Here is a 144,179-nt window from a genome sequence, read left to right on the forward strand (position 1 = left end):
AGACTCTTGAGAGTCCCTTGGACAGCAAGTTAATCCTAAAGGAAATCAACCCTGAATATTCATTTGAAGCACTGATGCTGAAGCTGAAGCTCCGATACTCTGGCCACCTGATGTGAAGAGCTGACTCACTGAAAAAGATCCTGATGCTGGGAAAGACTGAAGGCAGGAAGAGAAGGGGAAGACATAGGACGAGATGATTGGATGGCATCACTGACTCAGTGGACATGAGTTGGAGCAAACTCTGGGAGATGGTGAAGGACAGGGAAGCCTGGTGTGCTGCAGTCCATGGGGTTGCAGAGTCAGACAAGACTGAGCGACTGAGTAACAAATAGGAGAGAAATCCAACAGCCATCACTAAATAATTTTAATTATTAGTGCTGTCACCCAAATAATTTTGTGACACCGGGGCCAGGGATTTAAAGCTGTGAGACAGCTTTCTATTTGTTTATGAAAATTCAGAAAATAATCTCTACTGAGTAATTTGGTTTGGAGATCAAATGAGATAACTAAAGAACATGAAAACGCCTAGCATTGAGAGTGACACAATGTAAGCACTGAGTAAGGGTTATTCTTCTGCTCCTTGAGCTGCAGTTAAATTAGTGAAGCTTTAAATACTTTTGGATTAAAAAAAAAACACAAAAGCCCACTCATATATCAGAGACAATGCAAAGATAAGAGTACAGCTCTGGGCCAGATTTAAATCCTGGCCGTGCTACTTCCTTGCAGTGTGAGTCGGTCAGGTTACTTACCTTCCCTGAGCTTCTGTATCCACACTGGTAAATGAGAATAATCATCACGTAGGGATACTGTGAAAACAAAATGAGTGATACTTAGAGGTTTAAATTAGATAAAACTTATACTGCAGTATCTGGTAAACAGGGATCTCTCAGCAAACATTAGCTCTCGATTACCCTAGCCAAAATTTTCAGTTTGGACAAAGCCCCTTTTAACAGTTAAGGTCAAATTTTCTCTTGGCTCCCACCTCAAGTTTTGCCAGCTGGGCCTTGCTTCAGCTGCACACAAGGACCCTTGTACATTTATGATTGAAGGTAAGAACTAGGAATGAACTAAGTTCAGCTTCTGCCTCAGAACTTTTACCTTATCTGCTCCACATTCAGCCTTGGCAAGGTGTAACACCTGAACGCCTACTTCAGTGTGTGCTTTCTGGCACCCAGAGCTTGTGTACAATCAATGACTATGTAATTAATTACACAAGGTTATGGTCATACTTAATTAGCATGGCATCTCGATTTATAATTAATCATTGAATGTTCTCTTTCAAATAAAAACTTTAGATGTAACTTGGAGTGAAAATCTCCCCGTGTGCTTTACATGTTGAATTCTATCCATCAGTTTAAGCATGAATTTGCATTTAGAATGCAAGTATTTCTTACTTGATACTTGCTGTAAGGATCCTCTTTCTACTGCAGAGAAGATGCTGAAATTGGTATGAATGTGCACGCAACTAAAAATGATATGTAACTTGAAATTCCAAAGCCATATTTTTATCTTGACAGCCAGTCACATCGCTTCATTGCCACATTGCTAGAACCTACATTTACTGACAATTGTTTTCTCAATCAAATGTGTGATGCAAAAAAGCTATGCAAAAAACATTAGAAAAAATAAACATGGCACCATATTTCAGGTTTGTTTTTGAAAATGTTATCCAATAGTGCACAGTTCCAGTCTGTGAGAATAATAAAATTTTATCATCACCACTGATCCCCAAAACTTTAAATCCAGGAGATAAAGAGGAACTGTTGTTAACTAACTAATGGAGTTAATGATGTGATAGCAACTTAATCATGAGTTGGTCTCTGCTGTATACCTGACAGTAACTATTTAATACCTTAAATAATTAGTTTAACATGAGGCTGGGAGCAATTGGGCAGTTGACAAAACTGAGAAATAAATGATTCTGAACTACAATTTTTTTTCTTTAAAAAAAAATTATTTCCAATTGAGAGATAATTACAATATTGTGTTGATTTCTGCCATACATGGATGGCATATCTATGGATCAGCCATAAGGTATACATCTGTCCCCTCCCTCTTGAGCCTTCCTCTCACCTCCACCCCATCCCACCCCTCCAGGTTGTCACAGAGCTCTGTGACACCTGCTCTGTAGTATTAAAAACTTTGCAATTTCCCCATGACATTTCCATTTTTATGAATCATATCATTAGGAGGGCTTCATTGTCCTATTAATTTGAGAGTGCAGGAGCTGCCTGGATTTTGAAGCTTTGGAAACAAGAGCTGTGGTTAAACGTGAGCTTCTAGCAGGTTTCAGGATATAATAAAGAGTGATGACACAGATTCCAGCTGCCGGATCCTGGAGATGCTGTGGGACCCTTAGGGACTGAGAAGAGGTAGGTGAGAAGCAAAGCATGCAGGAGAACGAGGAAGATATAAACATTGGACGGTAAAGCAAAGTAGATGGTTTAATTTTTTTTTTTTTTCCTTTTCTTTAAGGGGCAAAGTGAAGCAATTAGGAGAGTCTGGAATATGCCCCTGAGTGCTAATCTTGACAAACTTATGAGATCAGGTCAGATTTATTGATGGTGCCCATCAGCTTTCCATAAGCCATTTAAAAAGTAATACATTGTCAAAATATGTTTAAAATCCTCAGGTTGTTGGTTCTGTAGCTTAAAGTGTGAAAGGAAGAAGCTGAGTAAATGGATAACTAATAATTGAAATAGCTTGAAGAAGAAAAAAGGCCCAGATTTTATATCTCTGAAATAGGATCCCATTAATGTGAATGCAATTTGCTTTTTCTCAATCTGATGATGACTTTGTTTCTATAGACCAGTTTCCAGAATGTACTGTCTGTAGCCTTGATTACCACCTAAGTTGCTACTCTGAATCTTTCCTATATAGAAATTTGATAGTCAAGAATGTTCAAAGTCATGGACTTCCCTGGTGATTCAGGGATTACGACTCCTTGCTTCTCCTGCAGGGGACATGTGTTCCATTGCTGGTTAGGAAACTAAGATCCCACATGCAGCATGGCATGGCCAAAAAAAAAAAAAAAAAGACAGTTCAAAATCAAATCTTTCTCTGTGACCACTGGATACTGCCCCCTGCAAACTACCTTGCATAGTTCTTCTGCTGGGCTCCCATAGCTATTGTGAATATAAATACAGTTGACCCTTGAACAACACGGGTCCACTTGTAAACTGATTTTTTTCAGTAAATGCATTACTGCAGTACTACATGATCCAAGGTACGTTGAACTGGTGGATGAGGAACCACTGCTTTGAAGGACAGATTATAATGCTGTATAGATTTTCAGTTGTGCAGGGGTTGGCATCCCTAATCCCTGCATTGTTCAAGGGTCGACTATAGACACATTTTTTAAAATATAAATATTTAATTGGAGGTTAATTACAACATTGTATTGGTTTTGCCATAAATCAACATGAATCTGCCACGGTATACACGTGTTTCCCATCCTGAACCCCCCTCCCATCTCCCTCCCTGTACCATCCCCCTAGGTAATCTCAGTGCACCAGCCCTAAGCATCCAGTATCATGCATCGAACCTGGACTGGTGATTCGTTTCATATATGATATTATGAATGTTTCAATGCCATTCTCCCAAATCATCCCACCCTCTCCCTCTCCCACAGAGTCCAAAAGACTGTTCTATACATCTGTGTCTCTTTTGCTCTCTCGTATACAGGGTTGTCATTACCATCTTTCTAAATTCCATATATATGCGTTAGTATACTGTATTGGTGTTTTTCTTTCTGGCTTACTTTGTATAATAGGCTCCAGTTTCATCCACCTCATTAGAACTGATTCAAATGGATTCTTTTTAATGGCTGAGTAAAATTCCATTGTGTATATGTACCCCAGCTTTCTTATCCATTCGTCTGCTGATGGGCATCTAGGTTGCTTCCATGTCCTGGCTATTATACACAGTGCTGCGATGAACATTGGGGTACACCTGTCTCTTTCAATTCTGGTTTCCTCAGTGTGTATGACCGACAGTGGGATTGCTAGGTCATAAGGCAGTTCTAGTTCCAGTTTTTTAAGGAATCTCCAAACTGTTCTCCATAGTGGCTGTACTAGTTTGCATTCCCACCAACAGTGTCAGAGGGTTCCCTTTTCTCCACACCCTCTCCAGCATTTATTGCTTGTATACTTTTGGATCGCAGCCATTCTGACTGGCGTGAAATGGTACCTTATTGTGGTTTTGATTTGCATTTCTCTGATAATGAGTGATGTTGAGCATCTTTTCATGTGTTTGTTAGCCATCTGTATGTCTTCTTTGGAGAAATGTCTATCTAGTTCTTTGGCCCATTTTTTGATTGGGTTGTTTATTTTTCTGGAATTGAGCTGCAGGAGTTGCTTGTATATTTTTGAGATTAGTTGTTTGTCAGTTGCTTCATTTGCTATTATTTTCTCCCATTCTGAAGGCTGTCTTTTCACTTTGCTTATAGTTTGTTGTGCAAAAGCTTTTAATTTTAATTAGGTCCCATTTGTTTATTTTTGATTTCCAATATTCTGGGAGGTGGGTCATAGAGGATCCTGCTGTGATTTCTGTCGGGTTGCATTCCTATACACTAATAATGAGAAAATGGAAAGAGAAATTAAGGAAACAATTCCATTCACCATTGCAACGAGAAGAATAAAATACTTAGGAATATATCTACCTAAAGAAACTAAAGACCTATATATAGAAAACTATAAAACACTGGTGAAAGAAATCAAAGAGGACACTAACAGATGGAGAAATATACCATGTTCATGGGTCGGAAGAATCATTATAGTGAAAATCAGTACACTACCCAAAGCAATCTATAGATTCAGTGCAATCCCTATCAAGCTACCAGTGGTATTTTTCACAGAGCTAGAACAAATACTTTCACAATTTGTATGGAAATACAAAAAACCTCGAATAGCCAAAGCAATCTTGAGAAAGAAGAATGGAACTGGGGGAATCTACCTGCCTGACTTCAGGCTCTACTACAAAGCCACAGTCATCAAGACAGTATGGTACTGACACAAAGACAGAAATATAGATCAATGGAACAAAATAGAAAGCCCAGAGATAAATCCATGCACCTATGGACACTGTATCTTTGACAAAGGAGGCAAGAATATACAACGGATTAAAGACAATCTCTTTTAACAAGTGGTGCTGGGAAAACCAGTCAACCACTTGTAAAAGAATGAAACTAGAACACTTTCTAACACCATACACAAAAATAAACTCAAATGGATTAAAGATCTAAACATAAGACCAGGAACTATAAAACTCCTAAAGGTGAACTACAATTTTTAAATACAATTTATATAACAAAAAGAATTTTGGAGTAAAATTTAGTCATGTATTTTAGAACTTACATCCTATGATGGGTATTTTTTAACGTTCAGATCAGATCAAATCAGTCGCTCAGTCGTGTCTGACTCTTTGCGACCCCATGAATCGCAGCACGCCAGGCCTCCCTGTCCATCACCAACTCCCGGAGTTCACTCAGACTCACGTCCATTGAGTCAGTGATGCCATCCAGCCATCTCATCCTTTGTCGTCCCCTTCTCCTATTGCCCCCAATCCCTCCCAGCATCAGAGTCTTTGCCAAATCAGAGGGCAGACACACTGAAACCATAATCACAGAAAACTAGTTAATCTAATCACACGGACCACAGCCTTGTCTAACTCAGTGAAACTAAGCCATGCCGTGTGGGTCCACCCAAGATGGGCGGGTCATGGTGGAGAGTTCTGACAGAATGTGGTCCACTGGAGAAGGGAATGGCAAACCACTTCAGTAGTGTTGCCTTGAGAACCCCATGAACAGTATGAAAAGGCAAAATGATAGGATACTGAAAGAGGAACTCCCCAGGTCGATAAGTGCCCAATATGCTACTGGAAATCAGTGGAGAAATAACTCTAGACTAAAGAATGAAGGGATGGAGCCAAAGCAAAAACAATACCTAGTTGTGGATGTGACTGGTGATAGAAGTAAGGTCTGATGCTGTAAAGAGCAATATTGCATAGGAACCTGGAATGTTAGGTCCATGAATCAAGGCAAATTGGAAGTGATCAAACAGGAGATGGCAAGAGTGAATGTCAATATTCTAGCAATCAGCAAACTCAAATGGACTGGAATGGGTGAATTTAACTCAGATGACCGTTATATCCACTACTGTGGGCAGGAATCCCTTAGAAGAAATGGAGTAGCCATCATGGTCAACAAGAGTCCAAAATGCAGTACTTGGATGCAATCTCAAAAATGACAGAATGATCTCTGTTCGTTTCCAAGGCAAACCATTCAATATCACAGTAATCCAAGTCTATGTCCCAACCAGTAATGCTGAAGAAGCTGAAGTTGAACGGTTCTATGAAGACCTACAAGACCTTTTAGAATTAAGACCCAAAAAAGATGTCCTTTTCATTATAGGGGACTGGAATGCAAAAGTAGGAAGTCAAGACACACCTGGGTAACAGGCAAATTTGGCCTTGGAATATGGGATGAAGCAGGGCAAAGTCTAATAGAATTTTGCCAAGAAAATGCACTGGTCATAGCAAACACCCTCTTCCAACAACACAAGAGAAGACTCTCCACATGGACATCACCAGATGGTCAACACCGAAATCAGATGGATTATATTCTTTGCAGCCAAAGATGGAGAAGCTCTATCAGTTCAGTTCAGTTCAGTAGCTCAGTCATGTCCGACTCTTTGTGACCCCATGAATCACAGCACGCCAGGCCTCCCTGTCCATCACCAACTCCCGGAGTTCACTCAGACTCATGTGCATCGAGTCAGTGATGCATGCCATCCAGCCATCTCATCCTCTGATGTCCCCTTCTCCTCCTGACCCTAATCCCTCCCAGCATCAGAGTCTTTTCCAATGAGTCAACTCTTCACATGAGGTGGCCCAAGTCCTGGAGTCTCAGCTCTAGCATAATTCCTTCCAAAGAAATCCCAGGGCTGATCTCCTTTAAAATGGACTGGTTGGATCTCCTTGCAATCCAAGGGACTCTCAAGAGTCTTCTCCAACACCACAGTTCAAAAGCATCATTTCTTCGGCACTCAGCTTTGTTCACAGTTCAACTCTCACATCCATACATGACCACTGGAAAAACCATAGCCTTGACTAAACGGACCTTTGTTGGCAAAGTAACGTTTCTGCTTTTGAATATGCTATCTAGGTTGGTCATAACTTTCCTTCCAAGGAGTAAGCATATTTTAATTTCATGGCTGCAATCACCAAAGGCAGTGATTTTGGAGCCCCCCCAAAATAAAGTCTGACACTGTTTCCCCATCTATTTCCCATGAAGTGATGGGACCAGATGCCATGATCTTCGTTTTCTGAGTGTTGGGCTTTAAGCCAACTTTTTCACTCTCCACTTTCACGTTCATCAAGAGGCTTTTTAGTTCCTGTTCACTTTCTGCCATAAGGGTGGTGTCATCTGCGTATCAGAGGTTATTGATATTTCTCCCGGAAATCTTGATTCCAGCTAGTGTTTCTTCCAGTCCAGCGTTTCTCATTATGTACTCTGCATAGAAGTCAAATAAGCAGGCTGACAATATACAGCCTTGACATACTCCTTTTCCTATTTGGAACCAGCCTGTCGTTCCATGTCCAGTTCTAACTGTTCCTTCCTTATCTGCATACAGATTTCTCAAGAGGCAGGTCAGGTGGTCTGGTACAGTCAGCAAAAACAAGACCGGGAGCTGACTGTGGCTCAGATCATGAACTCCTCTTTGCCAAATTCAGACTTAAATTGAACAAAGTACGGAAAACCACTAGACCATTCAGGTATGACCTAAATCAAATTCCTTATGATTATACAGTGGAAGTGAGAAATAGATTTAAAGGACTAGATCTGATAGAGTGCCTGATGAACTATGACGGAGGTTAGTGACACTGTACAGGAGACAGGGATCAAGACCATCCCCATGGAAAAGAAATGCAAAAAAGCAAAATGGCCATCTGAGGAGGCCTTACAAATAGCTGTGAAAAGAAGACAAGCAAAAAGCAAAGGAGAAAAGGAAAGATATAAGCATCTGAATGCAGAGTTCCAAAGAATAGCAAGGAGTGATAAGAAAGCCTTCCTCAGCGATCAATGCAAAGAAATAGAGGAAAACAACAGAATGGGAAAGACTAGAGATCTCTTCAAGAAAATCAGAGATACCAAGGGAACAGTTCATGCAAAGATGGGCTCGATAAAGGACAGTAATGGTATGGACCTAACAGAAGCAGAAGATATTAAGAAGAGGTGGCAAGAATAGACAGGAGAACTGTACAAAAAAGATCTTCACGACCCAGATAATCATGATGGTATGATCACTCAGCTAGAGCCAGACATCCTGGAATGTGAAGTCAAGAGGGCCTTAGAAAGCATCACTATGAACAAAGCTAGTAGAAGTGACTGAATTCCAGTTGAACTATTTCAAATCCTGAAGATGATGCTGTGAAAGTGCTACACTCTATATGCCAGCAAATTTGGAAAACTCAGCAGTGGCCACAGGACTCGAAAAGGTCAGTTTTTCATTCCAATCCCAAAGAAAGGCAATGCCAAAGAATGCTCAAACTACTGCACAATTGCACTCATCTCACACGCTAGTAAAGTAATGCTCAAAATTCTCCAAGCCAGGCTTTAGCAATACGTGAACCGTGAACTTCCAGATGTTCAAGCTGGATTTAGAAAAGGCAGAGGACCAGAGATCAAATTGCCAACATCCGCTGGATCATGGAAAAAGGAAGAGAGTTCCAGAAAAACATCTAATTCTGCTTTATTGACTATGCCAAAGCCTTTGACTGTGTGATCGCAATAAACTGTGGAAAATTCTGAAAGAGATGGGAATACCAGACCACCTGACCTGCCTCTTGAGAAATCTGTATGCAGGTCAGGAAGCAACAGTTAGAAGTGGACATGGAACAACAGACAGGTTGCAAATAGGAAAAGGAGGCTGTATAATGTCACCCTGCTTATTTAACTTATATGCAGAGTACATCATGAGAAATGCTGGGCTGGAAGAAGCACAAGCAGAAATCAAGATTGCCAGGAGAAATATCAATAACCTCGGATATGCAGATGACACCACCCTTATGGCAGAAAGTGAAGAGGAACTAAAAAGCCTCTTGATGAATGTGAAAGAGGAGAGTGAAAAATTTGGCTTAAAGCTCAACATTCAGAAAATGAAGATCATGGCACCTGGTCCCATCACTTCATAGGAAATAGATGGGCAAACAGTGGAAACAGTGTCAGACTTTTTTGGGGGGGGTGCTCCAAAATCACTGCAGATGGTGATTGCAGCCATGAAATTAAAATATGCTTACTCCTTGGAAGGAAAGTTATGACCAACCTAGATAGCATATTCAAAAGCAGAGACATTACTTTGCCAACAAAGGTCCGTCTAGTCAAGGCCATGGTTTTTCCAGTGGTTATGTATGGGTGTGAGAGTTGGACTGTGAAAAAAGCTGAGTGCTGAAGAATTGATGCTTTTGAACTGTGCATATAAATAAGTCAATAAATATTTTTCAATAGGACCAAATAACTCAAAAATCATTTCTCACTAAAGATTAAAACATTTAAGATTTCAAACTGATTCTTTTCCCCAAAGAGGGAGAAAGAGGTCATAGTGTACCTTTAGAAAAAAGAAAGCAAGGTGTCTGTTTTGAAATTCAGGGCAAGACAACAAATGAAATGATGGTTCATGCTCAAGTGACTATAAAAAAGGGATGAAGAACATACATGAGTTACACTACTTTAAGGATTATTCATTCACAAGTCTTTACAAATAACACAGGTGAAGTCTCCCAGAGGCAAGTCATTGTAATAGAAAGGTGTACATGATTTCATGCACATTAACTAGCAGATTATAGTTCACTGTCTGATAGAACTTGAGCCTGGCTTAGAAAACCTGATGGTATATAACAGACTTTATCATTCTCATATCAATGACACAGCATTTGTAAGTTCAGTTCATTTCCTTCTTTATAACCTACTTGTCTTGATCGGATCTGTAAACTCTTAATATACAATCAAAGAACAAAGCAAGACAGGCAGACCAGAGAAAGGAAAAGCTCTAGCTAGCCAAATTAGGCTCTGTCAAGCTCACCTTATGAAATACTAATTTGTATACTTCTACTTCTCATGTATGCCAAGTTTGTTTTTGCCTTCTGGGGCTTTACCTTCACTGTTCCGTCCATTTCTGGTTTCTTTTCATCCTTCAGGTCTTATAGAGGCCTTCCCAGATGACACTTTCCAAAGTGGTGCCCCCAAGCAGCTCTTTGATTCCTCAGCCCATCATCCCGTATATTTCCCTATCACCATCAGAAGTTTCCTCCTTTTCTGTCCATCATCGTTAAGATGAGAACTTAAGTGTAAAGTGGAAACTTCTTTATTTTGCTATTATACCCAGGAATCAATATATATTTGCTGAATGAATTAATTAGCAGAAAAGAAGAAAATGATTAGGAAGACTGCCAATGACTAACTGGAGAATCCAGGATGGAAGTCATGGGAAGCCTGTGTGTCAAGTTCCATGGTTACCTCTTGTAAAGAAAAGGAAGGGAAAATTAAGAGATAAGTTGAATAAACAAAAGGAATAGGAGTCTAACAGAAAGGAACACCTTATTTTAACTCTAAGGTTCTGTTTTAATGTGAAAAATATTAGTTGCTCAGTCACATCCAACTTTCTGCAACCCAGGCCCGCCAAGCCCCTCAAGCCCCTCTTTCATTGAGTCACAGTCAGACATGACTGAGCAACTAACACTTTCACTTTTCACTGTTGTAATAACTGAGGAAACACAGGCTTGGTAAGGGATTGCTACTTTAAACTACACTGATCTCATCTGGCCAATACCTGGGCTTCCCTGGTAGTGCAGCTGGTAAAGAATCCGCCTGCAACGCAGGAGACCTTGGTTTGATTCCTGGGTCGAGAAGACCCCGTGGAGAAGGGATAGGCTACCCACTCCAGGATTCTTGGGCTTCTCTGGTGGTTCAGATGGTAAAGAATCCAACCCGCAATGAGGAGAGCCTGGTTTGATCCCTGAGTTGGGAACATCGCCTAGAGGAGGGCATGGCAATCCACTCCAGTATTCTTGCTTGGAGAATCCCCATGGACAGAGGAGCCTGGTGGGCTACAGTCCATGGGGCCATAGAGTCAGACATGACTGAGCGACTAAGCACACCAAGCACAGCATCAGCCAATATTTACTCAACTGCATCAGACTCTCACAACTATCACCATAGCACTGTGCCAATTACAACCCATAAAGCCAGGTTCTGACTTAATTTTCTGGACTCAATCTTCCCTTAACTCTAAGTTCCCAACTGTTTTTTCTCCTGAATAAACACCAGAGCCCTAGTCCTATGGTAGTGAGAATCTACTATTTTGCTATTTGGGGTGGGGGAGGCGGTGGTTTAAGAAACTGGCGACACTAGCACAATAGAACAAACAGTTGATTAAATTATGACTTAAACCAGTACAAAGTTCACTCTAAGGTCCTGGAAGGCAGGGGTAATCTCTTTCATCGTCAACAGTTCAGACACGTGCTCTCAAACCGACTGAATAGAGGACACTTTGTGCTCAGAAATCCTGCATTAGCTCTATCTAAAAAATAGTAATTACAGTAAATAAAGAGAAGATGGATTAATGACAGCTAAGGAGTGATTTCCTTTCTTAATTACATTTAATATATGATGTAGATTTCTATTTCCTCTGAATATTTAATAACAAAATGGCCACTTTACCTAGGTTCCAAAGTATTCCGTAAAAAGGGAACTTTCCAAAAAATGAAGTCTGTGCTGGAATGAATGATAGAAACACAAATTTAGCAAGCACATTAAAATATAAAGAGCTTTACAAGTTAACTTTACAGGATGTGATTTAATTGGCTATTTTATTGGTAATTTGAAAGGTCAGTATTAATTATATCAATTTAGGGGGAAAGTGTTTTTTCTTTAAAGTATGTATACCAGGCTATCAGTATGAAAGGCAAGGAAAGCCTTACAGCTTTTCACCTTTTGATTGGTAGATTTTTTTTTTTAATTTATTTTAATTGGAGGCTAATTACTTTACAATATTGCAGTGGTTTTTGCCATACATTGACATGAATCAGTCATTGATTGGTAGATGTTTTTACTTGAGAACATAAAGTTTTCAAAATGACATATCTGAGAAATGAGGTTAAAATTTTTAGATAGTTTCCTACATATAGAGTACCTTTTGGAATTAGCTTACTGAGTAACTTAAAATGCACCTGTTTAACAGTTTAAATTTAGAATTAAGGAATTAGTGTCCTAGCATAATTTCAATCTACTCTGTAGTTTATATACTTAAATTGGATATATTTTCATTTTTTAAAATTTATTTTATTTGGCTGTGCCAGGTCTGATCTTCAATCTTCATTGCAGCGTATGGTAGTTGCGTCATGTGGGATCTAGTTCTCTGACCAGGGTTTGAATCCCAGGCCTCCTGCATTGCAGCCTGGAGTCTTAACCACTGGACCACCAGGGAAGTCCCTTCATTCTTTAACAGGTATATACCCTTTTATAGCAATGTTGTTCGGATTTGAAAATAATGCTTTATACTCCTAAAGGTCAATTAAAATTCAGTAATCAGAGTAGCTGTATACTAACATTAATTATTATGCACTATATTTTAATAGTCATATCACTATACTTAATATTGTTTGGGGGGGTGTTTTCAATTCTAAATACAGGAACATAAATAACACGCAAACGTGTCCCATTAGCATTTTTAAAAAATCTTTGGACCATTCCACTTGAAAATGAGTAATCCATTAAATAAAAACAACAAATAAACTTAAAAAAGATATTCCACTTTACTAATAAGCAAAGATATGCAAATTAAAACATTTATGTTTCATCTTTTAAAGAGGCAAAGATGCATCAACAACAGTAAAATTGGTATATATCAACAGTTTACCACAGGAGGAAATTGTACTCAAATACACAACTGTAAGAGTAAAACTGATATAATCTCATTGGAGGGAAATTTAATATGTTTAAAATGTATACACCCTTCCACCAAGCAATTTTACTTGTAAGAAATTATGCTATTTTTAAGGAGATAAAAGCCCAAGTTCACCAAGATATTATTTATAATACAGGAATACTTCCTTTTATTGCGCTTTCCTTTATTGCACTTTGCAGATACTGCATTTTTTATAAATTGAATGTTGGTAGTAACTCTGCGTTATCAGATGATGGCTAGCATGATTTTAACAATGAAACATTTTAAATTAATGTATGTGTTTTTTTAGACATACTATTATTTCACAGTTAACACACTACAGTGTAGTGTAAACATAACTTTTATATGCACTGGAAAATAAAAAAATTCATGTGACTCGTTTTATTGTGATACCCACTTTACTACAGAGGCCTGGAACTGAATCAACAATATCTCCAAGGTATGCCTGTAATGAACAAGAAGAAATCTGCCTAAATGTTCATCCAAAAGAAACTTTTAAACTAGTTATGGTATACAAGGAGGCATTAAAAAGAATATCAAATAGCAGACTTTTTCTACTTGAGTGAAATAAATAGATTACAGGCAAGTATATATGTTATGATTACATTACTGTAGAGAAAACAACAAAAACAGTATGTTGCAGTATAAATTCAGAAGAAAATGAGAAAAGTTAAGACAAACAAGATGTTAAAAATAGGAGTTGTCAATCTACTTTTAACTTTATTTAAAAATTTGTTTGGGGGGAGGAGCAGAAAGACTCTCTGCAAAGAACAATCCCGTAGTACACCAGTTAGTCAGTCAGTTTAGGAATATGAGAAAAAAACTGGGGCAAGATAAACTTGACAGGACTATGAAAGAGTGACTTTTCTTTTCACCTGAAGAGGGGTAAATAATGTCTTCACCCTTCCACATACTACCCCAATGGAAGTGTATATATTCAAAATGCCTGCTTTACCTTCGAGGATATTACTACTGACAAGTTATTACCGCTCTAGGATCCTAGTATTTCAGAGCAAACAGCATTTAATCTTACTTTCAACTGTTTACTGTGTATTTAGGTTATTTCAAATCTAAAACTATGTCATTAAAAAATTCCTGACCACTGGAAATTTTCAACAGATAGTGACAACTATTCCCTGCTTTAAATATAAACTGGAGAAACCATACACAAAATAGAAATATAGTCTTGTGGCACTTCAATTTCATTCCAGTATCTGAACTACAAAAAAATTATAACTAAGTTCACAGTAGCTTTCTTTTATCTTAACACAAGTTACCAGTGTATATATAAGAAGCTGTGAACAACAGAAGCTCTATGATATCCAGATACACAGCTCATGAGAAAAAGTCTTTACAATGCTAGTCAAAGAGCAAAACATCCACTTAGTTTTCAAATTAAATGAGGTGCTCTGCCTTCCATGCCAGCTGCCAAGCAATAGTCTCTTTATGTGTTTCTCATTCATTACTGACTGATATAGCAGTTCTCAACATTTTCATTAGTTCTGTGATCATTCCGTGTTTTTCCCCTAATCTTTCAAATAAATCTGTCCATTTTCTTACTGATAAAAATTAGCAAGCTAATGGCACACAAGTTTCCTTTTAGCGCTTAACTTTTAAAAAGTGTTATGCAACTTTATTTTCTAATTTTAATATTTTTTCTAGTGGAATATGTTTCAAAACATTTAAGCAAATCTTATAATAGGTGACCTAGTATCAATGTGCTACTTAGATATACCTAAAATAAACTAAAGTTTATTTTAAACTAAGTTTAAACAAAAAAACTTCCATTTTACTGAATAAATTTCTGAGGATCCCAAAAAGAAATCATTCAAAATGTGATAGTCTAGTGTTTATTTTGTTACGGCAGGTACACTTGAATTTCAAAAATTTAAAACATATAAAAAGTGGTTAGGGACTAACATTTGTATCAACAGTTGATAAATGTCTAAGATTGTTTATTATACAGCAGGGTACAATGGTAGTGCTAACGCCAACAGGGCACTGTGGAAATTAGTCTAAAAATTATTATTAGGCTTTATACAAGCAACATCATTTGCTGCTGTTTTAGAATTTGGGGACACAGTCTGCTTCTAATGCTAAGCAGTCCATGAACACTTTTAATGTTATACAGTGTTATAGTAATTAGTTTGGCAAATGTTTCAAAATAAAGTAGAAATGTATTCATAACATCACAGAAATGCACATCCAGTTTTGTTTTCAATAAGAACCATAATAGGTACAGGTCAAAACTCTTCCCTATATGAAATAATTTACACACGATGAATGCTATAATATCACTATCTAAAATAATCACTAAATACAATTATTTTTCAGAAATAAACAAGCAAAGGTTTTTTTCATTATCAAATATCAAAAACATAGAGAATGTATGTTTTTCAAACAAATGATATTCTAAAATTATTGGAATAATTTCAATGAATTCCGTAAATGTGCGACCTAAATCAACCAAGTATACTGAAGTACAACCATATTAAGAAATTGATGATCAGAAAATACAACCATATGAAATAAATTTATAATCCACAAAACTGTTTTTCAGGTCTTAAGGTCAAACAGTTCCACAGTTTACAGATAAAACAGAGGCAACAAAAATGCGTGCTTGTCTTCAATAAGTAGTTATTTTATGCAGAGGATGTAACACTTTGCTTGTAGACAGCATGGTATGCATTTCTCAGCAAGACATAGGGAAAACAAGATTCCAAAAGATCCATTGTCAGGAATGGGGATTCCTGCACAATCTGAAAAATTCCAAAAATGTATTAATTCAAGTTATTTATAATGGAAACATTTACTGACAATGAGTAAAGAATAATTTTATATTGCTCTTACTGGGAACACATAAATTTTTACTTTTACTTTTAAAGTACTTTACTTTTACTTTAAAATCTGAAATGTAAATGTGCCATAGTGCATGCATTAAAACATTTTAAATCACTACTTCTCAATTAAATCAGTTAATCAACAGGAAATACCAAGCACTTGTATTGCCCTCAACAATATACCATTTATTTAAAATATGGTCCATATCATCAAGTCTAATTGGTAACACAACACTAAGCTAAAAAGCCAAATCAAACCTCAGACCATCTATGATTAAGTGGAAAGCTGTTAAATTCTAGAGTTTTCAAAAGACAAGAAAAATCAATGTAGGCTAAAGTAATCAGTCTATCTAAAAAAGGGATCTGAGCTACAAGTACGTGGAATCATTATTAGGCTGCTGTGGAACCATTGTTAAGCTAGACACAGACCTCTGCAGATAAAGGAAAGTATTCTAAGTGAGGAAACAATCACACTACAGAAACAAGCACAGCTGGCTTCATGGCAGTAAAGAGAAGGAATTGACTGGGCACAGAAGGTTGTAAGAAATGTTATTAGATGGGTGAGATGGAGTCAGAAAATAGAACATTCAGAAAACTAGGAAGAGATGAAACTAGGAAGACTTGGAAAATATAAAGCCTGAGTGTTTCCCAATAGGTTGAAAAACTATTTATAAAAGAACACTCTACAGGTAATGGTGATTCATTCTGTTGTTTTCTGAGATCCTTACCACATGGCAGTCTTTTCAGCGATTATTAGAAAGTGTGTGGCTTGGGTGGAGTGACTATAAATTGTCAAAAAAGTACATCAACTCTTATTACTATTTAATGACTAAAATACCAAGAAAATACTATCAGGAGTGACTGGAACCTTTTTGTGATTAACAAAAATTAAAATAAGACTTACCATATCTAGCAGTAAATAAACAGATTCTCTATTTCGTGTAGTTGTTTTATCTGTCTCCTGGCCAATTTTCAGTAGACTGGAGGATGCAAGCTTAAAAGTATACATACATTTTAAGTAAATAAGTTTTTTTAAAATAAAACTTTCACTATATATTTATAGTGAAAACTTTCACAGTATATTTATCTTCAGTACGCTTCAACTTGCAACACATTTCAATAACAAGGCGAGCTTAGGTTCCATACTTTCAAGCAACAATTTAAGAGCTATTAAGGTATAAACAGACACAAAGATAATAAATGATACTGAAAAATTATTAGAATGATTTCCAATAATAATTATTGGAATAATAAATATTTGGTTAATCAAATATTTTTACTGGTCTTTAAAACTGATTTTTTTTTAGAACAAGTTAAAAAAAAAATAACCACAACAATTTAAATTCCTTTTTCTCTTCCCAACATCTGTATTAACTGTATTTCTTAATTTCTAAATAAGAAAATTTCACACTGAGTTTGAGTTAATACTACTACAGTGAGATTGACATTAGGTCTTGAATGAAGGAAATAAAATGAAAAAGAAAAATTTTAACTCTTAATACTGTTTTCTTTGAAATAGATGTTATTTTATTCTCCAATTAGTACTACATTTGCTTTAAAAATTAAAAAAAGAATTTTTAAAAGCTAACAGGATTTGTAACTTGAAAAGATGCAAATATTCTAGTGCTCTTATATCATAAGTGCGTCTTTTAAGTAAAATATGAAAAGGTATGCTGATACAGGAAAGAAAGAGCTACACTACCACAGAAACTAAGAGCAATACTTCATGAGGCTAGAGTCAGCATTACTACTTTCTTTTGGCAGTGAGTAGTATTCTTACTTTTGAGTTTGTCTCCATTCACAGACTTTCTCCAAATAAATGGAAATAAATAAAATATATCCTTTTAGAGGGAACATTCATCCTTTGCCTCTATCTTTCTTTGTTTTGTTTTGTTCTCTTTCAAACACTAGGCAAAATTCTAGAGCAGTCCAAACATCAGCTCAGAAAAAAAAAGTCATATTGCAGAGCTCTAGAAACAAGAGACTGCTAAGCCAAAGGGGAAAAATGCTAAGCTAACTGCTCCTTGATTTTAATACCCTATCTTTACCTGTTTCTTCTTCCAAAAATAAATAAAGAGAATTTACTTTGTTACACCCCAAAGTTGTGATTTTTAATTTTCTCTAAAAAAAAAAAAAATGTCATGAATTTTGCTTGATTATACATACCGCCAAAAATTCTTTAAGCCGATCTTCAATGCTTCCTTTGTGAATTGTAAACAAAGCTGCAGCGATCTGGTTGATGGCTTTGGCCAAGCAATGTATGTTGTTGCAGTGCCCTGAGAAAGTGCATATAGGGTTTGTGGTTTCTGTGTGACTCCAAAATATCAAATCTCTAATGACTTTATAATCTACATAAATAGTGGCATGATTAAAAACAGTTGGAGCATAACCTGCCTTGCCCTCTCTTCACTTTCATGAGAACTAGTGCTTTTAAAAACAGTGTAGAAGAGAGCAACAACCATTGCTGTATTAAACAGGCACATTTTCAAAAACCCCTAAAAGAAACCATACATCAGTTTTACACTGTTTTGGAAACTTATTAAGTGCTTAGCTGCTTTAAGAACATTTCCCCATTCAATCCTTAAAATAATCCTAAGAGTTGGATAGTCCCTTCACTATCCCCTGCCACATACACATGCAGGCACCCATAGGCTCACATGTATACACTTCATATGTGTATGTGAAACTGGGCTTAGAAAAAGAAAAATTCAGTCTTTTAAGATCACACATCTAGTAAGTAGCAAAACTTAATCCACTTTTTATTGTGTTAAAAAAAATGCACAATTACTTGAAAAGTACCTACTATATCAAAACTCATAACTCTCCTAATGACAAAACAAACTACTATTACCTTCTATAGCAGGGCTATACTGAGACATCACATTACTGGCCAGTGTGGGCAAAGAAACGGCCACAAACACCATGAGGAGGCAGGCAATTTTATATTCTTCTTCTGGACTTATGTTTTCTAAGGCAGAAAAATTACAAATAACATCAAGGTATTTCTTTCAAGATTAGTTAAGAGTTGATGATCTAAATCAGAAAAAGCACATTTTAATTTTTATGTATTTTACTCTCTATAGAGCTGATTATGATTTTGTTACAAGAAATATAGAATGCATAGAAATAATACACAATAGTATCAGCCATTATCAAGCTGTTAAGCATATTTCAAGGACATCTAAAAAAACAGTAATGCAAAATTTCCTTTTTCTTTTTTAAATTGTAAGGTTACAGGACTAAAAATATATTTAGAATAACTGGAATCCTAAAATCTTCTACTTGATAACTAATAATAAATTATTTAATAGGAAAACTCTATGTTTCAGTATAGAAAATTTATCTCCTAACTTACTGTGCCAAATCATCCAAAAAACTTCATTTTTTTTCTAAAAGATATACATGTGATCTGATATTTACTATTAAAAAGATATAAATGTGTAAAAAAAACTGGATTTCTAACTTCTTCATTTTAGAAGACAGGAGGAACCAGTCATAAATGAATATAAGTAACACTGTCCTAACGTTTTAATTATTTATTGTAAAATAATTTATCTAAAACATTTATTGTATCCATATACTAAAATCTGTGTGTTATCCAGGTACTTCACTTATCTGGCACCTGAGAGTCACTCCACTAACTATATATAATTAAGAATTTAACATAAGACAAGAGTCAGAATATATTTGAAAAATCTAGCTGATTATGACTATTCACAATAGCCAAAACATGATATCGATCCAAATGTCCATCAACAGATGAGTGGATAAAGATATCCATCAATAGATGAAGGGAATACTACTCAGCCATAAAAAAGAACAAAACAATGCCAATTGCAGCAACATGGATGCAACTAGAAATTATCATACTAAATGAAGGAAGTCAGAAAGAGAAAGACAAACATCATATGATATCATGTGGAATATATACCATATAATATATGTGGAATCTAAAACATGGGATGGGCTTCCCTCGTGGCTCAATGGTAAAGAATCTGCCTGCAATGCAAGAAACCCAGGTTCGATCCTGGGGTCAGGAAGATCCCCTGGAGAAGGAAATGGCAACCCACTCCAGTATTCTTGCTGGAGAATTCCATGGACAGAGGAGCCTGACAGGCTACATACAGTTCATGGGGTCTCAAAAAATCAGACATGACTGGGCAACTAACACTTTCACTTTCAAACAACAAGGTCTTACCATAGCACAGGGAATTATATTCAATATCCTGTGATGAATCACAATGGAAAAGAATATTTATGTGTATAACTGAGTCAGCTTGCTGTACAGCAGACTGGCACAACACCGTAAATCAATTATATACACTTTAATAAAAATTTTTTTAAACCTGGATGATTATAAAAAATACAGCCCTGGTAAATCAAGCTAGTTTCAATAATTATCCATGTGACTATAATTAACATATTGCATAAGTGATGAAACAAAACTAATGTCAAATCAAAAAAGAACTGATGAACTTAGTCAAACACCATGTTACATCCAAGGAAGTAGGGGAAGGCATTTTAGTACCAGAAACAGATGAAACATTTTACTTTGTGGAAAAAACTAGAATTCTGAGTAAGACATTTTAAAGGGCTGATCTTAAAATATTTTAAATATTTACATAATAATGCACAGACTTTCTATGGTAAGTAGCTCTAGTCCAATTAAAATAGGATATACTTTCATATTTTTTATACATTTAAAAAATTTACATATTACGGTTTCTTTTTTTGGCTATGCCACAGCTTGTAGGATCTTAGTTCCTAACCACTGGACTGTCAGGGAACTCCCAAGACACCCTTTTCTAGACAACAATGTTTCTATTAGATGATTTCCATCAGCAGACACTTATTTTCCCATCTGAAAAATATCCTTCCCTTGATTTTACTCTTGCCTCTAGCTACTACAGTTTTATTTCTTTGCTCCCCTTTATACAGTAAAACTCTTGCAAGAGAGTTGTTTTATACTCATTATTTCTAATTTCTTTTCTCCTATTTTCTCTTCAGCCCTCTTTAGTGAGCTTTTTGCCTTTAGGACTCCACTGACACTGCTCTTGTCACACCTATTAATTCTACACAGCTGGCCATTTCCTTTCCACTCAAATGGAAGTGATTCTTTCCTGGTTTGTCTTCTCCTTCACACGCCCTTCCTTCTCAGTTTTTCTTTTGGTAGTTCCTCCTCTTCTCCCTGAACTCTTAAACATGAAGGTGGCCCAGGACTCAGACTCTGATCCTCTTCACCTCTGCATACTAAATAGGCTTAATAACCTTATCCAGTCTTAATACTTAAATATCTAATCTCTGTGATGACGGTGCTATAACATAAGCTCCAGTAGACAAGGATCTTGGTATTTTCTGCACTGATATATTCCAACTACCAAAAAAATACACAAAAAAACTCACTGATATAAAGCAGACACTTGAACAGATAAGTATTACATCTATATTTGTGTTGCCCAGGTTATTTAATAAGACCACTACATAATTACTAATGTATTTTACCTGATTTTTGTGACGAAAGAGCTACCACCAAGGCAGGATCAATCTCACAAGGCAATCCAGCAGCTGATGATAATTCATACACATTCATTGCAACCTAAAAAATATAAAAACTAGAGTAAGAAACATACCAACAAATTTCTGAGAAATCTCACTTTAGTAAGAAAAAATACAGAATGTTTAAATTCGAGTTGCCTATAAGAACACTCAATTCAGTCAGTTCCGTCGCTCAGTCATGTCCAGCTCTTTGCTATCCCATGACTCCCAGCACGCCAGGCCTCCATGTCCATCACCAACTCCCAGAGTTCACTCAAACTCATGTCCATCGAGTCAGTGATGCCATCCAGCCATCTCATCCTCTGTCGTCTCCTTCTCCTCCTGACCCCAATCCCTCCCAGCATGAGTCTTTTCCAGTGAGTCAACTCTTCACATGAGGTGGGCAAAGTATTGGAGTTTCAGATTTAGCATCAGTCCTTTCAATGAACACCCAGGACTGATCTGCTTTAGAACAGACTGGTTGGATCTCCTTGCAGTCCAAGGGACTCTCAAGAGTCTTCTCCAACACCACAGTTCAAAAGTATCAATTCTTTGACACTCAGCTTTCTTCACAGTCCAACTCTCACATCCATACATGACCACTGGAAAAACCATAGCCTTGACTAGACGGATCTTTGTTGGCAAAGTAATGTTTCTGCTTTTGAATATGCTATCTAGGTTGGTCATAACCTTCCTTCCAAGGAGCAAGCGTCTTTCAATTTCATGGCTGCAAACACCATCTGCAGTGATTTTGGAGCCCCCCAAAATAAACTCTGACATTGCTTCCCCATCTATTTCCCATGAAGTGATGGGACCAGATGCCATGATCTTTCTTTTCTGAATGTTGAGCTTTAGGCCAACTTTTTCACTCTCCTCTTTCACTTTCATCAAGAGGCGCGTTAGTTCCTCTTCACTTTCTGCCCTAAGGGTGGTGTCATCTGCATATCTGAGGTTATTGATATTTCTTCTGGCAATCTTGATTCCAGCTTGTGCTTCTTCCAGCCCAGTGTTTCTCATGATGTACTCTGCATAGAAGTTAAATAAGCAGGGTGACAATATACAGCCTTGACGTACTCCTTTTCCTATTTGGAACCAGTCTGTTGTTCCATGTCCAGTTCTAACTGTTGCTTCCTGACCTGCATACAGGTTTCTCAAGAGGCAGGTCAGGTGGTCTGGTATTCCCATCTCTTTCAGAATTTTCCACAGTTTATTGTGATCCACACAGTCAAAGGCTTTGGCATAGTCAATAAAGCGGAAATAGATGTTTTTCTGGAACTCTCTTCCTTTTTCCATAATCCAGCGGATGTTGGCAATTTGATCTCTGGTTCCTCTGCCTTTTCTAAAACCAGCTTGAACATCTGGAAGTTCACGGTTCACATACTGCTGAAGCCTGGCTTGGAGAATTACTTTACTAGCGTGTGAGATGAGTGCAATGGTGTGGTAGTTTGAGCATTCTTTGGCATTGCCTTTCTTTGGGATTGGAATGAAAACTGACCTTTTCCAGTCCTGTGGCCACTGCTGAGTTTTCCAAATTTGCTGGCATATTGAGTGCAGCACTTTCACAGCATCATCTTCCAGGATTTGAAATAGTTCAACTGGAATTCAATCACCTCCACTAGCTTTGTTCATAGTGATGCTTTCTAAGGCCCACTTGACTTCACATTCCAGGATGTCTGGCTCTAGCTGAGTGATCACACCATCGTGATTATCTTGGTCATGAAGATCTTTTTTGTACAGTTCTCCTGTGTATTCTTGCCACCTCTTCTTAATATCTCCAGCTTCTGTTAAGTCCCTACCATTTCTGTCCTTTATTGAGCCCATCTTTGCATGAAATGTTCCCTTGGTATCTCTAATTTTCTTGAAGAGATCTCTAGTCTTTCCCATTCTGTTGTTTTCCTCTCTTTCTTTGCATTGATTGCTGAGGAAGGCTTTCTTATCTCTCCTTGCTATTCTTTGGAACTCTGCATTCAGATGCTTGTATCTTTCCTTTTCTCCTTTGCTTTTTGCTTCTCTTCTTTTCACAGCTATTTGTAAGGCCTCCTCAGACAGCCATTTTACTTTTTTGCATTTCTTTTCCATGGGGATGCTCTTGATCTCTGTCTCCTGTACAATGTTATGAACCTCTAGAGAATTTCAAAAACTTGGCTGAAGAAGGAACTATACAGTACAACGAACTACAGTGAACAGCTGACTTAGTACTGTGTATGTGTTGCTGATTATAACTTTATACTATCAGGCCAAACAAAACTTGTGTATTTGCAGTTACAAATTCCAATAGAATCATTCTAAACCTATTATTTTTCTTGGAAACATAGGTGTAAGAGCAAGATCAAGCCAAAAGGTATGAGGAAAAAAAAATGAATCAAAATTAATGACCTTATGTTTATGTCCATACTTTAAAAATTACCATAGTTCAGTGCCTAATCATGTTGTATATCTAAATACAGTAAATTCTTTATTAAAATAATTTTTAAAGAAGTACTAATTTAAAACCGTATAAAGCAAGTTCTAATGACTAGTGTTTTTTGGTATCACATATGGATCTCAAGGATATTCTGACTGCTCAACATTTCAGTTCAGAAACTACCTAAACAGGATCGCTTTTGATATTACAACAGCTTTACAATCTAATATAAATTTAACTGTAAAAACCCAGCTATAATACAAGGTTGAATATATTTAATTTTACAATGAACAAACAAAAAGTTCTCTGATAATACTAAAAGGAAGAAAAGGAAGAAATGAATACTTGGGGATTCAGGAATATTTCTTAGGAGATGGCAATTGAATCAGGCTTTAAGATAAATAGATTTCAAAAGGCAGAAATATAAAAAGCCAGGATTTTCATGAAGAATAATTACAGAGCAAATCAGAAAATGTGAGAAGGTACACAGCAAAATTTGGTCATCTTACAGGATCCGGATGAGAAGAGGGGAAAAGTAACAAAGTGAGGCGAGCAAGAGAAGGATGGAACAAGTGATAAAAGCCTCAAAAATAAATTTGAGAAAACAGCTGAACACCAGACAAAAAGTTTAGAAATAACTTTTTAAAGTCAAGGCTTTTCAAACTACACAAAACAAAATAATCTTTCTGAAACATGAAGATAATAATCTTTAAGAAATAGTAATCTTTAAGAATAATAATCTTTAAGAAACATGAAAATTTAGAAAATATGGATAAAATAGCTCACTTACTAGATGTGTGTGCATGCATGCGTCCTGAGTCCCCTCAGTTGTGTCCAATTCTTTGTGACCCTATAGACCATAGCCCACCAGGGTTCTCTATCCATAGGCTTCTCCAAGCAAGAATACTAGAATGGGTTGTCATGCTCTAGTCCAGGGGATCTTCCCAACCCAGGACTGAACCTGCGTTTCTTAGGTGGATTCTTCACACTAGCGCCACCTGGGAAGCCTGTTCTAGATGTGTAACCACTGGTAAATACTTGCTGTGATTCAGTCAGTGGCTGTATTTCGCTGCCAATAAATCTTCAAAATGAAGACTCATAAGGTTACTAACCTTTCTATTTAAAACAGGATATTAATTTAAAAATTATAACCCATAATTAACATCCTTTTATAAGACTTTTTAACATCAATTTTAAAAAGCTGAACTTAGCTTTATTTAAAACACAACAACTCTCATTTCATTGGTTTTTTCATTCTGCTTATGACCATGTATTGGAAAAGGAAATGGCAACCTACTCCAGTACTCTTGTCTGGAAAATCCCACGGACTGAGGAGCCTGGTAGGCTACAGTCCGTGGGGTGGCAAAGAGTCAGACATGACTGAGTGACTTCACTTCACTATGACCATGTATAAATAGCTATCAGTTTAAGGAAAAGGTGACTGACCTGCATCACCAAGAACGGCCTGGAGAGCATCAACCTGGGCCTCTGGTGATGACGGACAGTAAGAAGGTCCGGTGAGGCCAGCAGCATCTGTCTGTCCCGCCTGCCCAGTTTGCCCTCCGGCCATGGACGCGGTGGGGCGATGACCGGAAGCCCCTGGCTCCCTTCCCCTCCCCACTTCTTGTGTGTGTGTGTGTGTGGGGGGGGTGTCCACCTCTGCAACCCCTGCCCCTCTCCTGGACAGTCTGCCAACCACCCACTCCTCCCGGAGGAGGGACTGAGCTACTGTGCACCTGGAAGTGGGGGTTGGGATGGGGGTGAGCAATCCCTCCAGCCCTGGGGAGCTCATGAAAATGTGTGCCTTCACTTAAGCTTTCATTTGAATACTGTGATCTGGTTTTTATTTCAAAATATAAAAAAGCAAACCCAACTACAATAGCCTTTTCACCCTTCTTACACTTTGTAACCTATCCCAGTCTTGCCTCATCGCTCCTCTGACAGCACTCTGTTACTCATTCTCATTTCATTCATATTGTCTGTTTTTGTTTTTTTTTTTTAAGAAACTTGACATCAACTTGTCTATCTTTTTCTACTGAGTATATATATTATATAAATTATACATACACACATACACATGTGTCAGGCTAACTCGTTTTAGTTTACTTTTTTCTCTGAAGCCCTGGAGTTCTACAAGAGAGATATTTTGAGACTGAAACACTTGTGTGCCTGGACTAGGAAGATGCCCATTGGGTTTGTATTTCTTTTTCATTTTGGCTTCTTCCCAAACCCCATCCATCCGGTGTTTCCCACTTCACATTTCTGGCTCTTATTTTTCTTTTTCTCCTTGTTTCTAAGCATTTGAAGACCCAACCGTGCTCCTAAATCTTGACTTAATTTATATAGCACAAATGTGTGGGAGACATGAGAGTTGGACTGTGGTGTTTTTTTTTTTTGGGGGGGGGGGTCTGTCTTGAGATGCAGATTGTGTCCTGAAAATGATGATTATATATGCAAAGCCTCCGCCCTGCCCTCCCTCTCTTCCACACTTCCCCACGAAAAAGTCACAGTGAGGCTTCCTGTAGGGAGCAGAGGAGCTGGAGCTGGCTTATAGAGGCCTGGGGCCCTGGTGTGAAGAGGAGGAGACTGAAATTCATGTCTTATGGCTATTCTGTTAATAAAACAGGTGTTGGTGGGTTTTTTAAAATTCTGTTTCTAAATAGAGGATTATACGCCTTTCTTTATTTTGATGGGGGTTGGGACTTGTGGCTTTAAAAAAAAAAAATCACTTCTGAGTAGGATGTATATTTTTCTGTTGGGGTTTTTTGTTTATTTTTTTAGAATCCTCCACAGCAACATGTGAGACCATGGAGTTAAAGAAACCCAGAGACCTTAATCAATTAATTGTACTGTTTGTGAATTTGTATAAATAATAACAAAGATCCTCTTAAAACATTTACATTCTTATAGTAAAAGGTTAAACTGATATTTATATAATAAAAGAGGAAATATGACGTATGTTTTTTGAAAAGAAAAAAAAGGTGACTGATATTAACCCATTTTACATTGCTAGAGGTGATCAAGGAAGACCGACTTTCAAAATGCCTATATAGTATTTTGGTGCTGAGCTTTCAAAGACGCATTTTCAAAGGCAAAAATGTTAACACATTACTCTAAACTTTATAATAGCTTAGGATTTACTAAATTTCACTTCATATATAAGTTAAATATGCCATTTTAGAAACCGTAAAATACAAATAGAAGTTTTACTACCTTCATATCAGTTTCCCTTGGAATGTGATCCTTGAAATCTTCAATTGAACTGACAAGAAAAGGAATGTGGTAGGATAAGACCTAGGCAGGAAAACAAGCAATTATTTCTTAAAGGCAATCTCTAAATTTATGAAATGTTACCACTCAACTACTTTCAGCTTTCAAACAATTATTTTACTGTCTATTTTCAGATGATTTTCTAATGTACCCATTAATGGAATGCATTTGATGGCAAATTGAGTATAGTCAAAATGGAAAATGCGTTAATGAAGAAAAAGTTGGAAAAGTAGCATAATATCCAGGCAAGTTGTATCTCCTGAATTATATCACCAAAACAAAAAATAGTAACTACGATTTCTATATGCTTTATTTCACATAAACTATGAAAACTGGAATTTTAGTTATAATACTGCCAACTATAAATGGTAAAAGTTACTTTTAATTTCTGGGAAATTAAAAAGGACTATTTGGCTATAGAATATGTACTTAAAATGGCTTCTTACGTCTCTGAGTGCTTCCTGTGCCAGTGATCGGAAGGATAAAATTACACCAATTATTGTCATCCTCTTCAAGACACTGTCAACAGCTAAGTGTGAAGGAAGGAGAAAAGAGAAGAGAGTGAATTGGATTCTTTCTTAACCTTGGAAAAACTCTTTGTCATAAAACCCCATGACAAAAGGCACAATTAAAAACAATTTGATTACAACAAATGATTAAAAAGGCAAAGGTATTGAAAGTTGATATTAAAACTAAGGAAATTACTGTTTACTTTCAGTGGAGTACACTGTTCTTTAAAATGGCTTAGATGGTTCATCAGAATCTTGAAATAATCCTGTAAGTAGCCTCCTGTATAATCCTATCACAGTAATCGTAGAGGTGGGAGGGAGGAGAAGAAAGACTAGGGAAAGAAAAAGCTGCTGATCAGAGTGGATCCTTAAAATCAAATGGCCCTGGAACTAGGAGATGCTACATGTTGAGGTCCAGAGTCCAGAAACAAAAAATAATTATGTAGATCATAAGCAATAAGACCAGGTTTCTGAAGACTATGAATGGATTTGATCATTTACATTTTGGTTAGAGAACATTATTCTGAAGTTTATTACCATTATATTCAAAATTAAAACTTGGTTAAATAAAATCAAGGGAAATTAGGATTAGAAGGATAAATACCTTCATTTTTAAAAAGCCAACATTTATTGAATTACTCCTCATACACAAGGCACTATACTATGTAATAAGAAAGCAGATACAAGTAGAACAATAACCTAGACCTTAAGTAACAATTTAAAGGCACTGTCAAGAAAACTAAGAAAACAGAATCCTATTTATATGAAACATATATACACACACACATATTTGTATATATATAACAAATTGCTAGACAGATGTATAGAGAAACTGTTAACTGCAGTTATACTTTTGAGCAGTAGGAATGAATTATTTTGTTTTGACTTCCTACCTCCTGTGGGGTTTGTTTAAATCTTTACCATAAGCATCTTTTATTACTACACATGAAAAAGCATAAAATAAACCAAAATGTGATGACAATCAAAATAGCAGTGTTAACAAAACAATGTAAGTCACAAATACAAATTCCACATGAGCAAAGTCCTATTAATCTTTTTATCTATAGGACTCAGCAGAGTGCCTAAGACCCAGAACACAAGAGGATGTTTAATGAAATAATTAGTCAAGAAATGAGACTAGGAAGTTGTTACTATCCAGAAAAGATGAAAGAAAGAGAGTAAAAGAAAAGATTCTCTAAGAATATGTCATCCAATTTATGGGCATTCAGGAGGAGTGAGAACAAAGGGGCATGCCAGTCTTAAAAAAACAGGACAGGAAACCCAGAAAAAAGAATACAGAGAATAAGGCGAGCAATCAGAAAATAAGTAGTGTGATACAATCATATACTTCCCAAAGGATGTTACCCAGAATTTAACAAAGTTTGCAAAGACTGCATCTATAAATTCCTCTTAAATATGCACAATAACATATTAAAAGTTCTGAGAAACTTCACAGTAAGAAATCTTGTTTAATTTAGTTTCAATAAATAAAATAAATTTGTTCAAGTCACACAGAAATTCTGAAAAATTCAAAAGTTAATTGCAGACTGCTTCCCAATTCAGAGCTTTTTTGGTGGGGGGGGGCCACAGTGTGTGGCTCGTGAGATCTTAGTTCCTCCACCAAGAACTGAACCAGGGCCACAGTGGTGAAAGGACCTAACCACTAGACCACCAGGGAACTTCCCAGAGCTACTTTTAATAAATTACATAGCTTTCTCTTTTTAAGGGTATTTAAAAGAATATGTTAGCTGACTATGAAAATCAAACTGCTACAAAAGTACATCAATTTAGCACAAAGGTAAAAACGAGATTAGAGACAGAAGAGTATTCTGGAAAATAGTTCAACTCAAAGAGTAGCTTTCTCTATCCCCTAAGTAGATCACTCTTTAGCAGGCCTTTTATTTTTCCAAATCACAAAAAATATTTTGTTTCATTTCAACAAATAGGAGAGTTAAAAGTAATAGTAAACATGAATTGGACCTGCAGTGGGTTAGTTGCCTCTAACCAGATGATATAGTCAGAATGTTGTTTATTAGTATGAAATTCAGGCCAGTAAGGCCAGTTGGGTAGTCAAATGAGTATTTAAAAAACAAAGAAACATGAAAAATAAAAATAATAAGGATAAAGTAAAGCATACTAGAAAATATAAGTATAGAGTAGACCAATGAAGAAAAGAGATCAGATAGGGATTTAAATAATAGTATTCATTCACACTCCTCTTCTGTATAATGCTACCAAGTCAATCTTTTTTGTTTTAAAATTTTCATTTCCTAAAGTTCCCAAGAGTAAACCTGACTTTTCCTCCTTTCAGTGTACAGCTCTAGGAAAAACTTTTAACATGTGTAGATCTACTTATCATCATCACCACAGTGGCAACGTTTCATCACCTCCAAAACTTCTTTTGCTGCTTTCCCTCTAAAGCTACAGCAAAGGCTGATCTGCTGTAAAAGGCAACCTGAAATGTAGTTTAGTGGGACGTTTTTTTGCTTTTATTTACTTTTGGCTGCTCTGGGTTTTCATTATCGTGCATGGACTTTATATCTAGTTGCGACGAGTGGTGGCAACTCTTTGCTGAGGTGCTTGGGCTTCTCATTGCCGTGGTTTCTTTTGTTGGGAAGCACTCGCTCCAGGCATGCGGGCTTCAGAAGTTACAGAGTGTGGGCTTAGGAGTTGTGGCTCACAGGCTCCAGCGCACTGGCTCAATAGCTGCAGTGTATGGGCCTAGTTGCTCTATGGTATGTGGGCCCTTCCTCCCAGACCAGGGATCAAACCATGTCCCTGCATTGGCAGGTAGATTCTTAAATCACTGGACCACCAGGGAAGTTCCTGTAGTTTAGTTTTATATTAATTTTAATTAAATAAGTTTGTATTTTTAAAAGCAAGATAAGCTAGCCTAAAAAAGTGATTCTCTAAGTCATTTTATAGTTTTATAAAATTTGATATAGCTGCAAAACACTTAGAAGAAAAATATCAAAGGGGAAGTACATAAACTCTATCCATGTCTTTAATTTACTTCAGGATTATCTTTTATTTGGGAAAATAAACTCTCTGGTTTTCTCAAATATAGAAAGTATTTTATTCAGGATTTCACTAAGTCTTTAAAGTTGGAAAGGCTTTTAAATTGAATCAATAGGAAGTGTGACTTTTAGTTTTTAATTATAACTCTGAGTTCAAGGACAAAAAGCAGATGAAATTAACTGAAGTGGATCTAAAATAGTTAACTGGATAAACATACTTTAATAAACACTTAAGATTCACTGTTATTTCACAATATATCTCGAACAAAGAATCAGTATCAGGAAGATATGTAAAAAAAAATTTTAAGTTGGAGGCTCAGGTTTTCATGCAATGAATCCTAGGTTAGCAATACAAAGGAACAAGTTACTGATTCACATAACAAAGAGAGGTGAATCTCAACAAAATACACAAAAGAGTATACACTGTTTATACAACAGAACAGGCAATCTTAATTTATCATTTCTATGGTGATAGAAATGAGATCAGTCATTGTCAAGGGGTATGAAACTGACTACAAGGAATCATGAGTTTTCTGAGGTGAAGAGACTGTTCTTCCATGGGGCTGCAAAGAGTTGGACATGACTCAGCGACTGAACTGACTGACTGACAGACTGACGTACATCTTGACTGTGGTAATGGTTATGTGGATGTATGGCGGTGGTGGTTTAGTTGCTAAGTCGTGTCCAACTCCTGCAACCTTATGGACTGTAGTCTGCCAGGCTCCACTGTCCATGTGGATTCTCTAGGCAAGAATACTGGAGTGGGTTGCCAGTTCCTTCTCCAGGGGATCTTCTCAATCCAGGAATTGAACCCAGATCTCCTGCATTGCAGGTAGATTCTTTACCAACTGAGCTATGAGGGAAGCCCATGTGGATGTATACATCTGTCAAAAACCATCACACTCGTTCACTAAAATGCACATTTTACTTATACAAGCTATATCTCAATAATGCTGATTTTTAGAAAGTTACAGACCCAAAAGTTCAATCTCCTTTGGTCTAAATTAATGTAGATTAACTTATTTAATGGGTTCATGAGTTAACTGATAATGATATCAAATATTTAATATGTGATACTAAGAGTATGGTAAAAAAAAATTATGAAACAGATAAGCCATTCACTTAAAAGATCCTTTCACTGCTAAAATGTTCTAGTGAAGAATGCTTTTCATAACTTACTACTTGTATTTACATCTGAGCAAAAACTAATAAAGACTGAGTTTCAGGATCTTCTTAATTCTTATAAAAAGCATGAGTTACCCACACGATAATCTTTTAAAGAGGGCAGCCATCTGGTCGGGTTTGTCAAAGCTGGTCCGCATTTGTGTTAGCACATCAACATTCTCCACCACAAGTTTCTGAGAAAAAAAAAAAAAAAACAAGAAAAGAAAGATCTTGGGTCAGGCACAGACTTCCTTATGGTTGATGAGACAAGAACATGCTTGGTAATTACAACTGGCAAGTAGAAAAAACGATACAGAAAATCCAGATGCTCTATGCTTTGTTTTTGTTATTTTCATTAAAATAATCTTAAAATTAAATAAAATTAATGTTTTCCTTCAGCTTGCAAATTCAAAAGGGAGGAGTTCAGGAAAAAGCAATAAAGATAAGGAGTAGGATAAAGGATTATCTTATGCTTAGACACAGTACAGCACCTACAATAAAAAGCAGACACCAAAGTGGATATAGAAAGCAATAAATTCCAACCAAAACAAAAAGAACTTGCTAAAGTTAAAGCTGGCTAAAGATAGCCTAGAGCTCATCACTGGATGATATACATAAAAACAGAGGGAGAAAACCATAGGGGTAGGGTACCACTTCATAAAAATTATAAACAGAGCAAAGTTTCCCAGCACTAAACAGAAATGTCAACATCTACCTCCTCTTCCAAGACCACTGAGAAACGGGAAGAGAGGGAAGGGAGTGAAGGATAGTTAATTAAGAAAAGTACAACTCATTAAAGAATTCTTTTCTTAAAAGCAGTACTGGAAAAAGTAATTTCATTTAAAAATTATAACTAAAATATAATTAACTTTATTCTGGCAGAAATAATGGATCTGTATATTTGGAAAGCCTGGATATGTCAACTCAGCAGGTCTAGGTTTGGAGATGTTGCAAGCATACTGTTAAAATGCCACAGGAATTGTGTTAAAAACCAATGGCCGATGATAAGAGATTTAAGGGAAGCATAAAAAGACTATATGGAAAATCTATAAAAATAATTTTTCTTATACCAGTATGAATTTTATGTTACACTTTGGATTATTTTTGCTTTTACTCATATTCAGATGATCAGTTCCAGTCACAACTGTTTGCTAAATTCAACCTCTACAGTGTCTAATTAGAGACACTGCCTGCTCTCTCTGAGGCCAATTCAATACTTGTCTCATCAGTCAATACACACTCAAATATATGCCCAAGCTCGACAGTGTTCATACATCTTGAACATAATATCATGTATCAGTGAATCACAGACAGCATTGAGTTTTAAATGCACCATTATTTTATGTGTCATTAAGAAAAAAACTCTAATAATTAAACTGACACAATATTTTCTAATCATATAAGACACATATAATTTCAGAAATACTAATATAGGGTAATTTTGTTTCAGAATCAATAAAACAAAATAGTATATATTTAAATAGATACGGTGATCATTTTTAACTTCCTCTACTAGGCAATTTACAAACAATCCCATTTACCCTGATCCAAATGAGGAAGGTGACAGTCCACAATTTCACAACTGAGAAAACTAAGGCTCAGAGAGGTTAGGTAACTTGCCCAAAGTTACAGATATTAAACAGTGGAATTTGAATTCAGGTATGTCTGATTTTAAAATCCATGTTCTTAAACTCTAAAGAAATGGTTGTTGATCTTCAGCGTGCATCAGAATGATCTGGAGGACTTGCTGGGCTCCAACCCCACAGGTCCTAATTTAGCAGGTCTTAGGAAGAACCAAAAATTGTGCGTTTTTAATTAAGATTCAAAGCAAGGCTGCCTCTGCTGATCTGGATACCATACTTTAAAAACAATCAGCATAAAGTATTTAATTGCACATTACTCTTGAAAAGCTAATGATGTCTCTTCCTGACAAAGTATAGTTTATATAAATTTCTTCTCTCTCTCAATTGCATCCTGAAACAGAGTTTTCTATATATTTAAAGCCATGATGAATGATTATCTCTGACAAAGGGCCCCAAAGCTGGAAAACTAATACTAGGAATTGTAACTAAATGATATGGAACAACCTGAGATTAATCAAGTGAAACAAATCAAGACTACTAAAAAAAAAATGCTGGTTTTCTGTTCTAAAGTGTTGAATTCTTGGCACAATTCATATTTAAATTTCTTACTTCATTTGAAAAAAAACACCTTCTAGGACTCTGAAGAACTACAGAAGAAATGATCTGTAAAATGTCAAAACAATTCTTCTAGCAGGACTGGAAGAAGAAATTGACTTGATGGGCACAACTCCAAACACCCCAAGAATTTTAGTAGGAATGCAGACTGGTTTTCTTCTACAGAAAGTAATAAATGCGTTTTATCATTAGTACACATGCATAGTGTTGACTATGTCTCTGACATGATTTATTCACAACCATTAAATATAGAGGGGCTTCCCTGGTGGCTCAGCTGGTAAAGAATCCACCTGCAATGTGGGAGCCCTGGGTTGGAAAGATCTCCTGGAGAAGGGAACGGCTACCCACGTTAGTATTCTAGCGAAGAATTCCATGGACTGTATAGTCCATGGGGTCGCAGAGTCAGACATGACTGAGCGACTTACACATTAAATACAAAGAAACTTTTCCTTAAATTTATTTTATTGGCCCACAAACTTATTCTGAAACAAAAAGGTCCTCAGCTAAAACAGAAACTAAAAGTCAATTAATGTACACTTAAAGATAAAAAGAAGATGCAGCCACATAATATTTATGTCAGTTTAAATATAAAAAAAAAGAAAATTAAAGCTAAAAAGTTACAGAACTATCTTAAAAATATTACAATCTCCCAAAACAATGTACTCATTAATTTCAAAAAAGATTAAAATGCTATATTGGCACCAATATGCTTTAACATGCAGAGTGTGAGTTAACAATCTTTTCCAAAGAATATTTGATAATATCAGAAAGTAATGTAAATATTCATACTCTTTGATTCACTATCTGTAATTTTTCCTATAAAAATGTTCAAACAAGTATGTAAACCTCATGAAATGCTGATTAAATGTAGAAAAATCTCTATATATGTCTAAACTCTGCTTCTTCCAAAAATCCACTGAAATGAGGAAAAAAATTAAAAAGGCATAAATCTACAATAACAAAGGAAACAATAGAGGAAACAAGACCTAATGAGACAGCCCAACAAATTTCTAGAAGACGAAACCTGGAGCAAAGAATATGTAGAGGTGAGAAATTTGAGTAGTTAAGTTCTTTTAAGGGAGATAAAGCACAGAAGGCAAGTAATGGAAGCCTTGGAACCCAGGGAGGGCTCAGAAATTGTAGGCAGTGGCATAGAAAGGAAGACTTCGATTTGATAACAAGAGGGTCATTATATGCCTGTCTGGGGCATCTTCCACACCCAACTTCTCAAGTGATGCTGACAAGAGGACGCTACATTCAGGAATATCAGGTAAAGAAGGTGAAAGACAAATTAAGCAGGATTCCTTTCCACTCCCACTTTGGGTAGGCTTTGTCTTGGGTTTTGATTATAGAGCTCCTTGCTCCACAAGACCACCAAGACTACAGCTGGATCTTACAAATCTTACTTCTAAATTAGCAAATGTCTTCACATCAAAAGTGGCTTCCAGGGGCACTTCCCTGGTGGTGTAGTGATAAGGATCCCAGCTTCTACTGCAGGGGGCACAAGTTGGATCCCTAGTTGGGGAACTAAGGTCTAGAAATAAACACCTCACTGTCTTTTTAGCTCTTCTTTAGAAGATGCCTGTCTTCCTTCCTTTCTTCCTATCTCTATCTAGCTCCATTTTAAAAAAAAAGTTGTCCTTAAGGTAAGAACTGACCTAAATAATCTAGCCTACCTGTACTGGAAGCAAAAATCTGTGTTATTTCTATTAATATAATTTTATAAACTCAGTATTCTAAGCAAAGTAATTTTACAGGACACTGAAAATGCAAAATAAAATTAGAATCAGCACTGATAAACAAGTACGAGGAGATTTATCTCAATAAAATACAACAGTGTAAAACAAACTGAACTTGTCTATATGAAACACCATTATATTATGACCATAATATTTCTTATAGAATAAAATATAAGAATACACACTAAGTAGGCCTCAGTACACCGAGGCTGAGAAAACAAAGTTATGAATAATACCTCCAGTTCTTAATAATACACAAGTGGTTACATTCACAGAAATCTGAATTACAACTTGGGATTGGTAAGAATGATCTCTAAGAAAACCACTGTAAAGTGCTGTGCAATTCCAGATAACTAAATCCTTAGGACTAGCTTTGTTTTGCAGAAATCTAAATGATAACGGGCACAATGCTGGAAATGTAAAGCTTTCATATTTATGGCTGACCACATTAAGAACGCTTCTGAAAAATGCTTAACTAAATCATGATTTAGTGCTGAGAAGCAAAAAAATAAAAATATAAAGCTCCTAAACAGCAAAACATAACCATGTAGTTTTTCTAAAAGTCTTACAATTAATAAAATATGCAAGGTTTTATGAAGGTAAACTGAAAACTTATGTCAAGTAAGGAAAATCACAAAGAAGATTACTAAAATCAGAAGTTTTAAAGAAAAAAAGTTTTAGTATTATAAACCATCTTGGTTTTGGGGTATATTACATTTAATGAGAAACCCAAGTTAACTCACACTGATATATCTCCAAAGATAATAAATCTAAACTCTTACCCAAAAAGTTTCTTTTGACTAGCTTTTAAACTCAGGTTTAATACTATCAAATATCTGAAAAAGAACCCAGCCAAGAAATAACACTCGAGTCAGAAAACCCATAGTATTCAAAAAGAAGTCAACATTATTTATAGTATTATTACATCAACTTTAAATTTTAATATCTAAGAAAATACTGTCACTCAGAGATATAAAAGAGAAATGTTAAAACATCAGCTTTTACCATTTATTTTAAAGAATAAGAATATACTTGATAACATTAACAATTAAGGACATAGCTAAGACAGTTAAGTTTATAAAAAGATTACTAAGAGACCATGAGAAAAATCTGAACTCAAAAAAGATCCAAAAATAATGAACAATAACAAGAAAAATTATGAAAATAATAAAGGTCTAAAAAACAGTATCATACAAAATATAAGATGTGGAAAACCAAATAAACAAAAGGGACCTAATTAAACTTAAAAGCTTTTGCAGGGCAAAGGAAACTATTAATAAACAAGATTAAAAGACAACCCTCAGAATGGGCGGAAATGGGAGAAAAAACCCTGCAAATAAAACAACTGACAAAAGATTCATCTCCAAAATATATAAGCAGCTCATACAGCTCAATATCAGAAAAACAAACAGCCCAATCAAAAAATGGGCAGAAGACCTTAACAGACTTTTCTCTGACATACAGATGGCCAATAAACCATCTGTATGTCTTGTATATACTAAGATTAACAGATGCTCAACGTGACTCATTTTTAGAGAATACAAATCAAAACGACAATGAGGTATCACCTCACACCAGTCAGAATGGCCATCATCAAAAAATCTATGAATAATAAATGCTGGAGAGATGTGGAGAAAAGGGAACCCTCCTACACCATTGGTGGGAATGTTACACTGATACAGCCATTATGGAGAATAGCATGGAGATTCCTTAAAAACAAACAAACAGGAATAAATCTACTATGATCCAGCAATCCCACCACTGGGCATATACCCTGAGAAAATCACAATTCTGAAGACACATGTACTCCAATGTTCACTGCAGCACTATTTACAGAATAGCCAGGACATGGATGCAACCTAGATGTCCATCAACAGATGAATAGATAACGAGGTAGTACATACATCCAACGGAATATTACTCAGCCATAAAAAAGAATGCATTTGAGTCATATCCAGTGAGGCAGATGAACCTAGCATCTATTATACAGAGTGAAGTAAGTCATAAAGAGAAAAACAAATATTGTATATTAATGCACAAATAGGGAATCTAGAAAAGTGGTTTTGATGAACCTATTTGCAGGTAAGGAATGGAGACTCAGATGTAGAGAAGGGACTTGAGGATGAGAGTCCGCAAGGAGAGAGTAGGATGAATGGAGAAAGTAGCTACATACATACACTGTCATTTACTAAACAGATAGCTGGTGAGAAGTTGCTAAGAACACAGGGAGCCCAGCCTGGCACTTTGTGATGACCCAGAGGATGGGATGGTAGGAGGAGAGGAAGGCTTAAAAGAGGGGGTGTATGTATAATTAAGGCTGATTTGTGTCCTTGTACAGCAGAAACCAACACAACATTATAAACCAATTTTCCTTCAAATAAAAAATAAATTAAAAAAAAAGTCAATCTGAAAGGACAACATACATTTGTTATGGCTTCCCTGGTAGCTCAGCTGGTTAACAATCTGCCTGGAATGCAGGAGACCCCAGTTTGATTTCTGGGTCAGGAAGATCCCCTGGAGAAGGGATCAGCTACCCACTCCAGTATTCCCGGGCTTTCCTGGTGGCTCAGATGGTCCCCTGCAAAGCGGGGGCCTGGGTTTGATCCTTGGGTCGGGAAGATCCCCTGAAGAAGGGAACAGCTACCCATTCCAGTATTCTTGCCTAGAGAATCCCATGGACAGAGGAGCCTGGTGGGCTATAGTCCATGGGGTTGCAAAGAGTTGGACACCAATGAGTGACTTTCATGTCATACATTTGTTAAAACCCACAAGATGCACAAATCAAGAAAGAACCCTAATGTAAATTTGGGACTTCAGGTGATGATAGTATGTCAATGTAGGTTCACTGATGATGACAATATGTACCCACTCTGATAGAGGATGTTGATAACGGCGAAGGTTATGCACATGTGAAGCAGGGCATGTATGGAAAATCTCTGCACCTTCTGTTCAATTTTGCTGTGAACATAAAATGTTCTAAAAATAAAGTCTATCTTATAAAAGGTCCATCTAGTCAAAGCTATGGTTTTTCCAGGAGTTATGTATGGAAGTGAGAGTTGGACCATAAAGAAGGCTGAGCACTGAAGAACTGATGCTTTCGAACTGTGGTGCTGGAGAAGACTCTTGAGAGTCCCGCGGACTGCAAGGAGATCAAACCAGTCCATCCTAAAGGAGATCACCCTGAAAATATACACTGGAAGGACTGATGCTGAAGCTGAAGCTCCAAACTTTGGCCACCTGATATGAAGAATCGACTCACTGGAAAAGACCCTGATGCTGGGAAAGACTGAAGGCAGGAGGAGAAGGGGTGAGATGTTGAGATGGCATCACCGACACAATGGACATGAGTTTGCGTAAACTCTGGGAGATAGTGAAGGACAGCGAAGCCTGGCGTGCTGCAGTTCATGGGGTCGCAAGGAGACAGACACAACTTAGTGACTGAACAACAACCTTGTAAAAAAACACAGATGTGGAAGCCATGGTTCAAGTTACTGTAGGAAAACAAAAGAGGGGAGTGAAGGGGAGGGGGGAGGAAGGAGGAGGAAGAAGGGTTAAGAGAAAGGGAAAAAAAAAAGGTATCTGATTCCAAGTTGAAAACAGCATGGTATTATAGCTACATAAAGTGCTGATGCTACACATTATCTAGTAAGTACAGTGTCCAGGGTAAGTAAGTGCACTCTCACTAATCAGATCTGTAGTTGAAGTTTATTCTCAGTTCTAGGCATTATTCTCTATAAGCAACACCAACAAGAGAATTTGTGACAAAAGAGAGTGAGACTAGAAGAGAAATGCAATATATTAAAAACTGCTTTAAACATGTGAAGGGTCATCTTATTACAGGCAGTCTCTACCTCTTGAGTTAACAGTAAGGGCCAATCAAAAATTACTATTTAGATATGAAAGTGAAAGTGAAGTCGCTCAGTTTTGTCCAACTCTTTGCAACCCCATAGACTGTAGCCTACCAGGCTCCTCCGTCCATGGGATTTTCCAGACAAGAGTACTGGAGTGGGGTGCCACTGCCTTCTCCAGGGGATCTTCCCCACCCAGGGATTGAACCCAGGTCTCCCTCATTGTAGGCAGATGCTTTACCAGCTGAGCCACCAGGGAAGTTTAGATATAAACATAAATAGAAATACAGAGTAATTGATGAGATTGCCTCATTTTCAAGATCAACTCACCCACCTAGAAAAATGTATGTTTCTGCACTAGCTAAGAGTAGGTTAGGTGATTGTTAAGATCTCTTTCATGTTTTGAGACAGTGGAGCACAGTACTAGTATAAGCTCTGGAGTCAGGGCGACTCTACATATAGATCAAATTTATTTAGTTATATATTAAGCATGTCAGCTTGGACAAGTTAATCTTTCTTGGTTTTACTTTTCTAATCTATAAAATAGGGACAATACCAGTTTTAAGGATTTAAAGGAGTTAATAAAATACATGTAAAGAGCTTAGAAAAGTCCTAGAATACAGTAAAAAATCAGGAAAGCTACCTGTTTTTATTTTTGAACCCAACAAATATTTACCAAGCACCTCTATCTGCTGGACATTAATTTAGCACCAAGGTTTTAAGAGAGTTTCTAATTAAGTTTTTATTCTAGTGAAAGTGACATAAGATGCATGACATGAAAGGTCACAAATAAAGCTAGATTAAAAGAACAGAAAGTAATGGTTGTTATTTTTAAAAAGTGTGGTCAAGAAAGGATATTCTGATAACTGAAAAATATATGAATGTTACATAGATACATAGATACATAAGACAGTATCTCAGGGAACAGTACTTTGAGATGACACAACAGCAAGTAGGCCAGCTGGGATGAAGAGTGAAAAAATGTGAGAAAAAGTGGAAGGCCAGATCCTCTTGGCACCTGACAACACTGTTAAGGACATCAGATGCCTTCAACTCTCACAGGTATGTATAGGCCAATTTTTATTATCACATCATACTGCTTAACCTGCCACATTAAATGGCAGAGAAACAATAAAAACACTAACAGTTCTGGAAGTGTCTGAAACAAACAACAGTTAGCAAAAGCTAAATAACTGGACCATAATTCTGCGATGATCTCATCCTGAGAGGAGCAGAAGAAAGTAGACTGGGATGACAGATGTGCTGCCAGAGAACAGGAGGATGGAAAAGAGATCATGAATTTACAGAGGGATTAGTCTAATAAGTAAGAATTACACTGTTTGTAAAGCAAGCAAAGCACCAAAACTAGAAGTGCAATGTTTGTGTATTTAAAACTATATAAGGTATGATATCTGTGCATTTAAAATCCACATTATAAAATAACTAAAGGCTGATTTCTAGCCAAGAATTGCAGATCTTTCTTTTAAAGAAGTGTGAGAGGATAATGACATGATGAATACTAAAATATTTACTCAGTTCTTATTGTAAGTCAGGGACTATGCTGAGTACCTAAGCAGCTGAAACTTATCACTTAAAGTGATTCTCAACCCAAAGTCAAAGCTCTTAAGTGACAGGACCAAAATCCATGATAGCCTGACTTGAAAGATTGCGTTCTTAACCACTGAGTAATACTGCCTCTCCTTTTAGTTATACTGAGTCTTGCTCCCTACTCACTCAGCAAAACATTAATCTTGCAGGAATTGACTTCACCTGTCTATCTGCCCAATTTTCAGTAAATCAGATGACCTCATTTAGACTTCTCGGGTGCTACACCTGAAATGCCAGCTACTTATTAATCCTATACACCATATTCTTAAGTAATTTAAAATAGAAGGCACAAGTAACCACCAAAAAACTTTCACAAAGAAAAAGCCGTATTTTTAAACGTGTCTTTCCTATTTTGTCTGTAAATTCAAAAATTTTGGTGGCACAAATTTAAATTCTTTAAAAAACTAGATAGCTGTTATATAGACTCATTCAGTATAAATCACTTTAGCCCTGATATCTTTTTACAAGACTTCTAGAATTACTTAAAACATTGCTTCAGCTCTTTCACATGTTTATTAAAATGCTATGCACATTTTTCATCCAGTTTAAAAGGCACAAGATAATTTAAAAGACTGGCTAATAATAATAATAAAAAAACAAACAAACAGTGGGAGGTGGGAGGGAAGTTCAAGAGGGAGGGGACAAAGGTATACCTATGAATGATTCATGTTGATGTGTGGCAGAAACCAACACAGTATTATAAAGCAATTATCCTCCAATTAAAAATAAATAAGTTTTTAAAAAGAAAAAAAAAACAATAAACCTAACAATGTTTATATTGGAATCTGTGGAAAGTAATACATTCAAACTACAAATTTAAACAGATGACTGGCTGGAACTTTGAACATGGTTATTGGAAGAAAGGCATCACAATACAACAGAATGAAGACGACTAACAGTCAAGAAATTTGAGTTTCAGTCTCCTTTAGCCAGTCAATTCACCTCCCTAGGCTTTCTGCTTTATCATTTGTAAAACAGAAGCAAATGAAGATGCTACTGAAAGAACTTGCTAGCTCTGTAATTTTGCATAATTTATAAATTTCATATAAATTCATATAGTTTCATTTCATGACAACTTTATGTCAGGTTAAAATAATTAACACTCTAGGTTTGTTTGTTCACATTTTTGAAATATTTTAAAGCTCAAATCAATAAAAACTGTATTACCTTAAGTTCAGCAACTTGTGATGAAATATGCCACATAAGACTTTCACTTAGGAACTTCATACCATATGGGCCAAGCAGCTCCGATAATGATCTCATTTCTGAAAGGAAATGGAATTAATTTTATACTTTGACAAAAAAAAAAAATTTAAGAAGCAAATTATTAATTGAAAACTCTAAGAAAAGTCTCTAAAATAAGAAAGAACATAAAGGCCTAGGTAAGTCTAAAATTAATTTTTGATTATCCATATAATTGAATGAAAATAGTCATAATGGAATCAAAACCCAAAAGAATCAAGGTTTCTTCATTCTCTAAAATATGCCAGAGTATTATTCACCTGATATGTCAGAATATTCCTCTGCATTAAATGTTAATTCATTTTCCGTAGGTAAGTTCACAAATGCTTTCATTGCAGGGAAATAAGCTATATGACCATTGCTGACTTGTCTTAACAAAGTTTCCAAATACCTAAGGAGAAGAGTAAATTTGCAACTGGAGAATTTAATTAAAAATTTATTAAGGTATACATTACTGCATATAATTTTAAAGTTAACTAATAACATGAACAAGCATTAATCCATTTAAAAAACTTTTGTAAGTCATTCATTACAAAGAAACTTTTTATCATTCCAAATTTCTGAATATGTTTCTTACCAATTTGTGTACAGACTTGTAATGGTTGGTTCTCCATGACTGTCTAAATGTTGTGTTTGTTGAAGAAGAACATTATTAAATACTCTTGTAATATCAATTTGCACATAGTTTTCTATTGACTGGAGTACAGTCATGTATGCTCTTACACTTGTTAGAAGCTCTGATGGTTTTGCAATTTCCTGTGTGGCTTGATTATACATAGTCATTCCAACAATTGACCTGGAGCGGGGATGGTAGAAAAAATTAAAAAGCTCTAATTCTTGTATTTCTGTAAATAGGCCATTCAATCTACAATTCATGAAATTACTACTATCATTAACTTCCAAAGCAACAACTTTAAAAAAGAATATACCTAGTAGACATACAGGAATGAAATGGGGATGCAAGTGATTAAAAAAATACTAAGGGCATCAGCAATAAAAATGATTTAAGAAGAAAGAGGGTTTTAAATATTCCTTTAACATGATATGTGGTCTCCAGCAAGTAAATGGACTATTCAAGTCTACAGCTTGAATTCCTTTAGCACTGTTACACATCAGTAGTTTTTAGGTCTTAAATATATTACCTACAGTCTTCATATTTAAAAACCCTGCTATGCAGTTATCACCATCATTTCATACAGGAAAGAACAAACCTGAGGTGCAGAACTCAAGTAAACTGATCAAGGTCACTTTGGAAGTGCATGCATGCGTGTGTGCCAAGTCGCTTCAGTTGTGTCTGCCTCTTTGCCACCCTATGGACAGCAGCCCGCCAGGCTCCTCTGTCCGTGGGATTCTCCAGGCAACAATGCTGGAAGTGGGTTGCCATGCTCTCCTCCAGGGGATCTTCCTGACCCCAGGGTCCGAACCTGTGTTTCCTGTGGTTCCTTCACTGCAGGTGGATTCTTTACTGCTGAGCTACCAGGGAAACCCTAAAATTCCCTAATCATTAGATTTATAAAGATCTTAGACTTGAATCTGTAAGGATAAATTCATAAAGACAACAGACAAACCCCATGACTAGTAACAGTCCCAGAAGAACAACTCAAGATGAAAACTGCTGTCCTTGTACACAGCCACTAAGTCTTTACGATTGTATGCAAGTGATCAGCAAAAATCAACTAATACTCACAAGCTATTTGTTCTGGCATAAAAATATTTCCCAGGTAAACAAGTATACAGCCTTGCCTTGAACCTGATCACTAAGTAGATGTTTGATAAAAAGAACATCTGCTTCTCTGTGGATTAACGGACCAACTGTTTACAGAAGGAAAACAAGGGAGCTGTAAACTGAACCCTACCTTCCATACAACACTGTACCAATCCACCGAGCCGAGAGTGCTAAGTATCAGAAGCGTAATGTCCTATGGTCTAAATGCTGAAGCAGTTTTGGTTTCACTGTCAGGATGCCTTCCTTACTAAAGAAGAGCAAGAGACTCTGCTCAACACCAGACTGATGCTCAACACCAAGCAACTGATGACTTGACACTCAATTTACTGCCTATTTACATATTCTATTTTCTTCTATAGTTGTTGCAGCCCTGAGTTTTATACAGTTTTATTATTACTCATATTTCTTCACACAATATTACACATAAGGCACAAATACTTGTTAGTGACCACAACCTTTAGCCAAACCTTTTGAAAGTCCTTTGGCAAAATTTCTTTCATAAATTGCTCTAAGGCCTTTAAGAAAAATGTATTGAATCAATCAATATTTTCTTTAATAAATAAATGTGTAACTTTACAAAAAGGTGAAGCAACATTTACAAAATTTCTGACTTGTTACATAAAATATCAAGAAACATAACTTATTAAACTAATTAGAATTGAGTGCCTCATGGGTCTAGAATTCTGTTGGCATAACAGCATACTTTGGAGTTCACAAGAGTTTCATGTTCATCCAACCCTGAGGTTTTCACACATTTGACTGTGACCTGCTATACGATATGTGTCTAACATCACCAACTCAGTACACACAAATATATACCTAACTGAAAAGTTCTGTGAAACACTATTTCTACTTACTACATGCAATGCACTGAGTTTTCCCCCTATTTCTGCTTCCTTCTTTCCTTTCCTCCCTTTTTTCTTTCTTTAAATGTTCACTACAACTTTCTAAACTGATTCCATGATCCTACTGGGCTGCCACCTGCCAGCTGATGTATACCAATTTGCTCCAATCTTCTCCTTTTTCTTAGCATATTAAAAAGCAGAGACACTGCTTTGCCAACAAAGGTCCACATAGTCAAAGATATGGTTTTTCCAGTAGTCATGTATGGATGTGAGAGTTGGACCATAAAGAAGGCTGAAAGTGAAAATCGCTCAGTCATGTCCGACTATTTGCAATCCCATAGACTATACAGTCCATGGAATTCTCCAGGCCAGAATACTGGAGTGAGTAGCAGTTACCTTCTCCAGGGGATCTTCCCAACCCAGGGATCGAACCCAGGTCTCCCTCACTGCAGGCGGATTCTTTACCAGCTGAGCCATAAAGGAAGCAAAGAGGGCTAAGCGCCAAAGAATTGATGCTTTTGAACTGCAGTGCTGGAGAAGACTCTTGAGAGTCCTTGGACTGCAAGGAGATCAAACCAGTCAATCCTGAAAGAAATCAACCCTGAATATTCACTGGAAGGACTGATGCTAGAGCTGAAGCTCAAGAAGCTCTAATACTTTGGCCACCTAATGTGAAGAGCTGACTCATTAGACAAGACCTTGACACTGGTAAAGACTGAAGGCAGGAGGAGAAGGGGACGACAAAGGATGAGATGGTTGGATGACATCACCGTCTCGATGGATGAGAGTTTGAGCAAGCTCAGAGAGTTTGGTGATGGACAGGGAAGCCTGGTGTGCTACACTCCATGGGGTCGCAAAGATTTGGACGCGACTGAGCGACTGAACTGAACTGAACTGAACTGTCCTTTTTCTTATAGGGAAGTTAAGGCTCACAAAGATTAACTAGCCTCTCCGGTGTTACAACGAGTTAATAAGTGTGGGATAAGACTGGGTAATTTAAGTAATTCCCAGTTCACTATTCTTCATACTTACCAGTTATTTTTTTCATACTACAATTTTACTAATTTATATACCATTTCTACTAATGCTTTCCCTCATAAAAGTAAAGACTGCATAGATATGAAGAATAAATAAAACAAACTCATTAATCTAACCAACAAACAAAAAACAGTTTATATTCTTTCTTACTTAGTAAAGCGGATTTCCAGATGAGAAGTCAAATATTCTCGTGGGGTAAAGGTATGTTCCCAAACCACCATGTTTGGTACATAATTTATAGAGAAACACAACTCGGAAAGTGCAGTGTGCAACTTATCAAGGCTGAAAAATATTAATAAACAGTAAAGAAAAAAATTAACATCTCATAATAGCAATATGAAGTTAATTTCATATCAGAATAGTAATGGCAAAATTCAACTTTTCCTCTCTTAAACTGACATGTTCAATATATAACAAGATGCCAAAATAGTGTCAGACATCTAATTTCAAATAAACTGAAAATTACAGATTGCTTATAGTATACCCCCTCCAAATTTTTAGACAGATTCTTGGCCTTCAATATTCAACATATTAAAAAAATGACATCTATTACATGTATTTTCTTCAAAAATCCAAAATAAGTACTTTTGGATTAAATAAGCACTAACTGGCTAATCAAGTTCACAAATGTCAAAAAACATTAACAACTGGGAAATGAAGAATTTACAATTACTAGCATTTCCTCAGTACTAATGCCATACAAAAATGGAAAAAAAAAAACCAAAAAACCTCTTCTACCTGTAACAAAAAGATACAGTAATAGTGGATGGCTTACTTGGTCACGACCAGCCTGTTTTTCCTCATGCTTTCAACTCCTGGTTTTTCCCTTTCAGGTTCCCCTTTCTTACCAGTCTGTTTCTTTGACTTCTTATTCACTGCTTGACTGATGGTTTTGGCACAATGCTTGGGCAATAACTAAATTTAAAAATAAATGAAATCATACATACCAGTTACTCCGAAAACATTAACTACTGAAACAAACCTTAGCTAAACCCAGACTATGCGGCAAATATACTAGCACTAAGAACAGAGGTAATAAGTGAGATGCAGCATTTACCTAGCCAGCTTGGAGAGCCCATTCAGCTTGGAAAACACAGAAACAGGGAAATCTTGTGTGAAGAGACATTTCATAGAGGTAGTTATATCAAAGCTACAGTTCAAGGACAAATTAAAAAAATACCAGGCAAGCGAGGAATAACATTTTACTGAAAGGAAAATGGCCTATGAAGACCAAAACTATGATAGAACACAATGTGCTCCGAACCTCATCAGAATGACTCAGTAGTGGAGCATAAAATGCTGGGGAGAGATGTTCGAGCTACCTTGGGAAGGGACTTGAATGCCAAGCTAGAGGCTGGATTTTAAACCATAACCCTAAAGACAGTGGGACATTTCTTAAAAACCTAACAACAGAGCTTCATAATAAGAGGTAATGAGATTTACTGAGAATTTGAGGATAAGATTAAAAACGGGGAAAAAAAAAAAAAAACCCAGCTAAGAGATGGTTTTCTTGCCTTCAAGACAATTTTCCCATCTGTAAGGAAACATTTAAATTATTACCTGGTCACTAAGAGTACACTGTTCTGTGCAAATATCAGTGATGAGATTTCGAGCTTGTTTGGCCATTTCATCAAGGAACATATTACATAAGGAAAGACTGCGATCTCCAATATGATGTCTCTGTTAAAGAAAAATAGTAACAAAAACAATAAAAATTATAACAAAGTAATTTGAATTAACAAATCTAGACAAACCTAGAAAGCATATTAAAAAGCAGAGACATTACTTTGCCAACAAAGGTCCATGTAGTCAAAGCTATGGTTTTTCCAGCAGGCATGTATGGATGTGAGAGTTGGACCATAAAAAAAGCTGAGTGCCGAAGAACTGATGCTTTTGAACTGTGGTGTTGGAAAAGACCTTGAGAGTCCAGTCAGTCCTAAAGGAAATCAGTCCTGAATATTCACTGGAAGGACTGATGCTGAAGCTGAAACTCCAATCCTTTGGCCACCTGATGCAAAGAACTGACTCACTGGAAAAGATCCTGATGCTGCGTAAGACTGAAGGCAGGAGAAGGGGACAACAGAGGATGAGATGGTTTGATGGCATCATGGACTCGATGGACATGAGTTTGAGCAAGCTCCAGGAGTTGGTGATGGATAGGGAAGCCTGACATGCTGCAGTCCATGCAGTCACAAAGAGTCGGACACAACTGAGCGACTGAACTAATTTGAATTAAAAGTTTTTAAATAAACATAGAAAATAAGGTTCAAGTCTATCCTACATAAGAAGTGAAGATGGGAGATGTTATAGATCTCTTTTATCTCTTATAAAAACTAACCTACCATAGACATTTGGATTTTGTTTAACCAAATTCCGACTCCTGAAAGATAATACATCCCTTCTTCCTGAAAAAAAGGACTTGAACTAGCATTGCTTCAAACTTACTAATTTATTTAAAATGCAGATCTGACTTCACTACTTCTCTTCAATGGCTCAAAAATGCTGAGACTGGAAAGCAAAACAACTAGAGTATAACTCGGGCTCTGTGCTGCGAACAGGATAATGGCAGATGCAGAGACCACATAGGAGGCAGTAACAATCATCCAGGCAAAAGATAATGGGGCTTCTTCAAAGGTAAGAAGAGGCAGGAGTCTGAATACTTATGTAAGAGTAGAGCCAAAAACAGAAAAGGTTTCAAGTTGGGGTAGATGTGGAAAAATTAATGATTCTATTCTGGACATGTTACACTTCAGATGGCTAAAAATACCTAGGTTGCAGTACAGAGAAAATCTAACTTGAAAGGAAAGATCTGGGCTGCAGATATAGATTTAGGAGCCATTAGCATAAACAAGGGAGAAGGCAATGGCACCCCACTCCAGTGCTCTTGCCTGGAAAATCCCATGGATGGAGCAGCCTGGTAGGCTGCAGTCCATGGGGTCGCTGAGGGTCAGACACGACTGAGCGACTTCACTTTCACTTTTCACTTTCATGCATTGGAGAAGGAAATGGCAACCCACTCCAGTACTCTTGCCTGGAGAATCCCAGGGACGGGGGAGCCTGGTGGGCTGCCGTCTATAGGGTCGCACAGAGTCGGACACGACTGAAGCAACTTAGCAGTAACAATTCGTAAAGATAATAATAATGCTACTGCTCTTTGTAAGTTTCTTTTCTATAAGTTCTGTAGTTCTAAGTAAAAGGATTCAACACTATTTTTTTTTTTTGAGGGGTGCAGAAATTTATTAGAATCCAAGACATGTCCTTTGGGGTTTATACATGTCATAATCATTTTTTTTTCATTTCTTATATGATATTATACATGTTTCAATGCCATTCTCCCAAATCATCCCACCCTCTCCCTCCTGCAGAGTCCAAAAGACTGTTCTATACATCTGTCTCTCTTTTGCTCTCTCACATACAGGGTTATCGTTACCGTCTTTCTAAATTCCATATATATGCATTAGTATACTGTATTGGTGTTTTTCTTTCTGGCTTACTTCACTCTGTATAATAGGCTCCAGTTTCATCCACCTCATTAATACTACTTAATTTTAATATATACTTACTATACTCACTAAGAGTTATTTTTCTTCTTGGACAATTAGAAGAAATACTGAGAGTACATTTTTGATAGATACTTGGTATGTGCAAAACTACAGAGTACTTTAATTACTCAGTAACTGTGTGTGCCAGTATGTGAATTCTTACAAACACCGGCAAATCTCAATTTTACTTACTGTATCTATTATATTAACAAGTCAGTGAAATTCTTCTTTGAAATGCTTATATTTAGCCAGCAATGTCTCCATTCAATTTGCAAGTATTTTCAATGAGCATTTCAGAGGAAAACTAAGCATATAAAAATCACTCATTATACGTAACTTTACCATAATATTAATGCCTGACTCACTATTTATTTTAATAAAGGTTAATTTCAAGTGGCTTTATGCCTGGGAAATCCCATGGACAGAGAAGCCTGACGGGCCACAGTCAATGGGGTATCAAAAGAATCAGACACGACTGAATGACTAAATAACAAGTGATTTTGTGATGTGTTCTTAGAAACATGTATCTGTATTTATCCAATCATTTAAATAAATATTACATCATATGCCTAATCAAGCATTCTTCTGACTGCACAGAGATACATTAGGTGGGCAAGTAGGTTAGGTAATTATGACTTTGTGAGTCTTTGTGAAATTTGGTCAGCTGTATGCTTGGAGTAGCTTATTCTGCATACTATATTAATCCCAATACTACTCTGAAATTACCTCTTCTGGACACAGTTCATGTGTGCAACTCATAAAATGAGTGCAAAGTAGTGGAAATGCAATTGAGTATCTTGATTGAGAGGGTAACTCCAAACACTGCTGAAACATCTTCTCAAAAGCACGACTATAAAAACTATAAGGAAACAAATTAAAAATCAGAATCATAATTTTTATAGTTAGAGTTAGTTTAATTTGATTCAAGTAAATGAAAATTACCAACTGTAGCATTTATTCTCGTAGGAAAAGTTATTTTTCCAAAGAGTTCTCTTACATATTAATAACCATTTCAGAGTTATAAAATATTATTTCTATAACATTAACGCATTTAAAAATAAAAGTTAAAGAGAAAATAAACCATATCTATGGCATTTGAATATATACCACTCGAACCTTACAGCATCAAAAGTCATCAAAGCTGAGTCACTATCAACTGTAAGAAATACCATTATTTTATGTACCACTAAGAAAAACATTGTCAATTAAACAATAATACACCATCAACTTTAAATTATTTCCAGATTGAAGAGATGTTAAATCTAAAAGAATATGAGGTGATAAAATATAGATTTAATACACTTCGAATAATAAAACAAACAGAAGTAGTAAACATGTCTTTATTTTGGATGTGACAAAGTAAGAATGTGGTTAAGACCAAGTATGAATATAAATTAATTAAATGACTGAAAATTTGCAAGTTTTAAACATTATTCAAAGTGCCTTATTTCCAGGAAAGAGAAGAGGAATTTATTTTTTTCTTTTTGAAGTTAATTTATTTGGCTGTACTGGTTCTTAGCTGCAGCACGCAGGATCTCTGGTCTTCACTGCAGTATGTGGGATCTAGTTCCCTGGCCAGGGATAGAACCTGGGTCCCCTGCACTGGGGGTAAGCAGTCCTAACCAATTGACAACCAAAGAAGTCCCCAGAAGAGGAATTTCTAATTGCTGTATCCTTCTTTTACAATATACAGCTCAAAAATACCTAAACATAAAATGTTACATTTTCTTTTCAAGGTAGCCTCTGGGTCAGACAATAGGATAGGGTTCCAAATCTTAAAACTCTTACAAACTTGTTACATAATAACTATATTTCCTGAGCTCCTTTAAGAGATCCTTGTCTTCCCTGCCAAGTAATTTGGATTTTTTCTGCAAAACTGCTAATTAAAGCCCCACTACAAACTGCAAAAATCAGGGTTTTTTGTTTTGTTTTTTTTTTTGGTTTTCTCCCCAAAACAAAATTATTCACAAGCTTTTCAAAATGATCTCTATTCAATACAGAGAAACTACTACCACTATCCACTGAGAGTATTTCAGCATTTTAGAATTAAAGGAACCTACCTACCACGCTATTCTCATCAGCTTCCCTAAAGGAAAAAAGATCAAGAAGCAGAAACAGAGTGGACACTGTACAGCTTTGAAATCAGAATACTTAAGTTTGAGTCCTGACACCACTGTTTATTAATTTTATCACAATCAAGTTCACTTATTCATTGAAATACTTATTAAGCACTTACTCTGTTAAGACACTAAGGAAACAAAAACTTGACCTCCTTCAAGAACCACATAATGTGGGGAGAAAAGGAGGAGCTGCAGACTACTAAGAACAACAAAAGAACTTAGAAGCAAAGGAGAGTGGAGCACAGTGGAGGGGACTGTCACCACATTATCACAATATTAATATCTAACAATACTACAGAGGGAAACCACATGGTATTTAATTGCCAACATTTGCTCTAGTTGACCCCAGTCCAAATTTTTTTTCCTTTAATGACACAATTTGAAGCGATTGTTTTTCACTTCTTCAAAGAAAGCATAAAAAACAAATTCACATCAGTAAAAGGTGCTCCTATAGAGAATTAAAAACAGACATAAAACCCCAACATAGTAAACCTCACTACTGGCAGGTTGTTCTCTATTCCCTTGATTCTTAGAATCTCTTAGTAAACTGTCTTAAGCACCACACTAACGTAATCAAGAAACACATCTTTGGATAATAAAAATTTCAAATTCTAATTTAAAGAAAATTACAACATACCAAAATATGGACAGATCTGATGTTTCCACCAACATTTCCACCAAGGAATCTACCATTTTTGTGTGAAAAATTATTGTATTCATCATCTTTCCAAGTTCTCTGTGATCTGAAAGGCTAAGTGAAGCCTTAGAGACACTAGTATATGCCTGAAAAAGTAAAGAAAGAAACAAATGTAGTTTAGGTAATGACTTCAGGTATAGACCAAGTCTACAGGAAAAAAGAAAAAATACCCACTATTGAAGAATATTTAAAGTTTATTAAGAACATCATCTTTTAAAAACTGTCTACCGTGATTCAAACTTAAAATTCCTATCAAGAATTTCTTTATTACAGTAAACTGAAATACTATTCTTAAAACAGAATCTAATACATGGGTCATTCAGCTTGAACTCCTAAAGCAAGTGAAGCTACATATCAAAGATACAAAACAATGAATTGTCACATGGTGTCCCTACCAAGAGAAGTTTTCGACTTAGTTCAAGATAAAACACATATTCAAAACAGTAAGATGAAACTTAAGTACTGCACATGTTGACTCAGGAAGGTTTTTGATTATACTGAATCATTAAAAACTGGAGAGCATAACACACCGTACTAATTGACGAACTCTAGAGAAGCATTCTGAAGGTGGTAAAATTAGTGTTAAGTTGATAAAAAAGGCGACAGGTCTTAACCAAAACCATCAGGACAGGTTGTGAGGGAAAGAAATTCCACTAAGAGGTACCAACGCACTGAAAACAAAACCTGCCCTTGGGTGGTGGACATTTCACAAGCAAGGAAAACAATACGAGGGATGCCTACAGAATAAACATCATATATCATGCTGAAGAATTTGAACTTTTTGATAAATCACCAAAGAGTCTGTGTGATGGATAATAACTGCTTAGAAAGATTGTTCTATGCTGAGGTGGAAACAGAGAGGAGTGGAGAGGGAACAGGAGGCAGAGCTTCTTAGGAGGCAGTGGTGGTAACAATCCAGACAGGATAATGAGATGGTCCAGGGTGGTAAAGCTCAAAAGTGTTTAATCAGGGGAATGACTAGACATGGTAGGCAACACAAGAATTATGGTTGATGACCACGGTCCTGGCTTTTGGGAGGCATTCTTTCATGAATCTCACGTGTACTTACACACCTTGCTGGATACGCCAAGAAAGCACAGCCCAGACCACTCACTATCTCAGCCATTTCTCCAGGCCTTACAGCTACCAAACTTGAGAAAGAAAGTAATGTGTCCCTCTGGAACAAAGAGCAAATATGCTTCCTGTTGATGATGAAACAGAGGGTTCCTCAAACTCAGTCCTCCTTAGCTTAAGACGTGCCCAATGCATACACAGCATTCATCTGGGTCTCTCTGCACTACCCCCAAAAGACATGAAAGCAAGGGAAAAATAATGTATATATCTGGATGCTCATGGCACTTCCTGTGCAGTGAATTAAGTTCTCTGTCTCTAATCCAGGAGCCCCATGTCTTCTGCTAGTACCCATGAAACAGTAAAAGACTAAACAATTATTGCCTTTTAAGTAAGATAAAAATCAAATCTCAGTCTCTCCAGTGGGAAAAGGTCACTACACAGATGAGGTTACCATTCACTAAGGCAGGCGCATCACAAAGCAGAGCTCTATAATTTGATGTTTGTGTCTTCTACCAGAAAAAGGGAGAAAATGAAGAATGTGATGGCAATACAGTAATGGCAAGATGTATTCTGGACATTCATCACAAACTAAGTCTAACGGAAGTATAATTTACCTTTCATCAGTTTTAAAGTACAAAGAGGAACCAGTAGTGGCCATGAGTTCAATAAAGACTTCCACTAGCTGAGAATAATTTTAAAAATTCTGAATTAAAGTACTGTGAAAATAAATTCAGATGAAATGGATGGTGACAAAATGAGACAATTTAATTAAAAACTCATTTGAAATGCTTGACAACAGTGGAAGAAGAAACACACGTCATTTAAAAAAAAAAAAAACTGGTTTAAATACAAGTCTAAAATATGAACTACCCAAGTAAATTAGAAGGCAAAGAGAATCAGTGACTGAAGATACTTAAGAGACTAATGGAACAAACAGCAGAATGAGATCCTAATTTAGGAAGAGAAAAAATGGCAGAGAATACATGTAGAGAGGGAGAACTCTTCTTTTAAGACTCCAAAGACCCCAGTGACGGTAACAAAGCGTACTATCACATTCCCTTAAAGGCTTATTCTTCTAGCCCTGCCCTACTCAAGAAGTGATACAGAGCTCTACATCTCTCTCTGGCCATATACTTACACCTAGTAACTCTTATCCTTCTACCAGATCACTGATCAAACTCAGATCATTCATATCTTTTGTGAAGATATTTTTCTTCCTGTAGTAATATTTTACATTAAGAAGGCTCTTTTCTTGCCCTTTCCTGTGTAAGTGATTCTCCTACTCCAACTTGACCCATCTTTCAATGCGTGGGTAACAAGCTGTTTTCTCTACAAAGCCATTACTAGTAATTCCACTTGAAAAAACAACTTTCTCCTTCCTAAGAAAACTGTAATCAATTGATAAGCATACTCTGTCACTGTACTGATAATCATACTCTGTCATTCTAACTTAAGCTTTTAAACTATTTAATTTTCCCTCTCTTTTATGCCTTGTCTCCAAAGCCAGATGTATAAAATATCCAAATGAGGATTATACTCAACTATGTAAGTTGTCAGTATTTTATCTCCCACATCCTGTAGCCTAGTCTGTGATCTTGAAACCCTAACAGTTGACTTGCTGTTAGTCATCTATGCAAACATCCTAGTTTCTGGACACTGCCTTCTACCTTGCATTTGTGTCCTCTTTTCCTAGTTAAGGCTTAGTTTTATGTCCCATTACTTTCATCCTTGGTATGTTTTGACCTATTCTCACTATAAAGTGAGAGTCTAATACACAACAGAAAGGAGTTGAGTGACTATTTGTCCTAATCATGGTTGAGAGCAATGCTATGCATTGAACTGTCATTCCCAAAAAGATATGTTGAAAGCATAATCCTTAATACTTCAGAATGTAACTTTATTTGGAAGTAGGGTCTTAACAGACATAAGTTAAAATTAGATCATTAAAATGGACTCTAATCCAGTATGAACAGTGTCTTTATAAAAAGAAGACATTTGGACAAAGAGATAAACAAAGAAGGAAGATGATGTGAAGAGAGAGAGCGATGTCATTAGAGCATTCTATCTATAGGCTACGGGAAAACAAAACATTCTCACAAAGGGATATATCAACTCTATACCCCTAATGCTCACTCTAAAGCTTCAAACATTGCTGTATGACTGCAATAGACAACGGTAAAATTCTCAAGTGAATTTTTCAAATGAGTAAGTCTAATAATTCTGGAAGTATTCAATAAGGGTTATTTGAAAGTCATCTAAATCTGTAAAATTCTCTGAACATAAATGTTGGTTTAGGAACTCCCACAAACTGAGAGTAAGAGGCTGAAAACAGTTCAAACTTTGTGACGATGACTTTCAAATTTTTTAATGTGTATGTATCCTTTGGCACAGTAATTCTATTTTCAGTCATTTAATAAGCATGACTTACATACTGTTTCGTGTTTTTTTTTGAACAAGAAAATGTTAATTTCTAAACTTTATTTTTAACTAGAAGAAAATAATGTATAATATATCTCAAGTATCTCAAGTATTCTTCCCTGATCTCCCACTAATCAGCTCTGCGATTTCAGGGAAGTTACTTAAAACATTACTAATTATCAACTCATATCTGTTACAATGGCTATTATAAAAAAGGTAATATATAAAGACAGTTGGTGAAGATGTGGAGAAAAGGAAATCTTGTTTATCAATGGTGGGAACGGAAATGGGTGCAGCCACTGTGGAAAACAGTACAGAGGTTCCTCAAAAACTATGAACAGAACTACCATATGCTCCAGCAATTCCACATCTGGTATTCATCTGAAGAAAAGGAAAACACTAACGCAAAAAGACATCTATATCCCTTTGTTCACTGCAGCATTATTTACAATAGTCACAACATGGAAACTACCCAAGCGTCCACTGGTGGATGAATGAATAAAAAAATTATGGGGTACACACACACACACACACACACACACACACACACACAACTAGAAATATTATTCAGCCATGAAAAGAGAAAGGAAATCTTGCTATTTGTGACAATATAGATGGGCCTTGAAGGTATTGTGCCTAATGAAAGAAGTCAGAGAAAGGCAAATATCATATGATCTCTCACTTACATGTGGAATCTAAAATGACAAAAACAAACCAAAATGAACAGAAGAAAAATCCAAACTCACATATACAGACAACAGATTGGTGTTTCCCAGAGGCAGGGAGTCAGGGGTAGATGAAATGGGTACAGCAGTCATAAGATACAAACCTCCAGTTACAAAATAAATATATGCATCCTGAAGAGCAAAGTCAAATGGGCCTTAGGAAGCATTACTATGAACAAAGCTAGTGGACCTGATGGAATTCCAGCTGAGCTATTTCAAATCCTAAAAGATGATGCTGTGAAAGTGCTGCACTCAATATGCCAGCAAATTTGGAATACTCAGCAATGGCCACAGGACTGGAAAAGGTCAGTTTTCATTCCAATACCAAAGAATGTTCAAACTACTGCATAATTGTACTCATTTCACACACTAGCAAGGTCATGCTCAAAATCCTCCAAGCTAGGCTTCAACAGTACTTAAATCAATGTACAAGCTCAATTTAGAAAAGGCAGAGGAGCCAGAGATCAAAGTGCCAACATCTGCTGGATCACAGAAAAAGCAAGAGAATTCCAGGAAAACATCCACTTCTGCTTTATTGACTATGCCAAAGCCTTTGACTGTGTGGATCACAACAAACTGTGGAAAATTCTTCAAGAGATGGGACTACCAAACCACCTTACCTGCCACCTGAGAAACCTGTATGTAGGTCAAGAAGCAACAGTTAGAACCAGACATGGAACAACAGACTGGTTCCAAATTGGGAAAGGAGTACCTCAAGGCTATACATTGTCACCCTGCTTATTTAACTTATATGCAGACTACATCATGTGAAATGCTAGGCTGGATTGAACCACAAGCTGGAATCAGGATTGCGGGGAGAAATATCAATAACCTCAGAAATGCAGATAACACCAACCTTATGGCAAAAAGCAAAAATGAACTAAAGAGCTTCTTCATGAACGTGAATGAGGACAATGAAAAACCTGGCTTAAAATTTAACATTCAATAAACTAAGATCATGGTATCCAGTCCCATCACTTCATGGCAAATAGACAGGGAAACAATGGAAGCAGTGAGGGACTTTATTATTTTGGGCTCCAAAATCACTGCAGATGGTGACTGAAGCCATGAAATTAAAAGATGCTTACTCCTTGGAAGAAAAGCTAGACAGCCTATTAAAAAGAAGAGACATTACTTTGTTGACAAAAATCCATCTAGTCAAAGCTATGGTTTTTCCAGTAGTCATGTACAGATGTGATGAGTTGGACCAGAAAGAAGGCTGAGAACTGAAGAATTGACGCTTACAATCTGTGCTATTGGAGAAGATTCTTGACAGTCCCTTGGACTGCAAGGAAATCGAACCCAGTCAATGCTAAAGGAAATCAACCCTGAATATTCATTTGAAGGACTTACACTGAAGCTTCAATACTTTGGCCACCGGATGCAAAGAGCTGACACACTGGAAAAGATCCTGATGCTGGGAAAGATTGAAGGCAGGAGGAAAAGGGGATGACAGAGGATGAGACGGTTGGATGGCATCACCGATTCAATGGACATGAGTTTGAGCAAGCTTTAGGAGATGGTGAAGGACAGGGAAGCCCGGTTTGCTGCAACAGCAAAGTGTTGGACACAACTGAGCAACTGAACAACATGGGCTTCCCTGTTATGATAAAGACACTACCTGCAATGCAGGAGACTGGGGTTCAATTCTTGGGTCAGGAAAATCCCTTGGAAAAGACAATGGCTATCCACTCCAATATTCTTGCCTGGAAAATCCCACGGACAGAGGAGCCTGTTGGACTGCAGTCCATGTCGGGCATAACTGAGTGACTAACACTTTCACTGTCTTTCATGTGATATATAGGATGGTGACTATAATTATAATTAATAACACTGTATTATATATTTGAAAATTGTAAAGCGAGTAAATCTTAAAAATTCTCATCACAAGAAAAAAATAAACTTGTAACTACATATGGTGATGAATATTTACTAGATTTATTGTTGATCATTTCAAAATACACATATATACTGAAATCATTGCTGCATACCTGAAACTAACATAATGTTAAATGTCAATAATATCTCCATTAAAAAAAGGTTTTTCCTTGACGTAAAGACTATGTTAGTTATAACAATACAAAAGAAGTCTTTTCAATAGGTATACAAGGAATATTTTTTCATATTAAGTTATGCTCTCATGTTAACTGAGGTATTCAATAACAAACAGAACGACAATGAAAATTAATGTTATTCTTACCTGTAATCGAAACCAATCTAATCTCATTCCTCTGAAATCAAATACTTCCCCATCTTCAACTACAGTAACAGAAAAAAGATTACAAACCTAATTAATATTTTCCAATAACTTAAATCACACTTTAAAATTTAAGGGCTAGGACAATTCCACTTCTGGATGTATATACAAAAGAATACACCCATGTTCTTGTGTACACCAATGTTTACAGCAGCATTATTCACAACAGCCAAAAGGCAGAAGTAACTAAAAAGTCCATCAACAGTGGATAAACAAAATATCATATATACACACAGTGGTATATTATTCAGCCTGGAAAAGGGAGCAAATATTGTAGCATGGATGTCATGTCATGGATAACATGTTGAGGGAATGCTAAGTGAAATAAGGTAGTGATAGAAAGACAAATATTGTACAATTCACTTATGTGAAGTACCTAGAATAGTCGAACTCATAGAAACAAAGTAGAATAGTGGTTCCAGGGGCTGGGTGAAAGGAAAACGGGGAGTTGTTATTCTATAGCTACATTTTCAATTTCGCGGGATGAGAAGTTCTGAATATTTATTGCACAACTATGTCAATACACTTAACTCTACTCAACTGTACACTTTTAAGTACTTAAATGTAGTTAGAAATGGTAATGTGGTAAATTCTATTTTACGACAATTTAAAAATGATAGCTAAGAGTGAAATAATTCTCATATCCTATAAAGGTGATGAGGCAGCTGTGCTAAGAGAAGGGTAGTGTACAGATTTCTCTCTAAACCCCGTGATTCTCATTTTGCTTACATGTCAACTCAAAAGTACCTAAAACAGAGCATGAGGAATCCTGTGAATAGAAACTTTGGAAAGCATGCTGAAGTCCCACAAAGTAACTTTATTTTAACCAAATATCATCAGGCACGTTTATAGCAGATTCATTATATAAGTATGTTTAACTTAATTTATCAATTTATAAGTTTATCAAGTTATCAATTTATCAAGTTATAAGTTTATCAATATTGTTTGATAAAACAAATTTATTACTCAGAAATTTTGAAGGTTTCTGATAGTTTTTATTTAAAGAATATAAAACTAAAATATCCAGTCTACTGGAATGGAGGAGTATTCAACTAATGGAAAGGCAGTCTATGATATGACACCAACTTTTGAGATTGACAGATCTGAACTTAAGTTCCTATTCTAGAACTTAGTATCTGTTAAAAAGTGTGGGCAAACCATGTTGAATTAAGGTTAACCTTAAGCCTTAAGGCTTAAGTTTCCAAATGTGTTAAAAGTAATTAACAACTTTTTAACATTGATGAAGATTGAATAAGATAATATATATAAAGTGCTTGCCCAGATTAATCATTTCATTGATCACTGTCATAGGTAATGCCTGGACCGTAATATAAACTTTATTATGATATAGGGTGCTCATTTTTCTTTTTTATTATTACAAAATACCTTTTGCCTCAAAAATACCATTTTGCCTCCAGCTGAATATGAAGAAATGTCAAGCTATACTTCTTGTGAATATCACCACACATCCATCTTTGAAACCTTTGCTTCAGAGCAAAGTTAAAACAAAAGAGAAGAGATTAAATATGCTCCAAAGTAGGATAAGTAATACTATAAAAACTAACTGCTAAGTCCTCTCCTCGTTAACAGAATTTGAAAACCTAATGGCAAGAAAATACATTTCAATTTAAAAGACTTATTACCTTGTTTTACACTTAGAGAAGTCATAGTGTTAACAAAAGAGGACATGATGATTGATTCATCTTCAGGGCAAACAGAAAGATTCTGGAAAAAAAAAAGTGATAAAAATAATGATTAAAAACATCTGGTTGGGAAAAAATTCACAGGTCCATCAACTAGTAGGTGGATAAACTGATACATCCATAGTTAGAATTTTTTTAAGCAATAAATAAAACTGGAATGTTTATACATACAGTAACATGGATGAACTCAAAAACATGCTAACTAAAACAAATGAAAAACAAGGATGATTTCATTCACATGAAAAAAAAATTTTTTTTCAAGGCAAAAGTGACAAAAAAGCAGACAACAGGTTGTTGAGGATCTAGAGAGGGAATCAACTGCAAACGTGCACAAGAAAATTTTTAAATGTTGGAAATGTTCTTTATCTTGACTGGTGGTGGTGACATGAATGTATACAGCTGTCCAAATTAAAACAGTACACTTAGAACAAGTGATTTTTATCATGTATAAATTTTACCTCAACAAAAGTAGCACCAAAAAAAGCCCTCTGAAAATGGCTTAAAAAGTGAGTATTTAATAAACTATATCTGAAGTAGATGCTAAATGATAAACTTTTTAAAAAAGTATATGCTTATTAGCTCACAAAAACCATAGTTTTCACAACATTAAGACCTGTACAACCATGTAAATGCACACAGAGTTCTATACTGTACAATTAAAAATAGTTAAAATGACAACTTTAATGTTACATACATCTTTACCACAATTTTAAAATTTAAATTTAAGTTACCATTTTAGCCAATATTACAATGAACTATTTTCACAAGTTATCTTAGTTTTAAATTTAAATCCTAGCAAATGGTTAAAAAACTATGCATGTAAATACTGTACTTGCGGGTGGTAAAAAGCTCAGGCATTTAACACATTTAAATAGTGTCATTTGAATGTGTTATTACACATGTACTCATGAACGGTGCGATACTGATCAAGTCACATAGGGTCTTTTTTCTTCACTATACCTACCCTCAGAGCTGGTAATATACTATGGATAAATGTCCATTATTAATACTAGTATCAGTATTGCTGTTGCTACTATTACTGTATCAGAAAAATAAGAAATTAATTTTCTCAGTTCAGTTCACTCAGTCGTGTCCGACTCTTTGCGACCCCATGAATCACAGCACGCCAGGCCTCCCTGTCCATCACCAACTCCCAGAGTTCACTCAGACTCATGTCCATCGAGTTGGTGATCCCATCCAGCCATCTCATCCTCTGTCGTCTCCTTCTCCTCCTGACCCCAATCCCTCCCAGCATCAGGGTCTTTTCCAATGAGTCAACTCTTCGCATGATGTGGCCAAAGTATTGGAGTTTCAGATTTAGCATTAGTCCTTCCAATGAACACCCAGGACTGATCTCCTTTACAATGAACTGGTTGGACCTCCTTGCAGTCCAAGGGACTCTCAAGAGTCTTCTCCAACACCACAGTTCAAAAGCATCAATTCTTCGGCACTCAGCTTTCTTCACAGTCCAACTCTCACATCCATACATGACCACTGGAAAAACCATAGCCTTGACTAGACGGACCTTTGTTGGCAAAGTAATATCTCTGCTTTTTAATATAACTAGGTTGGTCATAACTTTCCTTCCAAGGAGTAAGCATCTTTTAATTTCATGGCTGCAATCACCATCTGCAGTGATTTCGGAGCCCAGAAAAATAAAGTCTGATGCTGTTTCCACTGTTTCCCCATCTATTTCCCATGAAGTGATGGGACCAGATGCCATGATCTTAGTTTTCTGAATGTTGAGCTTTAAGCCAACTTTTTCACTCTCTACTTTCACTTTCATCAAGAGGCTTTTTTTTTCAGTTCCTCTTCACTTTCTGCCATAAGGGTGGTGTCATCTGCATAGCTGAGGTTATTGATATTTCTCCTGGCAAGCTTGATTCCAGCTTGTGCTTCTTCCAGTCAAGCATTTCTCATGATGTACTCTGCATATAAGTTAAATAAGTAGGGTGACAATATACAGCCTTGACGTACTCCTTTTCCTATTTGGAACCAGTCTGTTGTTCCACATCCAGTTCGAACTGTTGCTTTCTGACCTGCATACAGGTTTCTCAAGAGGCAGGTCAGGTGGTCTGGTATTCCCATCTCTTTCAGAATTTTCCACAGTTTATTCTGATCCACACAGTCAAAGGCTTTGGCATAGTCAATAAAGCAGAAATAGATGGTTTTTCTGGAACTCTCTTGCTTTTTCCATGACCCAGCAGATGTTGGCATCTCTGGTTCCTCTGCCTTTTCTAAAATTTTCTAAAATTTTCTCAGTATTGCTAAAATAATATAAGACACAAAAAGACATGGAGTAGCTTAAAATTTTTAATACTTTAACACAATCTATAAAATTAATAAATATCCAGTTAGTCATAGCAAACTTCAAATGCCACAAAGCCAGGAGTTGACTTACTTTTTAGACTGTGACAGCACAGTAGCCTTTGATTTATCTGGTATGTATGCTATGCTAAGTCACTTCAGTCGTGTCCGACTCTGTGCGACTCCATGGACAGCAGCCCACCAGGCTTCCCCGTCCCCAGGGTTCTCCAGGCAAGAACACTGGAGTGGGTTGCCATTTCCTTCTCCAATGCATGAAAGTGAAAAGTGAAAGTGAAGTCGCTCAGTCGTGTCCGACTCTTAGCGACCCCATGGACTGCAGCCTACCAGGCTCCTCCGTCCATGGGATTTTCCAAGCAAGAGTACTGGAGTGGGGTGCCATTGCCTTAATAACATTTTTTAAAAAATTAAAAACTGCATTGCTGTCCACCTGAAACTACCACATGTTAACTGGCTATACTGTGATATAAAATAAAAAGTTTTTAAAAAACAACTGCAGCAAAGCAGTAACACTTTGCTTTGGATAAAAGCAGCTTTTCTATTCCTTCTTTTAACAGACATTCTAGAAAGGAAGCGTATGAGCTCCATCTAGTGGATAAAAGAAGAAATAAACTAGGATAGTAAACTGTAAGCTGTTTATAACTGAGGGTAAACAATTACATGAACAGTTTTCTTCCTATTTGCATTTTTAGGTAGGTTTGAAAGAAAATGAGGATTTCAAAGTATGGTTATTTCTGGGGAAAATCAATAGTTTTAGATTCAGTTCACTCACTCAGTTGTTTCTGACACTTTGTGACCCCATGGACTGCAGCACGCCAGGCGTTCCTGTCCATCACCAACTCATGGAGCTTACTCAAATTCATGTCCATTGAGTCGGTGATGCCACCCAACCATCTCATCCTCTGTCGTCCCCTTCTCCTCCTGCCTTCAATTTTTCCCAGCATCAGGGTCTTTTCCAATGAGTCAGTTCTTCGCATCAGGTGGCCAAAGGATTGGAGTTTCAGCTTCAGCATTAGTCCTTCCAATGAATATCAGGACTGATTTCCTTTAGGATGGACTGGTTTGATCTCCTTGCTGTCCAAGGGACTCTCAAGAGTCTTTTGCTCTTTTGCTGTCTCTGACTTTTCATGTGGCCCCCAGTAATTTCTCATCCACACTAAGCCATGGTGATTTTCCTAAATATTAAATCTGATTTATGACTAACCTTCTCTTTTGCAAGATCCTCTATAATTTGGTTACTGTACACCTCCACCCACCAAGATAAAGAATTATTCCCTTCATGTGTTCACTTTAAGCTTTATACACCCTTAAGCATAATGCCCATCACACTGGAATACAACTAAATGTTTTCTTTGCTCTAGATAATGATCCCCTTGGCAAAATATGACCGTTTACTTATTTACAGTTGTGACTTCACCATGAGACACAAGATTACTTTTGTAAATGTTTACTGAGCAAATAAATCAATTATTGGAAAGGAGGGAAATAAGAAACAAAAGGGAGAATGCTTTCAGTTTTTTACCTGCACAAGCTCATTGAGGACAACAGCATCAAAGCCAGAAAGGTACTGCACGTAATATCTCTGCATTACAGGTCCGTATTTCCTTACATGTGCTCTAAGCTCTTCCATATAAAATATTAATTCAGCAATGTGCCTTTTTTATTTAAGAAAAAACATTTCAAAAATTAAATTCACTTACTATCAAGGAAAATATGAATTGCCTTTGATATTGCTACATCAAGTTTTTTCCTTATAAAAAGCATTGTTAAATATTTAGTGTCAACTACTTTCTTTTTTATATTATCTCATATACAAAAAGAAACTATGGAAAGCAAAAAAGCAAGAATAAAAAACTGATAAAGGAAAATACAAAATAAAAATAAAATTAAGACATTTTATAAATGTATCATTAAAAAGTCATAAATAAAAGAAGGTTAGAGTATTAGGAAAAAGTAAGATTTTTGTGTATGCTATTATTTCTCTGATTCATTTAACTTCTGTTGAGGGACTGTGGACTAAAATAAGAAAAAATATATTACAAATGACACAGCTGTAACTCCGTTAGGATTATTATTCAAATTTTTGTGTAATAAATAATTCTGAAACATGAATCCTATAGGAAATACTATAGTACAAAAACACACCTCTGCAACAACCTAGAGTTCTAGTGATAAAACATTTCAGCTTTAATTCAAAGCTAAAGTTGACTTTGCATTCTAATTCATATCACCTAACAATGTATTTTAAATATTCCCTCCATTATGACAAATATGAAAAGCCTTCAAGTTTTTCAAAATAATTTTACTTTAGTCCCTAAATTCCATAGCCCATAAAGCAAATATACAAAACATATATTTTTTTAATGTTGCTAACTTACTTATCTATAAAGTCATCTGCACTCTTCTTTGGCATGTTATCTGCATGACGAAGTAGCCAGATAATTTCATCACGGGCAAAGGATAATGCCATAAAAACAAAAAGTGCCTGATAAGAAAAAAAAAATTTTTAATTTTAATGTGGCACATTTGTTGTAGCCGAAACAAGAATTAAATCAATTACCTTAGGACCCAGCAAGCCAGGCTGATCAGAGAGGACAGTAGCCAATTCTTTCAGTGCAGACCTTAAAAACTTGCGTCTTTCTCTGTGCATTGAACCACTATAGGAAAAGACAACCACCATTAGAGTTTATCTGTTTCTACTAAACTTATTACTGGCAATTAATTAACATCATTTCAGAGTCAACTTCCAAACTTTTCTTAGGAAACAGAAACCCTTAAAAATATCTTCTATGTGTTTGTCATTAAATGACTCTTCAATCTCATCTTTATCCTTGCCTTTCTTGTGCTGCTATGGTAACTTTTTTCACTTCTACCTCTTAATTAAGATCCTACTCAAACTTCAAGACCAACTCTTCAAAAAGTATTTCCCAATATAGAGATGTCTAATCCTGAAGAATTTCTGCCAGTTAAGTACCATATAGCCTAGAACTCTATAAAATGGACTGTGAAATCCTTAAAAATAAGCACTTTTTTTATTGTATACATTTTTGTCACTCCCATGTAGAATCAATAAATATACCTTAATAAATAAGTGATTATCTATATCCTCATTTATTAAGTATATTGCTATTAAATATATCATTGTTTAGTCACTTAGGCATGTCTGACTCCTTTTGCAACCCTATGGACTTAAAACTGACTAAATCAAAGCTATATTCATTAAGGTACTGGGATGAAATCTATTTGGTGCTATTGTTCAAAAAGAAAGATGAGGAAAGGATAATCATAAATATTCATGTAATGGGTATCTTAAAAATAAAATACAAATTAGAAAAAATTTATTCTCACAAATTAACAACAACAAAAAAAAATCAAAGAATATTCCAAATATTCCAACTCCTCATACTGTTCAAAATATAAATCATTCCAAAAAAGTTTTAAACTTCAGATAGTTACAAAAAAATGACACCCCACAAACAGATGGGGAAAAAATGGAAACAGTGTCAGACTTTATTTTCTTGGGCTCCAAAATCACTGCAGTTTGTGAATGAAGCCATGGAATTAAAAGACGCTTGCTCCTTCCAAGAAAAGCTATGACCACCCTAGACAGCATATTATAAAAGCACAGACATCACTTTGCCAACAAATGTCCGTATAGTCAAACGTATGGTTTTTTCAGGAATCACGTACGGATATGAGAGTTGGACCATAAAGAAGGCAAAGTGCCGAAGTATCGATGCTTTCAAACTGTGGTGCTGGAGAAGACTCTTGAGAACCCCTTGGACTACAAGGAGATCCAACCAGTCCATCCTAAAGGAAATCAACCCTGAACAGTCATTGGAAGGACTGATGCTGAAGCTCTTATAGTACTTTGACCACTGGATGCTAAGAGCCAACTCATTGGAAAAGACCCTGATGTTGGCAAAGATTGAGGGCAGGAGCAGAAGAGGGTGACAGAGGATGAGATGGTTGGAAGTCATCATCAACTCAATGGACATGAGTCTGAGCCAACTCCAGGAGATAGTGAAGGACAGGGAAGCCTGGCTGTGCTGCAGTCCACGGGGTAAAAAAAGAGTTGGACACGACCGACAGACTGAACAACACATCTATTATATGCCAAAATCCTAAGGAAAAGAAATATGCAACACGAGAAATTTAACTCTTGACACCACAGATTAATTTTGAAGACACACTAAAATCCAACCTTTACCTATGTGACCTTAGGTTCTAGTTCTCTTAAGCTCCAGACTCTCATCAAGAAACAGGGATGAGGACACCTGACTCAAGATGTATCTTTCATGATATCTAACACACAGTACTTTCACAATGTTAGCATAATTCTAATGACAAGCTCTCTACTTACTGAAAATAATAAACTCATCTGGTGTAGTATCTAAATAGTAAGTGGGTAATGTTTCGATTATTTTACTATGCAGGGTTGCTGCAAGGAGTATTACCGTCAAGAGAAGATATAAACACTATGTTAATGAATGATAAGAATTACTACTGCTCACTACTTATAACTGTTTTATATAATGCAGGGAAAAAAGACCTTTATAAAAGATAGCTGTGACACCATATATCTGCCAAGGGTTTAACATATGAATAAGCAGGCCTGGAATGGAATTCTAACCCACTCCAAAGCATGTTATTTGTACTAGAGACTGACTTTATAATAATATAAGCACTTTATTTGGGTGAAAAACATGCATGAGGAAATAATGAACTATCAGTTCAGTTCAGTTAGCAATAAATAAAGATGATTTAAATTCCTAATATCTATGTTACAGCCTAAGCCTAAATTCTAAAATTTCTTGTAGTTTTATATTTTCACCTATGACTGTGGTGTTATCTTTTCTCTGCCTTGTAGAAATACTGATGGATCAGACAGTGTTATCTGTACTGACCTAGACTTACTAAAGAAGATATTCTATACAAGTATACCATGTAACAATTAAATGAATTACCAAATTATTTCTTGAGAAAATTGAAAAGTTGTTCAAACATTTTAAATACACTAATATCTAAAGTTATCTACATTTTCTAATAAAATATATTTACTAATATTTGGGAAAGGTATGGGATTACATACTTTGAAAAATAAACACCATTGGGGGGAGTGCACATGAAATAGTACAAAAATCATCATAACTTGCCAAGTATTGGTACCAGAGCATAGGAGCAATAAGAGAAAGAAATGACACCAAAATAAATCCCTCTGTATGGTATTCCTTAAGAGCATGTTAACACTTAAAAAATATTAAAAATCTGTCCATACTCATACCAAGATGACTATATACAGTTATAAACATGTTTCTCATTGATTGAAAGTCCTCTACTTCTACTGCCACATCTCACACACCATTAATCTGCACTCACTTCAGCAAAATAATGCTTTAAGAAAGGAATTCTTGATCAAAAGTTTCACAGATAAGTTAAAACCACTTACGCATGTGACACAGCTGCCTCTTTGCATTCTCTTATGTCATTAATACGCTTATTATACCTATGAGCCAAAAAAAAAAAAATTGGAAGTTTTGGTCAATAACAGTAAAAACAAGTTAGTCAAATACTAGTCAACTAAAAATGTCTTATTATCAACAAGAAAAACTGGCTCTCAAACTGGAAATACATGGAAGAAGTCTACCCACATCATTTTGAGCACCTTAAGTACCCCATTGGCTCTTCCTAAAATAATACATCTTGTATTACATTAAAATTCAGTAATAAAATTAAATTCACAAAGCAGACTTTTATTTTCTTAAATCTCCAATAGGGACACTAAATTATACTTCTAAAATAATGAACAGTGATTTCCAAAAACTGCAAGTGCTGAAAAAGCTATTACTTTTGGCTTTTTACGCTACCTCATAAGCATAAAAAAATTTCTCAAGGCACATATACTAGGAACAGAAATTTTGTGGTGGTCCAGAAAACTGGAGCAGGGAAGCATTTGATTACTTTAAATTATTTTAAGGGATAGACCTACAGATGATTATTACTCACCATTTTTTTTAAAAAGCACATTTTTTTCAAATTAAAAAAACCTTTAAAATAGAAGACACTGAATACAAGCATCAAATAGTCTAAAGGTGCCATCTATAAAATAAACTCTAATAAATATATGCTAATTTCCTGGCTACTAAATACATAAAAATTCAAAATTCCTAAAATGTTAAAGAAAAATTATCTTCCTAACCACTTATACCAAGAACTTCAATTTCTAAATTAAGTATGCTAAGATTTGTGTATTCTTTAAGCAAATGCCATAATTCTGTAACCACTGACCTGTATAAATTACTTATGGTCTGACTTGTTAATTACTATAATTCACATTTTAAATTGGATCACTCATTCACGATTTAAAAAAAAATTAAAACTTTTCAACTTTAAATACAGAAATTCTTAAATGGTAAATTTAACACAGAAAAAGCACAGCAAAGGAATTTCAAGAGGTCCAGTGGTTAGTACTTGGTGCTTTCACTGTGGTGGGTCTCAGTTCAATCCCCGGTCTAGGAACTAAGATCCCACAAGTCATGTGGAGTGGCCAGGAAAAAAAAAAAAAAAGGTATAATGAAAAGACAATTGGTTTCATGAAGCCATTAAACTTATCTGTACCATATATACCTTAGGCTCACTCAATATTCAGAAACTCTCTGGTTCTGTTTACATATATTTAAATATAATTCCCCAGAGAGGATGTCAATATGCTAAGACATAAGTTTCAGGATTTTTGTTCTGAATCACTTTGAAAATGACAAAGCTCACAACTAGGATATTTCCAGGTACTCCACCATCTAAAATAAAAAGTAAACTAAGAGCTGAAAAATACAGAGGGTACTGTTTCTCACACTATGGCTGAGAGCCTACCTGCATGAGAATGTCAGAATCCCTTATGGCGACAGAAATCAAAACAGAGACCACCTGTGTAGGCTAGAGGAAAATGGACCAGGGGCAGCAGTACTGACCAGAAAGAGGCACAGGAGAATTTTCTGGGGACAATGGAAATATTCTGTATCTTGATCTAAGTGGTCACCAGCAGTATTCGTACACAAAATTATTGAGTTGTTCATTTAAAATTTATGCATTTTTCTGTCTGTAAATTTACCTCAATAAACTACTGGGGGGAGGCGGTGGGAGAAAAGGGCAGATTTCTTTACCTCTCCAAAATATAGATACAGGGGATTTAGGAGGTTAGGCGTGATGCCCAGGAACCTGGATTTTAATTCACATCCCAGGGTACTTCATATGCATACTAAAATCTGAGATGGTATACTGGCTTACACTGTCAGTACTAGACATATCTTTACATTTTAATAACTAATAGATTTTTTTAAAATCTGAATTTCATTTAGGACATTATTGAATCGGATATGAAATAAATGTAGGGGAATTTCACTTCCATGAAGCTGACAAACCCAACCCAATTATTCAATATTTTTAGGTCCAATAGATCCCAAGATATTTTAGATACTCCTAATTTCAAAAGATTTTATAAAGGCTACCAAGTGTGAGTTCAACTTGTTTTTATATACTGGCTACAGAACCAAAAGTGGGAAAAAAAGCAAGCATTAAAAATTCCAAGGGAACAAATTTAAGAATTATTTGTGTTACAAGGAATGAGTATAAATGAGTCAGTTGGAATACTTCCTCATTATAAGGAAACATGATTTCCTTTTTGCAGTGGTCTGACTTCTGCAATGGCTATAAATAATTAATGAAGTATTTTTGATTGATTCATACACTTTTTTAAATGCACTGCATTCTAAAATACATTTCTAAAAACTTCATAATTCCTAAAATGTACATTGTGCTTTCATATTTATGTCTAAAACCATATAACGATACACAAAAGAGATCATATCTTCTTTCTCCTAGAATACAAATTTTGAAACAGCAGAAACACTAGATATTTCAGTCTGTGAAGTAACCTGTAAAAAACATCAGGATCATTGTTAAAAAATACTTGGTTTGACTGACAAGTTGGTACAGATTGTATCTTCTCGCATAATGTGAGTCTTCTCTACCCTAGAATATCAACACATATTCCACTCACTACTTTTCTCCAAAAAAGACAAAATAATTGAAAATGACATACCCTCGAATGTTTACAAATAAGTCTTCTGCAGCTTTATGAATGTGGAAAACTTCATCTCGAAAAAGAGAGAGGCAAGAGCTACTTTGAAGAGCTAGCTTCCAAAGGTTCAGTGCTGTTGCATCAGTATTTAGGATCCCATGGCACAAAATAAAGCCAACTTGAAACAAAAGGAAAAGAAATAGAAAATAAAAAGTTTTCCTAAGTTAGGTTATTTGAGTTTACAGGGTAGCTTTTTAAAAATAAGAAACATAAATACAGTCACTTAAACTGAGGCTTTTAAGTGACAGGTAATAATACATATACATACAAGATGGCAACAATATTTCTCTTTTTCAATAATTTTCTGTACTTTGTGGCACCCCACTCCAGTACTCTTGCCTGGAAAATCCCATGGATGAAGGAGCCTGGTGCGCTGCAGTCCATGGGGTCCCTAGGAGTCGGACACGACTGAGCGACTTCATTTTCACTTTTCACTTTCATGCATTGGAGAAGGAAATGGCAACCCACTCCAGTGTTCTTGTCTGGAGAATCCCAGGGACGGGGGAGCCTGGTGGGTTGCCATCTACGGAGTCCCACAGAGTTGGACACGACTGTAGTGACTTAGTAGTAGTAGTACTTTGCAAAACCAGTGCTTTTAACTGACTTTAACAAATGAGTAAAAGGTATTTTAAGCTAGAGATCAGAAGCTACCAATTTACATATATACAATTATCCTTACAGTTGTTACAGTAACTGAAAAAAAAAAGCTACTCTTCTAAGTCATTACAGGAAATGAAATAGCATGTCACAATTTCACAGCAAATTATAGTTTGTACTAATTTAGTCTTCTGACATATATTATCTGATAAGATTACCACATAGAGTGGAAAGACCAGTGGTATCCTTCTTTTACAACTGAAGAAATGAGGGTCAGTGACTTGCCTACAGTCACACTAATAAAGTACTAGAACCAGACTTTTTCTCAAGTAGTTACCCTTAAAGGCCAATATTGTTTCAGTATGTTCCATGGCTCTCTATTCTATAAATTTAAGTACCTTACCTTCGGTCATCTGATTTAGAAATTCTTCAAAAATGTGTAATCCTGTATGTTTACTGAGGTCTTCCCTGACCCTCTATTAGAGGCCATAAAACCTCATCTTTCATTCCTAGAAAGTGAAAGTCGCTCAGTCCTGTCCGACTCTTTGTAACCCCATGGACTGTCCATGGAATTCTCCAGGCCAGAATACCAGAGTGGGTAGATTCTACCTACTAGAGTGAGTAGAAGATTCCCTTCTCCAGGGGATCTTCCCAACCCAGGGAGCAAACCCACGTCTCCTGCATTGCAGGCAGATTCTTCACCAGCTTAGCCATAAGAGAAGCCCAAGAATACTGGAGTGGGTAGCCTATCCCTTCTCCAGCGGATCTTCCCGACCCAGAAATTGAACCGGGGTCTCCTGCCTTGCAGGCAGATTCTTTACCAACTGAGCTATGAGGAAAGCCATAAAACCTCATCTTTCATTCCTAGAACATGTACTCAATGCTTATTATAAACTAGGTATCATGCTGGGCCAGTTAAAAACAATTCTATTTTCTGTAAGATTTCCCTCTGATTCTCAACAGTCATTTCAATCTTTAAACTTTTCAATCACTAACATTTAACTTGCCCTGCATCTTTTATTCTTAAATATTCCTTTCAAAGGGCCACTACACAGGCAAACTAACTCTTTAGGTAGGCATATATTGTAGGATTATACATACAGAAGTACATTTATTAATAACTTCCTTAAAAATCCCTGAAATATATTAAGATGTTTTTTATACTTAGGGTCCCTAAATGCAAATCTAATTATTTGATCTGGTACATAACCAAAGAAACAAAACACCTTTATGGAAATTTTTACAATCCTCAAGAGAAGTTCTGTGAAAATTTTTGCCTCATGCACTGATACATGATACTCGAATCCCTTTACTAAAATGAGATTTCACTTAGTGTCTTGTACCTCAATTTACACTTAGACTCATAACACTTCTGTTGATAATAAAAGTTTCTCCGAGAATATTATCAGTGTCATTATGGGTCATTGTAAACTTTACTTACATAAGACATGGGTTATATTATAAAGTATATTCATTTATTATAAGGTCAATAAAAGGTAAATTAAAATAGCCCAAGATTAGGAAGATAGTCTATTAACTAAACCACACATTAACCTCCTTTCCCCACTAAGTTCTTGGCAAAAGGACGGGAAAAAAAAATTTTTTTTCAGTCATAAAAATGTAGGAAATAAGACAAAATCAATACTAAACAAGAAAGTTGGAGAAAATCTTTGAAGAGAGAAAGACTGTACTATCAATTTAAAAAGAGATCTTCCATAAGGAGTCATCTGGGTACAGTCAATAAAGTAAGAACAAATTCTGAAAAGAGTACCAGGATAAGTTACTGTATAAAGTTACTGTGTTAGTCACTCAGTCATGTCTGACTGTTTATGATCCCATGAACTCCAGCCCGCCAGACTCCTCTGTCCATGGAATTCTCCAGGCAAGAACACTGGAATGAGTAGCCATTCCCTTGTTCAGGGCATCTTCCTAACCCAGGAATCGAACCCAGGTTTCCTGCACTGTAGGCAGATTTTTTACTGTCTGAGCCACCAGGGAAGCCCCAAGTTACTGTGAAATCGCATTCAAAGGAGCTGGATCCTCAACATTCCAGACCCTCAACATCCCTCATGCTACGTGCTAAGTCACTTTAGTAGTGTTTGACTCTGTGACTCTGAGGACTGTAGCCCGCCAGGCTCCTCTGTCCAAGGGATTCTCCAGGCAATAATACTGGAGTGGATTGCCATGCTCTCCAGGGGATTTTCCCAATCCAGGGATTAAACCTCTTATGTCCCCTGCATTAGCAGACGGGTTCTTTACCACTAGCACCACCTGGGAACCCCCAACAACCCTTAGCCCCAGGCTAGAATCTAGACCAGTGATTCTCAAACTTTGGCTTCCTATCAGAATCACTGGGAAGGCTTATTAAATCACAGGTTGCTGGGATCCATTCAGAGTTTTTCATCAGAAGTCCTAGGATGGAAATCAATATTCTGCATATCTAATAAGTTTCAAGGTGATACTACTACTCTTTCAACTAACCTACAGCAAAGCTGTAAAGAAAATAGACTATCTTTTATAGAAAGTTCTAGTGCAGGAATTGGTGTCAAAAACAGAAAAGTAAAAAAAAGTGGGAGGGAGAGAGAAGTGCAAAGTTTGATGTAACTCTATTAAATTCTACTCAAGGCTCAAATAAATGAAAGCAGCAAAACTGAGCAAACTGTCTTGACTTTTGGCAGTTGCAACTCTCCCGAATTAGTTTGCCTTTTCCATGCCCAGGCATCCTCCATTAGGGTATTCTGCCTTCTGACTTCACCTCACTGTTCATTACACAAAGCCTTGCATTCATTACTCCCATTTAAGTAGTGGGACTGGGCTTCCCTGGTGGTTCTGATGGTAAAGAATCTGCTTGCAGTGCAGGAGACCTGGATTCAATCCCGGGTCGGGAAGATCCCTTGGAGAAGGAATGGCTACCCACTCCAGTATTCTTGCCTGGAGAATTCCATAGACAGAAGAGCCTGATGGGCTACAGTCCATGGGGTTGCAAAGACTCAGACAAGACTAAGCGACTAACACTTTGAACACTTTCAAGGTAGAGACTGGATAGAAATAGTTCTATATAACATCAGAGGTCACTCAAGCCACCTAACTACTAATCACATGGGTTCTTCATCCATATATCCATAAACATAAAACAACCAAGGATCACCATGCTTTTGAGCAAAATTAATACTCCGAAAGCTGTCTTTTTAAATCCACAAAAGCATAAAAACCTTAACAATCATTACAGAAAAAAATATAAGGATCACAAACCTGATCAATGTAAAAGTTATAATTAATAAAAATGGCTAAGGACAGGCAACGTGTGTTAAATTCTTCCTCTTTCATACTAGTAACAGCATTACTCAAACCGCCAGTGCATGAGATTAAGTATAGAACTCAGAGTATTTAGAAACTTTCATTTAGAAAAATTTTCACTGATAGCAACTTAGGGGTAGAAACCTAGTAACAATCAAATTGTTAGATTAAATATTTAATTGTTAGATTAACACTTAAATATTGAATCTAATAATTAAAATGTAGGCTTTTATTTCATCTTTGCTTATTATTTTATTTCTGATAATTCCACTAATTCAGTTTCAATGTATTTTATAAAAAAGTACCAGTCCAAAAATCACTAAAAAAGAAAAATTGGTCATTCACCAGTTTTAGAAACAGTATAATAAAAAGTCATCAAATAATGCCTAAATGTTAATAAATTAAGAAACAAGAACTATAAGAACTAAAAAGTACAAACTGCTCAAAATTATTCCCCTCTGCAAGTGGACCTGGGGGTGGTAGAAAAAATTATAGTAGTTTTCATTTATACGGTATCTGTGTGTCTATTTCTCTCATAGTTTGTGAACTCTGTAGGCATGCAAACAAGTAATTTTATTTCCCATGCAAACATATGAGATGTCTATTATATGTACTAAAATAATTTAAAAACAAAAACAACTGAATAAATGCAGTACCAAGAAACTGATTAAAAATAAAAATTTACTTTTGATGGCCTTGTTGAGAGGCAATATAATGTAGACCACGAGCCTTGAAGGTCCTCTGTCTTTGTCACTTACTTGTCATGTGGACTAAACTTTAATTCCTCATCTATCAACTAGACCAACCTACTCTAACCAGATCAATATAAGGACTGGATGATGCACACAGAAGGCTTAGCACAGTGCTTGGTATTAAAGCAATCCATGTACTGTTATTTCTCTCTAAAACTTAAATCTGAGGAGCAGTCATAAAACTAACCAATTTTACTTACAGATAATCCATTTTTCCATGGCATCCAAAGAGAGATATTCACAAGGCATCTTAAAAAAGAAAATATAAATTTGTGATTTAACGGAAAAAATTCTGCACTGAGTCACTCCTCCTCTTCCTTCTAAGAAGTCTGACTACTCAATTCTTGGTTCAAATACCACCACAACATAGTTGAAAAACTGGATGCAAGTTTTATAACCTATATTTATACCCGCAGTCCATAAAAGACAATGAAAGCGGTGCCTCTTTCTCAGATGTATAGAACAGTCTTTTGGAAGAGTTTAAGTTTGAATGAAAAACACAGGGTTTCCATCAATTCGAGAAGATCATAGCTACGTGGAGAAGGGAGTGTGTGCCTTGGGGTGCGGGCAGGGGGACTGTAATTAAAGACAAGGGCCAGACAGATACATGGGTAAGTTGGAATAAACATAATTTGGAAGCTTCCAAACCAGAAAAAAAAAAAGAAAGCTGTGCCTCTTTCAAATTCACACACACTGAAACTTCTCTTTAAAAAACACGGTTGCTAAATTGTTTTCAATTTAGTAAATAACTACTTCCAAATTTCCCAAGTTTACTGCAGAGTTTGCAGTATTTCAAAGGATAAAATTTTATTAAAAAAAAAAAAGTATGTGCCTGGATGCTCACTATATCACCCAAGTCAGTAATTATGTGTGTTTATTCTCCATATGCATAACATCTCTGTTTATATACACAGAAAAAAGACTGAAAAGAAACTTAACAGAATACAATAGTGACTTTCTCTAGTAAGTCTGTAAGATTTGGGGTGATTTTTGTTTTCTTCTAATTTTCTGAATCTTCCAAATTGTCTACCATAAGAAAACAAAGCAAATTTTTAAGCCTTAAAAGAACTCATACTGCTAACTGTACTCGGCATCAGCATTTAGAAATTAAAAAACTGTGAATAGTACAATGTAAATAATGAGCATTTTACAATAAACTTCACTGACAGGCTAATACTAATTAGAAGAAAAAGTGCAACAGCATTGCTTGATTTAAAAAAAAAAAATTTTACTCTTTTCATTCAAAAAAGAAAGTACAGAACCATACAGTGTCAGACTGTGCGGGATTAAGCATTGTGCTGGGGGCACTGATGAGACTCAGCAACTGGGCATTTCTCCACTGGTCAGCTGAAAGGTTCCTTCGAGGATACACCATCTGAAGAGAAATTAGTGCATCTGAAAGAGACTAATTAAAACAGAAAAACAGAAAGTTGAAGAATGAGTTGGTTTTTTTACTTTCCATTTAATTTCCAGCTACAAGTGCTGTGTGTTTCTAACTGTACCATCATAAAACAAGAGCCTAATTATAAGTATGCCCCATATGACACTTGAGGTGGGTTCCAGTTATGCTCTAGATTTTTGTTTTTAATTTCATGAAAGTTACATAGATTCTGCATTCCTCAGCTAAAGCTTAGCTCAGCAAATCACGTTACTTTCTTAAAGGTGAAAATGTAGGGCAATCGTGTGATCTTTACTTTAAAAATGACACAGAGTCTAGCGTCACCCTTTTGTGTATCACTTTCTACTCCAATAGTGCTCACTGCAAGAAAAAGTGGTACTTAAGGTTATATGACTAAGTGTTAACAGAGCTCAACATGTTTCATATTTCTTCAAAGAATGCCTTCTAAAAATGATCCACTGTACTTTATCTCAATAAATTATTTCTATTTGCCATTTAGTCTATTAATGATTTCATCTCATTTGCTTCTTGCTTGCTTTTAACTCTTTTGCTAGTCACTCCTGGTTCCTAAAAATTCTGTACAGAGTGGTCCTTTAATCTGGCTATGCATAAATTGCCAGGAGAGTTTGTTCAGAAAAAGAAAATCCAGGGCTCTGCCTGAGCCAGAACGTCTGGGAGTAAAACCTAGGAACTGTTTTTATCACTGCACCAAGTGATTTTGAATAATTTTTTAAATTAATTTGAACAAATCCTAGTAAATATATGGTGGTCTTTCTTGGGCTTCCCTGGTAGCTCAGTTGGTAAAGAATCCGCCTGCAACGCAGGAGACCTGGGTTCAATTCCTGGGTTGGGAAGATCCCCTGGAGAAGGGATAGGCTACTCACTCCAGTATTCTAGCCTGGAGAATTCCATGGACCAAGGAGCCTGAAAGGCTATAGTCCATGGGGTCGCAAAGAGTCAGACACAACTGAGTGACTTTCTATTAACATCAAAGCCCTGAGATATCATAGAATATTGGAAAAATCAAGATTAGGAAAATACTGATCTAATCCAAATAGACAATTCTCCTCAAGTAATTATTAACAGTCTAGTATGTGCTAATGGCTATGGAGAACTTAGAGATATATGAGGTGAAAGTGAAGGTGTTGCTCAGTTGTGCCTGACGCTTTGTGATCCTGTGGACTGTAGCCCACCAGGCTCCTCGGTCCATGGAATTCTCTTGGCAAGAATAATGGAGAGGGTATCCACTCCCTTCTCCAGGAGATATTCCAGATCCAGGGATTGAACCTGGGTCTCCTGCATTGCATGCAGATTCTTTACCATCTGAACCACCAGGGAAGCCCTAAATAAAGATATAACAGCCTTTAAAATAAATGTTTATCATTTAACTGGGAAAAGAGCCAAATTTGAAGTGGGTAACTAAAAGCAAAGCCATATCTGATTGGCAGAAAGTTAGAAACAGATCCAGAGAAAAAACAAGAGATGAGTAGCTGAGGTAAAAGCACTAACAAAATCAAAGAGACAGGTGGTGATGATCTGTTTAGCACTTTGAAAAACCCCGACACTTCCATCTACAATGCTGATTTTTACTTCAAAATTGGTATCATCTACTAGACTCTTTCAAGCTAATGGTACAACTAACTCTAAGACATTAAATCTACATAAATCTGTGGGTATAATATAGCTCTGCAGAGAAATTAAACTGGAAATGCATCTTTAGAATTTTCATGGGAGTAAGAAAACTGAAGGAAAATTCTTGCTGCTAACTGTATGTCAAAAAAATAAAGCACAGATTCATATAAAACACTGTATTATTAAAACCTAACTCCCATCATTCAAAGGGAACAATGAACCAAGATTCTAATACCCCAGCCCTCGTTTTGCCACAACTGCTGCCAAATGGCTTACTTCATCACACCACTTCCAGTCCTCAATTTCCTTATCTTTATGAGGATACCTATAAACTTCCTTGACATGCTAAGGAACTAGCCCTCCCTCAGAGAAGCCATTATAATGGCATGACCCTAAACCAAAATTATTTCATTAAGAACTATTTTTTAATATATCATAAAAGACAGACATTTCAAATTATCACAAACTCCTGCAATTTTTTCTCATTACGAGGCTATATTCTAATAACATAACTAAGATTTATCAAATACTATGTGTGGAAACACTTTGCACAAAATAACTCATTTAGTACTCATAACAGCCATATAGAGTAGGACTACTATTACTGCATTTTTATAGATAAGAAAACTGAGATACAGTGAAGTTGGTTAAGTAATCTGCCCAATAATACACAGTAACTGTCAGAGTTGGGATTAGAACGAAGCAGTCTGATATGAGTCTAGTAGACATTCTCAGGTACTAAACTTCATTAACTCTATATCCTATAGAGAACCAAAATGGATCAATATATTCCAGACTTTCCATTCATGATTCTGGATATAATTAAGGAGTTCTCTGGTTCACAATTAGATAAAACCATACATAACTATAAATCATATCTCATTAAGATTTTCTTTCTTAGAAGCAGTTTATCACTCTATCCACCCTAAAGCTCTCATATGCCTATTGAAGCACCCCTAAAACCCAGCTCTTACCTTGCTATGGGGCACAAATTCTTCCATCATTTTCTTTAAAGGGTTTTCATAATCCACAATCATCTGACCAAGGCGTGGGTATTCTCGGTCACTTAAAACAGACACATAAATATCACTGAATTGTAAGCCATCAAATTGAGAACTTCACACAGATTTCTTTAATGCAGGTATACCTTGCCCCATGGGTCATCTCATGAGCATAGTTGTATAATCCAATGATTGCCTTCCTTTCTTCAATTCGAGACAGCAGTATCATTAGTGTTGTATATGTTATGATCAAATCTAAGTAGTTCTTTGTTAAATCAAAGTTTACAGTCTAAGAGAAAAAAACATTAAATTCAACTTTTTATTTCACAAACTTTTAAGCACACACAAAAGAATCTTCATGGCAGCTACTGGAAGCTAATAATTTTCTGTAGTTATTTATTTTATCCCCATTTCTGAAATTCTACCTAATTCCTTTCACCAAAAACATGTCTAAACTTTGGGAGTTACAGATAATAGTTTTGTGCTTGTAACACAATTTTACAAAGAGTTGGTGATCACCCTATTCAAACTGCTAACAATTTAAAAGAATAGCCAAAACCAGAATAATAAGCATGGAAGCAATTCTCACTAAGTAAGAAAAAAGGAGTATTAAGTTAATGAATAGGTTCACCATTAACTCAGTGATGTTTTTCACTGATTTCTTATATCTAGAAACTGTCTTATTAAGAAAGATTTTATCAAGTATGCCTTTTATGGAGAAAAAATTATTTGTGTAACCTTTTAAAATTGAGCCTATTAAAATAAAATACTAAAATTAACAACTATTTCCCAATATGTACAAGATTTATATTCAATGACAATCAAATAAGTAAGTAAAAAGAGAGATACAGTATAACTCCTTACCTTAAAAAATAAAGCCAAATTCAATGCTGAAATTTTATATACTAATTATATAAATTATCTCTAAAGAAAAGCATTTGATCCCCTTAGTTCTACTACTATAAGCAGAGAGAAGAATTAGAAATTTTTCTGAAAATTATACGTACAATGTCAAAGAAGACTTGGCAAACATCAATAGTATTCAGCAATTCACAAACATGGTCCTGAAAACAAAAGTTTATTTTAATCTTTTACTTATATGACTACTACTAAATTCAGAAAAAACATACTTTATTATCCACAAGTGACAGAACAATTTATACAATTAACAAATATCAATTTATCTCTGAAATATTAAACTGTATGTATTAAAATACATACCTTAAATTCCATAACATCTACAAATGTGAAGTAATATAATGCCAGATTTTTCAGAATCTCTGATTTTTCTTTCTGCAGTTGTGCAAGCTGTTGCTGTGAAAACAAAATTAGAATGCACTGTTTACTGTGAACAAAATTATTACGTTTAATACAAACTATCTTCTTTTATGATTGCTATATGAAAGCACAAGCTTTTAGAAGAATATTTCTAGATGATTAAGGCTCTTTTAAAAAACCAAAATACTCGAAACAGCAACTTCTAAATAGTGGCCAGCAACTGACAGTGTGAGGCTATAAAACGAATCAAAGCAGATTAGTACCAAACTGCACTACTATTAAGAAAAACTGGAAAGTGTTAGGAAAAAAATAACTATCAAATGAACTCTTAAAAAAAAAACTGAAAGCAACTCATGAGCGTGATCACATTACTAAAAGTGGGAGAAAAGAAGGTGAAAAATATTATAACTTATACTACAAAAAACAATATGCTTTATAAATTTGGAACTTACCAAAAAGAACATCCAGGCAAAGCCACGTTACGCATGCAAAATAAAATGTAGATACAAACATAAAATACAGTAACGGTTCCCTGACCAGATCCACAAAACACAATAATACATTAAAGAAAAGCAAAAATCACAACAACAAAAAAGAAATGAGAAAGAAGCAAAACTAGAGTTAAGACGCATAAACATATGAAGAGGGAAATGTGAATACAAAAGACAAACATTATTTCAATCAACTGTATTATTAAATTTACAAAAGTCCTAAGTTTTCTTTTAAAACAACTATTAATATAACTTCTGATAGAATCCAGCCATACTGGACATGTATGCAGTAAACCATAAGTCTGCCAAACTTCAACACAATCATCTAGAACTATCTGATATTCTGAATGTAGCCTACAGAATAGAAATGTCCACATCATGTAGAAACTTGTTAGAAGAGGAGGATCTCAGCCTCACCGCAAATCAGAATCTGCCATTTAACAATATACCCAGGTGATCTGAATGCATGTTAAATATAATTTACCTAGGACATGAGAAAACCAGAAAATACGAGAAAATGGTTCAAAATATCAAACTGGCTATCAAAGGCCATCCAGTTTTAAGACCCTCCTGCAGTTCTTACTGACACCTAACACAGGAGAGTTGGGGGTAGGGGTGCCTCTACACATTATGATAAGTCAGAAAATTCTTAACAGTAAGCATAACATCAAAGGATTAAAAATATACCTATTAAAAGGCTATTTACAGTAGCAAGCACAGTGTTCTGGTAGACTCTACTACTATACAGTACCCTAAATACTGCAGTCCCTGCTGCTGCTGCTGCTAAGTCGCTGCAGTCGTGTCCGATTCTGTGAGGACATTTTAAAAAAAGTATAAACAAAGTTTATACTTCGTTATACTCTACTTCCCCTTAAAACCAGGCAAACTGAGGTATATCTGTTTCAAAACAATTCTATATTTACATGCACACTTTTGGAGAAGGCAATGGCACCCCACTCCAGTACTCTTGCCTGGAAAATCCCATGGATGGAGGAGCCTGGTAGGCTGCAGACCATGGGGTCGCGAAGAGTCGGACACGACTGAGCGACCTCACTTTCACTTTTCCCTTTCATGCATTGGAGAAGGAAATGGCAACCCACTCCAGTGTTCTTGCCTGGAGAATCCCAGGGACTGGGGAGCCTGGTGGGCCGCCGTCTATGGGGTCCCACAGAGTCGGACATGACTGAAGCGACTTAGCACCAGTGGCAGCATGCACACTTTTAATCATTACCACTCACAACATCAAGCAGATACTTATTTTAAAATGATTCTATTCCCTCAGATGATACTACCTTTACCTTGTTCAACAACATTTAACATTTATAATTGATATCAATCCTTTTCCCTGCTTTTCAGTACTTTAAATTTTAATTTTGAAATGTAACAGGTGAAAGTAAACTCCTAACAGGATAAAAAGCAAAAATATAACTTGGTTGCTGCTGGGTTTATATTTATAGTGCCTCCTTTCAATTTCGGTGTCTAGTTTGAACAAAAAATGACAGATTACCATCTTATTATGGGCCCTAATGATCTTTTATACAAATTCTCATTTCGCATATTAAGAAGCTAATGCCCACAGAACTTAAAAGAGTCTTCCCCAAAGTTTTATACCTAGTTAATATGAATGGGCCAGGATTAAAATTTCACATCCATACTCCTAATAAAGTGTTCTTCCTACTATTTCACATGGAGGTGGGGGGATTTCATCCCCACTCCCATCTTCTTTTTTAACAGTAAAATCTCATCATGGTCTCAATTTCTCATTACAATGTATTTCCCCAAAATTGTATATAACTACCCTCTACTGTATATTGTCACCCTGTTTATTTAACTTACATGCAGAGTACATCATGTGAAATGCCAGGCTGGATGAATCACAAGCTGGAATCAAGATTATGGGGGAAATACCAACCTCAGAAATGCAGATACTTACTCTAATGGCAGCAAGAGAAGAACTAAAGAGCCTCTTGATGAGGGAGAAAGAGGAGAGTGAAAAAGCTGGCTTAAAACTCAACATTCAAAAAGCTAAGATCACGGCACTCAGTGCCATCATTTCATGGCAAATAGAAGGGGAAAAAGTAGAAACAGTGACAGAATTTCTCTCCTTGTGCTCCAAAATCAATGCAGATGGTGACTGCAGCCATGAAATTAAAAGATGCTTGCTTCTCAGAAGGAAAGCTATGACAAACTTAGGCAGAATATTAAAAAGCAAAGACATCACATTGCTGACAAAGGTCCATATAGTCAAAGCTATGGTTTTTCTAGTAGTCTGACAATGGTCCGTATAGTCAAAGCTACGGTCCAATGTCTGTATGGACATGAGAGGTGGACCATTAACGAAGGCTGAGTGCCGAAGAACTGATGTTTTCCAATTGTGGTGCTGGAGAAGACTCTTGAGAGTCCTTGGACTCCAAGGAGATCAAACCAGTCCATCCTAAGGGAAACCAACCCTGAATATTCATTGGAAGGACTGATGCTGAAGTTGAAGCTCCAATACTTTGGCCATTTGATGTGATGAGCCAACTCATTGGAAAAGACCCTGACACTGGGAAAGACTGAGGGAAGGAGAAGAAGGGGGCGACAGAGGATGAGATGGTTGGATGGCATCACTGATTCAATGGACGAGTCTGAGCAAACTCAGAGATTCTGAAGGACAAGGAAGCCGGGGATGCTGCAGTTGATGGGTAGCAAAGAGTTGGACATGACTTAGCGACTGAACAACATCAACAAAGCCTCTACACTGGTTAAAACAAATTTACTGAACTAATTATATATGAATTCAAAATAATTATTCAAGTTTTTAAAGCTCTACATACCTTTGTCTAAATATACCTTCCAATCTAAATTTCCCCTACATCTATTCACAGACTATACTAAGTAGCTAAAACAAACTATCCACTATTGTATATAAACATCTCACATTTTCTCTACTGTTTCCTCTATGGATATGTCCAAATTCCTCTACTTATACATGTCCAAATCTCACTACTCCTAAATTACTCAATTCAAATGTTAACCCCATTTTCAAGAAACCATCCCTGACTGAACTGCTTCCCTTGATGCAAACAACACCTCCCTCTTCTAAATGTGTACAGTTTCTAATAATTATCACTTTCTACCTTGTATCATAGTTCTCTCCAGCACTGTGAGGCAGTGTGCCAAACTCCACAGCCTGTATCATACAGCTGTGCACAAAAATATTCAATATAAAATCTATCAAATGAGTGGTTAGAACAAACTGAAAAGATCATTATTTGCTGTATAACTCAGGGAACTCAAAGCAGGCCTCTGTATCAACCTACAAGGGTGGGATGCAGAGGGAGACAGAAGTGAGGGTCAAGAGGGAGGGGACATATGTATACCCATGGCTGATTCATGTTGCTGTTTGACAGAAACCAACACAATTCTATAAAGTAATTATCCTTCAATTAAAAAAATAAATTAAAAATTAAAAAGAAAAAGACCTTTATATGGCAGTGTCAGATAACATTTTAGTAAGTTAACACTAGCCAGCCCACCTCTTATTGTGAAATCATGGCTAAATAACTTAACCTCTCACAGTCTAATACCCTCAATATTAAAATGGGAGCTGATGTGGGCAGTTTAGCCAAGACAATGTACAGGGCACCCAGAAGCTGCTCATTAATTAGTAAGTGAATAACAGAAGACACTCACAAACCACTTCTTCAAAATGAGCAAAAAATAAAGCTATTTAAAATAATCTCAATACTACTCATAGTATCCTAAAAAGAGCTGATATTAACTGAGCATGCTCTCTTTCGCAGGTAGTTCCAAAAAGTGTGCAAGTATTTTACATGATCCTCTCAACATCTCTATAAAAAGTTACAATTATGTTCCCTATTTATCAAAAATAAATTCCATAAAGTTCTACGTGAAAAATCAACTATAACAACAAAGAATAAAAGTGTCTACAACTCTTGAGCTTCAACTGCAAAAAATATTCCATTTTCATTTTTAAAGTGAAAGAGAGCAGACACTACCAAAAAGTATTTAACTTCTAGGTTCAACATCCAGAACAAGTCCTCTACCTCCCATCTCATTATTTCATAGTAAATAAAAAGTAGGAAATGGTTTAAGAATATAATCAGTAACAGACCATAGAAAAGTACAATTTTGAGAAGGTAAGATTCTATTTACTAACACTTTAAAAGCATATCATGGATACATGGGTTAAATATATTACCAAAATATCTGTACAATGCTTTCATTAAAGTTTTTAACTGTGGACCATTATTCTTAAAATTCAAAGTAAAAACAAAATAAACAGGATAAACAGCCATGCAGATCACAAAATAAGATCATATCTCTTCAATGAAAAATACTGGTAATTAATCTTTGTACAATGAAAAAGCATTTTCTACACAAAATATAAGTATCTTAAAAACTGATTGAGGGACTCCCCTGGTGGCGCAGAATCTACCTGTCAATGCAAGTAGATCCCTGGTCTGCAGATTCCACATGCCACAGACCAACAAGGCCCATGCACGTAGAGCTGGTGCTTGCAACAAGAGAAGCCCTGAGAGAAGAGGCCTGTGCACCGCAACGAAGACCCAGTGCAACCACAAATAAATAATTTTTTAAACTGATTGAAATTTAGTATTTACTAACTTTTATTCTTTCAGAGAAAAGATACTAACAAATTACGATAAGGAACCAATGACAAAGAGAGCTAACTCACAGACTTTCAATATAAAGGAAAGTGACTCAAGTTCTTTATTCACCTATGTCAATTATTCTTTCATCATCTAAACTGCTTATGCATAATAAACAGCTTTTCTTGACCTAAAATATACTAAAGTATTTTATTTCTCTTAAAAAAACAACCAAATACAGAAGTTTGGTTGTTCAATTTCTTAGTAGATATTCTAAACCAGGTTTTTTAAAATAAGAGTGTAGAGAGACTATTTGGTAAACCTCCTTTAAGGAACGGTCCTGCCACCACTCTGTAATCAACACTCATAGCACAGCAGCCTCCTGCCTGGTCTCTGTATTCTGTTCTTGCCTCTTCAGTCTTCTCCACATAGCAACAGGAGAGTGGACATTTCAAGGCAACACACTACCCTGAAGAGAGGATCCCAATGAAGGAGAAGGGGACGACAGAGGATGAGATGTTTGGATGGCATCACCGACTCAACGGACATTAGTTTGAGCAACTAATGGAGTCCGTGGGGTCGCAAAGAGCTGGACACGACATAGCAACTGAACAACAGCAATACAAGATATTAACAATGGGTAAAGAGTATAACGTGAATTCATTATACTATTTTTGTTCAAGTCTAATATTATTTCAAAATAAAGAGCTTTAAAAAAATTCTAATAGTCTCTCATCATACTTAAAATACAAAGTCCTTATCAATGTCTCAATAAAATCTAAATAGGACCCCTGCCAGTCTCCACAACTTCATCTCCCCTCACACTCCTCCAGATTCTCTCAGTAGCTGTCATACCAGTCCACATGCTGTGCTCATCAAATAAATTCACCAAGGCTGGCCCCACCCCACACCTTTGCACTTGCTCGTTACCATGTCTGGAATGTTCTTCACTTCTCATAGCTCAATCTTTCACTTCAGAGAAGCCATTGTGGAGCACTTATCTAAGATAATCTTCTCACTCACGTTACTCTCTTAATTCCTTATCCTGCTTTCTATTTCTTCCTACTACTTATCTCCAAATAAAAGTACCTATTTATTCACTTTAGTTCTTTGTTGTCTCACATCCCAACTTGAATTGAAATTCCACAGAGGCAAGGTTTGTTTTATTTCATGCTGTTATCTCCAAGGTCTAGAGTATTAGAACGTAGCAGATATCCTGTAAATAAATAAATGATCAAGTTTCTCCACAGAAAAATCACGAAATCAATTTTTACACTGCACTGCTAACTATAAATGAATGCAATATCAGTATCAATTCACATCTCATGAGTTCATGTATCCTAATACAGAGTGGTGATTTAATCCCCTGAATAAATCTGTTGGGTAAAATACTTCATTATGTCCTTACAGGATAAAAAATGAGAAACATCTAAAGAGAATTACATACTCATATCAAATATACGTAAATCTCCTAAGAGTACATGAAAATCCAAATTAACACCAAGATTAGTCATTTCTTAAAAAGGTTCATGGGACCTTATCAAACTTTCCTTTTATCATATACAAATAATTCTACTGGCATTCACTATTTCAGAAATGCATTTTTCTGAGCAAAAGGTAGTAAGTAAATTCTAGGGAAAGTTTTCCTAACACACCTAATAAAAATGCATGATTGAGTGTTTAATATTTGTTACTAAACAATCTTCATAACTGCTTTTCAAGGTTCATTTTTTTAAATTATGGTAAAACACAGCATGAAATATATCACTAAGGTCATATTTGGTAAGTGTGTAGTTCATTTGCATCGTTGTGCAGCCATCACCCTCATCTACCTCCAGAATTTTGTCATCTTCCCAATCAAGGCACATTCTTACCATTTTCCAGATATAGAAACAGACTAGAAAAGGGTAATACGTTAATATAGATAATCAAATTTCAAAGTTCAACATACCTCTTCAATACACTTCAAAATTCAAGTTGCCATACAATGACAAAAGGAGTATAGGAATAAGTAAAGCTAATGCTATTTTCTTCTCAGAAAATACTTCTATTTAATTGTAGTTTCATCAATCTCACAGATTGAACTTCTAAGAGCTCTAATTCAACCTGTTCATTTTATACATTAAAGCAACATTTTTCAAGTATATATTGGCATCTGTTCAATTCTGAAAAGCAGAGTTTTGTTTTTTAAAGAACCGAAACACCAAAAAACTTAAAGGTTGTATCCATGCCTCTTTGCAATAGAACTTTCCTGTTCCTCTCATCATGAGTCTATTTTCCCACCCTTACCATCTCAGGGAGCCTTGAGACTTGCTTTGACGAATGGAAAACAAGGAAAATGATACTCTTATAACTTACAAAGCCTTATAGCTTCATATTTTGTTCTTTTTTAGGACACTGTCCTGAAGTGTCATGAGCAAGCTTGAAATATCGTATCCCACCGAAAGAGAGGTTCAACATGCTGCTATCCCAACAGGCCCCATGCCTCAGCCACCCACCAGATGAATTCAGCTGTGACCTAAGACTGGTGAGACCTGCAGAGGAACTGCCTGACCAACCTCAGAATAAGAAATAAGTTGTTGCTGTTTTAAGTCTATTAAGATTTCAGGTGGTCTGTTATATAGCACTAGGTAGGGAAACAAGACTAATATAAAGTTTAATAAAAGAAATTAAAATAGTCTTTATTTCACTACCTGAGAACGATAACTTGCACCAGGAAAAATCTTGGAAATCTAAGATTTCTGGTTACAAGATGGTTGAAATAACGCAAACTGATGAAATTAATTTTAAGTATTAGAAAAGCACTAATTATATACCCCAGTATAGTGTGGTCAGTCAGGTCTAACATCTTTATAAAAGATATCACACTGTGTTAAGGACAATACAATTCACCTCAATTCAGTTCAGTTTCTCCGTCGTATCCGACTCTTTGCAACCCCATGAACCACAGCACCCCAGGCCTCCCCGTCCATCACCAACTCCTGGAATTTACCCAAACTCATGTCTATTGAGTCGGTGATGCCATCCAACCATCTCATCCTCTGTCGTCCCCTTCTCCTCCTGCCTTCAATCTTTTGCAACATCAGGGTCTTTTCAAATGAGTCAGTTCTTCACATTAGGTGGCCAAAGTATTGGAGTTTCAGCCTCAGCATCAGTCCTTCCAGTGAACAGCCAGGACTGATCTCCTTTAGGATGGACTGGTTGGATCTCCTTGCAGTCTAAGGGACTCTCAAGAGTCTTCACCCAGTTCAAAAGCATCAATTCTTCTGCGCTCAGCCCTCTTTATAGTCCAACTCTCACATCCATACATGGCCACTGGAAAAAAACACAGCCTTGACTAGACGGACCTTTGATGACAAGATAATGTCTCTGCTTTTGAATATGCTGTCTAGGTTGGTCATAACTTTCCTTCCAAGGAGTAAGCGTCTTTTAATTTCATGGCTGCAATCACCATCTGCAGTGATTTTGGAGCCCCCCAAAATAAAGTCTGACACTGTTTCCACTGTTTCCCCATCTAACTGCCACGAAGTGATGGGACCAGATGCCATGATCTTCGTTTTCTGAATGTTGAGCTTTAAGCCAACTTTTTCACACTCCTCTTTCATGTTCATCAAGAGGCCCTTTAGTTCTTCTTCACTTTCTGCCATAATGGTGGTGTCATCTGCATATCTGAGGTTTTGATATTTCTCCCAGCAATCTTGATTCCAGCTTGTGCTTCATCCAGGCCAGCATGTCTCATGATGTACTCTGCATAGAAGTTAAATAAGCAGGGTGACAATATACAGCCTCAATGGATGTACTCCTTTTCCTATTTGGAACCAGTCTGTTGGTCCATGTCCAGTTCTAACTGTTGCTTCCTGACCTGCATACAGGTTTCTCAAGAGGCAGATCAGGTGGTCTGGTATTCCCGTTACTTTCAGAATTTTCCACAATTTATAGTGATCCACACAAAGGTTTTGGCATAGTCAATAAAGGAGAAATAGATATTTTTCTGGAACTCTCTTGCTTTTTCCATGATCCAGTGGATGTTGGCAATTTGATCTCTGGTTCCTCTGCCTTTTCTAAAACAAGCTCAAACATCTGGAAGTTCACGGTTCACGTATTGCTGAAGCTTGGCTTGGAAAATTTTGAGGATTACTTCACTAGCATGTGAGATGAGTGCAACTGTACGGTAGTTTGAGCATTCTTTGGCATTTCCTTTCTTTGGGACTGGAATGAAAACTGACCTTTTCCAGTCCTGTGGCCACTGCTGAGTTTTCCAAATTTGCTGGCATATTGAGTGTAGCACTTTCATAGCATCATCTTTTAGGATTTGAAATAGCTCAACTGGAATTCCATCACCTCCACTAGCTTTGTTCATAGTGATGCTTCCTAAGGCCCACTTGACTTCACATTCCAGGATGTCTGGCTCTAGCTGAGTGATCACACCATCATGATTATCTGGGTTGTGAAGATCTTTTTTGTATAGTTCTTCTGTGTATTCTTGCCACCTCTTCTTAATTCTTCTGCTTCTATTAGGTCTATACCATTTCTGTCCTTTATTGAGCCCATCTTTGCATGAAATGTTCCCTTGGTACCTCTAATTTTCTTGAAGAGATTTCTAGTCTTTCCTATTCTAAAGGCACCATTTTCCATTATGAATGAAAATGTAAATGAAGCTAATCCCTTTACACTCAATTTTAATAACCGTCTTTAAAAGTTTTTCAAATATGTGATTAGCTTGTTTTCATAACCTAGGTATTGAGAAATAAGTTAGGCTTTTCTTACTCGTTAGACGTCATAATTGTAACTGGTAATTATACTGCACTTTTATGTCAAGACAGCCTCATGTGCTGTTGACATATGCAAGGCAGCATGACCACATTACAGAGTCCTCGCCAGCCATACTTTTCACTTTTTAAAGTTTTTATTTCTTTTCCTATCAATTATCATTTACTCCTGATGAAAGTACCTTTTAACATCAATGCTTTGGAAAATATATTTTTCACAACTTTACCTAGGTAAACTCAACAAGCTTGGGCACAGGGAGAACCGAAAAGCTTATTTCTGAATAAACTTCACTTTTTATAAACTACTATTTCTGGTTACTCAAAATAATTTTTTTTTACAGGTTTACTGAGGTATAATTTATATATCGTAAATTCATCTACCAATTAAATAACTGAAAATTAAATAATTGTAGTAAATTCATAAAGAGTTGTATAACCACCAACCCTACCCAGTTTTAGAACATTTACATTATCCCAAAAAATTCTCTTGTGCCCATTTTCAGTTAATACCATTCTCGCCTCCAGTCCTAATACTGATCTGCTTTCTGCCTCAATAAACTTGCTTTTTCCAGACATACCCTATAAAATGAAATCATATATAAACTTTTTACAACCAGCTTCTTTCATTTAGCCTAATGTTTCTGCAGTTCATCCATGCTATAACATGTGTTGGTAGCTTGTTCCTTTTAATTGCTAAATAGTGATCCATTAAATGCATATACCAATTTAGTTTATTCATCAATTGTTGGGCATTTGAATTACTTTCATTTTTAAGCTATTTTGAACAATGAATGCCGGTATAAACATAGCCATGTGTGGACATGTAAAGTACTTTCATTTTTCTTGACAGATTCCTAGAAGTGGTATTGCTTCCTTCTGAGTTCTCAAGTGCAACTCAGAGAGGCATGTGATAAGAAAAGTAACCTCTAGAAGAGAGTCAAGTTGCTGTAATTATATACTATGTATTTATTCAGCAAATACCCCAACCTGATACTGTATTGTCAGACACTGTTGGAGGAGCTGGGGATAAAACTATGAATAAAATGCTGACCCTGGCCCTAAATGAACATACAATCTAGTGAGGAATATTTATGTAGGTTTACAGGTAACTCTTCCTTTTTTTAAGGTATATACAGTTTTAAAATCTGGTTATACCACAACTAACTTACAGGTGCAAGGTTCAAAGCTGGTGAAAATTTGTGATGATTAATTCCCACTTTCCCTTCAAGACAGAGACCCGCATCAACTTGTAATAACGTAAAAGAAGTTTAAAGGAAAAAACAACCCATACACAAAATGCTATGAGAAAGACTACAACAAGAAAGGTCAGAGCTTCAAAGGGTAGTAAAGATGATGAGCAAGATGGAGAAAATTAAAGAGGGCCTTACCCTCAAGGATTATTTTTGTTACTTGATTACATGATGACGGAGAGTGGAGGCTCATATTAGACTGCCTCAATCAGGAGGCCTGTAAAGAGGAATAAAGTTGATGCTTAAGCTGCCTTGCATTCTTTCTGACCTTCCTGGACATCTGATGTTCTTGGGAGATTTTGGAGTTAGGGTGAAGTGGTGTCAATGAGAGAATAATTCCCACTTGATACCTGATCTTTTAATACCCACTTTCTAATACCACCCTAATACCCACTTAATACCCTGAAAGTGAAAGTCACTCAGTGGTGTCTGACTCTTTGTGACCCCGTGGACTATACAGTCCATGGAATTCTCTAGGCCAGAATACTGGAGTGGATAGCCTTTCTCTTCTCCAGGGGATCTTCCCAACCCAGGGATTGAACCAGGTCTCGCACATTGCAGGAAGATGTTTCACCAACTGAGCCACAAGGAAAGCCCAGGCAGGGTAGGGTACCCTACCTTCATCAATTCTTTGAACTCAGAGGGAGCTCCTACCCACACACTCTACTACTCTTTCTTGAAAACATACCATCTCATGTTCAGTCTCCCCTTTTATCCATCTTAAGATCAACCGGCCCATCATTATATTACTCCCTTGTAACTCTCTGCCTCTGTCATACTTGCCAGATAAAACCCACAATAGGAGAAAGCCTATACCTATGCTCTGACTCCATCTCAACCTGAATTCACTATCACCAACCCTAAATGAGTTGCAACATTATGCCATTTTCACCATTAATTCCCTCTCCCAACTCTCCTCAGTGATTATGCGACTCCTCCTCTCTCTCAATAATGCCTCTTCATCTTGATTCTTAGGTTAATGCTTGCCTAGATGGCAATCCACTCCAGTACTCTTGCCTGGAAAATCCCATGGATGGAGGAGTCTGGTTGGCTGCAGTCCATGGGGTCGCTAAGAGTTGGATACGACTAAGTGTCTTCACTTTCACTTTTCACTTTCATGCACTGGAGAAGGAAATGGCAATCCACTCCAGTATTCTTGCCTAGAGAATCCCAGGGACGGGGCAGCCTGGTGGGCTGCCATCTACGGGGTCGCACAGAGTTGGACACGACTAAAGCAACTCAGCAGCAGCAGCAAGCCGGACCTTATATATATAGCTGGCTACTCAACATCTCCATTCAGACTTCTAGTAGGTCTCTCAAACTTAACATATCTAATTTTGAGCTACTGAGTACTATCCCTTCTATAATCGAACCCTAAATAATCTTATTTCATCATCCCAGTAAATTCTGATATTTCCTAATCGAAAAACTTTAGGTCTTAAATTTCTCACTGTTTTATATACCCCATACCAAATCCATCAGCAAATACTGTAGGCTCTGTCTTCAAAACATCCAGAATATGAACATTTCTCACCTTTACCACCCTAGGCCATGCCACACTCAGCTCTTTCAATGACTACAAATTGCCTAATCAGCTTCTCTGTTTCTACCTCTGTTTTTTCTCCAGACTATTTCTCAATCCAGCAACCACAGTGACCATAGGTATATCACTTCATTCCTCTATTACTCTTCTACAATAATATCTCAACTCAAGAGTAACTAACCAAAGTCCTTACTATGTTTGAGAAAGCCCTTTATGATCTGCCTACCCCTTCAACCATCGTCTTTATCTCCTACCACTATCTCCCAGCTCCTTCCCCAGGGGGCACTCTGGCTTACCTCCCGTTCCCTGAACAAGCCAGGTATGCTTCCACCTGAGCTTCTGCCAGTGCTGCTCGCTAAACACAGAAGGCTCCTCCCCCAGCTCACCTCACATCCTCCTAACTTTAAATCTCTGCCCTGCTGTCTCCTCAGTAAGGCCTTTCTCAGGTCAAGTCAATTAGCATATCCCCATTATCACTCTGGAGAATGCAATGGCACCCCACTCCAGTACTCTTGCCTGGAAGATCCCATGGACAGAGGAGCCTGGTTACAGTCCATGGGGTCGCTAAGAGTTGGACACAACTGAGCGACTTCACTTTGACTTTTCACTTTCATGCACTGGAGAAGGAAATGGCAACCCACTCCAGTATTCTTGCCTAGAGAATCCCAGGGACGGGGGAGCCTGGTGAGTTGCCAGCTATGGGGTCGCACAGAGTCAGACACGACTGAAGCGACTTAGCAGCAGCAGCAGCAGCACTGCCACACTTCGTTCTTTTTAGAACACATCTCTACCTGGCAATATATTCCTATTCTAACCGATCTCTGTCCAGAAGAGTATAACCTACAAGACCAGTGATATGATTTATTTGCTGCTGGATTCCCTCTCCCAGAATAGGACTTAGCTAATAGAAGGCACCCAGTAAATGTTTTAAATAAATAAAACTATGGGAACACATACAAGCGGTACTTAACCTAATTAGAAAGGGTTAGAAAAAGCTTCTCCGAAATGGTGACATTTAAGGATAGACCTGAAAGACAAGTAGAATTAGCCTAGTCAAAGAATATGGTAGAGAAAGATTTTTCTAGATAATAAAAATAACAAAAGGCTAGAGGCAAGAGAAAGAATGACCATTTGTGCCATCAAAGTGTACAAATACCTCTCCCCAAATAAAATACTGCTTTAAAAATAGTCTATTCCCCCAATGAGGAAAATGAGGGCTAACACAGTATACTATCCCATATATTCCTGGCCAAAGACCACTAGGGTATGTATTTAAAACAGTATTAGCCAAGATGAGTGCTAAGAAGAACAAAAGTAAAACAAATATTTTGCAACATCTGTTATTTATTTCCTTATAGTTCCTTTTGCTATCTTTGATTTTAGAGCTTGGCAAATAATTTGATTTGACAAAAGGTAAAACTGGACTGGCCGTGAAAAACAATAATCAGATACCATGTCAAAGGTACTCAAAGGATACCAGGTTAAAAGTGGCCAAAGGCCCCTTCAAAGAAATGACTCAAGAAAACAAAACTAAAGATCAACAATACCACTAGGTTTGGTAACATACTTTGCTGTTTGAAGGAAATCATAATCATCATTGCAGTCAAAGGGATTAGCTAACAACATCTGGAAGATGGCTGAAAAACTGACAAGATATAACTTTAGGAAATTTTAAGAAAATGAATAAATAATTGCAAATGGCAGGAATGCATCTCCTTGGGGACTATGCTATGAAACCCCAAGACAAGGCTCACTGGCCCTTTTATCTGCCGAATAACTGACAGCATCCTTATTATTGTAGTTTAGTATAATTAGAACATACAATGCACAAGACACAAAATAAGGTGATTTTAAAACATATGTGTTTTGGGATCACAAGAACCACCCTTGGGAATATGACAAAAGCTGAAAAATACACTGACACATCAACTCTGTACACAATTTCAGGGGATTCCCAAACTCTATCAAATTCAGTGTGAAAGTTCAATCAGTCAGCTCAGTTGCTCAGTCGTCTCTGACTCTTTGCGACCCCATGGACTGCAGCACGCCAGGCTTCCCAGTCCATGACCAACTCCCCAGAGCTTGCTCAAACTCATGTCCATCGAGTCAGTAATGCCATTCAACCATCTCATCCTCTGTCGTCCCCTTCTCCTCCCACCTTCAATCTTTCCCAGATTCAGGGTCTTTTTCAAGAGTCAGTTCTTCGCATCAGGTGGCCAAAATACTTGGAATTTCAGCTTCAACATCAATCCTTCCAATGAATATTCAGGACTGACTGCCTTTAGGACTGACTGGTTGGATCTCCTTGCAGTCCAAGAGACTCTCAAGAGTCTTCTCCAACACCACAGTTCAAAACCATCAATTCCTTGGCGCTCAGCTTTCTTTATAGTCCATCTCTCACACCCACACATGACTACTGGAAAAACCATAGCTCTGACTAGACAGACCTTTGTCAGCAAAGTAATGTCTCTGCTTTTTAATACACTGTCTAGGTTGGTCATAGCTTTTCTTCCAAGGAGCAAGCATCTTTTAATTTCGTGGCAGCAGTCACCATCTGCAGTGATTTTGGAGCCCCCCAAAAATAACGTCTCTCACTGTTTTGTTTCCCTATCTACTTGCCATGAAGTGATGGGACCGGATTCCATGATCTTCATTTTCTGAATGTTGAGTTTTAAGCCAGCTTTTTCACTCTCCTCTTTCACTTTCATCAAGAGGTTCTTTAGTTCTTCTTCACTTTCTGCCATAAGGATAATGTCATCTGCATATCTGAGGTTATTGATATTTCTCCCCACAACCTTGATTGCAGCTTGTGCTTCATCCAGCCCAGCATTTCTCATGATGTACTCTGCATATAAGTTAAATAAGCAGGGTGACAATATACAGCCTTGACGTACTCCTTTCCCAATTTGGAACCAGTCTGTCGTTCCATGTCCGGTTCTAACTGTTGCTTCTTGACCTGCACACAGATTTCTCAGGAGGCAGGTAAGGTGGTTTGGTATTCCCATCTCTTGAAGACTTTTCCAAAGTTTGTTGTGATCTACACAGTCAAAGGCTTTGTGAGAACCAATACACTTGGGATAATAAAGAGAAATATATCCCGGGATGAAAGCTATGCAGCAGGCTTATGAAAATTGTCCAGAGGAAAGTTGGAAGGCAGAGGGTTATAGGAGAGTGGGCTCCAGAAAAAAAGGAAAGCTTATAGAAAGGTGGCATGAATTTTAGACTGGATAAATTTTAATATTCTATAAAGAAAACTAATTCAGGAAAGTAATAATATTTATTTATGGAACAAATTTAACTGTGAAATAGTTTTGGAAGACAGAATCCATTTCATTTTGATAATAAATATATATATAAATACATGTCATATAAACATATTATATTATTTGGACTTCTAAGAAAGTCCAAAGTGTGATTATGGAGTGAAGCAACGCAAATCAAACATTCAGGTCTTTGCCAATTATTTTAACTTTTAGAATCAGCATATAATTTAATCTCAGAACACTATATGATTACAGGACCAAAGGACAGCATTAACAATTCTGGAAACATGAAAGTAAAAATGACCAAGGTTGATGTTATAAATATAGAGAAATACACTATTTAAAGTTTAAAAAGGAAGTAACCAACAAAATAAAAATATTAACTAAAAAAAAAAAAAACAAAAACATCAAACATCAGGAAGAGGGGAGAGGATAGAGGAGGGGAGGAAACAATGAGCTAAACCCTCATATTTTATAGCAAAGAATTAACAGATGCTATCTAAAGTTGGCAAATAAATATGTAAAAGAATGAGCATATTTCTTATAGTTCTGAAGGTAACCTCCAGATATACTAAAAATATAGGTTCCCCTGAGAAATATGAGCAGGATAGGAAAGACTGGAATAGGATTACATACCCTCACATTTCATCCTAAATTCTTCTAGACTATTTAATTATGATATATTCATGTTAGCGTGGTAAAAATTAAAAGAAAAAAAAAAAAGCCAGTTTAGGTAGGTCTTTAGTGCTGATGCAATTCCTGCCAGCACTTGACCTATTTCAAATAGTTTTTAAATATATCAAAGCAAGGTTTACTTGTTTTTTCTATTGAGGGGTTCACTCTTTTATTAATTTTCTTTCTTATTTAAGCTAGAAATTACATGTGGAAGAGATATTAATTGAATGTTGATCACACTTTTAAAAAAGAATATAGACACAAGTTAGTTCTCATTGTATTAAAATTTCTTGAATTTTAGTCAAAATCAAGCATTTCTTTTAAGTTTCCATGAGGATACACACATACTTCTTTAAAAAAGTATACATCATCAAAACTGTTACATTACTTTTACTGTAAGATGATTCCTTCTATAATCAAAGTATTATTTGCTAGCCTACTACATCCAAGTCGACAGAGATTGAAAGATGGGTGCACGGAAAACAGGAGTGAGGTTTCACAAATAAAGAGATTACTTTTGTTTTGCTTCCCCTAGTGGAGGCTGGAAGAAAGGAAGGAGGGGAGTAACAGGAGGGACTGGGAGGCGTGAAAAGCCTTGATGGGATCATTAGAGCACTTCACTTGTCAGAGCAGGATTCACAGATCTGAAAGGATACATTCAGAAGACATTAAAAGACAGTATTAAAAGTGACAAACCCTCAACGACCAGTGTAACATTTTGTAAAAGTTAGAGGGGTTTCTGAAGATTCTAGGTTTAGGTAACCAAGTGAATTGTAATGATTCAAAACAAAGAATACAGAAAAGACACAGAATGCAGGATAACCATGTGTTCAACACTGGACACAAAGTGTGATGTTCAGGTTGTGGAGCTGTCCAAAGTGTAACTATACACAGTATATTACTAGATAGTATAGTATCTAGCGTATTACTTAGTTGATGATATACTATTTAGATGAAGCCATGGAAGTAAAATGTTTTCTTACATACATATATTGCAGGAAGTGAAAAAAAAGGTCATTGAGAAATATCTACATGAAAACAGCTGGTAGAAAAAAAAGTGAAGCAGACCTAAAAGTTAGAGACGTAATATAAATAAAAGCTTCCATTTTTCAAAAGCAATGTGTTACACAAGTCTGCTGAGTGGTAAAACCAAAACTCAAATTTTGGTTTGTTGTCCATCCCTTTAACCAATATAGTATCACCATGATGGCAGCCATGACAAGACAAGTAATGCCCATTTTAGAGACTAACTAGGAATAAGCAAGTTTCCTTACCCTTTCTTCTAACTCCGGACTAAACCACAGTGCATGTGTCAAGAGCCTCCCCATACCCCCAAAACACATTTATGCTTTTAAGAAGCTGGGGCTCCACTAAAAAGTACAATTATTTTTATAGCTAATAATATAAAGTGTTTTAAAGTGCTGGTAAATTTGGATCTTGACATAGTTATAGACAATATTCGAATAAATGAAAGCTAGCTAAGTTAAAGCTTATCAATCAGGTTCATTTACTCATCGTTATTTACTGTCTCTCATGAGCCAAGCACTAGGGATAAAATGGTGTCTAAAAACAGGCTTTAACGCTGTGCCTCTGAACAAACTGTGATGAAATTATGACACTTTTAGAGTTGCTCTGTCTTGTCTTGAGTGACTTTGTAAGCTACTTAATTAAAAATGTTTGTTACATATAATAGCATCTTGTAATACTGTGCTCCAAGAAAGAGGAAATAAACAATAAGTATAACACAAATATTCCTCTAAGTTTGAAAGCTTAACTTCAAATTATTTCAATAATGGCCTATACCTAAGTCCAGAATCCCTGTATTATTGTACCACCCCACTCACTAATAATGTCTTCATTCTTAGGGAGTTAAGACCTAACTGAACATACATAAGACAGTAATTTATATCATTTTCTCCTTAATTTGGGAATCAAATCCAAAGTTTTATACTAAATGTACAATAAATAAGAAAATTCCTTAATGATACTTTTGAGCCAGATATTTTTACAGTTTTAAACTAGCTTTTAGATGTAAATACAGCATAGGAAGAAAGGGGGGAATTGTTTTTAGAAGTTTAGGAAAAAAATTTCTTAAAAGTTTTAATATACACCTGAACATTAGCTTTAAGAATTTCTTGGGCAAAACAACTTTTACCTATTGATAAAATAAGGAGTTTCTACTCTTTTCTTCATCCAGGGAAATAACAGATTTCCCTCTACATGTTCATAAGAAATCTATGAGAAACAAACCATAAATCCATTTGACAGTTATACTTTCAAAATAATGGAAGATATGATATAGACAAATAACCTCTCAGCTCAGAAATGTTTTCCTTATCTAAATTAAATAAGAAAATCTATAAAGCCTATTAAAATATATAGCCAGGGGCTTCCCTGGTGGTCAAGTGGTTATGAATCTGCCTGCCAATGAAGGGCACATGGGTTTGATCCCTGGTCCGGGAAGATTCCACATGCGAAGGAGCAAGTAAGCCCATGCGTTCCAACTACTGAGTCCACTTGCCCTAGAACCCATGAGCCACAACAGAAGAAATCACCAGGTGAGAGGCCCGCCTGCTGCAGCTAGAGAGTGGCCTCTGCTCGCAGCAACCACAGAAAGCTCACTCACAGTAGCCAAGGCCTGGCTCAGCCAAAAATAAATAAATAAATCTTAATTAAACACACACACACACACACACACTGTTCAGTCGTAAGTCGTGTCTGACTCTTTGTGACCCCATGGGCCCTCCAGGCTCCTCTGTCCATGAGGTTCTCCAGGCAAGAATACTGGAGTGGGTTGCCATGTCCTTCTCCACACATATATATTTTATATATATAGCCCGGCATATATTAGACACTCAATTAAGTAGCTGCTATAATAAAACTGGCTTTTATTTATATGAATTTTATTTAATTGACTGCTTTGAAGCACATAGGGCATTTAATTCAACACCACGATCCAGGAAAAAAAATCACATTCCTTGGTATGGACTCTCCCTACGTCCAAAATTGGGGGTGGGATAGAATTTGTAAATTTACAACTGGTCACAACTACACAAGACAGTAAAAGTGACTCAACAGATTCAACATCATCACTACTGAAGCCATGTTAGGAACCAATCCTATTAGTTGGCACTGCCCTCCTTCACTGTATACGAGATATCTGTGTGCTCCCAGTTTCTACTGGATTTAAAAGTATGGGAGCTGGCACAAGAGCAGATACCTGAGAAACAATAAAAAAAAAATCAACAATTTTTCGCTGCAAAATAAGACTGGCTTTTTTGTAAGGATCATTTTAGAAACTTGAAAGCAAAAACTTTGCTGAATTTTCTACTGAAACAATCTTTCTGTGACTGCCTTTTCTGAAATTGAGGACAAGTGGTGCTTGTGTAACATGCATGAAAACAGAAATACTGCTCATCAGTAATTCTCCTTGATCCCTGAGATAATACAAGCATGTTCTATAGCACATATCTCTACAATGGCCCAAAGACCAGGAATAAGAAGAGAAAAAAGGCAACTGTGATGTCAATACCATTTCTTCAGTGTATTTAGCCAGAAATCGGTAAGCTCCGATCATCCCAGACACTACTGTCATTCCCTGTCCTTATACTTCTATTAACCACTTCTCTAGAATTAAAAAATTACAAGATGAAATCCCTCATTTCCTAACCCAAACTCACTAGGAACTTAAGAGGAGTTTAGCTCTTAAAACTAAGATCACCAAACTTCACAAACAGTACACACAGTACTTTAGCGTGTAAAAAACAGCAGAAGAGCATTACACAGAATAGCTGTAAAGGCCGTAGGACAAAATTCAGACTTTGCAAACAACACAACCAGAGTACCTTCTACAGGTAGAGATAACATTTAACAATGGTGTATAATTGATATTATAGGTTAAACATAGAATTATCACATGACCCAGCAATTCTACTCCTAGGTATATATTTCCAAGAGAAATAAAAAACATATGTCCATATAACTTTTACACAAGCATTCATAGTAGTAGTATCCGTAATAGCCAAAGAGCACAAACAACTCAAGCATCCATCAATTGATGAATGGATAAATAAAAGGTGATATATCCACACAGTGGAGTATTTTTTGGCAATAAAAAGAAGTACTGATATATGCTACAACCTGAATAAACCTTGAAAACAGTATACTAAGTGAAAGAAGCCAGTCAAAAAAGACACATTATTTATTTTATCTATATAAAATCTACAGGACAGGCAAGCATACAGAAGGAGATTCATGTTTGCCTAGAGTTGGGGTGGTGGGGATACTGGCAGGAGTGACTGCTAATGGGTCTTGGGTTTCTTGTGGGGATGACAAAGATGATCTAAAATTGACTGTGGCACTGGGACACACAACTCTGTGGGTGAACTAAAAACCACTGAATTGTACATTTTAAACAGGTGAACTGTATGCTATGTGAATCATATCTGACTAGTTATTTTAAAAATCAATTTTGTGCTACAAAAGTTGAAAAATAAACTATTAAAAAACAAACAACAATAACAAAAACCTAGTATTATTGTAAACAGCATGCCCAGCAAATCAAGAACAAAGATTATCCACTTATTCAACAAAAAATTTTACTGATATGAAATGTTTAATCAGATCTTGCTAATTTTCTAATAAAAGGTCTTGTATCAAGGAACTATGCTTATTCTCATACAGAAATTTTCACACACTTATAAATTAAACTGAAAAGATTCTCTGAAGAGCTCATATCACAGATTTCATAAGCCATGATAAAGAGAAGCATAAAATTAAATGTAAAACAGATTTCATTATAAAATCTTTTAGAGTGAATATATAACCTCTCAGATGAGTTAGCGAACTAATATCAACAATTGAAGAAAGAGTTTTCCACACAATAATAGTGTTCTGAAGACATGTTCATTTTCAGTTATTCATATCTAATCAGGAACTGTGATATCTTAATATACCAATGATAAAACAAAATCTTCTGTGAAACGAAAGAAAGACTTCTATTAACCTATATTCACAAAAACAGAAAACTTTTAAAATAAAACTTTAAAAAATTATTTAAAAAGCACTTCAGACTTATTTTGTTAGTTCTGACTGGTATTTTTCCTTCACATTAGAATATTTTTAAGTGAAAGCTGAATAACAGGCTAAATACAAATCTTCAATGAACATACACATGATCTGAAGAAACCACAAGATGACAAAATATCTTTTAAGCAGAGCTTCTCAAAAGTAGGGAGATTGTATGTAAGAGGAAATTTCTAGACTAAGTTTGTACATTAAGAAAAAGAGAAAAGAATTATAAGGCCACCAGAGAAAAAAGGAAAAAGAGAAGACACGCAGAAAGAGTCCAAGTCAACAAAATTTAAATGAAAAGACCACAGTAAGGTGAAAAATAACCCTAATTTCCTAAAGTGAGTTATTCGTAGCAGTTGTTATAAAGAATTACCAAAAGATATGTGAAGGAATTGGCAAGACTCTAAATGTTACCATCTTTCAATATAATACTATGAAAAACTTTACCGTCTGAGGAAATGTAATATGGAATAATAAAGATCCTAACACCATCAGCTTGTTATCTTGTTTAATGTAACAAGTTTTTCTCAATTATAAAAAGAAATACATTTTAAAGTTAAACAGCTAATTATGAAAAACAATACAAGCTCTATGAAGACATTTTCTAACTTCAAGACAAAGTTAAACCTATGACTGTAAGAAAAAAGTCCCTAACTGGTCATGCAAATACTAATATTTGAAAATATATACATATCTATTACCTTACTCTTTGTTGCAACTTGAAAGGGAATAAGTATATGTAAGAAATTAAGATCCTATTTTTCTATAATAAAATGGCAATGTAGCTCAATTGTTTTTTTCACCAATTTCTGAGATAAGAATATTATCTCTAAAAGCCTTTAATGTATATAGTTTATATATTCAGAATACAAAGAATTAGATAAATAAGAGCTACTTCAAGTACTGACCATTACTTCCACTACAGATGGCTAAAATCAAGTAATATACAAATTTAAATGACTTACATTGTTGTTACGAGTTTCTACAGCAGGGAATTTTCTGACTATGAATTTCACAGCAGATTCCAGGTTTTTGTCAATAAGGTAGGATGGTTTTGCCTTGGGGTCTCCACAAGCCTATAAAACAACAGTAATAAAAAAAAGTGAAATGCATCGTTTTTCTAAAACCAAAAAATAATAGCAAATCTGTAATTAGAAATTAGAGAGATACTTGTTTTTGGTGAGCAGGTGATAAAATGAATAGGCAAAGGGCAGGGATTGTCACAGCTGAAATATGCAATGGGAGACAGTACAGAGATGTTCTTCTACTGAAAAAAAATGCATGGAAAGTTTCAAAGCAGTTAGCGCAGAACAGCAGTGAAGGAAAAAGCTCAAACCTAAAAAAAAAAAAGAAAAGAAAAAGAAAAAAAAATTCTTGGTTTGAGGTAGGATTGTATTCATCTGAAGCTAATAAAGTATGACAAAATTAAATATTCAATAAGAGTACTAGAAATGTTTCTATGTGTTATATAATAAAAGCTTATGTTTAAATGTCTTTTCCAAAATGTTCTCCTCATTCACTCTAAACATTTTAAATACAAGAGCCCTAGTTCAAAAGAACTGGAAGGCGCTAAAACTGGCCTTATAGTATTAACTTGTGTTGCCGAAAATCTGAGTTACAACATTGTTTTCCATCATACCAGCAGCACTTCAAACAATGAAATCTACATCTATTCTATATCTCATAAGCACAGAACAAATGGAAATGTTTACATTTTGACCACATCAGCAGTACAGCATTCTCTGTATTAAACTGTAAAGCATTGTACAAATGTAAGGCATTTTTATTAGAAAGAACTTTTTATCTGAACTATTAGCAATACAGAATAATCTTCAATACTGTTCAGTTTCATTCTGTGACATTATTAACTGCTTCCTAGTGAATTACTAAAATGGTAACATTTCTACTTAACTTCATTGTATTTTAAAGAGGGTATGTCCTTTGAAAAGTTATCTATTATGTGTGAGGAAATACAATACTGTAATTTAATGATTTTTCACTGTTTACTATAGCTATGTTGTGGATTGCAGAAAGAGAAGTTATGAAACATGAAACTGATCTGAAAGCGGGCAAGCGGGCAAAGGGAAGGTGAAAAGCTTTGCAAACCTTCCAAACTTGTCCTTGCTGGGGAAGCATTGTAATAAAAAGAGAGAAAATTACTTGTAAACAATGACTGTCAAACTCTGACATACGTTTCAGTAGAGAACTTATGCACTGCAGACTATGAATAACAAAACAAGATGGAAACTATATGGTGCTACAATTTTAAAGGTATTCTAAGCAGCAAGTTTTAGTACACAATAAGTATAGAGTTTATATTATTCATATATATTTAAATACTACTGTGAGGTGTACAACCATGTCAGTTTCTTGGTGCTCTTTCTAAATAACTTAAAAATAATACTAGAAGGAAAAATAAAGACTACATGCAAGTATAAAAACAGGAGCAAAACCATCAGTGAAATTTTACATACCTTAAAAAGAAACGGTAGCCAAGAATAAAAATAAGTCGTTATTGGATGACTTCTGCACTTTAGCTCAAATTCCAACTGTTTTTCAAATATCAACTAACTCCTTACCAAGCCCAAGTATAAAAATCAATGCAAAAATTCCTATATTTTCCAAAAGGAAATAGGAATGGAGTAAGAATTATCTTAATTCTCAAACATAATTAGATAAAACAAAACTAACTATAAGAAATTTAGAACTTCATAATCTTTAACCAGACTGACACAAAGCTATTGTATAAATTTCATTTCAATATCATAAATACTAATATATCTGACTTTTCCTCAGAGTCAGCTTTTTAAACTAGCTTAAAATACTATTTCTCATAAATTAATCTTCCAATTAACCCACATCCCCCAAAATATTATATATAGGAATAACTGAGAGCCACATAACTAAGAATTTGTACCAATGGAAATAGCTACATATTAGCAATTTCTTGTATCAATGATAAAATGAAAACCAAGTCTCAAGAACATGCCTGAGGTAGTACAGAATACTAAAGTGATTCCAAATTCTTTTTAAATATTATGTATCATCTTTCATACTCTAATTATTTTAAAATTCAGTTATTCGTTCTAACAATATAAGTGAAATAACTAATAAAATATAATAGACTACCATACCCATTCCCAGAGATCACGAATTTTATTGTGTAAGAATTTAATCAAGTAACTAATAAGATATATCTGTATATAAACAGCTCTTCCTTACTGCCCAGAAAATAAAAAGAATGGAATTTCATTTCAGTGGAAAAATAAGTGGTTATATGGTCTTTCCTTGGAATTAATTTAACCTTTTCCCACACTCCTCACTGAGCCATATTTAAACAAACTACGCTGGGAGACAGTGTGCCATAAAGATGAAGAACACAGACCCCGGAAGAGAAGACTAAATTTCAGTCTTCACCACTTACTATCCATGGGACGATCCATACTTGAATATATTACGACACATCGCCTAACCTCAATTTCTTCATGTGTAAATGGGGAAATCAGTATTTACCTAATAGCTACAATTATAATTACCTAAGTAAAAGTCTTATGTGAATAGTAACCACTGAATAGTCTTTAACATAGTAAACAGAATTAGAAATAATGACTAAGATTCTTTCCTCCAATCATTTATTCTTTATATACCCCAAGTCTAAACATAACCAAATTTGGTTTACTCATAGAAAACGAGTAGCCTAGTAGTTAAGAACATGAGTTATAAGATAGGCTGTCCATGTTCAAATCCTGGCTCCTAGCTATAACCATAAACGAGTAATTTTCTGTGCCTCAGTTTCTTCATCTGTTAAATAAATCATAATTGCAATCTACCCTAAAAAGTTTTTGCCCATTAGATTAGTATCTGTGGGTGCTTATGGGTGTGTGTGTGCATATGAGCAGAATTTTTAAGGGTATCTGGCATACTACATTCACTCAAAAAATGCCAATAAAAAAACAAGATTCACAGACACTATACAAGAGTACTAGGCACCATTTTATTTTTTTCTGAAATCAACCTACTCGAGATACCAATAGAGACATTTGCAAATACTCAGGCAAAAAAAAAAGTGCAAGAAAAAAAACAAAACTTGACTAAAAGCTAGTATTTAGGTAACTACATCTTGGCAAAAAGCCATTCTTAATAATTAACTGAAGAATAATGTCCTACCATACTGAAAGAATGCAAATATCCCAATACAAATATCCCAACTAACCAGATGTCTCAGTTTATAGAGATTAAATCTTCTTCACTCTAAGATTTTCATTTTAATGACACCAACACAAAGAAATCATAAGATAATAACCTGTATTTTAAAAACACGGCCTGCAGTTGGTACACCTAAAACTCTTACCTCTTCCTCCTACAGTAACATTACACAAAACTCATCTTTCACTCTTAAAAGTATTACCCTTTGAAATAACATATTTAATAAAATGATAGGGGATTCCTTGGCAATCCAGTGGTTATAACCCTGAGCTTTTACTGCCGAAGACCCAGGTTCAATCCCTGGTTGGGGAACTAGGATCCCACAAGCCACAAGTTGCAGCCAAAAAAGAAAAAAGAAAGGAAAAAAAAAAATTTGAATATACTACTATACTTAGTTATCAGTATATTTTAAACTAATATATTCCAGAAAGGCTTGCCACAAAGACTGAATCAAAAGGTTTGATATATTCAATTAAACTAGAGTACATCTAACCTGTCCATCACCCCACCCTCCAAAAAAAACAAAAGGGGAGTAAAGGACAAAATTTTGTCTAAACTCCTGAATCTCATAGCTCTACAAAAGGAGGAAAAAAAAAAAAAGCTTTTGCATAATTGGTTAAGGGGTTGCCCAAATGGCTCAGTGGTAAAGAATCCACCTCCCAATGCAGGAGACTCAGGTTTAGTCTTTGGGTTGGGAAAATCCCCCAAAGGAGGAAATAGGAACCCACCCCAGTATTCTTGCCTGGGAAATCACATGGAACAGAGGAGCCTGGAGAGCTACAGTCCATGGGGTCACAAAAGAGTCAGACACACTTAGCAACTAAAACAACAACAATAACTGGCTAAAAGGGGTATTTCATCAAGAAGCAAACAGGAAACTAAACTATATCTGTAATTTTAGAATTGTTGTAAAAAGCACCACTCTAAATCCTTATTTTATCTTTACTCAGCATGATTTCATAATGCATAAAGCATAAATATCAGAATTTAAAATTCCAGAAGATCTAAAGCAAATTTAAATATTTATACACTTAAATTTCCAGTTTTCAGAACTGAAACTTTATTTCCCATGAATATTCTAATTATCTTTAAATTTAACAAAGCTAAGACTAATCTGGCAGATAAAATTATACTAGTGTTAAAGGACGTACTTAAATGTAATAATCAATAACTATCTCTAAGTGGATCACAGCCCATACAGCCTTAGGCAAGTTGCTTCCCTGAGCCTTAGTACTTTAACCCATAAATTAAGGATACTATTATTACCTACTTAATAAGGTAGGTTGTTCAGATTTTTAAAAGACAAAATACACAAAAAGTGCTTATTCCAGGTGCCTGACACACAAATTCTTATAAGTTTTAATTATCTTCTATTTTTTTTAAATAGAACTTTTCACAACAGATGGATATCTATAATGAGTTCCTAATTATCAAAAAAGATCATGCATTTAACCAAATTAATGTTAGTGTTGTCAATTTAGTATTTCTTAGTTCATTTTTTTCACAAAACACAAATATAATGTTATTATCCAAAATAAACAACAAAGACGTTTCAGAAAACCACATATTATTTTATTCAGGCCACAAAATAAACATCTTTGATTAAAAACCTCAAAATCAGACTTAATATAGTTTTAAAGTATGACTTTTCAACAAATTTTCCTGCCAAATCTACCACTGAAATCCCTTCCAAGGTCTTTCCTTGGGTTGTCACAATACAGATTACGTACCACAGCTTAACTTTGCATGGTTAATGCTACATATTTTTCCAAGAACTTCCTTACCACGATGTTTAAAAAATAAAAATTAAAAGTATAGAAACAGTCCTCTATGCATAAGAGATTAAGCAACAATCAAGAGAAAACAAAACAGTAAGGATTATAAGAGTCAAGAGTAAAAGGAACATTTACTAGGCACCTGTTGCATGTAAAACATCTTGGTTTAGAAATTATCTCAATCTTTACTCAACAGAGAGAAAAGGAGCATCAGAAATTAAGTGACTTGCTCAGGGCTTTATGATTACTAACTTTGAGTACTCAAGTATTTCAAAACACTAAAAACAAAACAAACAAAAAAACACTAAAAACATTTACTGAAAAATATATACACCAAAAAAAGTAAGTAAAAATTGTTCCATTACCTCAGCTGCTCAAAATTTTTATTGAAGTAATCATTATTAAAGGAAAAAAAATCTGATTACTTCAATCAATTTTATTTTTTAATTTCCACTCTACCTTAAAATACATTCCTTTGCCAAAATATTACAGAACAAAATAATTTCTTTTAATACAGTAACTTAATTGGAAAAAAACATGAACAAAGTCCCAGGGATCAGAATGAGAAGGCTATTTGTGAGAGTATAGGAAAGAAATCAGCCTCACCTGAATCGTATTAGGAAAGGGAAAAATACAAAATGTGATCAAGATGAAAGATGAATTTAACTTTTACTCCACAAATAAGAAATAATAAACCTGTGTTAAAACAGGTTTTGCAAAACTGAAGGTACAAGGGGACTAAAATTCTCCCTTGAGTCTTCAACAAATTGATACTAACGCCTAGAGGAAAAATGGACATCACTTAAGACCATGGATTGTAAAAGCAACTTGCCTATAACTCTTTTATTTTCTAATTTTAAAAATAATGAATTTCAGTGTGCAACTTTCCAGTAAGTATTAAAAAAAATCTAAAAAAAAAAAAACAACCTATCAAGACCAAAACAAGCCTCAAATTCTAATAATACTGATTAAATTTTTCATTTTTTTTTCATGCATATCACCCACATTTTGGCCAATCAATCTGCTTGCAACTTCCCCCTTGAGATTGGGTAGGTGAAAAAAAAAGGGGGCAGGAAAAGAAAAAAAGTAACCCACTTCTATAGTTTGGATTAAAAAACTTGATAGGAAAGTAATGGAAATTACTGGAAATGCTTTAAAATTAATGTAATTTTATAAATCATCTCTTATAGAGTCAATAATAGCTGATTTAAAGGTATATAAATATTATGATTATTGTTTCCTAAGGACAAGTTCTCAGAAAGTAATAAATATTTTGACTCATTATATATTTCAAAATTCTTTATTAAAAATTTTAATAAATCAAAGTTTCTAATTACCATTCAATACTCAAAAAGATGTCTATGTTACTGTTTTCAAACATTTCTCAGCTTCTCATATACAGAAACATTTCAGTTTATATCCAACAAAGAGTAAAGGTTATATGTGGTTACACTGTTAATATTCTAAAAGAAGTTGGTCTTTAAAAGACTGCTGGGAAACATACTTCTGAAGAACAAATACTTATTTTATATTAGCAGTAAGTAGATATCAAACTATAATACCAGGCAGTAAAAAGGAATAACTAAGTAATGTTTCTAAAGATGGTATAGACCTGGATTTATTAGGAAAAAGTGAACACTTAGTACTTGCCCACTATGTTTCAAGCTCCAGAAATATCCAACATCTATTCACGTCTTACTCTTGTGCCAGGCACTATATTAGCACTTTGTGAATTAACCCATTTAATTCTCAACTTTATAACGCTAATTAAAGAGTATTCCACACGTGGGAAAACAGGAATATCTAAGATTGCAAGAATTAGAGTCAGCAAGACTAACATGGCTTAGAAAACCAAAAAATGTAACTTGAAGTGTACGAGAAGCTGAGAGCAAATAAGCACCCTGTAGATGGTTTTGCTAGTACAGAGTCTATGTGCAGCCGAGCATTCCAGGAATTTAGTTATCCCTCAAAATCAAAATTAAATCATTGCAATTATCAGAAAAAGAAATCAGAAGTATTAAAAAGTTAATTTTACTTATTTCAGTGGTTTTTCAGAACAACTTCAGGGGCTTTTGCTTATTCAGTAGATTTGGGTCATGATCCAGATGTACTTTTAAAAACCTTTTAAAATGATTATGTTATGTATTTCTGACCAAGAACCAAGGGGCTCCTCAATTTATAAATAAAGGAACTCTAACTCAGAAAGATTAAACAACTTGTCCAAAGTTTAAAAAAAAAAAAAAAAAGTACCAAGGTTTTATCCAGAATCTAGCCCTCTCAACCCACAGAATGCTACAAGTATGGGGGAAAAAAAAACAGAAGTTTAGAGTCTATATGCCAGCAAAAAGGATTAATACAGGATTTTAAAACTTTATATATTTTATATCTTTATATATTCTACTGAACAAAAGTTTGGAATCTTGAATGACTGACTATTCCTTGTCATTGCCTAGCTGAAGTTTCTATTCATACTTCAAAACCAAGCACTAAAGTCACTATCTCTTCTTCCCATCTCCCCCAGACAGGAATCTTTAACTCCGTTCTCAAGACACCCACAACAACACTTAATCACTGCATTTTAGTTAATTATCTACACATCTGTCTCACCCACTACAATATGAATTTCTTGGCACTGGAGACTGTATCGTAATTTGTTTTCCCAGTGTCCAGGAAGCCTTTCAACAAATGAATGAATGAAAACTCCCAATATTTGCTACTAACTGAAAGAATAGCTCATCATATGACTTCCAAAGTTTTATTAAAGATATAATTTTATTACTGTCAAGTATCTAAAATAATCAAGTATGCAATAAGAAGATACTTTCCAAGACTTAAAACAAGATATTCCTTCAAAAACTTTAACCCGTTATATATTTCAAAATTATTAAAAATGTTAATGATTCAAATAAAAGTTACTGTCATTCAGTTCTCAAGATGTATATGCCATTTTCTGCTGTTCAATTCTCCTTATAAACTTGCAATTTAAGAGACTGTTAAGTTTAACTTATTGAAGTAAAACATTTCAGTACAATAGTATTTAAAGACATGATTTAGAAGATTCTCTGTCATATTAAGTGAGTCAAAATTAATAATTACAATACTGCAAATTCCTAATAGGATCAAAATTAAGAAGATCTTACTACATTTACTAAAATGACAACATTAAAACCCGTCAACAAAAAAACACATCTTGGGAACAGAAAAGAATAGTACTAATTTTGTAAAGTTCAAGACAGAAAGAAACACACTTATTGGTTGTACTTCCTTAATGGCATTTCTTTTATTTCATGCAGGTTTTTCAATGGAAAAAAAAAGTTGCCATCTGACTTTAAAAATCCAAATGTAGAATGTATACTTGAAATCTCAAGAGACAAAGCCTCTTCAGTGAAGAGACGCCTGTACACATCCTTACAATGAAGGAGGGTAAGCGCTGTCTCACTGTCTGAGCTCACACCTTCTTCCTGTCTTATACGTGCTCTTCCCTCAAGCAAGGGTTTCTCTTAGTTTTCAGTTTTCTTAGTGTTATTCCTATGGTTAGTCTTCTCAGTTTGTGCTTTTAATATGTCATGGGCTAATTTTAGAAATAATCACAAAGAAAAAAATCCATATAATATAAAAAGTAAATATAAAATATTTACAAGTTCCCCAAAATGTCAATAAATTGAATTTTAAATTTCCTAATTCTAAACTATTTCTCATTTCAATATACTACAAAGCTAAATAGAAGTCTTTAATAATCACTGGTGGACTGTTAATTATAACCTCAATGACTTTTCATAACAAACCCATACAAAGTTCATATAAAAGTAGTCTACAGTAAATAAGAAAATTATTTCTATAATTGCCTATTTCTTTTAGGTTAAGATTATTGTGTGTTCAAAATTATATGTGCCAGAAAAATTTCACTAATGATTATAATCTAATGACAAAAATAAATTAAGAGCCCAGACTTAGCAGTTAAGAAAGAAAGGAGTCAATCCAAACTTTCATTTTTCAGAGTAAGACTTGGACAAGTTAACCAAATTCAACCGCTTTATCTAGAGAATAAATCACAGATCTAGAGAATAAATCACAGATCTGTAGACAACTAAAAGAAAAAAAATTTTTAATTTAGGATATAATAGAGATTCAATAAATAGCCAGCATTACTTTTACTTTTATTACATGTTCTTTTTGCTAAAGAAAGACATAAAAGGGAAGCCTGGCATGCTGCAGTTCATGGAGTTGCAGTCAGACATGACTTAGCAACTGAACAACAACAAAGAGAGAAAACTATTTTTAACATATAAATGTACACCTACTGAACATGATCTGAAATTATTGTTGGAATTTACTTAACACTAACACTGCAAGTAAATTATCAAACAAGAATACAAATTAAATTTTCAATCACCCTTGCCAGTAAAGACAAAAATTTTCAATACCAATACTTTCTCATCTGAGCCTCCTCATTTTCCACATATTGCATGTAGCTAACTAAATATGTCCATCCTTTTAATTTTCTTAAAATATAAATATACAAGCAACAGATTAAGAATCCTAATTTCATTTATATGTAAACTGTACCATGCTGCTTCTTCATTTTTGGAAATAATCTATTTTAGTCATAATATAATAAAATATACATGCACATATGTTAGCATTTGTACAAAAAATTGTATAAGTATACCCTTGTGGCTCAGACGGTAAAGCGTCTGCCTACAATGTGGGAGACCCGGGTTCAATCCCTGGGTCGGGAAGATCTCCTGGAGAAGGAAATGGCAACCCACTCCAGTATTCTTGCCTGGAAAATTCCATGGACAGAGAAGCCTGGTAGTCTAGAGTCCATGGGGTGGCAAAGAGTCGAACACAACTGAGCAACTTCACTTCACTTCACATACACAGCTTATTTTTTAAAAGTGGGAGATGAACAGGCAGAGAATTTCTGAAGTCATATGAGTTTTTGACAATAACAAGTATTCCTTCTGTAATCATTTAAAAAATTTATTATTTAAGTTATTTAACAATTCCACAAAGGAAACAAAAGGTGGACAATTTACCACTGCCACTTAAAAATAATAAAAATAAGCCTCTTTCCTAAGTATTTTTCAGTGATCTTTATCTCCTCAGCCTACCAACCAGTATAACAAGAAACAGAATTATTAAATCCTCATTTTTACAAGCAGCTTCCTTGAAAAGTAAGGAAGTAGGATTTGTTTACATAAATATATACATGTTTTATATATATAGAGAGAGAGAGAGAACTTAAATACAGATGATGGAGAGACAATGCTTTCTTAACATGTTTAAAGGTTTTGATACTAAAAATCTCCCTGAGGAAAAAATCTTATAGGTACTAACAGTACTTCTACAACTTGCCAGAATCCAATCTTTGAACATGCTTTCTTCTCCTGATTAACCCACACAGAAAGTAAGGCCCTTAAATGAGGAGAAATGTAACACTGAAAGGGAAGACTAAAGCTGATTCCCCTTTCTTTACCCTGATTGCATACTTCACATACATTTTTTTTACCTCCATTAGATAAGCAGATATCAGGTAAAGACTTTCAATTTTACACTGCTATTAACTTCTTTACTCATAAAATAAATTTATCCAAAATCACGGGCAAAAGCCTGTAATAAAAATACTCCATTAAAAAGAAGTTTGCAATAGCTGGATAGGTATTTTCACCTTTCTGTCCTTTAGAATTGAGGCAGTAATTTAACAAGATGAAAAATACGAAAAGTATTAACTGAGACCTTTTTGGTATAGAATTATCAAGTTCATGTTGGTGATGGCGTAGGAAAAAATAGAAAAAAGTAAGAAGGAATAAACATACACACACACACAAAATTAAGCTCAGCTAAAAAATGTTTCCTTTTTGGAATTTTGGTCTATGTGTTTGCTAAACAGCAGTAAAATTTCAGAAAAAAACAAATGTTGCTCCCAAAAGTTACTGAGAGTCCTAAACAAATACCATCTTACATTCATATAAGTTTTAAACTATTTTCACATTGTTATAATTTTTTATCTTCACAGTCTTGTGCAGTAGACAGATCATGTATTACCATCCCTGTATTAAGAAAAACTAAACTGAGCTCAGTTAAACTGTTTAAAATGGGTCTTAACTTCTACTTTGTAAAGATAACATAATCAGAGTTGGAACAGACTTGAGTGTTCCTTTCAGTTAATTTTCCCCCATCTCACAGATGAAAAACAATGAAGCTCAAGGAAGTCAAGACACCCACCCAATATTATAAAACTCTCAGTGACATACTGAAGACTGGAAGGCAGGTCTCCTAACTTCTGGCTTGATACTCTTTACTTCACCACACTGCCCTGCCATATCACAATGAGTGATATACAAGTAGCCTGAAATGTTAAAAGTCACTATATAAGTGGGTAGTAGTATTAGCTCCAAAAAAGGGAAGACATTTTTAATTTTTAAAAAATTATGACATTATGAAATAAACAAATTTAAATGTAAAACTACCTACCACCTTTACCTTTTCCCCCTAAAATCCTCCTTCACATCTTCTTAAATCTCTGATTTGATTACAAATTCTTAAAATTTTCATAACCTGTACATATTTGTTCATTGTTGTTTAATCATTCAGTGGTGTCCGACTCCTTTGAGACCCCATGGACTATAATCACAAGGCCCCTTTGTTGGTGGGATTTCCCAGCCAAGAATACTGGAGTGGGTTGCTATTTCCTTCTCCAGCCTGTACATATTAAGATATCAAAAATTACTCAATTGATAAAATTTTATTTCAAAAAGCAAAATATTTTTCAGGGGCCATGCTACATTCATTCCCCTAAGTATTAAAGCCTCTTATTCTTGGTTATAGTAACTCAAAGTTATTTTATTGATACCTAAGTCACTGAAATATTTTTCACTCTATATGCTCACTAAAATATTGCCATTGCAGACTTTTAGTTGAAACAGTAATCAGATCTGATAGACAATCTAATGCAAACACGAATTAATGAAAATGTGGTAAATGACTGGCAGACATGTATTATGCGGTAGAAGGGTTTTTTTTTTTTTTTTTTTTTTGAGGACTATAAGAGATTGAGATTGAAAAGATTACGTGGGTTTATACTGCCATAAAAATGTAGACAGCACGAACCTTATAAACACATGGTAAACAGATCTTATTCACTTTTGGGGGCAAGATTTTTGAACAAATGTTTCAATCCCAGTCAGCCAGGAAGATACGCCAGCCTTTATACACAGCTCTATACAGGCTGAAAGACTCAAAATCCATCTGATGTATTTGTATATAAAATCACGTGAGGAGGGCAGATCAAAAGCTATTATTATTAAAATTAGAGCAAGATTACACACACACACTCATATATATGTTGCATATACATACATAATATGCATAATGTATTCATCCTTTTCAACAAGTCCTAACTGAAAGCTTCATGGACCACATAAGACCTCAAGTGGTAGTAATTAAAAAATGAGTAACACAGCCCCCACTGAGCGGGAACTCACAATCACTCAGACAAGGTAGAAGTATATTTCTCAAGAAATTATAAATGTGTTAAGTGCTGAAATATAACATTTCAATAATTCAAAATATTAGACACTTGGATATAATGATCAACTCACTTTAAATTGTACTAGTTCAATAATGCAAGAGCCTAAAGTTTCTCAAAAGAGGAAGTGAAAAAACAGGCTTTTGAGAAAAGGCAGTGAACTGAAGCATCTGAACGCTTAGAATTTAGTCTAATCTTAGATGATTTATGAAGATGAAATTTGTAAAATCCGACTATTTTCATGCCATAAAAATGTGTAACGAATGCTTTAAAAAGAGGAATTTTGCCTAAATACCCGAATCACTTTTGATGTTACTCTCACTTCCTCTTTTGGAAACCATCATAACCATTTCCTTTAACCACAATACCACACGTCTAGTAACTTTTAGCGACGTTTGTCTTGCTTGTTTCTTTGCACAAAGATCGTATAGGAACGAATTTCCAAGTTAAAGAGCATCTCACAAAAAAGTTCAGGTCAATGAACCTGTAAGTAATACTATCTAAAATTATTACAAACTTACATAAACTTATAACCAAGTCTCTTCTCGGTAAATGCAGAGGGTTTCACTGGAATGACCCTGAGCTCCTGTCACACAAAATATTAAGTGTGAAGAGGCATTTTACTCTCCAGAGTGCACTAGGTTTAAAGTCAACCAATCCTCATATTCAGGGATGCCAATGGAACACAGCCATCGCTGCACAAAATTTATCCCTATTAAACCAGGACAGACTTCTCCTCTAGAATTTCAGTGTCTTACATCAAATTGCTGAAATAGGTCAGTTTTATATTGAACTCCATCATACGAATTTTTAAGTATTTTTTTCTTCAGGGGCCCTAATTTACAAGGGCTACAACTCTACTGCTACGATTAAACTAAAAGGAAATATTCAGAATGCATTAAAAAGCAAAAAAAAAAATAATTATTAAGATATAACATCAAATACACACTGGAAACTGTCAGGATCTAACTTGCATCAAAAAATCTTAAGTTTTCTCTTTATCAAATTACTAAAAACTTACTAACTTTGCCTTAAAAGGAATGGAATTCTGGTCTTTCTTTTCTAAAGTAAATTAATGTAATATTTGCTCTTTTAACCTATTTTTCTTAACTCCAACTCAGCCTTCCATTCCTTAATCTTGCGAAAGCCATGTAAAGACGTTCAATGGGCCTATTAGCTAGAGCTCCTCAAATGATCAGACTACACCATAAAATCAGCATAATAGCAACACAATCACAGCTTTTATTTTGTATAGACACCAAACGTAAAGAAATTTAAGAAACGATGTTTCGGTATTATCGACATGGTTGGAAAAACTAAGATGAGGAGGAGTAAAGAGAAAAGAGAGAAGAAGGCTGTTATTCCTGTCCTAGTGACTCACAACCCAAAAGTATTTCAGGAGAAAACTGGTTCCACCCTCACTACCACCTCCTTTCCACCTTCAAAATGAAATACTTCTAAATCGTCAACACACTCTTAAATGGCTTTTATTTGGCAATCCAGAATAAAATGGCCAAGTGGTGGAGATGCAGGGCTCATCCAAATGAGCCATTCCCTTCTCACATTCCCACTTACATCCAAAAGAACTGAGGGGGAAAAAAAAAAAAAAAACTGCTACCATCTCCGCCAGATTTCTACCATTCGATCTCAGTTATGGAACACCCAAGTTTTCCTATCCCCCTCCTAGGATCTCATCCATCCTCCTCCCTTTCGCGCAGACCCAGTTCCGGGGGCCCGGGGGCCAGGGCGCCGAGGAGGGGGCGGCAGCGGCGCCGGCGCCCCTCACCCCGCGCCGGGCCGGCCAGTTCCCAGTGCTGGGAGCGGGCAAATGGCTGCTCTCCGCCCCTGGCCGGCCCGCGAGCCGGCGGGAGAGACGCCAGGGCTCCGCATTAGGCCGCGGCGCACCCCGGCAATCCCGGTGGGGCCTGCGGCCGCGAGGCCGTGCTTTCTGCCCCGGGCGCCGCCCGCCGCCCCCATTGCCCAGGCCTCCCCTGCCCTCCATCCCGCCTCCGCCTGCCCGCCGGCCCCGCCGAGGCCTCGCCGGCCCGTGCGCACCTTCTTGATGTTGTAGAGGCGGGTGAGCATGCCGACGCCCCGGTCGTTGAGGATGGTGAGCTTCTCCGCCAGCTTCTGCTGACTAGGCTGCAGCACGGAGCGCGACATGGTGGCGGCGGTGGTGGTAGTGGTGGTGGCGACGGCGGCGGTGGCGGTGGTGGGGCCGGCGCCGCCGGCCTCGCGCCCAGTCACCGGCCCACGGCCTCCGCAGCTACCTCGGTTGGGCCTCCTCCCCTCCCGCCCGTGACCTCCGCCTCAGGGGAGCGCGCCCATGGCCCTCGCGCCCCAATCCCGTGCGGGAGGACAGAGCGAGCCGCGGCGGACGCCTCGTCGTCCCTTTTCCCGCAGCAGCCCGTGCCCCGGCAGCCTCCTGCCTTCGGTCCGCCGCCCTTCCGTCCCCACCCCCGGCGCTCTCCGCCCCAGCCCCCACCACCGAGCCGCCTTCCCCGGCTCCTCCACTAGGTGTGGCGGAGGCGGCGGCGTCTCAGGCGGCTGAGAACGAGGCCGCTTCCCCGCAGCCCCGGACGAGCGCTCGGTCACCTGATCTGCCGCGCCGGCGCCCTCGCGAGGCCGGACGGGGAACTGCGCCTAGTTGGGGCGGGTGGGGGCCTCGGCCCGCCTCGCGCGGCCTCGCTGCAGCCGCCGCTCGGGACGCGGCTCCGGCTCCACACGCGACCCAACCCGGCCTGGCCCGCCCACTGTCCGGGAAGCCTAAGCCCGACCTGATGAGGTTACGTTTTTTTGTCCGCCACACACCCCTCCGCTTTCAAGTTTCCAAAAGTTGCCTTTCCACCGCCTCCCTAAAGAAACCAGCAGAAGCCCGCGGGGAGGGGGCGGGGGCAGGGCGGGTTTTTTTTTCTGGCGAGTTTCGCCCGAGTGGGCTGGTGGCTTCATGCGCTTTTCCCTCCCACTGCTTGACAGACGCTCCGGCTGAACACAGCAGATGTGCTCTGCGAGGCGGCCTTCGCCTCTCCCTTCCTCCCCTTTCCAGCCTATCTCCCCCGCTTCAAGGCAGTTCAGGGGAGAGAGGGTCGGAAGCGAGGGCGACTCAAGTTCCTCAGATAATCAGAATCTGACATTTGTCGACGGGATTACCCCTCCGGAGAAGACGTCAATAGAAGAGGCCCTGGCCTGAGGGAGGCAGAAATAAATGTTTCTTCAAGTGCATGAAGGAACTTTCCTATTTTTTTTCTGGCCTCCACCCCAAATCCCACCCCTTCTTGGCAACATTCTGCTTTTCCATATTTTTTTTTTCCTTTTTTTCCTGATCAAACACCTCCCAGTCACACCCGAAGGCTGCCCCCTCTGATTCCAAAAGTGAGCAAAACCAAGGACTTATGTCATTGACTTGGGTGAGGAACTCCAGCAAAGAGGAGTCAAGCTGTTTTGATGGATTTTTTCGCCTTAATTTCGTTTGATGTATTAATTTTTAAGTAAGTGACAAAATATTCTGCCACCTTCAATAAACGACATTACAAAAGTAAGTGTCATTGGATTGATCAAAACACTTTATGGAAAGGAAATTGTGAGGAATATATTCTGAAACTTTTTAAAAATCTAGTGTATGTAGAGTTCCTTCAGAAATTTTCGTTTTAATATTACAAGATCAAGGCAGTAGACTGAACTTGATTTAAGGAGCTTCGAAAAGAGTCCTACATTCAGCGAAAAATCCTACCTGCCATTATACTTGGAGTCCTATACACAAAATTAACTTGAATGAAGGTTTTTTAATACAAACACCTCAGAGAGATCACCTATTGAGCTAGTATTAGTTATTAGCATATTGGGGGGATTTAATTTATCTGGTTGCATTCCAACTTCATAGTTTAAATATTAATTTAGAGAAGGTAAGAGTCTGGAACCTGAGATAGTGAGGGCAGACCTGGGAAGGAGAGGGTGTAGGGAGAGGGGTGGGGAATAAAGATGTGCTTTTTTCAGGGACCAAAGGCAAATTTAACCAGACAGAATTAGAGTCCTACATAGAAAGGTTATATCATTTTCTAGTTTTTCAAACGGAGAAGGCGATGGCACCCCACTCCAGTACTCTTGCCTGGAAAATCCCATGGACGGAGGAGCCTGGTAGGCTGCAGTCCATGGGGTCGCTAAGAGTCGGACACGACTGAGCGACTTCACTTTCACTTTTCACTTTCATGCATTGGAGAAGGAAATGGCAACCCACTCCAGTGTTCTTGCCTGGAGAATCCCAGGGATGGCAGAGCCTGGTGGGCTGCCCTCTGTGGGGTCGCACAGAGTCAGACACGACTGAAGCGACGCAGCAGCAGCAGTTTTTCAAAAGTGCTGTCTAGAGAGAACAATAAAATGGTGCCACATTAAAATCTGAACACAGCTGTCATTTAGAAAAGCCACTATCATGATTCCATATGAACTTGAACACTTGAAGCTGCTTATAACTCAGAAGCACCGGATAGAGGGAGAGCTCTGTAGATTCTAGTCTCATTGTTGAATTTTTATTATAACTAACTTTTAGACATACTGGTCCTAGATTGAATAGAATATTTATATTAGGTGTAAGTGAAGTATTCATAATTCTTGCATTTCTCTACATTTTGCATCAAAAAGGATTTTGTTACTGAGCCAACCCTTTTGAAGTTTACCCATATGTGTAGTGTGAGTGGGCTTCCCCAGTGGCTCAGCAGTGAAGAATCTGCCTCCAATGCAAGAAACCTGGGTTTGATGCCTGGGTGAGGAATATCCCCTGGAGGAGGACCCCACAACTCACTCCAGTATTCTTGCCTGGAGAAACCCATGGACAGAGGAGCCTGGCGGGCTACAGTCCATAGGATCACAAAGAGTCAAACACCACAGACGTGACTGAGCTCACGCATAATATAAAGTTTATTGGAAGTGCTAAGGTAATAATCATGTATTTTCCTATGCATATATGATTTTATGGCAAGTATAATTAGTATATGTCCTTTTATATTTCCTCTCAGTATTTCAGTCTTTGAAAACACGTCATACCATGTGAATCAGCCTATAAAGTTATTATAAAAATTGCCCATCTTGTAGATTTTTTTCTTCCTACTGTTTTCTGGAAAAGCAGAAACTTTTAAAAATGATTAGGAAACTTAGAAAAGATTAGATAAATTTTAAAAAGCTTGATTGACAATTTTATTTCCCTCATCATATAAAGCATAGTTTTCACAATTCCTTTGGTCCTAAAGATTTTCAAATTGTTTCACTTCAGTTAAGAGATTTCTGCTGTTTGTCCCTAGAACATAAGGCTTCAGAGAGATTTAGAAAGTAGATGATAGCTTTTTATTTGCAGTAATCATAGAAATTTAGCTAGCATAGACCAATAGGCCTTAAAAAGTGTGAATTTTACTGTATGTAAAGTATATCAATAAATCTGACTAGAAGTTACAAAACTGTGTTTTGAAAAATTATTTTTTCTTGAGAGAAGTATAAAAGTACCCACTGTAAGGAAAGTAAACATTTGAAAACCCAAACTGGAAAATATATAAATTGGAAGAAGAATAAGTTTGGCTTTATAGAAGAATTCATAATAGAATTATATTTTGTGACCCACAAATATATTTTACAATGATTCAGTTATAAAATCCTACTTATAAAATTTCAGAAACAAATCATGGATATGACATATAGCTTTTTATATATGTGTTATAAAATATTTGATCATTCATAGTAACAATTCTGGATGGATTTAAATGTAAATGTTTGAACAATAAACACTTAAAATGTACAAAATAATGTTATTCTGAGAGGAGATATGAAGCTGTGTAAGGTATAGATTTTAATCTCCCTGGCTCACATTCTGGGCTTCCCTGGTAGCTCATCTGGTAAAGAATCCACGTGCAATGTGGGAGACCTGGGTTTGGTCCCTGATTTGGGAAGATCCCCTGAAGAAGGGAATGGCTATCTACTACAGTATTCTGGTCTGAAGAATTCTGTGAACTATAGTCCATGGGGTTGCAAAGAGTAGGACACAACTGAGTAACTTTCACTTTCACTTGGGCTTCCCTAGTGGCTCAGTTGATGAAGAATCTGCCTGCAGTGCAGCAGACCCGGTTCGATCCCCTGGTCAGGAAATTTCCTGGAGAAGGAAATGGTAACCCACTCCAGTATTCTTGCCTGGAGAATCCCATGGACAAAGGAGCAGGAAAGGCTGCAGCCCATGGAATCACAAAGTCGGACACAACTGTGCAACTAACTCACTTTTTTTTTCAGCTCACATACTGGGTAAGCATAGAACTGTACATACACGAGGAAGTCTGATATAAAGCAGCCTGAGCTACAGGGCTACGAGAGAAGTCTAGAGAGAAGAGCCCCAAATTGAAGTTCCTAAGCGTGTGTGTATGTATTGTTCACATGACTTAGTTGCTCAGGCATGTCCAGCTCTTTGCCAGGCTCCTCGGTCCATGGAATTCTCTAGGCAGGAATACTGGAGTAGGTTGCCATTCCCATCTTTCAAGGGATCTTCCCAATGTAGAGATCGAGCCCAGGTTTCCTGCACTGCAGGCGGATTCTTCACTGTCTGAACCACCAGTGAAGCCCAAAGTTCCTAAGGATTATTCTAAAACTTAGGTTTGTTCAACTTTAATAAGTGCAAAATAATTTTAAGTGCAGGCAAATAATAGGAATGCCCATCACATACATGAAAGAACAAATAAAGTTGAAGGTAGAACAGAAAATATGTAGGCCTGTGATTGCTAAAGCAGGAGAAAAAAAAATTCAATGCGGACGAAGTATAGAAAAAAATGGGAAAACTAAAGATAACTTTTGAGAACTTGAGGATAATAAAGATAATTTGAAATAGTTGTTGACTTTATTAATTATCCTTCAATGTCTCCTTCTTCCTTAGAATAAAGTCTACATCTCTCAGTCTCCCTTGCAGGCTATTCTTGCCACTAGGACATAAGTTTCAAGAACCTTAAAAGACTGCTGTGTTCTCTTTTGGCCAGTCTTCCCCTCTTATTTCATTCTGCCAAATGAAACAGGACACAGAGACCACTATCTCAATCCCTGAAGACAATGGCCACTCTGAGATGACAGAACATAGAAATGGAAGCTGTAAGTGGGCTTCTTAGAGCAGAACTATCATACCAAACCTCCCCGTTCGATTTCTGGATTTTGTGTGAAACAGAAAGTTTTATTTAAGCTTCTTTTAGCTGGGATTTTTTTTAATTATTCACAACCAAACTTGATCCTAAATAATATTTCTTGTGGTCAACATTATAGTATCATTACTAAGAGTAAAATAAGGACTGCTGCTGCTGCTAAGTCGCTTCGGTCGTGTCCGACAGTGTGCGACCCCATAGATGGCAGCCCACCAGGCTCCCCCTTCCCTGGGATTCTCCAGGCAAGAACACTGGAGTGGGTTGCCATTTCCTTCTCCAATGCATGAAAGTGAAAAGTGAAAGTGAAGTCGCTCAGCCGTGTCCCGTGTCCGACTCTTACCAGGCTCCTCTGTCCATGGGAGTTTTCAGGCAAGAGTACTGGAGTCGGGTGCCATTGCCTTCTCCAAAATAAGGACTAGTAATCCAATTTAGTATTTATGTGTTTTTCACACTATGTGTCAGGTGCTACTATTTGAGTTACATTTTCTCATCTGCCTCTCTCAATTTAATGTGCTCAGTCGTATTTGACTCTTTGCAACCCCATGGACTGTAGCCCTCCAGACTCTTCTGTCCATGGGGATTCTCCAGGTATTCTTTAAATATTTTCAGAGGATAATATTCCTTTTGAGATATTATCATCCTCATTTTACAGGTGAGGAAACTAAAATACAGATAGTTTTTTATTTTTAATTACAGAAGGTCATACCCATAGAAAGTGATAAAGCTGGTATTAGATTCTGTCAGTCTGACTCCAAAGTTCATGCATCTTCTTAACCACTGTGCTCTAACCGGCAAATTGGATGGCATAAATTTGTCATGCATCCGATGAATAGATTCTGTAGTTTCTGGAGAGTTCCTTAACTCTGCCCAAACCTTCCTAAACAGTCCGTTGGTTAAATTTTCTTCAATTAACTGCTAGACTCAGCTATATTTTTTCCACACCAATATATCAGTTTTTTATGTGTTTTTCTTTAGCTTTTGCCTCCTCCAGAAGCTAGAATGGTAATTTTTTTTCTTTTTCAGTTTGTCTTTTTTTTTTCCTTCTTTTTTTTTCACTTTAAAAATTTTTTTGTTTCTTTTTATTTTTTTAATTTTTCTGGTAATTTTTTTCTGTGACACTTTTTCCTAATTCTGAAGTATATTTCAGTTTGCCTTTTTTTTTTTTAGTCACCCAGCCTTCTGTTGCTTCCCTATTTAGAGCAGAAAGAGGGACAGATTGACAAAGATCTTCTTTCAAGGTTCTTAGGGTAAAGATCTTCGATTAGGATATCTCCTGTCAAAATTAATGTTCCCCTAATTCTTAAAGACAAATGCAACATTTTTCCTCACATACAAACCAGGTAGCTATATATGACTAGAAATGTATGACCAAATTTCTCTGAGAAGCCTAGAAATAAAGCAATAGACATAGAGTGTTTTTTTTTGCCAGTTCCCCATCCCTTCCTTTTGTGAAACCAACTGCTACCTTTGACCAAAGTGAAAGTGAAGTCTCTCAGTCGTGTCCGACTCTTTGCGACCCCATGGACTGTAGCCCACCAAGCTCCTCCGTCCATGGGATTCTCCAGGCAAGAGTACTGGAGTGGGTTGCCATTTCCTTCTCCAGGGGATCTTCCCAACCCAGGGATCGAACCCAGGTCTCCCACATTGCAGGCAGATGCTTTAACCTTTGAGCCACCAGGGAAGCCCCTACTTTGAACAAAACAGCGCAGAAAGTGAAAAATGGGTCAGGCTGTGGGGAAGATTAGGCATATGTTAACAAGAAACAAATGGAGTTTTGCAAGGAAATTTTACTTTTTTAAGCTGTTCTAAAGATTGCATATAGTTGGACCATACCGTAGACAGAAGAACCAACTTTGGGTGAAGAACTTTGAAAAGGACAGTAGAAGATTTCACTGTAGTTTAACTATGGTCATAAAAAGGACAGACAGTAAGATACATGCTAAATCAATACTTCAAGTTGTGTTCTACATATTCAAAGACCATAAGGTATGAAAATTACACAACTAAAAATGATTAAGAAAGTGAACAGGGAAAGATGCAGCAACAGTATCCCAGTATCTATAGTAAGTGAGTAAGGAGTTAGGACTTAGTCAGAGATTGCAACTTGGTATTGCAAAGGAGTAACCAAGAGAAGTTTAAATGAAACAGATGTCTCCAGTAGTTAGCAGAAGACAAGCCTAAAACAGAACTGATCTGAAAAGTTCAAAAAGAAAACAATGAGAAATTAATTACAGCCTTGATCTTTACTATTCACATCCGATTAAATTCATCTTATAGCCTGCGAGATATTGATAATGCACTTTACACATGTTTGTTTGCTTCTGCTCTGCAAACTAAATTTCCTTTTAAAATCACTCAGAACTTCAGGTTCTTTCTGTGGAAAAACTCTAATGTAATGAATAATTTCTGTTTATGATTGGTTTTAATTCTTCTTGGTTCTTTTTGCAGTACAAAGGATTCGTGAGTTTTTTGTTTTTGCTTTAGAAATGTATTGTGCCTAGACATACTTAAATAGTAGATGATGTATCAGTGTATACACACACTAATTGCTTGATCTTTGGTGTTTGGTCTTAAGTATTTTAAAATACTAGAATGCTATGTGTAAAATTGGCAAAAAACAATGGTAAAACAAAGCTTGAGTTAAACTACAGGTTAAGCCTATGATGATATCCAACTTCCAGCTTATATTTTTACGTTTAGTCTACCCTAAAGATCCTTGGAAGGTACGTTATGACCAACCTAGATATCATATTAAAAAGCAGAGATATTACTTTGCCAACAAAGGTCCGTCTAGTAAAGGCTATGGTTTTTCCAGTAGTCATGTATGGATGTGAGAGTTGGTCTGTGAAGAAAGCTGAACGCTGAAGAATTGCTGCCTTTGAACTGTGGTGTTGGAGAAGACTCTTGCGAGTCCCTTGGACTGCAAGGAGATCCAACCAGTCCATCCTGGTTGGAGGAGGAGACCAGTCCTGGGTGTTCATTGGAAGAACTGATGCTGAGATTGAAACTCCAGTACTTTGGCCACCTCATGCGAAGAGTTGACTCATTGGAAAAGACTCTGATACTGGGAGGGATTGGGGGCAGGAAGAGAAGGGGACGACAGAGGATGAGATGGCTGGATGGCATCACTTACTCGATGCACATGAGTCTGAGTGAACTCCGGGAGTTGGTGATGGACAGGGAGGCCTGGCGTGCTGCAATTCATGGGGTCGCAAAGAGTCGGACGCGACTGAGCGACTGAACTGAACTGAAAAATAAATAGTTTACAAAAATTGGGAAGAATATCGAATATACTGAACTGGACCTCCACGAAGTCTAGACTAGGAGTACAAACTTAGGATCATCAAAATATGGATGATATTTGGAATCGTGGCAATAGATGAGATCATTTTTGGAGAGATTATTTTTAAAAGGAAATTAGGATCTAGTCCAAAGCCCTGAAGAACTCTGACTTTAGGAATCAAATACAGTTAAATGGAGTCAGCAAAGAAGACTGAACAGGAGTTTGAAGGGAACCCGCACAGAGTCAGGCACGACTGAAGTGACTTAGCAGCAGAAACTAGGGCAGTAGCCAGAGGGGTCCAGGGAGGGTTCTCTGTTTACTTTCAGTGGAAGTTGTCAGATTATCCTGTAAAGAGGGAGAGATTTATAACTCAGTACAGACAGAAAGGATGATCAAAGGTACAGAAGCTTTGACAGAACAGGAAGAAAGGGAATGAAGGGGAATCAGATGATAAACAAACAAACTAATTTTGACTGGGAGTTCCAGGAAAAGCCAAGATAATGATACTAGATAACATTTATTGAGTACTTGCATTGTGTCATGCTCTGCTCCAGTGTCTTACATGTATTAATGTGCTTCATCTTTATAACAAACTCTGAAATAAGAACACTTTATTATTCCTATTAAACAGATGAAGAAGTTGCTCCTAAGCCCACAGCTGGTAAGGGGCAAAGCTCAGGCTATTAACCACTTAATGAGAACACTGATGTAGGTCAGCAGAATTGGTTTGGGAAAGATAGGAAAGTTTTCTCATAACTTCTATTTTCTCAATAATTAGAAGTAGTTCATCAGCATAAAAGGGAGGTCATGTGTCACAAATATTGAATGTTTAGCAGAAAAAAAAGCCTAGGTTCTGGGATCAGACTAACAGAGCTGGAATCCTGGTTTTCACACTTACCTTGGATCTTCGACATGTGACTAAAGCACTCTGAACCTCAATTTTTCACCTTAAATGAAGATTATTGTACTTATTAGATTGTCTGAGGAATGTATGGAATAATTTTTAGGACTGTACCTTGTGTAATTCAGTGAATATAAGTGTTTCTTGTTACTACTATGGTGATTATTATTATTGTCCCAGCCTGCCCAGTTGTGTGATTTTCTACATTGGTATGTGGCACAAAAGGGATGAAGAGCTGTAGATTTTTCTGTTTTTAGGTGAGTGCTATGGAGAGAAAAAGTGGCAAAGGAATTGGGAGTTGTGGTTAGAGAATAATGTAGCTAACTGTGTTTTAAGACTCAACCAAAAAAATTTAAAAACTTGTCTAATTGTATTAGCATTGCTTTGTTTGACAAATTCCTATTTCAAAGTAATAATTTCTGAAAAAGACAGTTCCTCTATTTCATGTTAGACATATAGCATAATCATTAAGCTTCTAAGTGTTGATTATATGCAAATGTTAGGGACATTAAATTTTTTCTTATAAAATATACATTATGCTAAATATTATAAACTCATTATAAGATGATTTTCCCCTACTAAAACATCACTGAAGTCTAAATGTTTACAATAAGTCAAGTGTTCACTGATGCTTAAATTCAACTTTCTATACCCACTTAAATTCAAATCCAGTGTTACTTAACCACCATCATACCAACTAAGGTGCTACTGTTTCCTTGCTTTAAAGCTATGAACATTCATTGTCCTACCTAGATTATTTGTATGGTAGATTATTTGTCCTACCTAGATTATTTGTATGGTAAAAATGTATGGTACATTTTTCCCGTTTCTTCCATTATTTCTAATTACTTCAATTGATTACTATTTTCCCCACAAAACTTTAGAATCAGAATTTATTTAAATTTTCCACACTTTGTGTATCTCTCCCATTCCCAGTGGTCTTTATTTGTGCTACACTTGAAATAATAGGATGAACAATTAACTTTAAGTTTGTGAAAAGAAGAAAGCCATGTTTCACAGCTAGTGTCAAGTTTTGTTTACTTATTTCATGTCATAGATTCTACATTTACAATATTAGGAGAATGTTCAAACAAACTTTAGCATATGCATATGTATGTGTAAATACTTTCGTGTGTCAGATTTTAATTATAGAATAGTTTGACCTTTGTAAGTTGAAAGTATTTATAAATAGCTATAAATAGAAAATATTTATGTTATCTAGTATATTAGCTTAAAAATGGTAGTCATTCTGTTATCTAATATATTAGCTAAAACTGCAACTGCTAGATTACAAACTATAGTACTTCCAAACACCAGAAGGGGACATTGGTAGTCAACCAGTTCTGGAAAAAACAAAGTTAGTGTAGCTCACTCTCTTGTTTTAAGAGAGGGTGTGACAGACTTAAGGCTCATGACTTGAATCAGAAGAACGGAATGAAGCTAACAACTCGTCTTTACTCATTTCCCCCAAGGAGTTGAAGCAGAACAAAAATAAAGCTGAAATCATCTTTTCCTTACATTTTGGTCTTTATAGGCCAAATTAATTCTTGATTCTAATTAAGGTTCCTAATTAGCTTTGGATCATGGATGCTACATAAATCTAACAAAACTAGGCATCCTGTCCATAAAAATATACAAAATTTTAGTGCAATTTTAACAAACTTCCAGTCTCACTAAAGCCTATATAAGGCCCACAGACCAAAGATTCAGAACTATTCTGGACTGTAACAAGTCCATCCAAAAAGCTACAGGAAGAGGAGTTGTATACCCAAAGTAATCATGTGTTAAATGTCCAGGTTTAACCTGACATAAATATTGAAAAACAAATGTTCAGACCAGCATTCAGAATGTAAAAAGTTTCTCTTTCCTGATGAGTTCAATGCATAACAACTGACTCTCTGGTAATCTTTCCGCAGGATGAAAGTGTAGACTTTGTAGTCAACATCCTTATCAGGACTAAATATCCCGCTGTAGCTGGATTACACAAGTTCCTGCTTTATCTGCCTCCTTCTGGTGCCAGACTTTGGCACCTCCAACAGAAAGTAGGAAAAAGAACTGAACGCATGAAACTTAAATGATTTGATTTTATTTTCAGTTGAATACCTTGACTAAATAGCTTGGTGCAAAGGAAACTGCTATTTTGCTCTAAGTTTTTTCCCTTTTTCTTACTGCTATATGTATATAGCATTGGCTGCCTCCTTAATGAAATATATAATGTCTTAAAGAGATTCTGTGGCTTCTGCACATTACATAAGCCGTAGTCAGTCTGCCTCAGAATGAATGCAGAAAAATTGTAAATTTAGTCTCAGAAGCATGCTGCTAAAGCAGACCCAGCCAGCTTTTCAGCCTTCAAAGCAGCTTTGTATAAAGCAGCACATTTGGAAATCTGTCGCTGGTACACTCTATTCATACCGGATTAATAAGAAGTAAAATTTAACATGACGAAGAAAAGGACATCGAATATAAGAAAGGATCACAAAAATGGAAAAAGCAATAAATTCCAACAAAATCCAGTATTAGTTAAGTTTTCAAATACCTAGACATTTATGTTTTTGAATGCTGACAATATACTCTTATTAATGAAATGTCCCCTCTCTTGACCTCAATGCCCAGTGGCAAATTCCTCTTTGCAGTGTACGTTTGCCTGTGTTCCACACTGCTATTGCTTTTTCAGGTAGGCAAAAAGTAAATATATAGTAAATACCACCACCGTCATTTAACATTAAATGTTTGACACAAAATAATGGACTTGACTACAATTATCGGAGTTAAGTGAGCTGCCTCAAATTCTTCGTGGAATAAGATCATTTCAAAAAAGATAATAAGGCGTCTGCACATCTCGCGAGAACTGGAAGAGCCTATGTGACCTGGGCTAAGCGGAAGTTGGGTCTCTTTTTCGTGGCGCCTCGGAGGCTGTCGGCCGCTTCAGAATGAAGCTGAACATCTCTTTTCCGGCCACTGGCTGCCAGAAGCTCTTTGAAGTGGACGATGAACGAAAACTTCGTACCTTCTACGAGAAGCGTATGGCCACAGAAGTTGCTGCTGACGCTCTGGGTGAAGAATGGAAGGGTTATGTGGTCCGAATCAGTGGCGGGAACGATAAGCAGGGTTTCCCCATGAAGCAGGGTGTCTTGACCCATGGCAGAGTTTGCCTGCTACTGAGTAAGGGGCATTCCTGTTACAGTCCAAGGAGGACTGGAGAGAGAAAGCGCAAATCTGTTCGGGGTTGCATTGTGGATGCCAATCTGAGTGTTGTCAAATTGGTCATCGTGAAAAAAGGGGAAAAGGATATTCCTGGACTCACTGATACTACAGTGCCTCGTCGCCTGGGTCCCAAAAGAGCCAGCAGAATCCGCAAACTTTTCAATCTCTCTAAAGAAGATGATGTCCGCCAATATGTTGTGCGAAAGCCCCTAAACAAAGACGGTAAGAAACCTAGGACTAAAGCACCCAAGATTCAGCGTCTCGTGACTCCACGAGTTCTGCAGCACAAACGCCGGCGTATTGCTCTGAAGAAACAGCGTACTAAGAAAAATAAAGAAGAGGCTGCAGAATATGCTAAACTTTTGGCCAAGAGAATGAAGGAGGCCAAAGAAAAACGGCAGGAACAGATTGCCAAGAGACGGAGGCTGTCCTCTCTGAGAGCTTCTACTTCTAAGTCTGAGTCCAGTCAAAAATGAGATGTTCTAAGAGTAACAAATAAATAAGATCAGACATCAAAAAAAAAAAAAAAGATAAAAAATTAAGATTAAGGGATTTTTTTCTTATCTCCATGGGTGACAGTTTAGCTTAATTTATGTGAAAGATGTCTTTTTCTTTTATATCTCTTTTATTTCAAGTGGTGTCGCTACCTTTATTGTAAGATTTTTAAAATTTTAACTTTATATTACAAATTGTTTCAAATATAAAAAATATAAAGAGTATAAAGGCTTCATATATATTCATTATCCAGCTTTGACACCTAACATTTTCCCCAACTTGACTGTAAAGGGTTTTAATGTATCTATAATTGAAACTAGAATTATTTAATCTATATAATAAATAATATATAATTAGATTATAAATATTATATAAACCATAAATAATTGGAAACTCTTGAAAGAGATCATTTTGAATTATTTTTAGAAGACAACTATTTATTGTTCCTTCAGAAAGGAATTGGGCTTATAAACAGAATTCTTATTGGGAGTTAACTTTATTTTCATGGTGCTTGATGGTAATTTTTAGAAACATTTTTTAAAGAGGAGACTGTAAGAATAAATATCAAAGTAACATGCTTAGCAATAGCCAAACCAAGTGGTCAAACTTATTAAGCTCAGTTAAATACATATCTCTCTATCAAACTGAAGCTGAGCTAATAGCATGTGATACACCATTGCATGAGTCAGGCTTCCTAAATCTTGATTTCTTTGAAAAGCAAATGAAGAATGCAGCCAGTGCATTCATTGTACTGAGTCACTGGGTTGAAAAAGAGAAAGATAAACCACCTACTGAACAATCATATTTTTTTCTTCTAGGTGATTCACAATTCTTTGAAGACTGGCACTCATCCAGTGCTCATTTCATATATTCTGGTCTCGGGCAACTTTGACTATGGGAATTTGATTATGTAAAAAACTCTCTAACTGATGTATCATTATCATCATTCAGTCACTGAATGGTGTCCAGCTCTTTGTGACACCATAGACCGTAGTGTGCCAGGCTTCCCTGAGTTCCTCAGGCTTCCCTCACCACCTCCCAGAATTTGCCCAAGTTTATTTCCATTGAATCGGTGATACCATCCAACCATCTCATCCTCTGTCACCCTTTTCTTCTTCTACCTACAATCTTTCCCAGCATCAGGGTCTTTTCCAATGAGTCGGCTTTTTGCATCAGGTGTCCAAAGTACTGGAAATTCAGCTTCAGCATCAGTCCTTCTAATGAGTATTCAGAGTTGATTTCCTTTAAGATTGACTGGCTTATAGGTATAAACAAAAACAATTTTTAAAAGTCAGATAATTTTCAGAATCCTGGTGTTATGTTTATTAAAACTTTTTTCAGCTAGTATTAAATTTTTGCTAGATATTTGCACTAGTTGACAAGAAAAATTACAAAATCATTTTGATTGATTCAGTCTAAGAAAAGTTTCTCCTTTTTCTGTTTCCAAAGAAGCATCAGTTCATTTCAGTTCAGTTCAGTCGCTCAGTCGTGTCTGACTCTTTGCAACCCCATGAATCACAGCACGCCAGGCCTCCCTGTCTATCACCAACTCCCGGAGTTCACTCAGACTCACGTCCATCGAGTCAGTGATGTCATCCAGCCATCTCATCCTCTGTCATCCCCTTCTCCTCCTGCCCACAATCCTTCCCAGCATCAGAGTCTTTTCCAATGAGTCAACTCTTCGCATGAGGTGGCCAAAGTACTGGAGTTTCAGCTTTAACATCATTCCTTCCAAAGAAATCCCAGGGCTGATCTCCTTCAGAATGGACTGGTTGGATCTCCTTGCAGTCCAAGGGACTCCCAAGAGTCTTCTCCAACACCACAGTTCAAAACCATCAATTCTTCGGTGCTCAGCTTTCTTCACAGCCCAACTCTCACATCCATACATGAGCACTGGAAAAACCATAGCCTTGACTAGACGGACTTTGTTGGCAAAGTAATGTCTCTGCTTTTTAATATGCTGTCTAGGTTGGTCATAACTTTTCTTCCAAGGAGTAAGCGTCTTTTAATTTCATGGCTGCACTCACCATCTGCAGTGATTTGGGAACCCAAGAAAATAAAGTCTAACACTGTTTCCACTGTTTTCCTATCTATTTCCCATGAAGTGATGGGACCAGATGCCATGATCTTCGTTTTCTGAATGTTGAGTTTTAAGCCAACTTTTTCACTCTCCTCTTTCACCTTCATCAAGAGGCTTTTTAGTTCCTCTTCGCTTTCTGCCATAAGGGTGGTGTCATCTGCATAGCTGAGGTTATTGATATTTCTCCTGGCAATCTTGATTCCAGCTTGTGTTTCTACCAGCCCAGCGTTTCTCATGATGTACTCTGCATAGAAGTTAAATAAGCAGGGTGACAATATACAGCCTTGACGTACTCCTTTTCCTATTTGGAACCAGTCTGTTGTTCCATGTCCATTTCTAACTTGCTTCCTGACCTGCATACAGATTTCTCAAGAGGCAGGTCAGGTGGTCTGGGATTCCCATCTCTTTCAGAATTTTCCACAGTTTATTGTGATCCACACAGTCAAAGGCTTTGGCATAGTCAATAAAGCAGAAATAGATGTTTTTCTGGAGCTCTCTTGCTTTTTCGATGATCCAGTGGATGTTGGTAATTTGATCTCTGGTTCCTCTGCCTTTTCTAATATCCCCAAAGCTATAGCCAGTACTGACAGCAAAAATGCTCTTCTATGCATAGAAGAGCTGTCAGTACTGGCTATAGCTTTGGGGATATTATTATATTGATAAGCTTGATTAATATACTCTTCATTTAATTTTTGTTTATTAAATTTTAGGTTAAGCCTAAGATCTATTGTAAGAAAAAATGCTGTAATAAAATAGAGAAATATTAATCTTTATAATTTTATATTGTTTGTGGTTTCAAGTGCCTTTTTCTCTCTATAACATACAAAATCCAAACTGCATTTTCCCCATGAATTTACAATGTGGGGGAGAAAAGAAGTCTTTAAAATTTAGAGCAGCAAGACTCCATACTTTGGAAAACAGGGAAAAATAAGTTTAAACTGCTCTTGTAGTAAAAAGCGCACTTTCATGCGGTGCTGTAACCCTTTTCAAGATTAATTTCAACCTATGTATAAAGAACATTCAAAATATCCACACCTTCTAAATATGAACACACATTTATATACTCTTCTCTCTATATCAAGGATCATTATTTGATTTTTTGAAATATAATAAAAGCTTGTTGGTGTATTCCTTTCTGTATTTATTTTTTAATTGAAGGCAAATTGCTTTACAATGTTGTGTTGGCTTCTGCCATACAACAATGCAAATCAGCCATAATTATACATATATCCCCTCCCTCATGAGCCTCCCTCCGCTCCCCCTATCCCACCCCTCTAGGTCATCACAGAGCACCAAGTTGGGTTCCCTGTGTTATGTAGCAACCTCTCACTGGCTATCTATTTCACACGTGCGCCTGATGGGCTACAGTCTCTAGGGTGGGAAAGAGTCAGACACGACTGGGCATACATGCACAGTGTATATATTAATATGTTGATGCTACCTTCCCCATTCGTCCCACTCTCTCCTTGCCCTACTGTGTCCACAAGTCCATTCTGTACATCTGCGTCTCCATTTTATCCCTGCAAATAGGTTCATCAATACCATTTTTCCTGACTCCATACACATGCTTCAATATACAATATTTGTTTCTCTTTCTGACTTACTTCGTTCTGTATAACAGGCTCTAGGTTCATCCATCTCACTAGAACTGACTCAGATTCATGCCTTTTTATGGCTAATATTCCACTGTATATATGTAACACATCTTTATGCATTCATCTGTTGATGGACATCCAGATTGCTCCCATGTCCTGGCTATTGTACATAGTGCTGCAGTGAGCACTGGGGTACATGGTCTTTCAGAATTGTGGTCCTCTCAGGGTATATGCCCAGTAGTGGGATTGCTGGGTCATATGGTAGATTTATTCCTCACACTCATATATTCTGCTCCCAGATGTATTCCCTAAGGAAAAAAATCTTAAATTAAAAAAAAAAAAATTGTGCACAAGGATACTATTCATATTAAAATAGATTAGATACAATTTAAATTCTCATAGTAGGAAATATTTACGAGAAAATTCTAAGCAATTCCATGTCAATGAAAGAAAACATGGATATACAGGTCTTAACTAAAATCTCCTGTGTATCTCTTGCTAGCTGGGGATTTTGACAAAAGTTCTTGGTCTTCTATTAGCTTTTGAGAACGACAAAGTAGGCCTTGGTAGGCAAAGTAGGCCCTATAATGAAAACAAGTAGATCAACAGCTTAATGAGATGTGGGTAACACCATAAACTCTTGGTACTTAAGGTGTTCAGTTCAGTTCAGTTGCTCAGTCATGTCTGACTCTTTGTGACCATATGGACTGCAGTATGGCAGCCTTTCCTGTTCATCACCAACTCCTGTTTGCTCAAACATGTCCATCAAGTTGGTGATGACATCCAACTATTGGTCCCTTCTCCTCCTGCCTTCAATCTTTCCCAACATCAGGGTCTTTTCAAATGAGTCAGCCCTTCGCATCAGGTGGCCAAAGTATTGGAGTATCAGCTTCAATATCAGACCTTTAGGTTGGACTGGTTGGATCTCCGTGCAGTCCAAGGGACTCTCAAGAGTCTTCTCCAACACCACAGGTCAAAAGCATCAATTCTTTGGTGCTCAGCTTGCTTTATAGTCCAACTCTCACATCCATACATGACTACTGGAAAAACCATAGCCTTGACGAGAACTTTGTGGCAAAGCAATGTCTCTGGTTTTTAATATGCTGTCTAGGTTGGTCATAACTTCCTTCCGAGGAGTAAGCGTCTTTTAATTTCATGGCTGCAATCACCATCTGCAGTGAGTTTGGAGCCCCCAAAAATAAAGTCAGCCACTGTTTCCCCATCTATTTGCCATGAAGTGATGGGACTAGATGCCATGATCTTAGTTTTCTGAATGTTGAGCTTTAAGCCAACTTTTTCACTCTCCTCTTTCACTTTCATCAAGAGACTCTTTAGTTCTTCTTCACTTTCTGCCATAAGGGTGGTGTCATCTGCATATGTGAGGTTATTGATATTTCTCCTGGCAATCTTGATTCCAGCTTGTGCTTCCTTCAGCCCAGCGTTTCTCATGATGTACTCTGCATAGAAGTTAAATAAGCAGGGTGACAATATACAGCCTTGACATACTCCTTTTCCTATTTGGAACCAGCCTGTTGTTCCATGTCCAGTTCTAACTGTTGCTTCCTGACCTACATACAGGTTTTGCAAGAAACAAGTCATGTGGTCTGGGATTCCCATCTCTTAGAATTTTCCACAGTTTATTGTGATCCACACAAAGGCTTTAGCATAGTCAATAAGACAGAAATAGATGTTTTTCTGGAACTCACTTGCTTTTTCGATGATCCAGTGAATGTTGGCAATTTGATCTCTGGTTCCTCTGCCTTTTCGAAAACCAGCTTGAACATCTGGAAGTTCATAGTTCATGTATTGCTGAAGCCTGGCTTGGAGAATTTTGAACATTACTTTACCAGCGTGTGAGATGCGTGCAACTGTGTGGTAGTTTGAGCATTCTTTGTCATTGCCTTTCTTTGGGATTGGAATGAAAACTGACCTTTTCCAGTCCTGTGGCCACTGCTGAGTTTTTCAAATTTGCTGACATATTGAGTGCAGCACTTTCAGAGCATCATTTAGGATTTGAAATAGCCCAACTGGAATTCCATCACCTCGACTAGCTTTGTTTGTAGTGATGCTTCCTAAGGCCACTTGACTTCACATTCCAGGATGTCTGGCTCTAGCTGAGTGATCACACCCTCGTAATTAACTGGGTCGTGAAGATCTTTTTTGTACAGTTCTTCTGTGTATTCTCGCCACCTCTTCTTAATATCTTCTGCTTCTGTCAGGTCCATACCATTTCTGTTCTTTATTGAGCCCATCTTTGCATGAAATGTTCCCTTGGTATCTCTAAAAAGATGTCCTTTTCATTATAGGGGACTGGAATGCAAAAGTAGGAGGTCAGGAAACACCTGGAATAACAGGCAAATTTGGCCTTGGAGTACAGAATGGAGCATGGCAAAGGCTGATAGAGTTTTGCCAAGAGAATGCACTGGTCATAGCTAACACCCTCTTCCAACAACACAAGGGAAGACTCTACACATGGACATCACCAGATGGTCAACACCGAAATGAGATTGATTATATTCTTTGCAGCCAAACATGGAGAGGCTCTATACAGTCAGCAAAAACAAGACTGGGAGTCAACTGTTGCTCATATCATGAACCCCTTATTGTCAAATTCAGACTTAAATTGAAGAAAGTGGGGAAAGCCACTAAACCATTCAGGTATGACCTAAATCAAATCCCTTATGATTATACAGTGGAAATGACAAATAGATTTAAGGGACTAGATCTGATAGACAGAGTGCCTGATGAACTATGGATGGAGGTTCGTGACATTGTACAGGAGACAGGGATCAAGACCATCCCCGGGAAAAAGAAATGCAAGAAAGCAAAATGGCTGTCTGAGGAGGCCTTACAAATAGCTGTTAAAAGAAGAGAAGTGAAAAGCAAAGGAGAAAAGGAAAGATATACCCATTTGAATACAAAGTTTCAAAGAATCGCAAGGAGAGATAAGAAAGCCTTTCTCGGTGATCAAAACCGTCGGTTCTTCTTTATAGTCCAAAAGCTTTCTTTATAGTCCAACTCTCACATCCATACATGACTACTGGAAAAACCGTAGCCTTGGCAAGATGGACCTTTGTCAGCAAAGTAATGTCTCTGCTTTTTAATATGCTGTCTAGGTTTGCCATAGCTTTTCTTCCAAGCAGCAAGCATCTTTTAATTTCATAGCTGCAGTCACCGTCTGCAGTGATTTTGGAGCCCCCCAAAATAAAGTCATCCTCTGTTTCCTCTGTTTCCCCATCTATTTGCCATGAAGTGATGGGCCCAGATGCCATGATCTTAGTTTTCTGAATGTTGAGTTTTAAGCCAGCATTTTCACTCTCCTCTTTCACTTTCATCAAGAGGCTTTTTAGTTCCTCTTCACTTTCTGCCATAAGGGTGGTATCATCTATGTATCTGAGGTTATTGATATTTCTCCTGGCAATCTTGATTCCAGCTTGTGCTTCATCCAGCCCGATATTTCACATGATGTACTCTTCATATTAGTTATTATATACAACACACAAGGTATTAGAGCAATACGTTTCCTCAGCTCAGATTATATAGCAGAAGAGAGAAAGTGAGGGAAATACTAAACTATCTTTCAAGCCCCTTGAAAGATCATAACCTGAGATTAAGTTTTCAGCCAAATAGACCTTCAAATAGTGCAACCTGGACCTTTGGTGGTCTGACAAGGGGTCAGGACAAGGCAACCACAGCAGTTTCCAGACCCACAATGGCTGACATGGACAATGGCTGATAGAGCTGGACTTTTAAGGCATAAAATCCACTAACCTGTGGGGACCAAAATGAACTTTGCCCTCAGGAGTCTTTGTATCTCCTGTGGTACCCACAAAGCCCAATGCCAAAGCTATTCCTTTCATAGATTGAAAAGGCCATTGTCAAAACCATCTCCTTTGTATGCATTCCATGTGTTGATCTACTCCATCATCTTTTAGTTGAGCCAAAAAATGTAGTGCCACTGACTGCAAAGACCTTTTTTTAAAATGTACTTATATCAAAAGGTAAATACAAATTCTCCAGTCCCTCTTTTTTTCTTTGCTAGAATGGACAAGGTCAGTAGGCAGCTTCATGCTGAGGGTAAGACAGAAAAGGGCATACTATGTTTAGAGGAAAAAATAATGGTGATAATCTTGGTGTCTGGCCAGGGTGTGCTATAGGGACATATCTTCCCTGATAAGAGAAAGAGGAAGCTTCCTTTCACTAAAGAGAGTCAACATTCAAGAGGTCAGTGGGAGAAGATGTGGGACTCCAAAGGCAGGAAATAATTTAAAAGGAACTTACTCATAGAGTTAGGCTTAAAGTAAGAATTACTCTCAAAGGAAATGTATGGTGTCATAATTCTGCCTAAAGCTGTCTGGATAACAGTTTAGGAAACCTGCTTCCTCTCTCTTCCTCTAAATCTTGGAGAACAGAGAATTTAATATCACTGGAGGTGGTGGGAGGGGAAGTAGTAGAGATACCAAAACCCCTGGAGCCAGCTTTCCATTTCCCTGGAACTGAAGGTAGCATCAATTCCTACTTTTTACACTTCTTTCCATTAATACAGGGTCTGGCCCAGCCCATGTGAGAATCATCAAGATTCTCCCCATCTCTTGAAAGACTCTGAAACTCCAGCAGAGGAAGTGTGGGAGAGTAAGTGTAAAAGGAGCATCTGTAAAGCTACAGAAGTTATTTTCCCAAAAGTAAGAACCCCTTTTAATCTGTCCCCATTTTAGAAAACTAAAATATTCTAACACTAATAAAAAGTAGCCAACTTTATAGGAAAAAAAAAAAGAACACCTGAAGGTTTTGAGTTTTGTAGGAATGGCAACCCAGTCATTGTGTTAGTTTAAAAATTCTACTTTGTCTAACCTAGTAAGGGGAAAAGATGGCCTGATTAGGTTTCAACTGTTTTCATTTCTGGGGCTCATGTTCTCATAATAGTTAAAATTGAGTAGAAAAATCAGAAAATCATAACATTTTAGAGCTAAATAGGCCTGGGAGATCATTCATTCCTTTTCATTTTATGGCAGAGAAATTTTAGAAAGGATAAATGGCTCAAATGTAGGAAGCCAAAAAGTAGTGAGAGAAGCAGTAAGTATATATAATCCATAAAATGAAAATCAGATCAGATGAAATCTGGAGTTTATTATAGAAATTGTCATTACACTGAACCATATTTTCTCTGCTGTTTTGGGTATATGTTTGTTGTCTCTCATTGTGTTGGTTAGGAATGGAACAAAGTTTTTCAAAATTACTGATACACTGGAAATCTACAAAAATGGGGACTAGACTATTTTGGGACCATTGTTCAGAAGTGCATTTAACTTAGAAATGGTTACCATGGAGATAAGCACATGGTGTGTGACTCTATAGGTTTCCAGTTGCAGTTTTTTATGCTGCTGAGACATAAATAGCCAATATACACACATACATGCACACGAGCCCATGCACACAGGCACAATGAATTTAATTGTTCCTCTCTTTCTGTAACATAATATTAGATTGATGCAAATGTAATTTTGCGATTTCAGATCGTGAATTTTAAATCGTTATCAGGCTCAAACACATCTTTATTAATCAAAATAGGAACCATTACACTCAACACATTTTTGCCAGTGAGAAATAAGTTTGTTTTTTCCTGTAATATAAAAATCTGTGCTTCGTTCTATGCACTCTTGGAAAGCATTTTCTGCCTCCTGCTGGTTGTGGAGGCATTGTCTCTGGAAAAAGTTATTGAGATTCTTGAAGAAGTGATATCAGGTGATTAGAGGTCAGGTGAATATGGCAGATAAGACGAAACTTCGTAGCCCAATTCATTCAACTTTTGCAGCATTGGCTGTGCAAAGTGTGGTCAGGCGTGGTCATGGAGAAGAATTGGACCCTTTCTGTTGACCAATACCAGTTGCAGGTGTGACAGTTTTTGGTGCATCTTATGGATTTGCGGAGCATACTTCTCAGATGTAATGGTTTCGCCTGGATTCATAAAACTGTAGTGGATCAGAGTGGCAGCAGACCACAAAACAGTGACCATGACCTTTTTTTGGTGCAAGTTTGGCTTTCAGAAGTGCTTTGGAGCTTCTTCTTGGTCTAGCATCTGGCTTTAGGAAGTATTTTGGAGCTTCTTCTTGGTCCAGCAACTTGGTAATCACTGGTTGTCGCATAAAATCCACTTTTTGTCACATGTCACAATCCGATCAAGAAATGGTTCGTTGTTGTTGTGTAGAATAAGAAAAGATGACACTTCAAAATGATGAATTAAAAAAAAAAAAAAAGATGAATTTTTTTTTTTTTGATTTGTAGTCAGTTCATGAGGCACCCACTTATGAAGCTTTCTCACCTTCCCAATTTGCTTCAAATGCAGAATAACCATAGAATGGCGACCTTGAGTTCTTTGTCAACTTCTCGTGTACTTGTAAGAGGATCAGCTTCGATGACCCTCTCATTTGGTCGTTGTTAACTTCCAAAGCCCAGCCTCTGTGCTCCTCATCTTCAAGACTCTTGTCCCTTCGCAAAACTTCCTGAACCACCACTGTACTGTATGTTCCTAGCAGTTCCTAGACCAAATGCATTGTTGATATTGCAAGTTGTCTCCACTGCTTTATAACCCATTTTGAACTCTAATAAAAAAATCACTCAAATTTGCTATTTGTCTAACATCACTTCTATAGTCTAAAATACATACATAAAAAGTTTAAAATATAACCCAGTGCTCTATTATAAACAGAATGGCACAAAAGTTGCATAAAAGTGGGAGAAATACTCGTACAAAATAAACAGCAAATAATGTCATTAGCAAACAAACAATAAAGAGACATATTTATTAAAATGACATATAACATAACCACATTTATTTAAGAATGTATTCCGATATCACTCAGCAAAGTTCAGCAATGCAAAACAGTAGTGATTTTTGCACCACACTAATAATAAAATTTCATACAGGGAACTTCACCGGCAGTCCAGTGGTTAGGACTCCATGTTTCCAGTGCAGGCGGTTCGAGTTTGATACCTGATTAGGGAACTAGAATCACAAGTGTGTGGCCAAGAAAAAAAATTCCATGCAATGCTGATCTCTAGTGATGGAAGAATTTGAAAATTCTATACGTATTAAAAAGTAATATTGTACAATGATATGAAAATTACTTTTAAAAAACATTGTAAGGTAGCCTAAACCAAGCTTAAAGACTAATAACACACTTAACAAGTAAATAGGGAGAAGGCAATGGCACCCCACTCCAGTACTGTTGCCCGGAAAATCCCATGGATGGAGGAGCCTGGTGGGCTGCAGTCCATGGGGTCGCTAAGAGTCAGACACGACTGAGTGACTTCACTTTCACTTTCCACTTTCATGCATTGGAGAAGGAAATGGCAACCCACTCCAGTGTTCTTGCCTGGAGAATCCCAGGGACGGGGGAGCCTGGTGGGCTGCAATACATGGGGTCGCACAGAGTCAGACATGACTGAAGCGACTTGGCAGCAACAAGTAAATAGGATATACATCTTAGAAGTCACTACTCTTTAAAGTGGAAATATAAAAACAAGAACATTAAAAAAGATAGAGTGTATTACAAAAGATTCTTGTTACTTTCCCAAAATTTTCAACAACGTTAGGCAATTGCCTAGTGTTTCTCTGTCTTCCTCTATCTTGTCAGCTATGTAATTTCTTTTTTTTTCTTTTATTTTCTTTCCTTTACCTTTTCTTCAAGAAATATATATTTTTTTAAGATGCTTAAATTCCTGAGAGACTGAGCACTTTCAGAGGATGACAAAAAAATAAATTTTGATTGAAAATTTCTTTTATTTATTTTATTTAAAAATTTTTTCATAGTGGACATTTTCAAAAACCCCAAACCATGTATCCATCAACCAACTTTGATACTTAAATCATATAGTGGATTTCATTACCCAGCTTCCCACATTATTTTACTTTATGATTCTGTTCAGTTGCTCAGTCATGTCTGACTCATTGCAACCCCATGGATGGCAGCAAACATGGGTTCCTTGTCCATCACTAACTCCTGAAGTTCACTCAAACTCGTGTCCATTGACTCAGTGATGCCATCCAACCATCTCATCCTCTGTTGTCCCCATCTCCTTCCGCCTTCTATCTTTCCCAGCAACAGGGTCTTTTCAGTTGAGTCACCTCTTCGCATTAGGTGGCCAAAGTATTGGAGTTTCAGCTTCAACATCAGTCCTTCCAATGAACAGCCAGGATTGATTGCCTTTAGGATGGTCTGGTTGGATCTCTTTGCAGTCTAAGGGACTCTCAAGAGTCTTCTCCAACACCACAGTTCAAAACCATCAATTCTTTGGCTCTCAGCTTTCTTTACAGTCCAACTGTCACATCCATACATGACCACTGGGAAAACCATAGCCTTGACTAGATGGACTTTTTTGGCAAAGTACTGTCTCTGCTTTTTAATATGCTGTCTAGATTTGTCATAACTTTTGTTCCAAGGAGTAAGGGTCTTTTAATTTCATGGCTGTACTCACCGTCTGCAGTGATTTTGGACTGCCAAAAATAAAGTCTCTCACAGTTTCCACTGTTTCCCCATCTATTTGCCATGAAGTGATGGGCCCGGATGCCATGATCTTAGTTTTCTGAATGTTGAGCTTTAAGTCAACTTTTTCACTCTCCTCTTTCACTGTCATCAAGAGGCTCCTTAGTTCTTCTTCACTTTCTGCCATAAGGGTGGTGTCATCTGCATAGCTGAGGTTATTGATATTTCTCCCAGCAATCTTGATTCCAGCTTGTGGTTCTTCCAGGCCAGCGTTTCTCATGATGTACTTTGCATAGAAGTTAAATAAGCAGGGTGACAATATACAGCCTTGACATACTCCTTTTCCTATTTGGAACCAGCCTGTTGTTCCATGTCCAGTTCTAACTGTTGCTTCCTGACCTGCATATAGGTTTCTCAAGAGGCAGGTCAGGTGGTCTGGTATTCCCATCTCTTTCAGAATTGTCCACAGTTTATTGTGATCCACACAGTCAAAGGCTTTGGCATAATCTATAAATCAGAAATAGATGTTTTTCTGGAACTCTCACTATTTTGATGATCCAACGGATGTGGCAATTTGATCTCTGGTTCCTCTGCCTTTTCTAAAACCAGCTTGAACATCTGGAAATTCACGTACTGATGAAGCCTGGTCTGGAGAATTTTGAGCATTACTTTGCTAGCTTGTGAGATGAGTGCAATTGTGTGGTAGTTTTTCCTCTGTAAAGAGCAATATTGCATAGGAACCTCGAATGTTAGGTCTATGAATCAAGGCAAATTGGAAGTGCTCAAACAGGAGATGGCAAGGAATCAGTGAACTAAAATGGACTGGAATGGGTGAATTTAACTCAGATGACCATTATATTTACCACTGTGGGCAGGAATCCCTTAGAAGAAATGCA

At 36.6% G+C, this 144,179-nt stretch overlaps 1 protein-coding gene and 1 pseudogene across 2 annotated transcripts; one reads left to right on the forward strand and one right to left on the reverse strand.

Annotated features, from left to right (window-relative positions):
- Window positions 1–12,791: 12,791 nt before the first annotated feature.
- On the reverse strand, window positions 12,792–118,539 carry NCKAP1 (NCK associated protein 1). Its single transcript, XM_086361534.1, has 31 exons — window positions 118,144–118,539; window positions 103,542–103,652; window positions 80,843–80,935; window positions 80,629–80,685; window positions 79,768–79,910; window positions 79,595–79,685; window positions 76,857–76,994; window positions 75,790–75,838; window positions 70,905–71,061; window positions 68,256–68,312; window positions 65,367–65,463; window positions 65,185–65,291; window positions 64,329–64,461; window positions 60,422–60,503; window positions 58,722–58,780; window positions 52,245–52,390; window positions 50,214–50,346; window positions 47,506–47,625; window positions 46,721–46,860; window positions 46,096–46,227; window positions 42,914–43,132; window positions 42,597–42,727; window positions 42,262–42,359; window positions 31,802–31,895; window positions 27,458–27,540; window positions 26,955–27,035; window positions 21,305–21,398; window positions 18,654–18,770; window positions 17,969–18,078; window positions 16,707–16,796; window positions 12,792–15,721 (listed from the first exon to the last, which is right to left on the reverse strand). The coding sequence occupies exons 1-31, from the start codon at window positions 118,249–118,251 to the stop codon at window positions 15,605–15,607; spliced, it is 3,387 nt and encodes a 1,128-aa protein (XP_086217660.1). The 5' UTR covers window positions 118,252–118,539; the 3' UTR covers window positions 12,792–15,604.
- Window positions 118,540–129,951: 11,412 nt separating this feature from the next.
- LOC147378695 (small ribosomal subunit protein eS6 pseudogene) lies at window positions 129,952–131,353 on the forward strand (annotated as a pseudogene). Its single transcript, XR_015148688.1, has one exon. The product of XR_015148688.1 is annotated as a small ribosomal subunit protein eS6 pseudogene (transcript).
- The last annotated feature ends 12,826 nt before the right edge of the window (window positions 131,354–144,179 follow it).

The sequence above is a fragment of the Bos grunniens genome, chromosome 2 (assembly GCF_055505025.1).
Source record: "Bos grunniens cultivar Pamir isolate PY7600 chromosome 2, Bosgru_T2T1.0, whole genome shotgun sequence".
Lineage (NCBI taxonomy): Eukaryota > Metazoa > Chordata > Mammalia > Artiodactyla > Bovidae > Bos > Bos grunniens.

What these genes read in the sequence shown, in the direction of transcription:
- NCKAP1 (XM_086361534.1), bottom strand. Translation starts at nt 118,251, where the DNA reads ATGTCGCGCTCCGTGCTGCAGCCTAGTCAGCAGAAGCTGGCGGAGAAG. An exon ending in TAGATGTTATGGAATTTAAG is followed by an intron (nt 80,686 to 80,842) that starts GTATGTATTTTA and finishes TTTTGTTTTCAG; the next exon opens with GACCATGTTTGTGAATTGCT. An exon ending in GCAGATGACTTTATAGATAA is followed by an intron (nt 64,462 to 65,184) that starts GTAAGTTAGCAA and finishes TAAATAAAAAAG; the next exon opens with GCACATTGCTGAATTAATAT.